Raw genomic sequence first — 142910 nt, 5'->3', positions numbered from 1 at the left:
ATCCTGCTAGACATCACAGCCACATTACAGAAAAAGCAAATTATTAATACCTCAAATCAATCCCACAATATTTATTCTTTAATGTTGATTATGATAATATTAAGAGTGACTGCTCGCATTTGGTTACAACTTTTTTTTTTTTTTTTCAAAAAATGAAATGCTTTGAAATTAGAATATGGCTTTTCATTTTAATTAATTTAAATTTTTATAAAGTTAGTTTATTAAAACTAGGAAAATAAAATAAAAAAAATAAAAATATTATGTGATTTCTAATAAAAATAAGTATTTAAAGTAATACATTATGCTTAATTCGTGAGACATCAACTCAACATAGTTCCCCAAAAATATCTACCCCGCGTGGCCATATCATCACGTCTATCTGCAATATCAATTCTCTCTTGAACTTTTTTTGAGATATTTTTGTTTATAAAACTCTTTTCTATTATCGATCCGTAGCTCTCTTTATCCATCATAATGGGAAAACTTCTCTATCCCGCTTTCGATTATCTTTTTTCATTTGATAGGGTGTAAATAATTATTTATTAATATTTTCTTTACTTTCTCAAATTTATCCCTACGAAGAGAAGTTTTTTTTTTCTCTTTTATTTTTCTATTGGAAATAAGAGTTTAGCAAGATTTTATTTATTTTTAATTTAAAAAAATATAAATTTTATAATAATTCATTTAAATTATTTTATTTCAAAATTAATTATGCCAATTGAGACGATAAGAATTCATATTTTTTATTATCATTCGAATTTCAATGTATTTTAAATTAGTGATATAACTACTACAACTATAGTTTTAATATGTAGAAGTGCAATTAGATAATATCCTAATGATTTGTCCTTTAACAATAGAATATAAATAATGATCCGGTAAATGATTAGACGATCTAGCGATCTGATGATCTAGTGTATAATCAAACGATCTGGTGAATAATTAAACGATTTGGTGAACGATTAAACGATTTGATGATCTGATGACTGGTTTGATATCATGATGACCGATTTAGTGATCCACCTGATGTTATTGGATGAATACACGAATTGATTGAAATAATTAAAATGATATAAAATTTTAAAAATAAATATTAAAACTTTTGGAATAACAACTCAATCTTGACGTTTTTTTTTTTTGATAAATAAATAAGATTGCTTCTAATATTCTATATTTTCTTTTCTTATTACATGAGATTATTCCCTGCTATTCTAATTTATATTATTTATAGTAAGAATAATTTCTATTATATTTTAGTTTATATTTTAAATTAAGAGATATTATCTTTTAAGTTCATATTGTTAATTATTTACTTACAATGAAAGATAAAAAAAAAAAGACATTTTAATTCAATTGATAACTTAATTATATATTAATTATATGAAAACATTTAAATGATGTTAAATGTTTATATTGAATAATTTCAATAATAAAATGTTGCAATAATTTAAAATAAAAAATAATGAGATTTATCTTAATTGGATAATACAGTTGTCTCTAAAATTTTAAGATTTTTAATTTATACGTAAAATCATTTGAATTAAATAAAATAAAAAATAAAAAACTAAAAATATAAATAAAATAAAAATAACTTAATTATAATATTGGCAAATGATAATTCCTTACATCAGATTATATTGGATAAGGAATTGAATGGCCTAATATATCACTTTAATTGAAATATGCATCAAGTTACTTTTGGCTGATAGGTTAGCAAAGGGCTATTTGCGTTATCAGTCTTTTTTTTTTTTAAGATTTTCTCAGGAACCTATTTAGTTGTCTGTTGTCTAAATTTTATTGCCAACTTGCCATTTTGGCAATCTTGTTAATGCATTTTGCCGTTATAAAAAAAAAAAAAACAATTACGTTTTGCTTTGAGAAGATATAATTTTATAATATAAATATTTTTTTAATTAAAATTAAGTTTTATTGATATGAAGAGATTAGTAAAAGGCTTATGACCAACAAAGTAATAAAATCAAATTATTAAGTTTCAAAACATGAGTAGACATTAACGAGAAGTTGAAATTTCATCTAAAACTTGATCTCACTAGAATTTAGATTATCCAATTAAGTGTTGCTTATTCCTTGTGAGTTTCGGCTGTCCGAGAAAGTCAAATGGAAAGAAATAAAAATAACACTAACTAGAAAAAACTGACCTTCTAAATTAAATACCAAGAGAAACTCATTGAAAAAATTTCAAACCATCTACAAACTCATAGATGAAGAAAATTTAAAATTTAATCTCAAAATATAATATGAAATCTAAATATAATCTCACAAAAAAATAGTCACTACTGAAATATAAAACATATATGTAACGACCCCAAAATGGACCGTCACCGGCGCTAGGATTCAGGTCGGCTTAAGGCCGCCAGAACCCGTAGCAAGCCTGCTATCCTCTCGGTGTACCTGTAAATCTCATACATGATCAAACATAATCTGTAAAAAAAAAAAGCAAAACTCTTTTCTCTGTACCAGGGCTTAACCTGTGCATGCACTAACTCAGTACCCTGTACTCTGTCCCCTGAACTAGAGCTTGCTCTAGATGGGTTGTATCATACATGTTAAGCTTGATTTTTCACATATGCTGTAAAACCATATACATATACAGATCATATACACAACACAAACCACTAAGTCAAGCACATATCTAACTGATTATACAACAAACACAGCTCTTTAATATTACATGTCCACTCTAAGCTATTACAAGTCTCTTCTCTTTTTCTGACCTCATCTGAACATCCCCTGTACACTGTACACTGAACCTGCAAGACTGGGGTTAAGGGAGTGGGATGAGCTCTATAGCCCAGTGAGTAGAATAATAAAACAATGCATTAAAAGATGATCTGATGGAATGCAGCATAACACAGACAGTCCATATCAAGAGTAAACCTGTCACCACATAGTCCCAGTAAACCGTGCCAGGCCGTAGACTGGGGTCCTGGTCTTCCTGTACCATATATGTATATGTGTATATAACACCTGTACTTACCCTTTGCCAGTATAGATCATATACCTATACCCGCCAGGCCGTAGAATGGGGTCCTGGACTTCCTATACCTGCCAGGCCGTAGAATGGGGTCCTGGACTTCCTGTCTGGAACCACTGGATCATTCAGCATTTACCCACACCAACAATAAAGCTATGCAATGCAACATCTTTGTGCATTCTAATGCAATCAACCTATGGCATATATATGATGCATGACATATGCTAAAAACAAGTAATGGCTTTACACAAAGTATTAGTTTAGTTCCACTCGCCTCTGGCTCTGGACTGACTCTGCAGGTTCTGTAAACGCTGGAGCAGTACTCACTGCTGCTCTCTCTGGTTCCTCTGGTCTGTGTAAGCACATAAAGACTCAAATGAGGGACCAAACTAACTGCAGAATAATGCTATTACACTCCCCAAGAATCCCCTTAAACTCACTCTAAAAGCCAAACAAAGCATGCAAAAGAAAAGCTGAACAGGACACTTTCGGCGGCAGGTTCGGCGGCTGAAAGTCCTCGCCAGAGACGAAACTCATGTACCTTCGGCGGCCGAACCTCAATCTTCGGCGGCCGAACCTCAATCTTCGGCGGCCGAACCCTTTCGGGGGCAAGTTTCGGGGGCCAAAACACACTCCAGAGACGAAAGTCTCTAACCTTCGGCGGCCGAATCCCCCAAACAGAGCCGAACATTCAAAACGCTCGGGGGCAAGCTGTGGCAGTCAAAGCCACCATGCAAGAGGTTCGGCGGCCGAATGAACCTTCGGCTGCCGAACCTGAGTTCATCCAGAACTCAGCCCCGACGGCAAACAAGCTCCTCCATCCCTTCAATCTCTCAACACATGCAACCTTCAACTCCTCAACACACATATACTCATGTATATGGACAAAGGGGTCCAAAACTACCTAAAAACCCCAACAAACACAGCAAACATAACACATAATCATGCTTACAAGTTTAAATCCTCAAAAACACCCTTTTTCACTTAAGCATGCATCTCTACTCAACTGCTGTAATACATTAAAACATGTTCAAGAGCTTCACTTACCTCCTGTAAACAAGAAGATGAACGATCTGAACAAAGAAAATGGATCAACTTCTCTTCACACTCATAAACACTCAAAACCAAGCTTTTTCACTTTTACACCTTCCACACCTTTGAAAACCAACAACACTTTGCATGAGCTGCTCAAAGGCTTGCAAATAAAACATGGGAGACGTGGCCAATCTTCTGGACAGGGTGTGGAACTAACACCTGTCCAACATGCTGACTAAGGAAGGCACAAGAGCTGGCTGGCCAACTCAGCTTCGGCAGCCGAATCGCATGCAAAACCATGCAACATTCGGGGGCCGAATCTGACCTTCGAAAGCCGAACATTGGGCACTTTCGGCGGCCGAACTTGGCCAAAGTCTCCATAGCCTTTTCTCTTCAAAACACATCTCATTTCAACTTGAAAACCTGAAATCAAAACATAACACTTAAGAAGACATAAAGCCTACCCTTCTATAAAAGTCCAACATCCCGGATTCCACCAGACGACAGGAATTCCGGTGCCGGATTCTAGCCGGGTATTACAATATATTTCTAAATTGATATAATTCTCTATTTTTGATCAAGTGAAATTTCATATAATTTAAAAAACGATCGATTAAAAAAGTGATGGTATGTTTATATAAAGAATAAATATATTTTTTGAGACCAATCTCGAAGCCTCCTCCTCGATTTTTCAATAAACAAAAAATAAAATAGCTAAAGTGTTCTAAGAAGTTTTTAAAAACTTGCAAGAAGTAAATAACAAATTAAAAACCATAAAAAAAAACAGCCACAATCAAGTTCCTTAAAAAATACCACTACCAATCCATAAAAAGATTTATTTATATCCCATTCACTTGTAGACAGTAAAATTCACAGTCGAATAGGGACAAGGTTTCCTACCACTTTAAAAAATAGAGAAAAAGCCTTTTAAAGGAATAAAGAGCACCGAAAACTCAATAAAAAAGAGAGAGGATTTCGATTTCAAAGAAAAGACGGTGAATTTCGAGCTACATGTATATAAAATCTACATTTTTCTAATAAATCAAACTAAAGAAACGAATAAATTTAACATAATTTTATAATCTTATTTTTTTAATGTCAGGTTGAGAATCGGGACACAAGCACAGCTTTTAATACTATCAAATAAAGGTGCGGGCCCATTCTATCGATAGCAATAATCAATCTACTTTATCTTTGATTATTTTTTTATTTTCTCCAAACCAACACGACGTCGTTGTTTAAAAGAAAGAGCCAAACCTGAACTTCTGAAGCACACTTCCAAAGCGACGCGTGACGCGTGCAGTGAAAGCACGTAGACACGTGTTTTTATTTGCTTGGATCACCTAAAACCGGCTATGTACTACTAAAACAAGATACTACCTTCCACTTTCCCTTCCGAGAGTGAGGAGATAAGCACAAGCTCAATATAAGCAAATAGAAGGCGAGACGCAAAGCAAGATCATCCACTCCTGTGATTTAATCTCTGTAATTAAGATACCCTTCATTTTTTGATCGCTTTTCCTTTTAATTTCCTCCATTACTGAGGTGGGTTTTTATAGATTTGTGAGGGAGAGGGAGATGACGGTTTCTGATGCTGTGATAGGGAATTTAACGCTGATCTATGTGGCAATGATCGCCGGGATTAAGGCATATGGGTTAGTAACTGGTCGGAGCTTTAGCGGTGGATTTGTGTTGGTTGTGTCCACCACCTTGGTGGGTTTAATCTTGATTGGGTCGCTTACTTGGGACGTGTCTCGAAAAGTTACGCTCGCTATTTCACGAGATCATATTCATGTCCATGAAATGTGCAAGGGTGGTATTTGTTGGCACGGCGTGGCGGTTCGGTCTCCGGCTTCTCAGGTTTGCTTCAGGCTCCCTCATCATCAGCAACATCACTACGGCCCTGTGTAAAAACTCAGGTTCAAAATGAAAAAAATATGAATAAGAATAAAGGTTTTAGAATAGTAAGATAGACATCTCTTTTTTCGTTGTTGGTGTTTCTTTGTTTGTAGCTGGGGCTTAACGGTGCCTTTACGTTAGAAAAGGCACGACCCATGAGGTGTTTGCTTTTTTGTTTGAGAGGAATAGAAAATGTATGTAAATGATATAAAGAGAATGGTGTTTGTGTATAAATTTTGTCTCCCTCGTTTGGTTAATCTTTCAGACTGTGCAATCTCCAATTCATCTTTCAAGTGGGAGAGGTGAGATAGATGATCGTCTCTGCAGTCTCTTGGTTAAGAGTTTCATCAGATCTTGATTCCATATTATTTGCATGCAATTCTGGACAGAATTTCCAAGTATAAAGATTGAGGTGAAGCCTGAACTTCTATTATCTATTTGTTGAAGAAGGATCAGGTTTATTAGCTAATTTCTCATCATTCTGAATACTAGGTTATACATTATGATAAAGTTTTTTAAAGCACCAATTTTTAAGGTCATACACAAAAATAATTCATTTGGGAGTAAAATTTTATATAAATTTTAAGGTTTTCCGGAGATGGGTTGAGAATTTTTTTGAATATATTATCTTACTCATTAATTTCTCAAACAGGGTATTAAAACAGTGGTCATGTAGGTACAAACTTGAAACATGCTACGAAATTGACAGCTTTTGAAGACCCTCTTCATCCCCCTTTGTCCATCTTCTAGACTAAAAAGCTGTTGATTTTGGAATTTCATGCAATACACTGCTTCTGAGTCCAGGGTTTCTCATGATGGATCTTTGGGGAGGATGAATTATCTTGAAAGTGCATCTTTCCTAGAAGCAGTGCTAATGGCAATTTGGCTTTCAATTAGCTAGAAGGAAATAGAGAGAAGAAATTTAGTTGATTGTGTCAGAAGTAGCAGTAGGCATTTTTATTATGCAACCATCCGCTGTAGGTCGTTGGCAAGTTGAGAACAATGCAAGACAGGTAATAAATGCAGTCCTCCTTTGGCTTCCTGGTAAACTTTTCCCCTGTTTGGTCCAAGTAAAGAGTTGCACTCTGTTTGGGATCTAGTACATTTTCTGGTTGGTATCTACATTAATTGAATCTGTTGACTGGACTTGAAAAAAAAAAAACGTGTCATTCATCAATTCTGGGTTTCTGTAGCTCGAGTTTTACGTGCTTTTCTTTTCTCTGTCGGTATTTCTGTTATTACTTGCATCTCCTCTGTAGTAATCTCTCCATAGCTACGAAGTCTCGAGTTTAATGGTATCAGAAAAAAGGATCACTTAGGGACACTTAATCAGTTAATATTGATAGTTATTTCTTACCTGGGAAGGCAATTTTGTGCTGATAATATGCATATGGAAGATGGGGTGTTTAGGTTTTAGATGAAACATTGCCATCCGATTCAATTCACACAGGTTGGCTGATGGAATGCTGTGGTAGAACTAGAAAGCTTGCTTCAGTCACACAAAATGATTTCATGATGTGCATTATCAGCTTCAAATGAGAAGATACTTGTTAGTACCTAAATCATCTGTAAAATTATCATTCAAAATTATGGAAGTCTCTAAAATCTTCCTGCTAATGTTTTGGACTGATATCCTCCTTCTCCTCTTCTTCTTTGTTTTCTCCCTTTTAAATCAAGAGAGGTATTGAAATTTGAGATTTCACCCCTGTTTTTAAACATAAATATTGTTAGCATGATTATAGAAAATCAATCTTTACATAATTATAGAAGATTTATAGAAGATTTGTTTAACATTATTATAGCGATTATTATTTTTATCATAATTAGCTCATACTCTCTTCGATGTAATATCTTTGTATAATAAAAATACACAATTTTACTAATTATAACGATTATTATTCTTATTATAATTAGTTTATACTCTTTTGTATAAATAGATGTAAGATCTCTATAAAATATATACAATAGAAATATATAATTTTTTCATTATTATCTGAAAGATCAATAAATTAAAACTCTTATGTATTTTCTAGCTCTAGCTAAATTTTCTTATATATTTAGGATTAGTTTGTTTTATGAAAATATTTTTAATATTTTCTATATTTTTTAAGTTTGAGACAAAAATATTTTCTTTATTTATAAAAAAATATAAATCATTTTAATAAAAATAATTTTTTCTTTTAAAAAACAAAGTCATTTTTCACATTTTTAAAAATATTTATTAAGATTTTTATATATAAATTTATTAATAAATTTTATTTTTTAAATTAAAATTAAACTACAATTTATTTTACATAAAATATTTTTCATTGATAAAAAGATAATAAATCATTTTAATAAAAATATTTTTTTTTTCATCTTTTGAAATCTAAACTAATTTTACAACAATCTCCCATAGATCTCAAAAGATTTTTCATTACTGGATTTAGAAATTTAATATATATGTTTCGAATCTAGTGTCTTTTAGACTATGAATCAAACATTGATTAATAAGATTTAACATACAGAGTAATTGGTGAAACTTTTGTTTCTATGAATCAAAACTCTTTTTTGTATGCTAATTTCCCATCAATCTCATAACATTCCACAGATCTTGTTCTCAATGCTGTTTTGCGCCAATAGGCCATGCGCACGCCTGGTAGTTCATAAGTGCTCTAGAGATTATGCCACAATCTCATAGAAGCGACCCCACTCCACACTTATATAGGTGATATCATCAAGTGTATACTGCAATTTATACACCATCTATAAGGGATATGAATATCATTAAGGGCTTCCATCTCATCCTCTTAGTAATGCAGTCTAGCACTTCTCACACCATAAGAAGTGACAACAATAAATAGTGCTATCAGAACTAACAAGTGACTTGTTATTACCCATATAAATCTTTTTCATGGGATCTTCAATCACAAAGGTTGGGTTTCCATCACTGTTAATTTTAAATTGGCTCAAGTCTCATTCCTCTTGATGTTTCATCTATTAGTTTTCTCCCTAAAAGTTTAGTTACAGGATCAGCCAAATTCACTTTTGACTTCACATAATCAATGGAAATAGTTCCATCTTTCAGCAGCTGCTTAACAATATTATGTCTCAGACGAATATGTCTATTTTATCATTGAAAGTTTTATTCTTTGCAATGATTATTGCTGCTTGGCAATCACAACGCATTGATACAAATGATATTGGTTTTATTCCTAACGGAGTATTTACTAAGAAATTTTTTAGCTACTCAGCTTCAGTTCTAGCTAATTCTAGAGCAATAAACTCAACTCCATAGTGGATTTAGCAATGATATTTTGTTTGGTTAATTTTCATATAATTGCACCACCTCTTAGAGTGAATACATAACCACTGGTGAATTTTATCTCATCTGAATCTGAAATCCAGTTAGCATCACTGTATCCTTCTAATACAGTGGGAAATCCACTATATAAGATATCATAGTTCATGGTACCTCTCAATTATTTCATTAGTCTAATTAATGCACCCCAATAATCAGCATAATCTACAAGCATGCAATTAGAAGTTTTAGAATCTATTTTTCATTTCTTAAGATCAGGAAGATTTACTTTAGCAAGACACCCCCACACTTTTAAATATTTTAACTTAGGTGTATAACCTTTCCAAAGTTCATAGGGTATTTTATCAGTTTTCTTATATAGTATCATATTTTGTAGATAACAAGCAGATAATAAAGTTTCCCCCCAAAGGTTATTAGGTGAGGAGGAACTTATTAATAAATCATTCATCATTTCTTTTAATGTTCTATTTTTTCTTTCCGCTACTCCATTAGATTCAGGTGAATAAGGTGGAGTAAATTCATGAATTATTCCTTCTTTTTCACAAAAGTCATTAAATAAGATATATTCTCCACCTCTATCTGATCTAATCCTTTTTATTTTTCTATTTAATTGATTTTCTAATTTAGCTTTATATAATTGAAACATATCAAATGCTTCATTTTTGTTTCTAAGTAAATATATTTTAATATATCTAAAATAGTCATCACTAAAAATTACATAATATTTTTTACCGTCTCTAGTCATAGTTTATTTTAAATCCCTTAAGTCTGTGTGTATTAAACTAAGTAATTCAGATTCTCTATGTGTAGTTGAATATGATTTTTTTGTTGACTTAGATTCTATACAAATCTCACATTTATTTAAACATGTATTACCAATGCCAGATATTATACCAAGATATTGCATTTTTTTAATATAAGAAGCACTAACATGTTCTAATCTAGCATGCCATAAATCAAAGAATCAAGCAAGTAAGCAGAAGAAGATGCATTTACATTTGTTATTACAGAAATATTGAGAACAAAGAATCTCTGATTACAGTAATATTTTCCAATAAAATATCATTTTTAGTCAGTATAATTCTGTCTGACTCAAAAGACACCTAATCCCAATATTTCTCAATAGAGCTACAAAAATTAAATTAGCTCTCATATTAGGTACATGGAGTATCTCATTAAGTGCCAAGGTCTTGCCAGATGTGAGTTTGAGAAGAACTTTCCCTTTATCAAGAACACTTGCTATCCTAGAATCACCTAAATACACATGTTCTTCTCCTTCCCCCACTATAGAATAGGAGGTAAACGCATTTCTGTTTGTACAGATATGCCTAGTAGCACCAAAATCTTCTACCAATTCTTGCACATTAGTTACAAGAAAAGTTTAAAAAATGACCACAGCAATAATATCATCTCCTTCAACTAAATTCACTTTTATTTTAGGAGAATTGTCATTTATCACTCTTTTCCTGCATTGAGGTGCATGATGACCCGGCTTACCATATACAAAACAATGTTCTTTCTTTTTAAAGGTGGGATTATTAAGTTTAGGTTGATAATCAGATTTTTTATTTTCGTATCTGTTATTTGATTTGTGCACTTTTTCTTGTACAAGATTTGCTCTTATAGTCAGCATCCTCAGCAGTATATTTCAGGTTTATTGAATCTCATATTTCTTTGGCTTCCTTGTAGCAACAATAGATATCAAAAAGATCGTTAGAAAGAGTACTGATAAATGTATGCCTACATACCTTATTAGAATAGACCCAAATTTCATGCAGCTTTGGATCAACAGTAGGTACAGGTCTTGATTCTGTGAGTGTTGAAGCAACGTCGTGCATGTCAAGTATTGAAAAAATATATTATTAATATATTTTTATATTTAATTAAATTAATAATATAATATTTCGTGGTAAATATTCATATTATATAATTACCCAACGTTAAGAATATAATATTATATCGTTGTTCAGTAGTGTAAGTGACGTATTAAATAAACTATCGGAAATATTATGCAACTCAATTTCATTTTAAAGAGTCCAAATTCGTGGAGTTTTGTATAATGTCAAATTATTCTCGTTTGAAACAAACAATTTTTTTTTTATCATTAAAAAGTGATAATTCTGATTTTTCTCTTGCTCCATGATAGATCTGGTTTTCTTCTTGGTGCATCATATGGGTCTCTTAGTGTTCGATTTGATGAAAGGACCTATAAAATAAAGAAAGATGGTCAGGGGTCTACCGGGGATGTCCCCGGTGGAGACCCTCTGATGTTCAAGTCAGGTCCATGAACTAGTATAGTATGGATCGACAAGAGTTGCAAAGTAAAGTAAAAAATATGGAGCCGAGGCCCCGGCCCGAAGAAGCAAAAAAACCCCCTTTTTGTCTGCTCATGATGTATATCTACTTCTCTGCTACAATACTAGCTGTCTCTGTCACTCAGCTCTGTACGTACAGATGTGTCAGGGCTCTTCTCCATACTAGCGGCCATTTAATTCTCTTCAGCACGCATGCGAGCAGGGCTGCAAGGTGATTGGACCAGCTCCTCTCCCTCATGTCACATAACCGGGCTAGGCTTCTTCCTACTGGATCTGGGCTCGCGGGTAACCCATCCGGCCCGACGTGTCTGGATCAAGGCCTGAGATGCTGAGTTGGTCAACCTAAAGGGTTTTGTGGGTTTTGGGCCAGTTAGTTCACTTGGGCTTGACCTTGCCCAGGGTGGATGAGGCCCAGTGGTCATCAATTGCCCATTTACCTCCTCAGCAGTTATTTCATGAGTGATGAGGGGGTAAATCTCCATTATGACCGCGCTGCCCTAGAACAGCTCTTGTGAAAACATCATTTCCTTGCCTTTTTATTTCTTTGTCTCTTTACTTTGATGTTTGAATGTATGGCGATCTGGAGATGTGTATTCGGTGATGAATGATATTTAGCCTCAGCCTGTGCCTCATTATTATTTTTACTCAGACTGCCTTCTGGCTTTGCCGATCTGCTCAAACCTTTTAAGACTTAATCCATTTTCTTCATCCGACTTGTAAATTTCTTTTGACCTAACTTGACTTAATCATAAAAGCCTTAAGCTAGATGCCCACTTAACAAATTTCAACTCACTTAGCTTTACTTAGTTGATGGACCAGGCTGTCTCTACTGGGACTTTGTCAATCGAACTGATCCGGGCTAAAAGCTCAGCGTCTGGCTAAACTTCTAACTTATGAGTTTTTCTTGTTTTCATGAGGGCATTTCTATCTTTGGCTTATGACCTCGTCAGTGCTGCAAGCTCAGATATATAATACTTAGAGAAATGTCTTGTTTGCATAGTGCCCCACATTAGACGATTTTAAATCTTGTTTTTATTATGAGCTCAAATACCTTGTCCTTCTTGATGTAACCTTTTGATAGTTAGTACGGTATGAGCTGTGTGCTCCACTGGGATAGGGAGCCCGACCTTTTGTCATTTTCCTCTTCCTGGGTCATCTTTGCTAAGTGTTTGTTTACTGTGAGTTAATCCGAATGTTAGTACGGCCCTTCGCTTTCGTTTATCCTTTTGTGTGTTCCGCATTTGCAGGCATTTTCACATAGGGAGCTCGGCTCTCTCTTGTTTCTTCTACACTTAGGTTTATTTAGCTTGGTTGTTTACTTGTTATGAGTCCGTCCGTACTGCGAGTTTGGGAGTTCAGATTTTTGTTCTTTGCTTAGGCTTTTATACCTATAGCTTGTGATGCTACTTGTGCTACGAGCTCGGGAGTCTGGGATTTCGCTTTTTTTACTTTGGTTCCTCGAACTCTTTCGTGAAGTCAGACTTAATTTCTTGCTTTCTAGTCTAGCCTTACACAGGCTATGTTTCAGCCTGATTGCTCGTTTGTTCAGCTTTAACTTTTCTTTTATAGGCTTATAGCCTCGCCAATACGGACATAAGGCTCAGCAGGGACGTATGTCTGGCCCTTTGGGCTTTTAGGGAGATCGACCCTGGGTCGAAGAGGTTGGACTATCTATTTTGGGTTTGACCATACTGGGGTTCGATTCTTTTGTATCCAATGAGTCAAGACTTTTCACTGCCCCGTCCGATCATTCAAAATGGTTCATTTGGCCTCTTACATTGCTCCTGTCCCCTTGATTCTTTATCTGAGCATTTGGTTCTCGAGTATGTCACGGTTGTTTGGGTTTTTTTGCCCCCGAGTGCTTTCCGGGCTGTCTTCCCTTAAGCGTTTTGCGAGCTCTTTGCTGCATAGACCTTTCTCTAGGCTAGCCGAGCTGGTTTAGTGCCAGCGGTCAATTCTCAAGGTCAGTGCCTACTATGATTGCCCTTGGTCCTTTGTTTGGTTCTCTATCTCGATATGCATTTTGCTTAAGATTCGCTTTGCCTTAATTTGGTCTGCCTATTGGCTTTACCAGTACCGAGCTCATTTTCTTGAGATCGGCATGGCGCTTTGGCGTTTTGGCTCCGTGAGCTTTGAACTGACCTTTAGTAGGCCGCATTGTTACATGATATAGGCGTTGGGGTGCCTTAATTTAATTTCTTTATACGCTGGTTGTTTTGCAAGATTGAGGTCTTATTATCCTGTGGTCCGAGCTCTTTTGAGACGTCGGATCCAAAATTTTTTATTTTTGTTCCAGCACCCTCTTGAGGTCAGCATGGCGCTTTAGCGCTTTTGGCTGTTGTGTGAGATATAAATCTCTTTATCTTATGACCCGAGCTTTTTTGGGGGGTCGGATTTAACTTTTAATTTATGGTCCAGTGCCCCAATCTTTTTATGTGAGGTTGAAACTATGTTCTTGCATGTTGTTTTTGCACTGTTCAAGCTTTTTTATACAAGGTCGGAGTCAGGCCTTTGCCTTTCCTCTTGGAGGCTCGTGGCCTTTATTGATGTTGTTTTTCTATGTTGGCGTTCGCTCCCCAACCGGTTTTGTGGTGCCGGTAGTCATTTTCTGAGACCGGTCACCTATCTCACTGAGAGCTTCTTGCGTAAGATTCAGGCTCTTTGGCCGTACTGTCGCTTCATCATCTCAGCCGGTTTTGTGGTGCCGAGAGTTATTTTTCGAGGCCGAACACCTACCTCACTGAGGTCTTGCGCAAGATTCAGGTTCTTTGGCCTTACTGTCACTTCATCATCTCAGCCGATTTTGTGGTGCCGGGGGTCATTTTCCGAGGCCGGACACCTACCTCACTGAGGTCTTGCATAAGATTCAGGCGGCTCTTTGGCCTTACTATCGCTTCATCATCTCAGCCGGTTTTATGGTGCCGGGGGTCATTTTTCGAGGCCGGTCACCTACCTCACTGAGAGTTTCTTCCTCTCAGCCGGTTTTGTGGTGCCGGCGGTCATTTTCCGAGGCCGGACCTCACTGAGGTCTTGCGCAAGATTCAGGCTCTTTAGTCTTACTGTCGTTCCATCATCTCAGCCGGTTTTATGGTGCCGGGGGTCATTTTCGGATGCCAGACACCTACCTCACTGAGGTCTTCACTTAGGATTAGAAATTTTTTCTACAAAATAAGAGCTTGTACAGAGCGTATATAACGAGAATGTTCGTTGCTAATTCAATAATATTCATCAATAAATAATATGTCGCACATGGCACTTAATTTCATATTTCAGATAAATGTAAATATTAGGTCTAAATAACAATATTAACTAATGCAATTTAGAGATTCAATAAATAATATGCATGTGTAAATTTCTCGAAAATTTTTCAATCTATAAAATACATGATCTTTTTCTTAGGAATGTCTATGCTAACATTAATAATAAAATTTTCATGACAATACTTGAATTTTAATGTTATGTAAGCAATTATCAAGATATCTAAACTCAGAGAAATATACTTTAATTAAATTGAGCATTATTATTTATATGCAAAGCATATCTTTTAATAATTTAAGAAATCATTTGTATTCAATAATAATTAATAAAAAACAATTGCCAGTAACTACAGACAGTCTTGAAATTCTAAAACAAAATAATAAGCATACACAACAAGAGGCAATTTTGAATAGTTGGAGTCTTTTCACCTGAGCTCTTCCACCAATCTATTTTTCATCATTTGTTGTGCAGTCCGACTTCGCCAATTTGTTGTCCAGTCAGAGAGCTGTCCAATCTACCCAACCTGCTTCACTTTTTCTCGCAGATCCTTCTCTTTTGTTTTTTAATTTTTTTTATTTATTAACTTTCTCTCTAATTTACTAACTTGGGACCCTATAGCCGACTTGCCCATCTAACCTTTACAACATATATACGGCCGACCTCACAATTTCCACAAATATAGACATCACTTATATATATATATATTTTTTTTTCTATAGAAAATATTAAAATTTTATACTCATAGATAAGTATTTCGATATGAAGTTTTACTTCACCAGGTTTCAAAGAAAAAGTTAGTAGTAATAAAATTCAATAAATATTAAAATAAACTATCTGAAAGACTATCAAAATATTCCTGAACATAATTAATCTTTCTTTTCAGCTGGGTTATTGTAAACCTCTAGCTTCTTTTTTGTATAAATTTTCATACCTTCATGTGGATTTCAATGGGTGAATTTAGGAACTTTAGAGATAGTAAAAATCAATTTTGTCTCCACAGACGATGCCACTTGATAATTCTGATTTTCCTTTTACTCCATAAGAGATCTGGTTTTCTTCTTGGTGCATCATATGTGTCTCTCAGTGTTCGATTTGATGAAAGGACCTATAAAATAAAAAAAGATGGTCAGGGGTCTACTGTGGATGTCCCCGGTGGAGACCCTCTGACGTTCAAGTCAGGTTCATGAACTAGTGCAGTATGGATCGGTAAGAGTTGCAGAGTAAAGTAAAAAATATGGAGCTGAGGCCCCGGCCTGAAGAAGAAAAAAAAAACCCCTTTTTGTCTGCTATATCTACTTCTCTACTACAATACTAGCTGTCTCTGTCACTCAGTTTCGTACTTATGGATGTGTCAGGACTCCTCTCCATGCCTAGCGGCCATTTAATTCTCCCCGGCTCGCATGCGAGCAGGGCTGCGAGGTGATTGGACCAGCTCCTCTCCCTCACGTCACATCACCGGGCTGGGCTTCTTTCTACTGGATCTGGGTTCGCGAGTAACTCATCCGACCTGGCGTGTCTGCATCAAGGCCTGAAATACTGAGTTGGTCAGTTTAAAGGATTTTATGGGTTTTGAGCCAATTAATTCACTTGGACCTGACCTTATCCCGGGTGGATGAGGTCCAACGGTCATCAAAAAGAATTATCCGTTTTATCCAACTTGAGGTGAAATACTTTATTGTTGGATTTAATAAGATTAAGTAAATTGGATGATATGTCACTCTTGTTCGAATTACTCCCTTCAATTGAGCAGTTCTTCGAAAATAACTTTTTTTTATTAAGGTTACGCTCAATCAATACACACACATGTTATGATTTGAAGTCTATTGTATTTATTTTATGATTCTGGAGAAATATTTATAATTTGTTTATTATTAAATTTTTTTAACCTATTTCTATGTTTCTAATTATAGACTAAAAATAATTTAAGAGTATATTAATTGGATAAATTACATTTTAATTTTTAGATTTTAGCATAATTAACGGTGATGACCGCTGGATTCCTTCACCCCAGGCCAGGGGCTCGACCACAGCCCAAGGCCCATGACGTAGAGGCCCACGCACCTGATATACATAACAAGCCTGGCTCATCCAACCCTCAATGCCGGGCTCGACCCATCTTCTTCACTCAAGCCGGCCCGGCCCACACGAAGCAGGCCCTCTCCACTCAGGCTTAGCGTCCGGCCCAACTCTCGGCCTAGCCCAGAATCCAGAAAAATATTCACCAGACAGCCTGGCAGATCCGCTTGAACGTACGCACGAGAAGAATCAGAGGCCGTTACGCATGGAGCAGGCGGCTGATACCCTAGTACCTCCGAATCCGCATGGCAGAGACGCGTGGCCCAATCTTGGAGAGACCTTTACACGTCACAAGCAAGCAAGACAATGTATAAAAGAGGAGTCCCCTCCTCATAAAAGGAGAGACCTTATTCAGTAATACAAAACCCTTGTAAAACCCTATTCTATTGGATCTCAGATCATCAAACGGATTAATTCTTTTATTTTTAGAATTAAATATTTAAATCTCTATATTTTTATTATGTTAAAATTAGAGGTTTTTGCATCATAAAATCCGTTAAAAAAAATAAAAATATTTTAAATTTCAAAAATACCTTTTAAGAAAACTTTATCATTTTCCTCCTTTCTCTATTTACTTCCCTCCACATTATCTCTCTCCACATAGAAGAATCGATGGAATCAAGTAGGCTATGATAAAAAAATACTTTCATTCTACATTCTAAAAACTCTAAGGTGTTTTCTTAATTTAGTATGTATAAAATATAAATGTAGTTTATACATTTTAAGAGTATTAATTATTAATTTTTTTTTCTTTTTTTAGTGCATTCAAGTAGAGATATTATGTAAAATTTGTATCCCTCTCTCTTATACTTTTTTTTTTATGTCCGACTGAAAAACAAAATAAAACGTGTTCACCTTGTTGATGTTTCTAGGCATTCTCGTCTTCGACTTAAACCAAATGAGTTCTTGCCTCAAGCTGGCATAGTGTTTGTTGTTGATGCTTTGGAATTCTTGCCCAACTTGCTTGCAATTTCAAAGTAAGCCTTGGGATTTTTTTTTTTTTTTTCCGATTTATGCATACATGTCACTACTGCAGCTATTACCGTCTTCCTTCACCTTGCCGCTACTAATACATCTACCACAACCTACTTTATTCTATCAATTCTACCCTGCGAAGGGAGAAATAATGTGGAAGGAAATAAATAGAGGAGGGAAAGGGTGGAGTTTTCGTAAAGATTATTTTTGAAATTTAAAATATTTCTTTCTTTTTAAAAAATTTTAGGATGAAAGAAACTTTAATTTTAAAAAAATAAATATTTAAATATTTAATTTTAAAAATAAAAAAATTTTAAAAATAAAAAATTAATATATTAATTATGTTAAAATCTAAAAATTAAAATACAATTTACACTATTTATTTTATAATGAATGAGGAATTAGGGCAAAACCCAATTCAAAGGGTATGTCCGTCGCATTAAATTTTCATAAACGTTATTTTAAAAAATAAATTATATTATCCCTAAAAAGTGAAACAGGGTGATATAATTTTTTTTTCTTTTAATAAGTGATTTTAAATTGAAATTATATATATATAATATTTTTAAAATTAAAAATCAGCGTTTTAAACTCTTTAGTATATCAATTTGACACAAATTCAGATTAAATAGAATACAGGTTTTGGATACTGGACACAGCAGAATATATATATATATATATATATTTCATTTATTTATTGAGATATTGAAAAAAATCTAAATGTTATAATAATACATATATATATATAAATTTTAAATTTTAAATAATAAAATTAAATATTTTTAATTTACTGTCATTATAATAAAAAATACTAAATTAAACTTATAAAAAATTAATGATAAATTATAATGATTTTTATATTTTCATATTTTTAATAAAATATATTTTTTAATTTAAATTTTATATTAAATTAAATATATTTTATATTATTATATATAATATTAAATATATCATATTAAATAAATATTTATTATAAATAGACTTTTATTATATAAAATATCACTATATAAATAAAATTTGTACTCAATATTATAAATTATATATTTAAAAAATTTTACTTTTATTAACAATATTTTAAATAAAATATATTTTTTTATATTTCAAATTTTTATTGATGATATATAATATTATATAAAAGTGAAAATATAGAGAATATAATAAAATTAACAAAAATAAATGATATTATTGTAATAAAAAAGTATATTTAAAAATTATTTTATTAATTAAATAAAATTTTAGTGGTTATATTACAATTTATTGTTAATTTTTAAATTAAAAATTTTTAATTTTACTATTTAAAATATAAATATGAATTATACACGTTTAGATCTTTTTTTAATATTTAGCATACAAGCAATAGTCGTACAGGTGCGAGGACTTGGTCAGTAGCCTTCAAAGTTCAAACAGCCAACTACGATAGGTAATAGGTTACAAGTCGTTCTAAGGTAGTAGGTCGCATACTCGCATTTCTTTCCGATGTTTAGAAAAAAAAAAAAAAAAAAAAAAAAAGAAAAGAAAAAGAAAAAGAAAAAGAAAAAGAAAAGTAGGTCTGGGTCGCATAGATTAATTTAATTTAAGAAACTAAAATAAAATCTAAGTCTCTAATGTGGTCAGGTGCAGACCACGCTTGCAAATTTTGCAATTACCCAAAGACCGTTGGATTGTTTACAAATCAGGTCTTTCAACCTGTTAATGTAATCTACGGCTATGATCCAAGGGCATACAACCACATCAACGTTACAGAAAATCATTTTTATTGCATAACGACAGTGGGCGTTGCAAACGACTCCTTCCTCTCACTTTTCTTCGTACCTTCCTCATCTTAAGCAGGCGGTTCATCGGCCGTATCAACACAGAAAGCAAACCTTATGGCCGAAAGCCCGTCTCGGTTGCCGACACCCGCCGTTTCCGTATCGGAAACCGATACGTCTCAGTACTGGTGCTACAACTGCAACAAACGCGTCTCTATCGAAACCCTAGCCAATCAACCAGATGTTATTTGCCTTGAGTGCAAGAATGGTTTCGTTGAATTAATCCCCGCTCCGTCAACTTCGCCCTCAGCAACTCCTTCCCTAATATCAGACCAGGCTGATGATTCGACTTTTGGATCCCAATTCCTTCAAATGCTTCGCATAATCGCGCAGGCGGCGCGTGACGAGGACGCGCCTCCTCTTCCGCAGGACCCCCAATCTGAGGACGATTTTTTGAGGATCGAGCTCAATGAATTGGACAACGACGAAGATGAAGACGAGGATGAAGACGATGCAAATGAGAACGAGAATGAAAACGAAGGGAACAGAGATGAAGGACAGCATGACGGTGAAGAAGGAGAGGATCGATCTGATAACGAAAACGAAGAGGAAGATTACGAAGATCTGAGGACAAGACAGCGCGATATTCTTCGTCTCCGGATCCGGGACTTTGCTACCCGAGCGAGGAGCGGGCGTAACCGGATCCTTGACTGGGCTGAGATTCTGATGGGGCTGGAGGACAACTCGATTGAATTTCGTCTTGAAGTCCCGGAGACCGATAGATATATAGGCAATCCGGAGGATTACGTGGATGCCGCTGGATACGAGGCGCTGCTGCAGAACTTGGCTGAAAGTGATGGTGGAAGGAGAGGGGCTCCACCTGCAGCAAAATCGGTGGTGTCATCGTTGCCCGCGATTAAGATCATGTCAGAGGCGGATAGTCTTGTGTGTGCCATATGCAAGGATATGGTTAATGTTGGTGAAACAGAGACGAAATTGCCGTGTGGACATGGGTACCATGGGGACTGCATTGTGCCGTGGTTGGGTTCTAGGAATTCTTGTCCTGTTTGTAGGTTTGAGTTGCCAACGGATGACTCAGAGTATGAGGAGGACAGAAAGAAGAAAGCGGCGGGCACTTCAGGCGGTGCTTCAGGTTCTGGCGATGATAGTTTGGGTTCCACTTGATTTTAATTGGTATGCAAGTCAATTTAAAATTTTACTCGTGTAGTTTAATGGTTCATGAACCTTTGGTTGTTTATTTACTTCTGTGGATTAGATAAAGCTGGATTTGATTTCATTTGCATATGAATGTAAATAATATTTACTCTGTTTGGTTTTCTTTCCTCTCATGTATAATCCAATATTTGTCAATTGAAGTAGGCGCATTAACGGGAAGCAATACATTTTAGTAAATAGATGGATGAATTCTGTAGCTTTATGGGTTGGACTTTAGAGATTGTTTCTCATAGTTCTTCTACCATTTTAGTTGGTATGCTGGGATATATTAATTTTCTGAATTTAGTTTCAGACTAATGAACCAGTCAACCAGCTGTAATTTTCTTTCATTTATTCTTCGACAAAAAAAAAGCGCTATATAACACCTACGAGGCTATTGCATAGCTAGTGTTGGTTAATCCACCTATTTTGTATATATACACACTTAAGATGGAAAGGATATCAAGGACGGTTCTCCCTCCCCCTTCTCTTCGCAGAGAGTAGAAAGTGAAAAGTGAAAATTAATTTATGTCCCCTGGTTTTCTCTTTTCTTTCATCATGCATTTTGATGTATGCTATTCAACGTTGTCTCTTGCTGCTTGTCAAATAAACAAAGATTTATATGTTTTATTTGAATGGTAATATTATAACTCAACTTTTTGATGTTTCAGTTTGTGTGAAATCCAATTCTTTGTTGCAGTCTAAGGTAGTAGACTGCAACCAAGGCATCTGACTTACCGATTGTTTGACCCAATAACTGATTTTCAATTTAGTTTGGCATAGTAGCACAAACATCACCATATGGCATTTCCTCATATCATCTTCTGGATACATCCATGAGTATTTTATGTTGTCTTTAGCTTGGATTTGCTTAACAAAGCTTAGAGGAAGGAAATTTCAATATTATTTTGATGTGAGCTCCTCTAGATAAAAATATGCCGACTTCATTTATATTTCATGTGGAACTGGCAGCAATTACTACTCTACTCTACCTTCTCTTCAGTAGTTTGTGTTGGTGCAGTTGCAGATGACATGATTTTTGGTGTTTTGAAACATATTTCACATCTTACGCCATTTATTACTATAGGAAGGGTAAAGGGTGGACCTGTTTTTTGCAGCATGATACTGTCACAAGGGTCGAGTGGTTGAAGTTGAGCCATTGTGTGAGTTTGGAAAGTTACTTGTAAGGTTTAAGACTGATCTTACTGTTGGCGTATGCAGCACTTGATTTTTTTTTTTCCAGTTCATACAAAGAATATATTCTTACTTTGACATTGAACTTTATTGATAATTGATGAGTGGTGTATATAGGGAATCATTGCGTCTCAATTATCTTTTCTCCAGTTATCTTCTTGCACTTTTGAACTTAAATTGTCAAATATTGCCTATGCTTTCATGCAGTAGTTCACTTTTACACTTTTCCAAATTCCAAACCTTTTTTGTTGGTTTCTACTATTACTTTGTTGTTGGTTTCTACTATTACTTTCTCAGTGTATTTCCCCTTCCTTTGATAGAAATCATGTCCTTATAATCTATTTTGGCCGTAGTCTCCTAGAATTGGATTATCATTTAGGGGTTAGCTTGATGTCTGAAATTCTGTATCAGTATTGCTCCATTGAGTAGTTAATATTATATTGAAGGTGTGTTTTATATGGAAGTAAAAATGTGCGCTTCTATTGTCACGTCATGAAATTTATGTAAAAATGAAATATGATCATTGGTTCTCATCTGTGTCTTGGTTTTTGGATTGTTTGTGTGCTTGCGTATTTGTGCTAAGTTTAAATTGTATTTGTATTGCTGTTCCCCATTTCCATGTCTTGTTCTCTTTTTGGATTGGATTGGAGTGCATTGAAAAGTAAAAACTTCTCCATCTTTGTTGCAAAGATATGCACAACACCCTTTTTGTTGCAGAGGATTCTGTTGCGTATTGCGCTTCAAATTGGGAGTAGTCTTCCCTAAGGTCCCCTTGGGGAAGTCTTGTTTTTAGAAGTGAGAATTTGGGTTGTGAAATAGATTTCAGAAAAGGAAACGAACCAGCATTAGTTGTTCCATCCGACTGAGTTTAACCTACTTTTCTTTAGAGGATCCAACTATAATCTGCATGGCTTCCTCCAGCATTTAGCTGCTCGTCCCTCTGTTGCTACCATACACTGGCCGGGAAGTTTTCACTGCCTGTAAGGCCCAGGGTTGAGCCCTGTGGGAACCCTGGACCGGATTTGGGTTAATCTTATACTGTGAAAGTAAAATGGAGGTGGCTGTTGCTTGTTTTAGAATGAATTTGTCAAAAGGTTTCAATCATAGACGTGCATGCTGCCAATGCTTCCTTATGGTGGTGCCCTATTCACTCTTTGTTTATGTTATATGCTCAACCAAGTTGGCGTATTTCTATTCTAATAGAGGGAGAAGAAACTGGCCAATGTCTGTTTTGTGTATGCTTCTAATTCATTATTACTGAAAAAGATTTGTTCCCTTTTATATCTGTAAAGAGTTGGGATATAGAGTTGGTTTACTGTAGGCTTGCGCTTAGGGAGCTCACTTGCTATTATTGAACGCACTTCAGCCGTTCCATAAAATCTTTTCTTTTGTTTAATATAATATTCAAAATCAGGTGGTAAGTGACATCTGCATTTAATGGTATTGAATAATTCAGTACTCTCCCCCATGTGTGTTTGAATCCAAACTCCAACATCACCAAATAAATATTTCAGTACTCTTCTCGAACCCCATAAGTTTGCGTATTCGAGTCATAATTTGAATATTTTTATAAAATATGTTTAAAGCTAAATTTAGTCTATTTTATGACTAATATTATAGCCAACTGGTGTCACGTGGGATTCAGTTTAACTAACGGTCTAGTAAAACACAAAGCGTATTGTTTTGTAACGGACGAAGCTTAAATGCATGATAAACGACGCCGTAACATCCATCTCCTCCATTTTAATCAAAACCCGCTTCCGCATACGCATTTATGTTCTCAGTCCCTACATGGGTAAAGCAATGAGGAGCCTGTATTATCACAGCCTGAAGAAGAAGCTGAAGTAGAGAAGAAACCTTCAAATAGGCACTTAATGACCATGGGACCTTACTTCTCCTCGAAGCACCATCTCCGTGATGACAAGCTCTCCGAAGCCCTTCAACAAAGGTCCGTTCCCGTCGCTACTCCAGAAGACGCCGCTTTCATCAATCTGACGAACAAGTAGCTAAATCTCTCTATCTCGTATTTCTTCCTTGGAATGGAACCCTCGTGGTAGTAATTCTTTTATTTTCTCACGGGAAGTAGCAAGCAGCGACGGATCCAGGTATTATAATTAAGTTTATATATTTAAAAAATTTATTAATTAGTTTTTATTTTAAAATTGTTCAATTAAAATATCTTATATTTTATAAAATTTATTTTTTTATTAAATAAATTTTTATCTTATTCAATACTGTTTAATTGATTAAAATTTTATTATTTTTATTTTTTTAAATTTTATTATAATTTAATTTTATCCTTTATTTTTATTATTAAGAAGTAATTATTTTGTTTAATTAATTTTTAATATAATTGAGATTATTTGTTAATATTTTATTAAATAATGAATTTTATAGGCTATTTTTAATTTTAAATATAAATTTAATGGGTAATAAGTTAGATAATTTAAATTTAAAAATATTTAAATATAAATCAAGTATTATTTTTATAGTTAGATTATTTAAATTTTAAAAAATGAAATGCAAAAATTGTTTTTATAATTAATGAGTTAGATAATTTAATTAAAAAAATAAATTTATATTAAATAGTTATTTTAACAGTATTATTTTTTATGAGTTTGCATGTCACGATAAAAAGAATTTTTTTTATAATAAATATTATTAAGAGTCAATTTCCTAATAAAAGAAGAAATGAGCTACTGATGGATTCATTATTAATTTATATTAAAAGATATATTTGTAAACATTAAAAATAAAGGTTTTTAATTAATAAAAAATAGATAAATGATAATTTAATTATAATATTTTTAAATTTTTTTATAAATTTTTTAATATATATTTACTTTATATATTTTATTTGTATTGACCATTACTGAACAAAATTTATGAATCCATCGTTGTTGGAAGCAAGTAATGGCTATAGAAGTGTGCGTGTTTTTTTTTTTTTTTTTTTTTTGCACCAGCAGAAGGAGCTTCGTTCCATGCGAATTCCTTGCTTTAGTAAGCTTACACAAATTCAGGTTTCAATTCTCTTTCCAATTTCACTTTCTTCTGTAATGTTTGCATTTTTCATTTCTTCTTAGGTTCCTGAAGTATGAGAATTTTCTTAGGCTTCCTTTATGCCATTTGAGACTTACCTTTCTGCATTGGGTCAATCTACCAGTCCAGGAACTTACTGATTATCTGCTGGTTGTGATCAACTTGAATTTCCTTTGGCAGTGGTACTTGTACTAAGCAAGCTGCAAGTTGGGTAAGAATTTTGTTTGGATTAGCTGTCTTTAAAGCCGCTAAGCTCCATCGGAATCTTACACAAGTCCAGCGTCTTGATGTGAGTATCTTAGCTTGAATTTTTGTATTGTTTGCAGAGTTCAAAAATCTTCTTCATATGGGGTGCTAAATGTCTGATATTGCTTTAGGTTTAGTGTCTTTTATGATCCTCGTGTGGCTTTAAATTAATGATTGTTTCCTGGTGTAGGCTTTCAAACTTTCAGGAGGCAGCAAGCGAATTTTTTTGTTTGCTACTGATGTAGCTCGTCGTGTGAGTGGAGAAACTATGGAATGGGATCTATGCTGTTTATTTGAGAGTAGGTCAAAAAAACCAAGTTTGATGGTTAAGCTATATCTTAAATCTCCGATCAATTATTATGTGATGTTGGTGGAAGTATGATCTTTGATATAACAAGTTTCTTAAAAATATTATGTGTGGTTCAGAAGAAAAGCAGAACTTTCAATGCAGTTAAGACTGCCCTAGTCGGTCCCTGTCTCTATGGCTAAAGATTGTCTTTAGACCCCTCAACCTCAAATATAAGCTCCACTGGGGAGTTTAAGATAACGTTGGAGGGCTATTTTCGTGTGCACTTCTTGTGCCAGTATCTGCAAATTTCTGAGAGTCCAACCTGGTTTTTGAATATTTCAAGCATAAAACATAATGATTCTTGTCATAGTTGATATCCACATAATAGCAAGTCTCCTGATTAGCTGGATATGTGTTATTTTGGCGACTGCTATGTTGGAGATAGATTTTCTGTTTGCCAATTTTGATGTGAGAAGGTGTTTGGATTTATCATGACAAGTTTTATGGATTACTTTCCTACTAATATCGGGATGAGATGTTTATATTTGTTCCTCTGCTTTATCTCCGTGGCAATATTGTCAACCATATGTATCCGCTCCAACAATTACTGGAACGAGTTATTTACGTCCATCCATTTTCTTCTTCAGGTATAAGAAGCAAGAAGTACTGTCAAGTGTTTTTTCTACCTAAGTTTGTTCATGTCAGGTTCTTACGATGATTCCATATCTAAAGAGGAAGAGGCAGAGCAATTCAGAGGCGGACGAAAAGATAAATACATCGGCCATTGATCAGGCAGATGATCCTACTAGCGGGGATTGGGATGAAAGTTGTCTTCCAAAAGCATTGGCCCGATCCATAAAGCATTCGTGGTAGGTCTACTGGGCTGCTTTCTAGACTCTGCTCCATTTCTTCGATCAATAACAATATCCATTACATTTTTGCTTGGCCCGTACCAAGCTGTCTTCAGGTGTTGTAAGAGTTACTCCATCATACTGTCACGTCCTTGTTTGGCTCTTTATTACTCCACTTAAATTCTTCCACTAGGCTCCAGCGACATCTCATTTCGTTGTAATTATCATTAAACTTTGCAAGCAGTATACAACATGAAGAAAACCAAAAAAATAAAGGTGATAAGCTATGCTGGAGCATTTACGAGCCTTTAACTCATTCTATTCAGCCTTTTCGGCGGAGAGAATTTTCGATTGGCGTACAGATTCTATCAAAGATAACGGAAGTACGTCCCTCAACATACATAAAAAGCAACAAACAATCCAGCAAAGTTCTTACTGCTACACCGTAGGCTATTGAATCCGCTTTGGGTGAGAAGTGGTCAAAAATTGGTCGGACTACCTTCAATACCGGAAATGTTGTAAAAACTAAGCCATAACGGCAATTAGTTCCTTTAATTTTTTGTGCTATATAAGAAAAAGGCATCTTACAGCTACATGTACCAAGCTTATATGGCTGACAGAAGGATAATTAGAAACTAAAACGAATAAAACCTAAATTTCTTTCCTTCAGCAATTAATCTCATGAATCATATTACATTCACAATTCCCCCATTTTTATTCAGTTCCAACTTCCCCCTCGCTGAAGCCAAGGGGCTCTCGCATACTCTTTCAAAATTAGAATTTGAAATTCAAATTTTAATCAGCTGGATTGGATTATGAACTTCGTACCAAGAGAGGAACTTGGCAATTTGGATGTTGTCTCATCTCCACGGAGGCTGTGGATGTTTATATTGTAACGAGTAAGGCTCCCAACCACCTTCTGGTTCCCTCCTTTTCCCTCCCACTCCAGAGCTCGAGGGTTGCACGGCGCCCCTCAAATGCTCCTCCATTGATCTCCCTTGACCGGTCATGAAAAGTTGCCTCAATCCCCCCGGACCTCCTTCAATTGCAAAACCAGAATTTAGATCAAGGCTAGGCCGCGAGGGCCCTGCACCATTTAAACTTAGTGGAGGTCCATTGGTCATACTCATCATGAATGAGGGTTGGGAGTAAGCAGGAGGAACAGCAGATGTAGAACCCAATATCTGAGGCACCACAGGAGCTACTCTTGAATCTACCATGTAAGGTATTGAGCCACCAGATCCATACATAGCTGAGGAGATGGACATGCCTGGCCCTGTGGTCAATCCATTGTACCCAAGGACAGGAGAATGTGTGTATGACACCGTTGGGATCCCAAGAAAACCTCCCATTCTTGCCACATTTGCATCTATTGCAGGGTCCAAAAGCTTGCCATTTGGCAACGATGGGTTTAGAGAAACGAAATCCCCTCTCCCAGCTTCCACTCTACTCCCCACTTCAACTCTAGTACCCATGATGGAAATGGCAGGATCACCTGATTTAGAACCTCCAAAAACACTTGCCTTTTGGTTGCCAAGATGGAGACCTTGATCAGAAGAATCATTGTGAAAAAGAGGCCTATCATTCAAATCAAAATTCCTTAGCTGCATAGATGATGATGAAGACGCAGGAGATGGGCTGCGATGGCCATTCCGGGGGTAGAACAGCTGTCCCTCCATCCTCAAACCCGAAGGCAGAGCATCACCATCATCACTGATGCGATTTAAATCCAGGTCGGGCCTTTCTGATCTTCTTGGACCCACTTCTAGTGAAGATTCCCCAGAATGCAGGTCAGATGAGACTGGAATTTGTCTTCCTGAAATAAAATCCATCACCTTCCCATCACCATCTTCAGCCACATTCAGATCTATAACAAGGCTGTCCTGTCTATGTTTTGAATTACTGCTGGTTCCCCCAGTCTCAATATTCTTGTCACCATCAGAAGTCTTGCGTGGTGAAGCTGGTCGAAACGCACTAGTAGCTGCAGATCCTTTCCATCCAAGAAAGCCCTCAAACTGCAAAGGTGCTGAAGGACATCCAGATGCTGTTGTTGGCCTAGAAGCTGAAACAACTGAAATTGGGGTTAAGACGGGATTCACTGGACGATCCATATCATCAGAACATACTTCTTGATTCAGATCGAAATCACATAACCCTTTCTCAGTATTAACTTCTGGTTCAGGAACCACTTCAGTCACCTGTGAGGACTCATGTGTAACATTTTCAGGTTCATTTTCCACCTTATTGGGACTAATTAAGCGCCCATCTCCCGCGATATATGAATCAGTAGGCTGATTTTGTCCAGTTGGAATTTCTTCTAGAGGGACATCCACCACGTCCTGCTTCACATTTATAGAATCTGGGCTACCGGGCTCCCCAACACCACTTCCCATTATTTTCTCTGAAGATGAGCTGCAAGATGGTTCTCTATAATCTACCACCTCTCTTTCCACTTGTTGTGCAACTTGCCGAGCAACTTCTAGAGCATCAACTATTCCATATTCAATTTCAATATCAGATCTCCTCCTGTCAATTGGATCAGGGCTCCGGGTATGCCTCTCTGGTTTAGAAAAATCAGAATCATCTCTTAAATCTTCAGCTCCATCACTGCTATGCTGCTGATCATCATTCACTGCTCCAATGTCTGCCATCCCTGCATACTCGGTTTTCTCCAATCTTCTATCTTCATTAGATGAGTCCTGCAGATTGTCAGGAGAACAATCATCTTTAGCCATAGACTTGAACACCAGTGCGCCATCATCTGTCCCAGCTTTTGGTGAAGATCTAGATGTTTCTGCATCAACAAATGCAGTATTGTTTGGACCAGAGTCACCCTCTCTAGCATCGACATTGTTTTGGTATACAGGTTCTGCCAACATCTCTTTAGAACTGGTGACAGCAGCACTAGGAGTACTATCTCCAGGTTCCGCCATACTAGAGGGAGAAGCCACCACACCCGAGTTGTCAGAGAAACTGCCATGCTTATTTGAAGCATCTAACTCTAGTTCAGATCTTTGTCCCTTTGGAATTTCAGAAGTATGAGTCTCAGTTGCAGCAGTTCCTTCAACATTACTTCTTGAGGATATTTCCTTCAATTGAGGACTCTCTTGAACAGAATTCGACATTACAGATGCGGTAAGAGGATCTGATGGTCTGTCCATGTTTCCATGAGCTTGAATCTGTACATTCTCAACCCTTTCTGATTGAGGACAATTTGGGCTTCTTGATGGCACGTTCTCATCCCTGGCAGATTCAGCTGCATTATTTTCCACATCAGCATTTCCTTTTGGAAGAGGAACATCTACAGCAGCATATTCTGCTTTATTGTTCTCAGTGGTGTGCACAATGGCATCGCATAATGCCCCTGTACTCTGAACATCATGATGAATTGCATCACTAACCCTACCTTGCTTCATGCTATCAAACAGTGCTCTTGCTCTATCCTGAACATGAGAACTACTGTGATCAAGAAGATTATTGATAGTGAACCAGATACCAGAAGAGACACACCTCTCTTTGTCTATTTGCAGTTTTTCCAGTGCTTTTAACAAAGCAGTAATCGACTCCTCTACAAAACCATCAGCTGTGTCACTACCAAACCTTTGAGCATCTTTTAACCATCTATCTATAAAACAGAGACCACCTAATTGAATAAAAAGATCAAGACATTCTTTATTCTCTGTAGCAGTAATTGTGCTTGCAACGGCAGCCCACTGCCTGGTTGCATCCCCAATGTTCTTCACAACACAATCTTTCTCTTTCTGCATCACAGCAACCAGCTCGTGCACACGTGAAGGGGCTGTGAGCCCATCCTTCATCTCGGTCAAGGTAAAGAAATCTTCAAGTGTCATAGTGCTTCACATTCCACACCTCCAAGTATTAAATAAGTCCTTGTGACATGATCCTTTTTTCTCCATTTAGAACATTTACCTTGTGAGAAATATCTTTAGAGGTTAGCCTGCAAAATGAAAAAAAAAAAAAAAAAAAAGAACTTCTAAGAAACAGTACCAGAAAGTAAGCAGCAGTAGCTGGTTGCCAGCTACACAAGTTCAGCTCTTTAAAAAAAAAAAAAAAAAAAAAAAAAGAAAAAGAAACTTTGACCCAGCATAAGTCACTGTCAAAGGGATTCTCCTTTTTTGTGGGTTTGGACTTTGGAGTATAATGCCAAAGAAATTGCAAATATAATCATTTGGAAAAAGCAATGCAGACATAATATTCTTAGCAAACTTAACTTCATATGTTCTGAACTTCCTAGTGACTTGTGAACCAAAAGAAGATGAAACAATTGCCATGAACTGAAAACAGCAATTAAACACTCATAAAGGTGACTGAGCACGTTTAGAACATCACAAAAATTAACTCGTACACTAAACTATCACAGATATTTTTACAATACAAAGAAAGTGGAGGCACTTATTCTATAGATGCCACAAAGTCCACAGGTTTGTTACATTGCTCATGTGTAAGAACATTCATATATATTTCAAATTAGCCAAAAAAAGAGTAAGAAAAACCTCAAAGAGGAACAACTAATGATCACTTATGAATTCTTATTAAACTAAAACAATTGCTAATCTAGCCTCATTTATTACTTTTTCCAATTAAAGGACCATAATGACTAATGAAAGCTGGTGATCTTTAATATCAAACTAAACAGAACAAAATTTGCAGAAAACAAAATTTTTTAGATTACTTGTTTAAGGATCCTCCTCTGTCCCACTGATCATGATCACACATAGATAATTGTTAGGAACCTCCCCTTTTCTTGGTGAAAGTTTAATCGACAAAAGAAATCAGATATTATGTTGAAGATTCCCATAGATTGCACAAATTGTAACCTTATGCAAATGGGAATTCACTTGATTAGTCCAAATTGAGAATCTCCAATCGATTGTCTATGTAAGGAAAATTTTATTGGTTAACCATTCATTTAAGCACGCTAAGGAGTGTGTTTGCTCCCCTTTAAGGATTTTGCACGTGCTACTGTAGTAAGAGATTCACTCCAGTAATCTGAGAGCAATTCATGGATGAAAAAAACGTCAACTTAAGAAAAAGTTGTCCTTATTAGGTGCATCTAAAAAGAAACAACAAAAGCACAGAAGAACATCAATAGGGACTTTCCCATAAAGTTTTCAAATTGGCAAGATACTTGGCTATTCATGTTTCACAAGTCTTGGCTTTTTTCCTTCCTTCCCATCTGTCATTTTTTGTAAAAGGCACATTCATAGAACAAGGATTTTTAAGATTCAGAAGCCGAAGAACTATACAACTAACAGGCAGGAGAATATGACTGAATTTGCAACTTTTAGAGAAATTTAATTCTCCTTGGAAAGTACATGAGATTCGTGTGCGGAAAACTGACATCCGTGGCTCATTGAACTAGAAATAACAGAATCATTGTGCATAACTAATGACACAAAAGCAATAAAATTTAATTGACCACTCAATAGAGCATCATTAAAGACACAAGGAACATTAAATACAGAATCCAAAGCTTAGCAAATTCTAAATAGATATCTTAATAGAAAGCATAATGACACTTGTTGCATTGCTTAAATCATGCAAGACAACCATGTATTTGAGTACTGTGTAAAACTCGAAATAAGCATTTGATAAAGCATGAAGTCTTAAAGCCAGAAACACCTGCTTCCCTAAATATATAGGGATATAAAGCACACTTCCCACATGTTCCTAAAACACACAGGCAACATATATTAAATAGATTTCAAAAACCCTTGAACAGACAAAAACTTACACTTCAGTTCTGAATATAGAAACCACTCTAACAACAACTTACTCAATGAGGAAAAGAATCATCAAAAAGTAACCATCAACTGAGCTAATCATGCAAACATACTGGATATTACGATTGTACACCCGATAGAAAGTCCAGTGATCGAAGATTATGACAGTTACCACTTCCAGAAGTGAAGCAAGTGGTAAAATGTAATTATGTAAGGCTAATGGCATGCTATGAGAATTACCAGTACATAAATCTCAGTTTGGGAGAGCAGCAATTATCCAAAGATCAAACTTATTGACAGTTTCACCAATTAAATACCGTCTCAAACCTGAAAGTGCACATAAGAGTCGTGATTAGGGAAAATAACAATAAAATCAAAGCACACGAGGACTAAATTAAATAAATAAAAATAAAAAGCGTCACATATAAATTACAGAACCAATCAGCTTAAAATAGAGAACAAAATCAAAAGGTTGAGGCTCCTTTAATTTCCTCTAAAAAAAACGCAAGATAGAACCACACTAGACAAGATAATAGCAATTACCAGAAACAAAGATCGAACCTTAGAATTCAAAACGGAATGAAGATAAAAACCAGAGGAAACCCTAGCTTTATGGGTATATTATAAAATAAGGAGTAAACAAAAGGAGATTTAAGAATTTCATTTAGATAATCACAATTAATGCAGAGAGATACAATTAACAACTCTAAACACCAGAAATGGAAATGAATTTGATAGGGAAATAAATCCAAATTGAAAAAACAGTAACTATGAGCGCGGAATGAAGTTTACCTTGATAAATTAATACAGAAAAATCAAATGAAAAACCCTAACAGCTAAGAGCGATACAGCTAAAAGCAGAGAAGACTCCAGTTTTCAGCTCGATAATCTCAATCTAGAACTTCGAGTCTACGGAGAAATTCTCTCTTCAGTGTTTTCTTCTTTTCTCTCACTTCACAAAACCCTCGCTTTGTTCTCTGTGAAGCCTTTTTTGGGAACCATAGAGAGAGAGAGAAAGAGAGCAACGTTTCATCTTCGTGCAATTTTCTTTTTTTAATTTTAATTTCAAGTTTAATTTATCTAAATTTTGAATTTTATTTAATATTTCGATTTTCTGGTCGGCTTTAATTCGCAATTGGAAGCACGTGCCACGCGTGGAGGAGCCGTTGGCTCGAAGCCGGCTCGGCAGAGACCTGGTTGTCCGGTGAATCGGTAACAATTGGATATTTATAAATAAAATAATAAAAATTTAATTTTTTTTTTTCAAAAAAAAAAGAGAAAGTGTCAATTTGAAAGTGGATGTTTATATAATGAGTTATGGTTGAAAGAAAGAAAGAAGAGGAGGATGGAGTTGGACAAGGTCCAAGCTGAAAACGAAAGGAGCACATCGTTTTCTTTGTCCTTGCTTCCATTCCATCCATGTCATTTCAATAACTTGATTACCTTTGTAAACTCACGCGCCCTGCACATGAGTCATGTCGGATTATTTTTTATTTAGTAATTATTTATATATTCATCATTCGATTGTTAGGGTCAAAGCCCCAATTCAATTGTTTTTAAGCATACTAAGCATCTTCCCATTTTTTTATATAGGAATATCCTCTCTCCTTCTTTTCCTAATTCTCTGCATTTAGTGCTTTTTTTTATAAGTAATATTTTGTGTCTGTTTAGCATTGAATTTGGTAATAAAAAGGACTTTTTAAAAAAATATTATTTTAGATGATATAAAAAAATTATTTTTTATTTTAATATTATTATAATTAAAATATATAAAAATAATTTTAAAATTTGTTAATATTTTACAAATAATATATTTAATAAAATATTTTTCTCAACATCTCTAATAATAATACCAAATAAATCTTTAATCTTCTTTTACCTCTTCAAATAAAAAAATAACCTTATTTTTTTAATTTGACCGTAAATTTCTCTGATTCCATCGTTGAAGTAAAATATATATAGTTTTTATTTGATATTTTTTAAATAATAATATTTTTTTAGTAGAAAGAGTTTTTTTGGCCACATTATTTGGCTATATTTCTGTCTTTATTATTCCATATTTGCGTTTGCAATTGATTTTCATATTCATTATAACCTTTGATTCTTTTTATTTTTGCATTGTAATCCTAATAAATTGACAATTTTCCTTACTTATTGAGAGTGAGCCCCATGCATTTATATTATGAAAAATGCACGTTGAGCGAGTATTATAGAATCTTCCACGTTCTTCCTTTATTATGTTGATAGCTATTGACATCCAATTTTTTATTTTGATTTTTAAAAGAGAAAACATTCAAATTAAATTGTGTGAATGCCTCTGTCCTCAGGTTGAATATGCATGTGATGAAAAGCAAAACTAAAGACTGCAAATTACTGTCAAAAACAACATTTTCAAAGGTTGTAGCTTGACTCTTTGCATCACTTTGATCATTTACACGTGGTAAGGTAATTAAAGGGTATAATTTAGTAAATTATTTTTTACGATCGGTCAATTTTGAGATTTTACAAAATTTAAAATAATAAATGAGGGTGAACTACTACCATGTACCATTGCAATGTCCCACATTTTATAGAATTTGTTAGAAAATGTGAGGTATCTTTTGATTATAGAATATGGCTTCAGATGGAATACTAAGAGAATAAAGCATGGATACTGGCATATAGGACAAGCCTAGGCAGTGAATAAAGAATATATACATCTTTCCTTCTTTTCTTTCTTTTTTGAAAAAAAATATTCTAATTGAGATCTCATAATAATATTTTTTATCCATTGGTAGATATAAGATGTATCAAATCTTAATAAGCTGTGAAACAAATAAGGGAAATACTATTTAATATGGAAATTCATTGATTAATATTTTAATTTTAAAAAATATATTAAAATATTTTTAAATTTTTAAAAAGTCTACTAATTATTTTTTTTTATTGTTTTGAACTGTTAAATATTAAAAAAAAAAATTTAATACTTTATGATAACCGTCGGGCTTCCTCTATTTTGGGCGAGGTCAGGTCCAAAAGGAAAATAATGGTCCAAAACCCATCAAACCCTCCTCAGGCTGACCAACTCAGCATCTCAGGCCTCGATCTAGGCACGCCGGGCCGGGTGGGTTACCCGCGAGCCCAGACCCAGCAGGAAGAAGTCCAGCCCGATGATGTGATGTGAGGGAGAGGAGCTAGCCCAGTCACTTCGCAGCCCTGTCAGCACGCGCGCCAGGGGAATTAAATGATCGTCTGACATGGAGAGGGGTCTGACACGTCCGTACGTACAGGCCCGAGTGACATAGACAGGTAGTATAATAGTAGGGAGGCGGGAGACGTCAGGAGCAGGTAAAAAAGGAGAAGGGATCTTCTTTGGAGGGGTCTTCTTCTTCTGGTTTTCTTCCTCAGCTCCATATTTTTATTTTTCTCTGCAACTCTTGCCTATCCATACTATACTAGTTCATGAATCTGACTTGAACGTCGGAGGGTCTCCACTAGAGCCTCCCCAGTAGACCCCTGACCATCTTTCCTTATTTTGCAGATCCTTTTATCAAATATAATATTGAGAAACCCATTTGATGGACTCATATGATGGAGCAAGAAGAAAACTATATCTATCATAGAGTAAGAGGAAGATCAGATTTATCAATTGGCGTCGTCTGTGGGAACGAAAGAGATTTTTACTATCTCTAAAGTTCCTAAATTTACCCATTGAGATCCACATGAAGGTATGAAAGTTTATATAAAAAGGAAGCTGGAGGTTTACAATAACCCAGCTGAAAAGAAAAATTCATTATGTTCAGGATTATTTTGATAGTCTTTCACATAGTTTATTTTAATATTTATTGAATTTTATTACTACTAAATTTTTCCTTAAAACCTGGTGAAGTGAAACTTTAGATCGAAATACTTATTTATGAGTATAAAATTTTAATATTTTCTATGGAAATAAATAAATAAATAATAAGTGATGTACATATTTATTGAAATTGTGAGGTCGGCCGTATATATGTTGTAAAGGTTGGATGGACAGGTCGGCTATAGGGTCCCAAGTTAGTAAATTAGAGAGAAAATTAATAAATAAAAAATAAAATAAAATAAAAAAAGAAGGATCTGCGAGAAAAAATAAAGCAGGTTGGATAGATTGGACAGCTCCATGACTGGACAACAAATAGGCGAGGTTGGACTGCACAACAAATGATGAAAAATAGATAGGCGGAAGAGTTCAGGTGAAAAGACTCCAACTATTCAAAATTGCCTCTTGCTATATATGCTTATTATTTTGCTTTAGAATTTCAATACTGCCTTTAGTTACTGGCAATTGTTTTTTATTAATTATTATTGAATACAAAGGATTTCATAGATTATTAAAAGATATGCTTTGCATGTAAATAATAATGCTAAATTTAATTAAAGTATACTTCTCTGAATTTAGATATCTTGATAATTGCTTACATAACATTAAAATTCAAGTATTGTCATGACAGTTTTATTATTAATGTTAGCACAGACATTCCTGAGAAAAAGATCATGTATTTTATAGATTGAAAAATCTTGGAGAAATTTACACATGCAAAATATTATTTATTGAATCTCTAAATTGTATGAGTTAATATTGTTAGTTAGAACTAATATTTACATTCATCTGAAATATGAAACTAAATGACATGTGCGACGTATTATTTATTAATGAATATTATTGAATTAACAACGAGCATCCTCATTATATACGCTCTATGCAAGCTCTTATTTTGCAGAAAAAATTCTGAATCCTAAGTGAAGACCTCAGTGAGATAGGTGACCGGCCTCAGAAAATGACCCCCAGCACCACAAAACCGGCTGAAATGACGAAACGACAGTAAGGCCAATGAGCCTGAATCCCATGCAAGGCTAAAGAGTTTGGAAGCGACAGTAAGGCCTAAGAGCCTGAATCTTGTGCAAGACCTCAGTGAGGTAGGTTACCAGCCTCGGAAAATGACACCCGGCACCACAAAATTGGCTGAGATGACGAAGCGACAGTAAGGCCAATAAGCCTAAATCCCATGCAAGGCTAGAGAGCCTGGAAGCGACAGTAAGGCCTAAGAGTCTGAATCTTGCGCAAGACCTCAGTGAGGTAGGTGACCGGCTTCGAAAAATGACCCTCAGCACCACAAAACCAGCTGAGATGACGAAGCGACAATAAAGCCAATGAGCCTGAATCCCATGCAAGGCTAAAGAGCCTGGAAGCGACAGTAAGACCTAAGAGCCTGAATCTGGTGCAAGACCTCAGTGAAGTAGGTGACCGGCCTCGGAAAATGACCCCCAGCACCACAAAATCGGCTGAGATGACGAAGCAACAGTAAGGCCAATGAGCCTGAATTCCATGCAAGGCTAAAGAGCTTGGAAGCTACAGTAAGGCCTAAGAGCCTGAATCTGGCGCAAGACCTCAGTGAGGTAGGTGATCGGCCTCGGAAAATGACCCCGGCACCACAAAACTGGCTGAGATGACGAAGCGACAGTAAGGCAAATGAGCCTAAATCCCATGCAAGGCTAAAGAGCCTGGAAGAAACAGTAAGGCCTAAGAGCCTGCATATTGAGCAAGCCCTCAGTGAGGTAGGTGACTGGTCTCGGAAAATGACCGGACTCAAAAAATGACCGCCAGCACTACAAAATCGAGCTGAGAGGATGAAGGGAACTATTTGTTCGCCTTTTATTAAAAAAAAATATTGTATGCTCACAGCAAACAGCGACATACAGTGATAACACGTAAAAACAACTCATAAGAACATAGCTCCAACCTCACATAAAAGATTGGGGCACTGGACCATAAATGAAAAGTTAAACTCCGACCTCCCAAATGAGCTCGAATCATAAGATAAAGAGACTTTGATCTCACACAACACCCAAAAGCGCCAAAGCGCCATGCTGACCTCAAGAGGATGCTGGAACATAAATAAAAAATCTGAATCCGACCTCTCGAAAGAGCTCGGATTACAGGCTAATAAGACCTCAATCTCGCAAAATAGCCAGCATATAACGAAATTAAACTAAGGCTCCCCAACGCCTGTATCATGTAGCAATGCGACCTACTAAAGGCCAATGCAAGGCTCACGGTGCCAAAGCACCCAAGCACCATGCCGATCTCAAGAAAATGAGCTCGGTACTAGTAAATCCAATAGGCATACCAAATTAAGGTGAGGCGAATCCTAAGCAAAATGCATACCAAGATAGAAAACCAAACAAAGGACCAGGGGCAATCATAGGAGGCACTGACCTTGAGAATTGACCGCTAGCACTAAACGAGCTCGGCTAGCCTAGAGAAAGGTCTAAGCAGCAATGAGCTCGCAAAACGCTTGAGGAAAGACAGCTCGAAAAGCACTCGGGGGCAAAAAACCCAAACAACCGAGACATACTCAAGAACCAAATGCTTAGATAAAGAATGAAGGAGACAAGAGCTATGTAAAAGGCTGAATAAACCATTCTGAATGACCGGATGGGGCAGTAGAAAGCCCTGACTCATTAGGATACAAAAGAATCGAACCGCAGTATGGTCAAGTCTAAAACAGATAGTCCGACCTCTTCAATCCAGGGTCGATCTCCCTAGAAGCTTGAAGGGGCCTTATGTCTGTACCGGCAAGGCTATAAGCCTATAAAAGAAAAGTTAAAGCCGAACAAACAAGTAGTCAGATTGAAACATAGCCCGTATAAGGCTCGACAAGAAAGCAAGAAATTAAGTATGACTTCACAAAAGAGCTCGAGGCACCAAAGTGAAGAAAGTGAAATTCCGAACTCCTGAGCTCGTAGCACAGGCAGCATCACAAGCTATAGGCATAAAAGCCTAAGCAAAGAACAAAAATCCGAGCTCCTTAATTCGCAGTACGGACGGACTCATGACAAGTAAACAATCAAGCTGAATAAAGCTATGTATAGAAGATATACCAGAGAGCCGAGCTCCCTATATGAAAAGGCTTGCAAATGCAGGAATGCACAAAAGGATAAACGAAAGTGAGGGGCCATGCTCACAACTCGGATTAACTCATAGTAAACAAACACTTAGTAAAGATGACCTAGGAAGAGGAAAATGACAAAAGGCCAAGCTCCCTATCCCAGTGGAGCACACAGCTCAACCTGCACTAACCGTTAGAAGGTTACATCTAGAAGGACAAGATGTCCGAGCTCGTAACAAGAACAAGATTTAAAATCGTCTAATGCAGGGCACTCATGCAAATAAGACATTCCTCTAGGTATTATATATCCGAGCTCGCAACACTAACGAGGTCATGAGCCAAAAATAGAAATGCCCTCATGAGAATAAGAAAAACTCGCAAGTCAAAAGCTTAGCCAGACGCCGAGCTCTTAGCCCGGGTCAGTTAGACTAGCAAAGTTCCAGTAGAGATAGTCTGGTCCATCAATTAAGTAAAATTGACAAAGCCAGAAGACAGTCCGAGTAAAAAATAATAATGAGGTACAGGGCGAGGTGAAATATCATTCATCATCAAATACATATCTCCAGATCGCCATACATTCAAACATCAAAGTAAAGAGACAAAGAAATAAAAAGGCAAGGAAAGGACGCTTTTGACAGGAGCAGTTCTTGGGCCACGCGGTCGTAAATAGAGTTTAGGGATTTACCCCCTCACTACTCATGTAATAACTGCCGAGCAGGTAAAGGGGCAATTGATGACCGCCGGGCTTCCTCTACCCTGGGCGAGGCCGGGCCCAAGAGGAGAACAATGGCCTAAAGCCCATCAAGCCCTCCTTAGTGTAATACCCAGCTAGATCTTGGCATCGGAATCCCGACTTTCCGGCGGAATCTTCGTCGAAATCTGGAATTCAAAGATGTCGGAGCCTTCTAGAAGGGTAAAATGTATTTTCTAAAATTTTTTCACATGATTTTATGGTTTTAATGCAAAAGAAATTGAGTTTTGAAAAGAAAAGACCAGGGAGAGCATTTCCAGGTTCGGCCGCCAAACCTTAAGTTCGGCCGCCGAACATGGGATAGTTTAGGGGGCACGTTAGGCTGCCGAAGGTGGTGGAGCTGTGGAGACAGCTTAGGCCGCCGAAGGTGGTTGACCGGCCACCTATAAAAGGCCCTCAGATCGAAAATGGGCGAGTTTTCTCCCTATTCTCGAGCTAGGGTGAGTTCATGTCCTCCTTTGGTTGATTTCATGTTCTTTCTTCAAATCTTTCAAGTTTTAACAAGTTTTAGCTTGGGTTTTAAAGTTTTGAGCTTAAGATCAAGTTTTGGAGCTTGGAGATCCAAGGAGCTAGATTTCTCCCATCTCCAAGTTAGGGATCGCACCAACCCTCGATCTTCAAGAGGTAAGTGTAGATCCACACCCTTTTCTTTGTTTTAAGTAAGTTTTAAGGAGTTTTGATGCTTGTGTGTGGGTAGATGTGCATGTTAAGGTTTATATGGGTTTTATGCCTAATGTATGTTTATGTGATGTTTGTGTTAGGGTTTAAGTTAGTTTATACCCTATATGTGTAATACCCGGCTAGATTCCGGCATCGGAATCCCTACCTTCCGGCGGAATCTCCATTGGAATCTGGAATTTTGAAGATGTCAGAGTCTTCTAGAGGGGTAAAATGTGTTTCTAAAATGTTTCTTCAAAATGATTTTCATGTTTTTATGGTTTTAAATGGAAAAGAAATGGAGTTGTGAGAAAAATAGGCCAAGGAGGAAGGACCCAGGTTCGGCCGCCGAACCTCAAGTTCGGCCGCCGAACATGGGGCTGTTTTGGGAGTGCTTTAGGCCTCCGAAGGATTTGAGGGCAGAAATCAGGTTCGGCCGCCGAACCTCAAGTTCGGCCGCCGAACATGGGTTAGTTTAGGAGGCAAGTTAAGCTGCCGAAGGTGGTAGAGCTGTGGAGACAGCTTAGGCCGCCGAAGGTGGTTGACTGGCCACCTATAAAAGGCCTCCAGACCGAAAATGGATGAGTTTTCTCCCCATTCTCGAGCTCAGGTGTGTTCATGTCCTCCTTTGGTTGATTTTATGTTCTTTCTTCAAATCCTTCACGTTTTTATGAGTTTCCTTTTGGGTTTTGAAGTTTTAAAGCTTAAATCAAGTTTTGGGAGCTTGGAGAACCAAGGAGTTTGTTTCCTCCCATCTCCAAGTTAGGGATCGCACCAACCCTCGATCTTCAAGAGGTAAGTGTAGATCCTTGCTTTCATTTATGTTTAATAAAGTTTTAAATAAGTTTGAAAGAAGTTTTAATGCTTGAGCATGGGTAGATATGCATGTTAGGGTTTATGTGGGTTTTATGCCCAATGTATGTTTATGTCATGTTTGTGTTGGGGTTTAAGTTAGTTTATGCCCCTTTATGCATGTGGGAGTGTGTTTGCATGTTTGGGAGAGAGCATGTGAGGTTTGGGTTGCTTAGAGGTTGGTTTTGCTTGTGTCGGATTCGGACCTGCTGTTCGGAGGGAACCAGGTTCGGCCGCCGAAGGTATGTGTAACAACCCGAAAATCGGACCGCTACCGGCGCTAGGATCCAGGTCGGCTTAAGGCCGCCGGGACCCGTAGCAAGCCTAACATGCATCCTGTGAACCTGATTAATCCCATACATGATCAACAACATACATAAAAATTAAAACTTTTCTTTCATTCCTTCTCTCATACACCAACTCAACCTGTGCATGCACTGAACATAAACATAATCATAAACATTGGCCCCTCTGTGGGACCTCATCAATGCCCCCAATGGGTGGCATAACATGTGTTGAGTTGGTTTACATAATCATCAGTAAACTTTAAGATCATGTATCAAAAAGGGATTACAACATACTATGGTCAAGCACACTTCTAACATCCTTAAACATCATTACATTACATATCTATACTGTACTTTTACATGACATGATTCTACAAATTCGTCATGTCCACATTCTATCTATTACATACATAAGACTTCATTACTCTTGTTGACCTCCTGGTCTACCCTGTACCTGCAAGCCTGGGGATTAAGGGAGAGGGGTGAGCTACAAGAGCCAAGTGAGCATAATAATAAAACATTTGAAACATATGATAACATGAAATGCATCACATCACAGCTAATCACATCAAGGATGAATTTGTCACCAATAGTCGTCTACATGGTCCAACTGTGCCAGGGGCGTAGAATGGGTCTCACTGGTCTTTCTCTTACATAATCATAACATAGCATAACATAACATTCCAACTATGCCAGGGGTGTAGAATGGACCTCACTGGTCTTTCTCTTACATGGTGCCAGGGGCGTAGAATGGGCCTCACTGGTCTTCTATACCGTATCATCATCATATCATAACATATGAGGACTAAAGGATCATTCAATATTCATCCGCATCATCAACATATTATACAATGCAACATATTCATGAGATCTAATGGAAGCACCCTATTATATCTCATGGCATTCATGATGCGTGAATCATGCTAAAACTGGTTTATTTATTTAAAAGCATGAGTTATTCCACTCACCTCTGGGTAGCTCTGACTAGACACTGGAGCAGCTGACTCACTGCTGGGGTCTTCGGTTCCTCGAGTCCGAACCTACACAGGTGGACTCAAATGAGGGACCAAACATACATGAACATAACTCTAAAAACATCCTCCAAAAACCCCCTAGAACATCATGAAACAATCATAGAAAAACATGCAAAAGAGGGCTGGACAGGGCACTTTCGGCGGCAGGTTCGGCGGCCGAAAGTCCCTCTAGAGCCGAAAGTCAGGCAGGTTCGGCGGCCGAAACTCCCAGACAGAGGCGAAACTCATGCATGTTCGGCGGCACTTTCGGCGGCCGAAACTCCCAGACAAAGACGAAAGTCTCCTTTCGGGGGCAAGCTTCGGCAGCCGAAGGCTGCTTCCACAAGCATGTTTGGCGGCCGAAAGTTCCTTCGGCTGCCGAACCTGGTTTCTCCCTTAGTGGCAGAAACTCAGCTCTTCTATGCATAAACGCCTCCCAAACCATCCAAACATGCATAAACCTATTCTACAACACACATACACAAGCATACCAGCTCCTAGGGGCTTCAAACTACTTAAACCCCATCTACAACACATCAAACATGCATTGGCAAGCCACATTGATAAAAAACACAACATAAACTCATAAACCTAACTATAAGCTAAACATGCATTCTACCCCATAGATCTTCATAAAACTTACTTAAAACATACAATGAGCTTAAGATCGGCTCTTACCTCTTGAAGATCGAGAGAGAGACGACCTAATCTTGGAGATGGGAGATTTTCAACTTTCTTGGGTCTCCAAGCTCAAAACTTGCTCAAAACTTGAAAATCTTCAAAACAAGATGAAAACTTGTGAAAATCGTGAAAGATTTGAAGGAAAGAACTCAAGATCGGTGAGGGGCGGCGGAGAGCTCACCTTGGCCCAAAATGGGGAAAAAGCTCGCCCGTTTTTGGCTAAGGGACCCTTTTATAGTGGCTGGCCAAGCCACGTTCGGGGGCCGAACGTGCCTCCGCATGCATGCCATGTTCGGCGGCCGAACCTGGACTTCCCTCACTTATGCCTTCGGGGGCCTAAGGCACACTCGAAATGCCTGCATGTTCGGCGGCCGAACCTGGGTTTTCCTCCAAGGTTATTTTCATGCAAAAACTCATTTCCATCTTGCTTAAAACCATAAACCACATTAAAAAATTTTATGAAAACATGGTTTTACCCTTCTAGAGGCCTCCGACATCCGAGATTCCACCGGACGGTAGGAATTCTGATATCGGAGTCTAGCCGGGTATTACATTCTCCCCCCCTTAAGAACATTCGTCCCCGAATGTTCCTCAACTAGCATATAGCATGGCATACACATATCATACATACAAAGCACATATAACTCACAAGGAACTAACCTCAGAAAAGATAAGGGTATTGCTGGAGCATGGACTCCCGTGTCTCCCAAGTGCATTCTTCCATATTGTGGTGGTTCCAAAGGACTTTCACCATCGGGATTTCCTTGTTTCTCAGCTTTCTGATCTGGGTGTCTAGGATCCGTATTGGCTGCTCAACATAGGTGAGATCTTCTTGGATCTCCACATCAGGCTCACTAAGAACCTTGCCCGGATCTGACACGAATTTTCTCAACATGGAAACATGGAAAACCGGATGGATTCTTTCCATTGAAGCAGGTAAATCCAGCTTGTACGACACATTCCCAATCCTTTGCAAGATTTCAAAGGGTACGATGTATCGTGGGGCTAGTTTACCTTTCTTCCCAAAATGAACCACTCCTTTCATTGGAGACACCTTGAGCAATACCAGATCCCCCTCCTGAAACTCTACCTGTCTTCTGCGGATGTTTGCATAACTCTTCTGTCTGCTTGCAGCAGTCTTGATCCTTTCTCTGATTATGGGTACTACCCTGCTGGTAATCTCTACTAGCTCAGGCCCTGCCAAGGCCTTCTCTCCAACCTCCTCCCAGCAAACAGGTGACCTGCACTTCCTTCCGTACAAAGCTTCATATGGAGCCATCCCGATGCTAGCATGATGGCTGTTATTGTAGGCAAACTCCACCAAAGGTAGATGTTGCCTCCAAGAACCGCCAAAGTCTAGCACACACATTCTGAGCATATCCTCGATCGTCTGGATGGTCCTTTCTGACTGTCCATCAGTCTGGGGGTGGAAGGCAGTACTGAAATCCAACCTAGTACCCATGGCATTCTGCAGACTCCGCCAAAACCTGGAGGTGAACTGGGGCCCTCTATCGGACACTATCGAAACAGGAACCCCATGCAGCCTGACGATCTCATCAACATACATCTGCGCCAACTTGTCCACAGAATAGCCACTCCTGACAGGGATGAAGTGAGCAGATTTGGTGAGTCTGTCCACAATCACCCATATGGAGTCCAATCTGTTGGACGCCGCCGGTAACCCCATTATGAAGTCCATAGCTATATTCTCCCATTTCCACTCTGGAATAGGTAGAGGGTTAAGCATTCCAGCCGGCTTCTGATGTTCCAACTTCACCCTCTGACACACTTCGCAGGCTGACACAAACTGTGCCACTTCTTTCTTCATCGCTGGCCACCAATAAACTTTCTTCAGATCTTGATACATCTTGGTGGCTCCGGGGTGAACGTTGTATCTTGCATTATGAGCCTCTCTCATAATGTTTCCTTTTAGCCCTATGTCATCTGGTACACACAATCGACTCCCATAGCGGAGGATCCCCTTGTTGTCAAATCTGAACTCACTATCTTTGCCTGACTGAACAGTCCTGGCAATCTTCACTAACTCCGGGTCCTCATGCTGTTTCTGAGCCACTTGCTCCAGAAACACAGGTGTCACTCTCATCTGGGCCACTAAAGCACCTGTACCAGACAACTCCAACTGTAGACCTCCATCAATGAGCTTGTAAAACTCCTTCACCACTGGTCTCCTCTCTGCCGTGATGTGGGATAGACTGCCTAGTGACTTCCGGCTTAGGGCGTCGGGCACGACATTCGCCTTACCCGGATGATACTGAATCTTGCAATCATAGTCACTCAGCAGCTCTACCCATCTCCTCTGTCTCAAATTCAAATCTCTTTGACTCAGGATGTACTGCAGGCTCTTATGATCTGTAAAGATCTCACATTTTACCCCATAGAGGTAGTGCCTCCACATCTTGAGTGCAAAGATTACTGCTGCCATCTCTAGGTCATGTGTGGGGTAATTTAACTCGTGCTTCTTCAGCTGTCTAGAAGCATAAGCAATCACCCTCTCATTCTGCATTAGTACACAACCCAGTCCCACACGGGACGCGTCACAAAAGACTGTAAAATCCTCATCACTAGATGGCAGAGCTAACACTGGTGCTGAAGTCAACCTCTTCTTAAGCTCTTCAAAACTCTCTTCGCACTGGTCGGTCCACACAAACTTTTGATTCTTCCTGGTTAACCTGGTCAGAGGAGCTGCAATCTTTGAGAAGTCCTGAACGAACTCCTGTAGTAACCTGCTAAACCCAAGAAACTCCTGATCTCTGTTACTGAAGTGGGTCTAGGCCAGTTAGCCACAGCTTCTACCTTCTTGGGGTCCACCTCTATCCCATTTTCTGACACTACATGCCCCAAGAACGAAATGCTCCTCAGCCAGAACTCACACTTAGAGAACTTGGCATACAAGCCATGTTCCCTCAAGGTCTGCAAAACCAACCGCAGATGATGGGCATGCTCCTCTGCATTCCTGGAATACACTAAGATATCATCTATGAAGACAATAACGAAGTGATCCAGGTACTGGCTAAACACTCTGTTCATGAGATCCATAAATGCTGCAGGGGCGTTGGTTAACCCGAACGGCATTACCAGGAACTCAAAATGCCCATATCTGGTCCTGAAGGCTGTCTTCGGCACATCCTCCTCCCTTATCCTTAGCTGATGGTACCCCGATCTCAGATCTATTTTGGAGAAACAACCTGCTCCGGCTAGCTGGTCAAATAGATCGTCGATCCTAGGCAACGGGTACTTATTCTTGGTAGTGACTTTGTTCAACTGCCTGTAGTCGATACAAAGCCTAAGGGATCCATCCTTCTTTCTCACAAACAAAACTGGTGCACCCTAAGGTGAGGTGCTCGGTCGGATGAAGCCCTTTTCTACCAGCTCTTGCAACTGTTCTTTCAATTCTTTCAACTCAGCTGGAGCCATCCTGTAGGGAGGAATAGAGATCGGTCGGGTTCCAGGCATCAATTCTATCTCGATCTCTATCTCCCTAGCAGGTGGTAAACCTGGCAGTTCATCTGGGAAGACGTCTAGAAACTCTCTAACCACTGGCACCAAGGCGGGCTCTCTAACCTGACTGCTAAGCTCTCTCACATGAGCCAAATACCCCTGACATCCCTTCCTAAGCAACCTACGAGCCTGAAGAGCTGATATCAGACCTCTAGGTGTACCCCTCCTGTCTCCTCTGAAGACTACCTTTGACCCATCTTGACCTCTGAACCTGACTACCTTGTCCCTGCAGTCCAAGGTAGCACCATGGGTAGATAACCAGTCCATCCCTAGAATGACGTCAAAATCTGTCAAGTCTAGAACCACAAGGTCGGCGGAAAGGCATCTTCCCTCAACAAAGACTGGACTGCACTGGCATACTGACTCTGCCACTAATGGATCACACTTGGGTCCACTGACCCAGAGAGGACACTCTAACCCAGAGATCATCAGACCCAACCTCTCGACGGCTCTCGGAGCAATAAAAGAATGAGATGCACAGGGTCCATCAAGGCATACACATCTGAATAACCAATGACTAAGTTACCTGCCACCACGGTGTTAGATGCATCTGCCTCCAGTTGAGTCATTGTGAAGATCCGTGCTGGAACTGATGGACCTTCACATCTGAAACCCGCTGAAGAAGAGGCTGCTCCTCTCCCTCTACCTCTGCCACTGGCCTGAGTCATGGCTGGAGCTGCTGGCTGAGCCACACTACCAGAAGCTGTCTGCTGAGACTGTGCTCCAAAAGCTGCCCTAAGACACTCCCGAGCCATGTGTCCCTCCTGCCCGCATCTGAAGCAGGCTGCTGTCCCAGCCCGGCAAACTCCCCTGTGTGGCCTACTACACTTTGCACAAACTGCATTATCTGCACCAGAGCTTGAGCCACTCCCTAGTCCCAGACTGGACTTGACCTTGTTCCAAAACTTGTTCTTCTTCGACTTCTTGGTGGTACTGCTCCACCTCTTGTTACCTGAAGTTGCTGCACTATAACAAGAAGAGCCTGGTGTCTTAGAACCAGAAGGCTGTGCCACTGACTGCTTAACTGTTCCCTGAACGATGGCACTGGCCTTCATTTTTCGGGCCATATCCACTATGGCATGAAAGCTCTCCCTATCTGCTGACTGGATCAATGAGGAATATCTGGAGTGGAGTTTCATGATATACATCCTTGACCTTTTCTGGTCCGAGTCAAGATTTTGCCCTGCAAATGGCAACAGCTCCAAGAATCTGTCTGTGAACTCCTCTACACTCATCTCATCAGTCTGCCTCAACTGCTCAAACTCTATCATCTTCAGCTCCCTTGAACTATCTGGGAAAGCCCATTCTGCAAACTCGTTTGTAAACTCCTCCCAAGACATGCTGTCCACTCTCGGGTTCACATAATTCTTGAACCACTCTCGTGCCTTCTTGCACTTAAGCGTGAACCCAGCCATCTAAATAGCTCTACTGTCATCAGCCCCAATCTCATCTGTGATCACCTTAACCCTTTCAAGATACACAAATGGGTCATCCCCTTTTTCATACTGAGGAGCACCCAGTTTCATGTAGTCGGTCATCTTGACCTTACTCCCACTGGCTGAGCTAGGTCTAGGAGGTTGAGTAATTGGGGCTGCTGGTTCTGTAGGTGGTGGAGGTGGTGCAACATTTTCTGAGGTAGGGTTTGCTGGATTTGGATAGTAAGGTGGGGGTGGATACATTGGGTATTGTGAATATGGTGGGTAGTAGGGTATGTATGGCATCTGTGTGGGATAAAGGGTGAAGCTAGGGTAATCCGATGTACCTCCCATCGAATACCCAGGATTTTGTGAGAAGTGTGGGTAGTGGGGTGGCTGAACAAATCCCGAGGCCTAAGTGCCTCCTTGGGACTCTCCCATTCCCTCTTCTGACATGCTAATTCCCAGACTGCCATCCCTCCTCTGCTCTACATCCATATCATCCCCCATGTCTTCAGACATTCCTCCCTGAATTGTTCCCCTCACTGATCTGCTCCTACCTAGATCCAGAGACCTTCTAAGGTCTCTTACTGCTCTTTCTCTGTTAGACCTACTAGACATTGCCCTAGGCAATGTAGGAGGACGGGCGTTCATGCCCTCATCCTCAGGTGGCACTCCAGTCAATCGTGCAGATCAACGAGTTCCCCTCATCCTGTTTTCTGAAAAACAGCACATAACAAGCAAACATTAGCATCATATGGTTCATGTGGGCACACATGAACCCTCATAACATAGCATAACATAACATTCCAACTATGCCAGGGGTGTAGAATGGACCTCACTGGTCTTTCTCTTACATGGTGCCAGGGGCGTAGAATGGGCCTCACTGGTCTTCTATACCGTATCATCATCATATCATAACATATGAGGACTAAAGGATCATTCAATATTCATCCGCATCATCAACATATTATGCAATGCAACATATTCGTGAGATCTAATGGAAGCACCCTATTATATCTCATGGCATTCATGATGCGTGAATCATGCTAAAACTGGTTTATTTATTTAAAAGCATAAGAGTTATTCCACTCACCTCTGGGTAGCTCTGACTAGACACTGGAGCAGCTGACTCACTGCTGGGGTCTTCGGTTCCTCGAGTCCGAACCTACACAGGTGGACTCAAATGAGGGACCAAACATACATGAACATAACTCTAAAAACATCCTCCAAAAACCCCCTAGAACATCATGAAACAATCATAGAAAAACATGCAAAAGAGGGCTGGACAGGGCACTTTCGGCGGCAGGTTCGGCGGCCGAAAGTCCCTCCAGAGCCGAAAGTCAGGCAGGTTCGGCGGCACCTTCGGCGGCCGAAACTCCCAGACAGAGGCGAAACTCATGCATGTTCGGCGGCACTTTTGGCGGCCGAAACTCCCAGACAAAGACGAAAGTCTCCTTTCGGGGGCAAGCTTCGGCAGTCGAAGGTTGCTTCCACAAGCATGTTTGGCGGCCGAAAGTTCCTTCGGCTGCCGAACTTGGTTTCTCCCTTAGTTTCAGAAACTCAGCTCTTCTATGCATAAACGCCTCCCAAACCATCCAAACATGCATAAACCTATTCTACAACACACATACACAAGCATACAAGCTCCTAGGGGCTTCAAACTACTTAAACCCCATCTACAACACATCAAACATGCATTGGCAAGCCACATTGATAAAAAACACAACATAAACTCATAAACCTAACTATAAGCTAAACATGCATTCTACCCCATAGATCTTTATAAAATTTACTTAAAACATACAATGAGCTTAAGATCGGCTCTTACCTCTTGAAGATCGAGAGAGAGACAACCTAATCTTGGAGATGGGAGATTTTACACTTCCTTGGGTCTCCAAGCTCAAAACTTGCTCAAAACTTGAAAATCTTCAAAACAAGATGAAAACTTGTGAAAATCGTGAAAGATTTGAAGGAAAGAACTCAAGATCAGTGAGGGGCAGCGAAGAGCTCACCTTGGCCGAAAATGGGGAAAAAGCTCACCCGTTTTCGGCTAAGGGACCCTTTTATAGTGGCTGGCCAGGCCACGTTCGGGGGCCGAACGTGCCTCCGCATGCATGCCATGTTCGGCGGCTGAACTTGAGGTTCGGCGGCCGAACCTGGACTTCCCTCACTTATGTCTTCGGGGGCCTAAGGCACACCCGAAATGCCTGCATGTTCGGCGGCCGAACTTGAGGTTCGGCGGCCGAACCTGGGTTTTCCTCCAAGGTTATTTTCATGCAAAAACTCATTTCCATCTTGCTTAAAACCATAAACCACATTAAAACATTTTATGAAAACATGGTTTTACCCTTCTAGAGGCCTCCGACATCCGAGATTCCACCGGACGGTAGGAATTCCGATACCGGAGTCTAGCCGGGTATTACAGTATGTTTGGCCGTCGAACCTGCATGGAAGGCAGCTTTGGCCGCCTAACGTTCCCCCGAAGCCTAGGACTTTCGGATCTATGAGAGGCTTCAGCCGCCGAACCTACCGCCGAAGGTGCCAGACTTTCGGCTCTGGAAGGACTTTCGGTCGCCGAAAGTGCCCCCGAACCTGCATGGCTTTCGGCTCTGGAAGGGACATTCGGCCGCCGAAAGTGCCCTGTCCAGCCCTTTCTTGGTTGTTTTCTATGCATGTTTTGAGGATGTTTTAGGGGGTTTTTGGGGAGTTGTTTATGAGTTGTTTAGAGTGTGTTTGGCACCTCATTTGAGTCCACCTATGTAGGATCGGACCCGAGGGACCGAGGAGGCCAGCAGTGTTAGCTGTTGCAGAGTCAGTCCAGCGTCTGCCAGAGGTGAGTAGAACTAACTCAAATATTTTTAGCATGTTTCACGCATCATGAATACCATGTATATGTATTAGGCTGTTGCATTAGATTTCACGAAAATGTTGCATTGCATAATTTGCTGTTGATGTGGATGGACCAAAGCGACCCCAATAGCCCTAGCTATGATATGTTAATGAAGTCCTGAGGAGTCCGAAGGGCTGGGCAATAATAAAGTCCTGAGGAGCCCGAAGGGCCGGGCACTATGTTATGTTACAGAAGTCCTGAGGAGCTCCTTTGAGGGCCGGGCACCATGATATGTTACAGACAGAGGGAGTTTTGGTGGTCATGTCCATCCGTGATGTGAAATATTTGTGCTGTGACGCATTCCATGAAAGCATATAATTTATTATTGTTTTTCTGTTCTGCTCACTGGGCTTTTTAGCTCACCCCTCTCCCTAAACCCCCAGGTTTGCAGGTCTGAGGTCGATCGAGAAGTCGTCAAGGGTAAAGATTATGGCTTTGTAATAGAGTAGCATATTAGAGTGGACATGTATTGTAAAATTGATGTAATGTATTGCAAGATAATGTAATGAAATGTAACGTAAAGTTGAGTTATGTTTATGGATTAGTGTTGTACTTGGCCCTAAGGCTTGGTTAGTCCCTTTTTAGTACATGATGTATGTAATGGTTTAATGTTGAGTTGTGTGTGAACCAAACTTGTGGCATGTGATGCTTACCACGCTAGGGTATTTGATGAGGACTCTAGTGGAGGTTTTATGCTTATGGTTTTTGATGCATGCACAGGTTAGGTTTTGGTTCATCGGATGTGATCCAAGCTTGATGTATGTTATATTGACCCAGCTAGAGCAATTGATGAGGGCTCTAGTATGGGGTTCTTTTATGTTTCCAGTTATGTAGCATACGGGTCAAGCTCGGTATATACATCAGATGTTTAAGTTTTTATGTTAATGTTTGATCATGTATGGGATTTGACCAGGTGATAGGATGTATGTTAGGCTTGCTAGGGTCCCGGCGGCCTTAAGTCGATCTGGATCCTAGCGCCGGTAGCGGTCCAATTTCTGGGTCGTTACAATATACATGAGGGAGTGTGTATGCATGTTTGGGAGAGAGCATGTGAGGTTTTGGATTGTGTTGGACGGTTTGGAGGCTGTTTGTGCATGAGAAAGCTGAGTTCTGCCATTCTGGAAGAACTCAGGTTCAGCAGCCGAAGGGACTTTCGGCCGCCGAACCTGCCTGTGGAGGCAAGCTTTTGGCTGCCGAACCCTGCCCCCGAAAGTTGGACTTTCGGCTCTAGAGGGGAGTTTCAGCCACCGAAGGTGCCACCGAATATGCATGAGTTTCGTCTCTGGAAGGGACTTTCGACCGCCGAAAGTGGCTGAGTTTCGGCTCTGGAGGGACTTTCGGCCGCCGAACCTGCCGCCGAAAGTGCCCTCTGTCCAGCCTTCCTTTGCATGGTTTCTATGATTGTTTTAAGATGTTTTAGGGAGTTTTTGGGGAGTTGTTTAGAGTCTTGTTAGAGTGTGTTTGGTCCCTCATTTGAGTCCACCTGTGTAGGATCGGACCCGAGGAACCGAGGAGGCCAGCAGTGTTAGCTGTTGCAGAGTCAGTCCAGCGTCTGCCAGAGGTGAGTAGAACTAACTCAAATGTTTTAAGCATGTTCACGCATCATGAATACCATGTATATGTATTAGGCTGTTGCATTAGATTTCACGAAGATGTTGCATTGCATAATTTGCTGTTGATGTGGATGGACCAAGGCGACCCCAGTAGCCCTAGATATGATATGTTAATGAAGTCCTGAGGAGCCCCACCGAGTGCCGGGCACTAATGAAGTCCTAAGGAGCCCCACCGAGGGCCGGGCACTAATGAAGTCCTGAGGAGCCCCTTCGAAGGCCAGGCACCATGATATGTTACAGAAGTCCTGAAGAGCTCCTTCGAGGGTCGGGCACAGACAGAGGGAGTTTTGGAGGTCATGTCCATCCGTGATGTGAAATGTTTGTGATGTGACGCATTCCATGAAAGTATATTTTATTATAATGTTTATTGTTCTGCTCACTGGGCTTTTTAGCTCACCCCTTTCCCCTAACCCCTAGGTTTGCAGGTCTAAGGTAGTGCGGGAAGTCGGCAAAGGTTAATGTTATGTTTATGTAATAGATTAGCATGTTAGCGTGGACATGTAATGTAAATTGATATAATGTATTGTAAGATAATGTAATGTAATGTAGCGTATGGTAGAGTTATTTTTATGGATTAGTATTGTGCTTGGCCCTAAGGTCTGGTTAATCCCTTTTTGTACATGATGTATGTTATGCTTTTATTGTTGAGATGTGAACCAAGCTTGATGTATGTAATGTTGACCCAGCTAGAGCATTTGATGAGGGCTTTAGCATGGGGTTTATATGTTTACAGTTATGTAGCATACAGGTCAAGCTTGGTATATGAAATGTTTTAAAGTTTTTATGTTTATGTTTGATCATGTATGGGATTTTACCAGGTAACAGGATGTATGTTAGGCTTGCTACGGGTCCCGACGGCCTTAAGCCGATTTGGATCCTAGGGCCGGTAGCGGTCTGGTTTTCGGGTCGTTACACTTAGACTAACCAACTCAGCATCTCAGGCCTCTACCCAGGCACGCCGGGCCGGATGGGTTGCTTGCCAGTCCAGACCCAGCAGGAAGAAGCCCAGCCCGATAATGTGATGTGAGGGAGAGGAGCTGGTCCAGTCACTTTGCAGTCCTGCTGCCCGCATGCGCGCCGGGGGAATTAAATGGCCGCCTGGCATGGAGAGGGGTCTGACATGTCTGTACATACGGGTCTGAGTGACATAGACAGGTAGCACAATAGCAGGGAGGCGGGAGACATCAGGAGCAGGTAAAAAAGGAGAGGGGATCTTCTTTGGGGGGTCTTCTTCTTTTGGTTTTCTTCCTCAGCTCCATATTTTTATTTTTCTCTACAACTCTTTCCTATCCATACTACACTAGTTCATGAATTTGACCTGACCATCTTTCCTTATTTTGCAAGTCCTTTCATCAAATAGAATATTGAAAAACCCATTTGATGAATCCATTTGATGAACCCATATAATGGAGCAAGAAGAAAACCAGATCTATCATGAAGTAAGAGAAGATCAGATTTATCACTTTAAATACGGATGGATAAATTAAAATACTAACTTTGTGAATTTTCTCATAACATAGTAAAACAATTGATGGAGAAAACTAATGAAAAGATAAATTTATAATATTTTTATACTTTAAAATATTTTAATATATTTTTAAATTGACAGATCAATTAATAAATTTTCTCACAATATAAAAATTAAATATTAAAATTTCTAATAAATAATTGGTGTTGGAATTTTTGTTGTGTGAATAATGTTTTCCATTTAATGAAAAAACTTTATTTAAACTTAATTTATTAATAATTTTTAATAGTTAAATTCATCTTAAATTTAATTAAAATTTTATTTTCAACTACTCGAATGCATATATATATATTTATCAATAATTTATATTTGAAAATAAAAATTCTGTGAATATATAAATTCTATTTATTTTGAAATATATAATACATTTATTTAAATATTGTTAATAGGTTTGATAATAAATATGTAGACTTTAATTTCAACTCAAATTTAATGTATGTGCTAATTCTTAATCTAAATCATCATAATAGGAATTCAATCAGATTAAACATTCAAAAAATCTAATTTTACTATAAACATTTACTTCAGTACTTTCAAATATATTTGGTCTTAACTTAAATTTAATGAAATCAATTTAATTTAATTTAAAATTATAATCGAATCAAAGTTTTATGAACTCATTATTTTTATTTAATTTAAATCAAAATTGAAATTATTCAGTTGAATTTAAGTAAATTTTTATTTTAAATGATTTTTTTTTGTGGATATTTTATTCATATATGATAATATTGAAGAATAAGAACAATTCTTGTGTCAGTCTTTTGATATTATCTTAGAAAAAAGCTTAATAGGATAAAGAAACATCAAATAGGGCATAATTAAAGAATACCTTTTTGTCTAGCCTATCATTCATTTCGTAAATTCAAATTTGAGTTTGCATAATGTGTTTGGTTGAAATGAAGAAAAATTTTATTAAATAAATTAAAATAAGATGATAAAAAATAAACCTCAATTTGGTAAGTGAAAGAAAAAAAGCATATTCAAATCTCCAAAAATATTGTATTTCTTGAAGTAATCATTATCTTAAAAATTCTTATTTTACCACTTAAAACTTTCTTAGAATATAGTGTTAATATTCTATTAAAAAAAAGAGAGAGAATATTCTTCATTCGAATTCACAAATGAGATATTCACCAAATCGATAATTTTGGATTTGTAGGATATTTGGTACAAATTTTACATTTGGGTTTTTCAAGTTTCAACTGCCAATCGGCTTGGAAGGAGAGAGGGCAGTAGCTGCTCAGCTCGGCTGATGATTAATGGCTCAGCTCGAAAAGACATGCGAAAGCAAGAAACAAAAAGAGGGATAAAGATAAGGAGGCTAAAAAGGTTGTTAGCTAATCAGTTGAGATTAAGACATTAAGTGCAGTCATAGGTTACACTTGATTACTCTAATTAGACTTGCTCATTATCCCATGCTTTGAAAATCTCCAATCAAATGCTTCAAAAAGTAATATGGACAGACACAATCTGACTATGAAAAATTAAAAAGCTGGCTCATGGACTAATCAATTTGTTCACTTGGTTTGTGTACCAAATTTCTAAAACTTGATAGGCCAGAGGCCCAGTTGAAGCGGAGCTTCGTAGGTTGTCTAGGGCCACAGGGTGCTGGTGCTGGTGGTCATAGTTCCTGCCGCCGAGAGAGACAGCTAAGAGGGCTGCAACAAAAAACAAGAATAGTTCCCATCTCATGCAAAAGGAAACCTTTTATAAATGTAACCCATCTCAAAGAAATGTAACCAGAGTAAACACAGACACACCCGACTTCTTAGGTTTCTTCAAATTCAATAACTTGCATGAATTTATGCATATCAGAGCGCTACTCATGGTGAATTAATAGAATTGGGGATGGAGAGCCGAGTGCTCGACTAACATTAATAACATTTCATAGCAGCAATGGGTTCACACGAGATAGCTCAGGAAAACCGAGAACAAAGGGAGAAAAAAAAGGTTTTCAAATGATGTCAGCTTTAAGACAAGAATTTCCCAGATTTTAACAAGACATGGCATTACAAACAAGAACCATTGAGGGAAATAGCAAGGATGCCTTGAATTGATGCTTTCTCCAAGCTTTATACTATGATTGAATATGCATATTGAGATGAACTGAATTGGATTATTGAATCCAGACAAGTTTATAATAATTGAAGAAAGTTCATGTAAATAAAACTTGCTTTTCATATAAGGTGATATTTGTCTCAACAAGTGGACTCTTATCAAAATAGTCCTGATTTTACTGATAAAATCTGAAATTACATGGAAAAGAAGCATTTTGCCCAAGTGTTCTGGAAGTGCTTCTCCATGGGTTAGACCACAATCATATGGAATTTAAGTTAAAATCATAATAATTTTGAAAAGACTTTTTGATAATATATAAGTCCACACAGCCATTTACAACTGATATAAAATCCTAAAAAACTAGTCCATGGAGTATACCCTCGAAAGTGAAGGATCTCACCGGCTCTCTTATTGATTTATTATTTTCTTATCGAGATATAAAATTTACATTCACCAACAATGATTTAAAAGTTTTCAAATGATACAAGCACTAAAACGAGAACTTCAAAGAAATCAACAATATATGGCATAACAAATGAAAACCATCACGTGAATGGCTATAATGCCTTGGAATTCAAGGAATTGAATTAAGAAAATTAAGTAAAAAAAGCATGGTCCTTGTCTAAAGATCTAATAAAAAGATATAAACTATCAGAAATAGGAGCTAAAATTACTCAAATACAAGAATTGAGTTATAATTAACGGTAACAATACTTCTTGGAATCGAATTTATTTTTACTTTTTTGATAATAATATTAACAAACAAATACATGCTATTCTCTCAAAAACTACATAATTAAAATTCATAAAATTCTTCACAATTTATGAAAATAAAATTTATCACTGAATTGATAATAATTGATTGTTTTGTATAATTATTATAAATTTAAAATTTTATCTAACTAAAATAGTATATTTTAAATTATTTGTAATACTCGTGAGAATTCAAGTAATTAAGCCAAGATTGATTACTTGAAAGTTTTGTTGGGGTCAGACGATCAAGGAAGATTTTAAAGCTTCTAATTGGGCCAAGTAATCCAAAAACTGATAAAGCCTAGTGCTTCACCCAATTACAAGTCCACATCATTTTATTTATTTATTTTGAAAGGAAAGCAATTCCTGTAATCGTTTCCAAAACGCAGCATTGTATACAAATTATGTAATGTGCAAGCAAAGTATCTTTGCTAAAATACACCAATGGTAATAAATTTATTTTTTTAAAAATGCATAAAATTTAGCATTCATGAACCCAAAAAAATAAAAAAAAACTCCTCAGGCAAACACATGGGAAAAATATTCTGACAGTTGAGCATGTTAATCACAGTAGCACTTTCATTTCATGAAGGCAAAGTTTACAAAAACACAGAAAATTGCATATTTCACATGTAACTGTGAGCCAAGCAAGGAAAGCTATAATTTTTCACAAGCTTATTACGATATATTTTGGTTTTTATTGCTGAAAAACATTCATTTATACTACAGGGACTCAAAGGATACACAGGCTTGCGGCGGACTGGCGAGGAGGATTAGTAAGCATGTGAACAACTTCCCTCATGGTAGGCCTAGCAGAACTTTCATCCTCAACACACATCATAGCTATCTTAAACAGGTGAATCACACCTGTAAGTGGGTACCCAGTAAGCCTGGAGTCCAAGATTGCCAAAACTGAAGCAGTATCCGACGGCTGAGAAACTTCTGATGTTGTTTTCCTCACCCATCTCACTATGTCCACTCCATCTCCAAATTCACCCACTGGCTTCCTTCCTGCTATAAGTTCCAGCAGCACCACACCAAAGCTGTAGACATCGCTCTTCTCATCCACCTTCAGCGTGTAAGCGTATTCTGTAGAACACCTCAAATCATTTGGATTTCAATTCTAGCAAATGCAATGTTAAAAATGGCTCAAACCCAAAAGTTAAGAAGAAAATACCTGGTGCGATGTAACCATAGGACCCAGCAATGGAGGACATGCACTCTGATGCGCCAGCGTCCTGCAAGAATTTGGCCAGTCCAAAGTCAGCCACATGAGCCTCAAAGTCTGAATCAAGCAAGATGTTGTTGGACTTCACATCCCTGTGTATTATCAGAGGAGAGCAGTCATGGTGAAGATAGCACAGCCCCTTAGCCGCCTCAACGGCGATCCTGTACCTTGTCTCCCACTTCAAATGTCCTCCCTTTGATCCATGCAAAAGCTCTCCTAAGCTCCCATTTGGCATGTATTCGTATAGTAACAAATTGGTATCCTTGTTCGATACGTAACCCAACAGCCGCACAATATGTCGGTGCCTGATTCTCCCCAGAGTTTGAATCTCGGCGGAGAATCCGTGATCGCTCCTTCCGCTCCCTCTACCCACCAGTCGTTTGATTGCGACGTCAACACCGTCTGGCATGGATCCACGGTAAACGATTCCGGCACCGCCTTTGCCGATGATATTCTCTTCTTTCAAGCACTCCAGGACGTCCTCTGCTTTGAAATCCAGCCGTTGGAATGCGGTTAGCTTCCAAGCTCTTGATTTCTGGAGCCTCTTCTTCCTCATTCTGTACACAGTCAGGATTATTAGCAGCAACACGGTGACAAGTGCAATGACCGTGATTATTAGCTTCGACGTGCCGAACGATGCCGTCTGGCCGTGACCCGAGCCTCCACTCAGAGTAATGAGAGACGGGCAAGAAGGTTGGCGCGGTGCACAAAGGTTGGGATTTCCTACGAAGGAGCTTCCGTTGAACACCAGAAACTGCCCTCCCGTGGGGATTCTGCCCAGCAAATTGTTGTAGGTGAGATCGAGAATTGTGAGGCTTGTCATGTACCGAATGTCGCTAGGTATTTGGCCAGTTAGCTGATTTTGAGAGATGTTGAGAATGCTCAAATCCTTCAGTTCTGCAATCCCTTTTGGAATTTCGCCTTGGAGCCTGTTTCGACTGAAATCAACTGCAGTTAGAGAAGCGCACTGGGAAATTGAAGGAGGAATTTCACCGGTCAGGTTGTTGCCGGTGATGTTGATCGTGGTCAGGTACTTGAGACTGAAGATTTCACCAGGAATTTCACCAGAAAATTTGTTGAGACCAAGCGATAAAATGTGTAAATTGCTCAATTTCCCAAACGCCGGGGGAATTCTTCCAGAAATGTTATTGTTAGAAATTGTCAATAGCCCGACTTCATTCCCAGACATCTCAGAAGGGAGTTCTCCGGAGAAGAAGTTGTCATTCAACTCAACCACAGTTACCAACGGCAGATTAAAGATTCCGGCAGGGATAGTTCCTGTGAGGAAGTTATTCATAATTCGGATTTTGGACAGAGACTTGCACTGGCCAAGTTCTTCAGGAAGCGGTCCAAGGAAGAAATTATTCATGAGAATCAACTCCTCCAATTTCCCTCCTTTGCATAAATCCCGAGGTATCGTGCCCGTGAGATGATTGAACGACACGTCCAGCATCTTCAGCTTCCCGCTCCGGCCTAGATTCTTCGGGAGCTCAAATACGAAGTTGTTCCCCCAAACGTGAAGCACTTCAAGATTTGGAAAATCACCAATAAACTCCGGGATTTGACCGTACATGTTGTTCCTAAACAGATGGATTAGGGTGATATTCTTCAACTCCGAAAAGCTCTCTGGTATCTCTCCAGTGAGGCCATTGATCGAGAGATCAAGAGATTTCAAGCTAATTAAACCAGAGAGTTCAGGAGGGATAAAACCTGAGAGATTATTCATTTGAAGAAACAAGGTATGCAGGCGCTTTAGTAGACCTAATGTTGAAGGAATCTCGCCTGTGAGATTACAGAACGCCATGTCGAGTACTTCAAGCGAACTCAAGAAGCCAAACTCCGGTGGAATACCTCCTTCGTATGAACTATAGTACCCAAGGTACAGGCTCCTAAGATTCTTCAACTTAGCCAAGCTTGAAGGGACTTTGCCGGAAAGTCCATTTCCATTCAACCCCAAGTACTCCAAACTCTGAATCTCCGAATACAACTCTGGTATCGAGCCAGAAAAGTAGTTTCCTCCCAGATGAAGATGCTTGAGATTCTTCAGGTGTGCGAGCTCCACTGGCAATGGACCCGAGAAGTTATTGTTGTAAATGTCAAGAACCTCAAGCTGCGCCATGCCAAGAGTGATTTCTCCAGGGAAATTGCCCACGAAACCGTTATTGGAAATGTTTAAAAATCTAAGAGACGTGAGGTCTGCCATTTCCAGAGGGAGGCTTCTGGTGAGATTATGAGAAGAGAGGGTGAGGTTGACGAGCTTGTTCAACAGTCCAATTTCTGGAGGGATATAACCAGTGAGAAGGCAATGAGACGAGAGTGTAAGAGACACCACACGTGAATCTTCATCGCATGTAACTCCAGAGAAAGAGCAGTGAGCAGAGAAAGATGGCCAAAATTTCCAATCATCAAGGCCACGACCATGTGGTCCGAGCATGGAGGTTTTCATCTTCAACAGTATTTCAAGATCGCTGTACCCAGAAGAAGCAGAAGCCAGCAGAAGTAGAATAAGAAAAAAAGCGAGTGAAATTCTCATTTTCATCGTCTCGATCCCTCTCTTCCTTTCAGAGGCCAATGATAAAAAGGAAGGTGGAGTTATTGCTGTGCTTGCTGTTCAATCAAGCAGGGGACTTGCAGGCTATATTGAGTAGCGTCTTGGAACAAACGAATCAAAGACTCACAGTATCTAACTAAGAGCGAATCAACAAAAAGCGAAGAAAAAAAAAGCAAGTGCATGAGGTTTTGCGTACGCTGGACCATATCTCCTGCAGTTTGGCGTGAATTGGGTCCCACACCCCACCCTGTGGATTTTCAGTAACGGAGAAATAACGGCAATGCAGTTTCAATTCGTGGTTTATTATTAGCACATGTATAAGGTTTAACGGAGTTATATGGACGAACCGTTTGACGGCGTGTTTGAGAGACAGACACATGATAATGTTTTGTGTCCTATGCTGCGCCAGTTAAGTTGGGGAAAATTTATTACTTTCCCAAATAACGACACCGTTTTTATCTCCAGATTCGATATTTACTTGGCCTTTTCCCTTGGTTTTGGGGGTTATCATTATCGTTTGCTGGCAAATATCAATGTGGATCGTGTCTTTTTTTGGGCTTTTATGGGCAAATTAAATGGGCCCAGAGAAAGGCTGTCTGTGTCTTTTCCCAAATAGACGCCTTTGTTTCTGACTCCATTTGGCTGTGTGTGCAAAAGTCCACTCTTTTTGTTTCTTTTCTCTTCTCACACCAACTTGATTGGTCAGAAATGGTGGGGCCTCAGTCAAACGGCAGGTACAGTTATAGTTATATTAATACCACCATCCCTCTCTCTCTCTGCAAATTTTCATTCAATTTCTGTTCTTATGGATTCTCGTGATCCACTGCTGCATGGTCTCTGATGGCCAAATCATTCCCAATTCAAATCTCATTGGTTTAATGTTTTACATAAACTAATGATGAGCCAAAGGCACAAGTGGAGTAGACTTTGCTGAATAATTATGCATTTCTTTACAGGGTTTTATCTTTATGCTTGATTTTAAAAAGTTGGTTAAAAGTATGAATTGTGGGGGAGAAGACAAGCATTTATTCTAATGCACTTGCTTGAAGAACTTATTCCTATTCTTGTAATACCAGACTTAGTGGAGAATTCTGATTTTTTTAGAAGAATCTATATGCATGAGTGGGTGATTACTGATTAGATAGAATAAAGATAGTTCTTGCTTTAATGACAAATAAAACTTGTTTATCCATTGAGAGGAGGAGAATGAGAATCCCTTTGAAATCTACGGCTGCCATGTATAGTGCTTCCATGGGACAAGGTCTAGAGGTCTATGTGTTAGTTCATTGTCTGCTGCTTTTTCTCCATTGACATTCTACAGGATCGATTGGTGTAGGCTTTTTAAAATTTTAAGTATTGAACAGCCATAACCAAACATTCTTTCTTTTGTTTTGTGTATTATGTACCATTTTGTTTTTAACTCTTTATATCACACCAAAATGCTGTTGAGGAAGTGCAAATCTTGTTAGGTCAAAGATTCCAAGGCGTGCAATACATTAGTGTCTCAACTCTCAAAGGTATGATTCTTGTTTCAAGGATGATCCAGCTTATTTTGCAACTAAAAATCCACTTTTCTGATTGTGAAATCTTCAATATTTACCATAAATTTGAAAATATATGGATCATATACAAATGGGTCATTTTGTTTTGTGTTTATTACATTCTTATTAATCTAATTAGGCTTTGGTTGGAAGAAAAGTCTTCTTCATCCATGACGCCGACAAGTGGTGCTCGGTCGAAAGTTTACAGTTGTAGTACTCACCTTCCTGTGATGAAAAATTTCATTATATAATAGCTTATAACAGATGTATGTATAATATTTTTACTATAATTATTGATTGCAGTAGATTCTTTTTTTTTTTTTTTTAACATTTAATCGTTGTAGATACTATTACATAGACTAGGCTACTGGGGCTCTTCTGCTGTGGCTTGGGCTTGGCTTATAGAACTTATTAATATGGGCTCTACTTGTGATTGGAGGTTGTAATGTTAATCAGTTATTGGGTTTCCACCGTACGTGTCGGTCATTTTCAACTTTAATACAAAACTCGTAGTTAAAAAAAAAAAAAGTTAAGTCATTTTGGTGGTTAGACATAATAAATCTCCCAACTAAGACTTGAGACAATTCATTAACTTTAGAGCAGCTCAGCTCATCCATGGAGTGAACCTTTGATTGGAATTTCCAAGAAGAAGCGATGGAGGAGCTAAGTAGGTAGGGAAGCTAGAGGGGAAATAGAAAATGATGCCTACGTTTACTTGTTTTAGTAATAGGCAGTGGGCTTTTTGATTCGATTGGGAAATGGATGGGATTGATAGATGGCAGAAGCCCGCATTACAATGTCTAAATCTAGAAATATTCAACCCGGCAATGATGATGAACCCCAGTGTTCAATCAAATAGTGTGCTCCAGTGGCCAACATGTCACATCTACAATTTGTAAACTGAGCCTTTCTCAGGCCTCCCAAGAGCCCTCAGGAGCCAATTATGTAGCCCAGTTCCACTTCCATCCCTTTAAAACGGGGTTCAATTTTCCAGGCCCATGTGAAAGGTCATAGCTTGGCTATTGTTTCGTCTAGCTATGTACCGTCCAGCAAGCAGATGTGAACCAGGTAGGCCCAGGACAAAGAAGTGGTTTTAGAGAATTAGGTGGTTAAAGTTGTTTGATGTGTTGATTACAATATGGACAGCTGAGATGATAAATTGTGATCTTTTATCGGCTTGTTGCTATTGTTGGGTCTAAATCCCAGCAGAAAGTTGTAAAATTTTCTTGGACCCTGAGAGTGCAAATGACAGTCAGTTGGAGTTTGTGCAAGGAGCTTAGAGTTGCCTTCGCTAAAATGGCTTAAGACAATTTGGCTTGGCTCCTAGCATAATTTTAAAGGAGGTTTTTGGAGATTCGAGAAACAAAAGCTTGGTGTTTATTTATTTATTTTTCATTTATTCAATTAGTTTTTTTTTTTTTCATTTATTCAATTAGTCCAAGTATGCTTGTTTTAGCTAATAGAACTATAGTATAGTTAATAGATAGACAAATTACGTTTATCTGTTAGTTTTTTTATTTTATTTCTTTATTATTAAATTTTTATTATTTTATTTTAAAATTTTTTTATTGTATTATGATTCTATGAACCTTCATTATCAAAAATTGTGAAATTTAAGATTTTTTTTATTAAGAGTCTGAAATGTTAAAAGTTCCTTCTCATCCGCTGCCTGGTACCACAAATAGACTGACATGGAAATTAGATAAACGTGAACCTATGGATGAAGATTTGTGTCGGGAGAAGCATTTCTCCTTATTATGTAGGAGCTGAGTAGTGAGTTTCATAATCATACGTATTCTCTAGATCTTAAGATCTGCTTATATCAATAAACTTTTATGGCTACTCTAGATTTCCCAAATAAGACAATTCCTCTTTTTGGTAACGGATAATCACCTGCTGAACACCTAAACAAATCGTCCGGCACACAGTGTAATCTCTAATAACCGAATCCGAACGCCTAGCATGTGGCACAAATGCTTAGATTCCTGAGGATCTAACCTGCCCTGTTCTAACAAAGCCCATGAATCCAGAAACACATAAAAAATCTGGTTAACTAGAGTGTTGACAGTGGAAGCATAATCAAAAAGTGGTGGTTTTCTACATTAAAAAAATTCTCTTTTCAAGCTATGTTTGAGTTTAGCTGAATAGAGATAACAGAATTTATATTTCCTTGCCTTTGAAGATTAAGCTGTGTCATGGATAAACAAAAATGCATTTGTATCAGTATTTAAGGCTTAAGCAAATATGATTCGGGTGAATGCAACTGATTTCCATTAAAAATGGCAGAGAAGGATGTCTTCATCAATGGGAGCCCTCCCAGGCTCCCACCCTTGGCAATTGGTAAAAATTGGAAGAAATGGGAAAATATTTTTCAACCTTAGAGGAGACAATTCTACACCAAAACACAGAAGTTTCGTGTGGGAGAAAATACTACTGAATTTTACTGACACTTATAAGATGTATCAGCAAGCTTCAATTTACAGGATTCTAGTTCTTAATGAGTTACAGAAGAGTCGATTTAGAAAAAAGCATAGAGAAAGCACAACAGAATGTTTTTCACTGGAAACACCTACCAAATGTGACATTTTAAGAAGTTCTCCATTGTAGCTCAATTTGAATCCGGCCGTTCCTCGAGTCAATGAGATGATATTTCTCGTTGATTCTCTTGTTATTAACGACATCAGCTAAGTTTATATCCACATAACCCAAAATTTCCTGAATGAATATCATTATTAAGGGAAAAAAAAAAGATATGAGTAAACTTTCCATGCTATGATAAAAAGAAACAAGAGGATTATTTCAAAAATTAAAGAGAAACCAAAATGATTCATGCAGGTCATATACCTTAGGATGGAGGAGACCTATCCTTGAGGAGGCACTAACAACTTCCACATGAAGTCTATCATTTGTGGGTGGTTCCTCAAGCGTGAACTGAAATTCTTCTTCCCATCTTGGATCTCTGTTTTTCTTCACAAGCTGTGTATCAAATGCCAAATATGATCAATTAATTAATTGATGATGAATGATACTCTTGCACAGCCTTTAAAAAATGCTTTCTGAGGTGAAATCATATATTAGTACCATAAATGGAAGCTGTAGCAACTTATTAGCTAAAAACAGCTACACTAATAGAACCTGAGTCTACACCGTGAAAATGTGAAAAGTTGCACTTACTGCAACATGGGTCATGTAAGCTTCTTTCTTACATTGGCCTGTCATGAGTGGTGTTGAAAATATATGGCGGGTTTTTGGGGTTGAAATTGTAATAAAGGAATAGTATGGTAGTAGAGTCAGCCGGGTATTAGGCATTAGTTAGAGATTGATGGGAACAGTTTCTAGTTAACTGAAATCAATGTAGAAGCTGCATAACAGCTACATGAGAGTGTCTTGGCATCTTTAATTAATCTCAAGATTCTACTAGAAATCTTTTGCCTTTTTATTCTGTTTCTCTCTCATTTCTGCTTCTGTTCATCCCTATTTCTCTCTCTTTCTATATCTTCTTCTTTCTCTGAATCAGTAACTGCTTGTTAAGGATCAAGAACTCTAACAGGATTATTGCATACCTTAGTTCTTCTCTCCTCCCCTCTGAAAAGTAATCGCACATAAGGATTTGTATGATGTTTTCCTTCAACATCTTGAGCTTCGTGTACAATAACCACAAATAAACCACCGCCAGCAGGTGTTCCTTCAGGAGCCTTTTCTACTGCATTTGGATCTGCAATATCATTAGGTATATTGTCTTCCTTGAAAGGTTTGTATTCCAATTCCACAACAAGTTGCCCACGTGATTTCTCATTTTCAGCATCATTTGGGTCCATATTTTTTAGCAGATTCAGTGTCATAACTCTTGGCTCATCAGGTGTAAGCTCTTTCAATGGAACAACATTCATACCCATCTTGTCATGTTTGCCAACCTACATAGAAGGAAACAGACAGCTTTGAGAATTACAGAGATGGACTAAAAGAAAGTAAATAAAAACAGCAATTTACATGAAATCCGCCATGGCCTATTCTAGACCATGCATTTTATGTTCTTAATTGATAAAATATCTCATAAGCATAGACTAGAGATGTAGTAAGTCAAACAAGAAGTTTCCAAATACATACCTGTTCCCAGTCATAAACGATAATCTCCAAGGCTTGAGATTCTGGGTCTTTGACAACAATGTTAAATTCCTCATTCCATTCAGGGTTCAAGTTCTTGTGCTTCACAGTTGTTTTCTTTGAAGGGAGCTTATCTTCAGTGAGCTTTAATTTCACATATGGGTCTGATGCCCCAAGTAGATCTTTCTTCTTAAGCTTCATTGCCCTCAAAACCTTCACAGAAAGGATCCCAACAGGTCGCTTTGTAGCTCTGTCAAGTTTTAGGAACAATTAGTCAGTTCCAGTGAAAGGATTGGTGTCATAAGCTTAAAGCAAAGTAGAGAAAACACACTTTGCGGGATCCAGGATTGGTACTTGTAGGGATTTTGGCCATAAATACATATTTGCAACTTGATCTTTAATAAGCTCCTACAGCCAAAAAAAGAAAAAAAAAATGAGGAACCAAAATAAGAAATTACAGGGTGGGGGAGGGGTATTTTAAAGTAGCATTTTCAAGATGAAGCCTTAGAGTACAGATAAACATGCACTAGCTAAGGGACGGATACACCTAAAAATGCAAGCTTTCCCAAATTTTTGCAGCATAGCAAAATAAAGTGAAAATCACCTGGACAAATCTGTATAGACCAGGAATAGACATGACATCTGCTCCAAGCAATTTCAACCCAAAGTCAACATGAGGCTGTAGAGTCAAAGAGAGATGAGATGGTATTTTACACTATAGATACTACAGAAAATATAATTCTACGGATGCTCCATACATTTAGAGGACCTAAAAAATGAAAGTAAAGAGTGAAAATAATAGTACAAAACAATTTTAATGACCTAAAACATTTTAGTAGACAAAAATCATTATCCTGGTAAAACAGATCCTTTGGGGCATTATCAGCGGCAAAGAGTTGTAGCAGCCCCGACATGCTTCATATTGAACTATCACAAATCATAACCTTAGCAACTTAAAATCTGCTGCATTAAAATGACTAAGTGTAGCACATACCTTTTCCATTAGAGAGACAAATATATTGGCAAAACAGGGAAAAGTAGGAACCAAAGGCTTTAGGGTGATGCGTGGAGAAGCAAACACTTGCAAATCAATCACCTGAAAAGCTCCGAAGAAGTTAATACATCTTGGAGATATGAACTTGATGACAATTCTCTCACACCTTGCTTTCTATAATGACTTGTTCATGCATGTGCACTTCTGTGTGTGCGTCTGAGAGAGAGAGAGAGAGAGAGAGACTGCAAGAGTCGAACTGTTTCATGCATGCAACATAGTCACTAAAGGCAAAAACGTTAAATTCTTTCATGCATGTCACCTAGTCATTGAACACCAAGGAATTAATTCGGACTAGAAAATATTTTCTCTTTTCATTAACAGTTACCAAAATCAAATACCTGAACTGTGGCTCTCAAGCCAAATGCTTTAGCAGCAATAATGATGTTTGGATTTCCAGCCCACTTCATTGATGGTTCAATGATCAGCTCCTTCTCATCAGTGACATAAACTTTCATCCCTGGAATATAATTAAACGTAGAATGCGAAGTTTTCTAATAATTCACCATAAATAAACAAAATTCAGAAAACCACAATGAAACTGGCCAAGAAATATCCATGATAACATTCTGTGTCTGACACCCAAATAGCCTTGAAATTTATAACGACAACAAATGCCATAAATAATTGCAATTATTATTTTCTGGTGCTGAGTTTTTCATCAAATCATTTCCTCTTTCTGCATTTCTTTGAAAAACCCTACTTCAACAGAAAATGTTCATGTGGATACATATGCGTCTGACCACATGTGAGGGCGAGAGAGAGAGAGAGAGAGAGAGAAAGAAAGAGAGAAGAGAACAAGTTAAACCTTGAAAAGTTGGTGGTATGGAGCCCAAGGTAAGTTCTTCAAATTCAACAGAGTCAATTTTATATTTTGGAATCTGCTCAGCAATAATGGGTTTTGCTATAGTCCTTGCTGTCTTGCAAATTGCCTAGAAAATTTGAGGCATTAGGAAAATTAGAGGCATTAATACCATGTAAATAAAGACAAAGGAATTTGTAAAGACAAAGGACCACAAGACAAAGTTAGAAGATCCAACTATAAGTCTACTACAAACCTTATCCAAGTAAGGCCACATGGTTTCGATAAATCTGTTAAGCCAGTCAACCTTCAGCAGAACAAAACAACTCTATGAGAAGCTGATTGAAAAATCTGCAAAATGCATTCAGGACCTAGCAAATATATAGAAATGGTGAAAAAGCAAAATTATAGCAATAACATACACGATCATAATCAGGATTTTTCACCCAAAGGGGTATTTCTGGAAGCAATCGTTGCAAAGTTTTTGAGTCTTGTTCAACCAAAGGCCGAATTACAGGATCCTGTATAATTCAGTAAGCAAGAATATGAGAAAATATGAAATGATCCCATTAAGGCATTTGGATATATGAAAATATGAATGATGAAAATTTTGAATTGTACATATTATAAACAAATGTATGTTTTGTGTGAGAAGTTCATAATGGTAATATAATAATGATAATAATAGTATGAAGCAAGATGGTGGCTTTGGTGTTAACAGTAAAATTACTCCATTTGTGACCTGAAGATGACAGGTTCAAACCACAAAAACAGCATATCTGTATAGCAGCAGGAAGATTGCACATATGAAGACTCCTTAAAGCCTAAAAGCATGAGATTATCCGTGCAGGGTCAACCTTAAAAAGCAAGACACTTCTCCAATGTTCTTAAGATAAATTGCGTACGACATTTCAAATTTTTAATTCTTATAACACCTCTAAATTCAGAAAAAAAATAAAATATTCGTAATCTCTTCGCATCTGGTTGCTGGGTTGAGATGGTGACACAAAAATACTCAGTTTCCGTGCAGATTTCATTGTGCGAACATTTGGACCTCTATATCTTTTTTTTTTTGTTTCCTTCATATGTTTATGCATATACCAATGCAGCAGTGATAATCCAATGGCATTAAGTCCACTCTGCATATGAATGCCACAGCAGTCACTTCTGCTTTGATTCCCAAGTATTTGAGGCTCCTAATCCAGTTAAATCCTACTCCACATTACAGTCACAGCGACAAAACAAACCAACGATAACAAAATTAATTCAACAAGGCAACTTCAATCGAAGAAATGCACCACTAACCTTATATATTTTTACTTATATGACCAATTTTCTTCAACTTATAGAATATTTCAGTCACCATGAAAATAAAACTCACCAGCAAAGCACAAGTGAACTCCAAATCTCCAAAGGAACAGGTAAAATTCAAATTGACCATATAAAATTTAAGTATAATTAACCATAAACACAACCATGAAGCTATATTCATCTCTACAAACTACATGAGCTTGAAATGGCCATATCGTTTTCCTACTTGTTATTTTTATCTGCCTGTTGTACAAAACAAAATTAGCAAAACACTCATTGTAGTCCAAACAAGGAGATCTAGAAATCAATAACCAAGCCAAACAAACTGAGTATCAACCCACAAACTACAAATCAAACACAAACGATCTGAATGTAGATAGAACAAGAAGAGAAATGGAAGACTGACCTTCACATCAGTTGGCTGAAAGTAAATAAACATGTAGTACCCGATCACAATCCCAATAGAAGTTCCAATTCCAAAGCCAAAAAACCCCAATATACTACTCAAGATACCCATCTGCAATCTCCCTCAGGAACCCACTAAAATCACCGTATAACCACCAATTCACTCCTTTGCACGCCTCCCAAGAACACCAAACGCAGTACCCAGAAGCTAAAAAGCAACCCAGAATCAAGGAAGCAAAGCTCTACTTAGAAAAGGAACTGTACAAGCCATCTGTAATACACTTGACTCTTCTCACCATTATCTTTGATGGGTAAGAATAATAAAGGCGCATTTATTCTTGAGGCTAATCTTTACGTTTTAACTAACCATTGAGTTTTCACCAACGGCTTGAAACTGAAATCTTGACGCGCGTGATGCTTGTGATATGTCGGCAACGTCCAACTTGGATATTTGATCCGAAATTTGTCTTCTGATTGGTCCGTGCTTTTCCCATTTTACATCAGCGAGGACTCTATTCGGCTAAACAAAAACTAAATTGATTGTCACAGAAGGAAATTAAATGATTGACCTTTCCATTTTGGCTTTATTTGGGATTTGTTAATGTTTAATTTAACTTATATATTAAAATTTGATAAAAGTGTCTCGTAATAATATAATTATTATAAATATATAATTTAGTTTTTAATTATATTTACACTATATAATATAAATAATATAAAATGATTTAATTAATTTAATTTATAAATAATATAATAAATTAAATTAAATTTGCCTCGTTTTCCAATATTTAATGTTATATTTAGTATTGCTAAAGGACATGAGATTTTTTGGCCTTTTTGCAACTTTTGGACTCTTTCTTGCTTCCACCTTTTTCTTGTCTTCTTCTCAACTCTAATCAGGTTATAGAGACATCATCAATTATTTGGTGAAGCATTTTCAGTATATTTAAAATCATATACATGATGGGTTAACGGGCATGGCTAGCCCAACATTATACACCTTTACTTTAATTGGGCTTAGTTCCCACCACAGCAAGTTGGCAGCCCCACCGCTGCGCTGCATTGCCTGTACCATCATTACTCTCTTGGGTCCTCTGCCAGCACATTGTAAAACTAAAAGCATTCCATTGAAGATAAATCATTGTAGGATGTTTTCAAAACGTTAATCAATTGGCAAACGTAAAGAAGCTAACTTTTTAAGCTCAAAGAGGTCTTTAAGGCCTCCTTCAATTGATGACAAACACAACCCCACGAAACTTCAACAGTCCCCACTCAGCTTTCAGAAAAATGATATTTATAGTGACAGAAGAGAGACGACAATGAAATTTGAGGGCTCAATCCTGCAGAATTACTATATGATCCATCATGTCAAACAGTCGAACACCTTATGTGCAATTTGTATAAGGGATGGTTTCAAATTTGCAGTCAATAGGAAGTTGGGAAGCCCCAAAATGTTGCCAGCCCATATAAACTAAGCAGCTGTGATCAGTAAACCAAACCTGACACATGTGAGCTTTATGGGTCGTTTGCCTCACAACCATTGGGCTGACTGCTGAAATTGACAGAGACAAATCCACTGAGAAGTAGTACGGCCCGTGGCAAAGTAAAGAAGAATCAGCTGCTTGAGATGCGTTTAAAATGGAAAATTTTAAATATACAAAATTACTTTTATGTCCCTAAAATATCTTAAACTTAATACATATATTCATATATTTTTAAAACTCAATATTTTCAATTTTTATATTTTAAATTCAGAAGATTAAAAGTAGATCGATAGGCGGAGCTGGTTCAAATTAAAAAATTTGATCGAACTAAATTAATTTAAAAATTCAATTTAATTTTTTATTTATTTTAGTTCGGTTTGATTTTTAATTTTAAAAATTTCAGTTTGGTTTAATTTTGATCAGAAAAAAATTGAAAAAACTAAATCGAACCGATTTAGTGATAATAATATATTATTTTCAATAATATAGAAAAATTAAATCATATTAACATTAAAATATTTTAATTATATTTTAAAATATTAAAAATAAAGTGTAAAAAATAAAAAAAAATTATTAAAAATCAAAATCGATCAAATCAAACCGAATTGAACCGAATCAAATCGATTCGATTCGATTTCTGATTAAAATCAATTTGGTTCAGTTTTCATAAATACTAACATTTCAATTTTCAGTTTATTCGATTCGATTCGATTTTAAATCGAACCGAACGAATACTCACCCCTATTTATCGGTGAAAAAGTTTTTAATATTTTCAATTTATAAGTTAAAATATAGAAAATAAATTATTTATTTTTAAAAAAATTACAATGAAATACTATACCAGTTTTATAATAAATGAAGTGGGATTGCCTCTTTATATATGTAATGCATGAGCTTTAATTTAATTTTAATCTTTTTTTAATTTATAATTTATTTATTTACTCAAACGTGCTTTGCATTTTATCCCAAAATAATGGTAATGGCATTGGTATCCAATCCCCTGCCTCTGAAACTGCACTAAGGAAACTCTCACGTGCTTTCTTCTTTCTTTTTTGTTTGTTTTTACTTTTTAGTCCTCACCTCACGTGAAGGTAAAATGCGGGCAGATAAAAGCTGATACAAATATTTTTTTTTTTAAGTTGTTTAATTTAAATCACATAAATCCAACGTTGATTACGTGTTAATATTTAATTAGTCTTGTTTAATCTTCTTACCAACTTCTTTTCCTTTGCTTTGACGACGAATCTGGGTTTTAATGAAATTGGACGGTGCACAAGTTGCGATACAAACGTAATAATAAAATCTAAATTTTGAATTTTTTTTTTTAATTTTTCCATTTAGAATATAATGAGAATTTCAGTGGTTGAGTCGAGAGTTGAGACCCCTTCCCTCTCTTCTTCTCTGCCTCCGATGAAAAATAAAATCGGCCGTCCTTTTCATTTTTCTTTTTCAACTTATTTATTTATTTGCCGAAGTTCAACTTATTTATTTATTTTTTTATATGCAGAAGAGTTGGAATGAGACGATGCATCGGCACATCAAATAATTGGGACCCAGAATGGGCCAATAGAAACTTACAAAACAATTGCAGAATCTGTAATTAAAATTAAAATTTTTGTAATTATTAAACCTTTATTTATTAAAAATTAAGGGCATCTTTGCGATTTTTTTTTTATTTTAATTTATTTTATATAAAGATATTTATAACATGTAGATCATTCCAAACAAATAAATAATTTTTTTTTTTAGCGAAATCAAACAAGAAAAGAAAAACTGAATCTCATTGGATATGTCAACAAAACTGTTCCACTACTTATAACCCTTCATTTATATTTAAATTTTCACTCGTCTTATAAAAATTATGTTTGTAGACGTCTTATCAACTTGGTAATAAATATTTCTTTTATTCTATAATTTTTATTTTTTTATTATCTTAAAATTATTATTTATTTTTGTAATTATATAATATATAAAATAATTATTATAATTCTATTTAATTTTATTTTATTTTAAAAAATTTTTTAAATTTAATAAAATTTAATGTATTTAATATGAATATAATTAAAAAATTAATAAAAAATTATAAATCGGTGAAACTGTATTCGTATGTATTTATCGAATATGATTAATTTAGTTTATCTAAATAAAAGGCTTTTTATTAATTAGAATTTGATTCTGCTGAGGAGTATTTTATGATTTACATATTTTGATGCATCAGGAGGATAGGCGATGATAAAATTCAGTTTTAATACACAGAAGCTAATTAAAAAAATATTTTTAATACAAAATATTAAAAATAAAAATTAAATTTATTTTATTGATAAAAAATATAATTTAGAGTTATATTATTAATATAACATATCAATTCTTCAAAATAAAGTATGAATTATTAATAACTTATGGATTATTACTGTGATAAAGTATGAATTATCAATAAATTATGAATTATGAATTATTACTGTGATACAGAACCTCACGTTAAAATTTTAATAAATTAATATCCGGTTTCATCCATAAAAAAATTAAGATAATATAATATTTTTTTTATTTAAACTCACGCTTTTTAAAGATTTACGTTTTTTTAGAGAGGTCAAAACTTTATATAAAGTTGCAGTTAGCGGGTGTAATTCAGTAGGTTCTCGTTACGGCTATAATTACGGGATCACTAATTAATTAGCCGACGAAATTTTCTATTAATTAGTCGACACTAGCCGAATCTCTAGGAAATACAGTATAAAAGCTAGTGATCACAGAAATAAAAATACGCAATTCTTACACTACTCTTGAATTCTAAGTAATTCCTTATATTCGTTCTACTCTCCAAATTACTGACTTGAGTATAAGAGTGGCTGCAGTAGGTACCAACCACCTCACATTCTCTCTTTTGCAGGTTTAACCAATCAAATCGTAGCTCTACTTTTCAGTTATATCATTTGATTCCATTGTAGGAAAATCTATTAAATTCTCTCTGTTTATTTGGATTAAAATCGGTATGTAATTCACTTTTTTCTTAAAAAGAGACCTCTCTCATTTCTTGAATTGGCCGGCAATTCACAAGCTGCTGATAGCGTTGCTACTGATAGGGTTGCTAATGAAGGCACTATCATTTCTTCCACTCCTGGTAGTGGATAAAACACACTTCCTATGATAAATGAAGCAGATCTCAACAATCTGAACAATGAGCAAATACTCCAATACATCAGAAGATTGCAGGTTACTCTCGAACAATACAAAGATCGGGAAGAGGCATCATTCATGCCTCCCAGGAGAAGGGAGGAAGCCTCCGTGGACACCCTAAGGATCCGAACAGAGGCAGTCCAGAAGCAGTCCAAAGGAAAAACCAAGTTCGAAGAAGAAAAGTTATCAAATAATGCTCTGGAAGACGTCAACTGGAAGCTAGTGAGGGTTGTTCAGAGATATCAAAAGGAGTAAGAGGAGGACTACAGCCTGGACGATACCTCACCACTATCAGAAGAGATCTTAGCGGAAAATTTTTCAACCAAGTTCAAGCTACCAAACTTGGGCAAATATGATGGGACAGAAGATCCCAGAAGTCACTTGGCGATCTTTAGGATGACCATGCAGCTTCAAGATGTCAACAATTTCGTGTTATGATGAGTGTTTCTATCAATATTTATAGGTTTGGCTCATAAAATAGTACCAACATCTGAGCCCAAGTTTAACTCAGAATTTTACATAATTCGCTATATTATTTAAGTCCAGGTTTATTACTTATATACCTCCTAAAAAGCTCTCCTCTGACTCGCGAAAGATTTGCCAAGAAAATGTGAGTTTTTAAGAAGTTTCATCTCACGGTTTAATGTAGAAGCAATATAGGTGGAGGAGTTAAATCATGAGATAACATGTGAAGTGTTGCAGAAAGGAACAAGCAATATCAAATTCATGGATTTTCTAATCAAGAACCTAGCCGCTACGTACCAACAACTAATAGATAAATCCCAAAAATACATTAGGCTAGATGACAAAGTCCAAGCATTTTGAGAGAATAAAAGAACGAATCAAAAGCAGAATCAAAAGACAGAAAGGTGAGGATGTGAAGAAAACTATAGAAGTTTTCCAGTCTCTTAAAAGAGGGATGACCAAAGTAAGTATAAGAATTTTGCATGACTCACGAACACGTATTCTAATGTGAATTAAGAAAAATGATAATAAGGTCAAGTGGCCTCCCAAGCTCAACTTTGAGAGAGCTGAAAGGTGAGATACGACCAAGTACTACCGTTTTCATAAAGATCACAAGTATACAATGGAGGAATGTCGGCAGCTGAAAGACGAGAGCAAGAGATTAATAAGGGACAATACCCTTTGAAAGTTTGCCAGAAAGAATAGAGAAGGGAGAAGGCTCGAACATGAGGTAACAACTCCTGAAATTACCCCTAAGCAAAAACCTGTAGGGGTTATTCATGTAATTGTAGAAGAACACAATGATGGTGAGGGAAAATAAACGAATCGTAGAAGGTGTCCTGAGTGTTTAATAGAAGAGTCAGGCCATGTGTCTCAAATGTAGGAGACTTAGTCCTTAGAAGGACGGATGTAATAGCGGTAGTACCGGGTCTGGCAAGTTGGGTAAAAATGGAAAGAGAGTCTTTTTCATGGTGCCTTCCACTTTATCGACCCGAGTCTTCAGCCTCGAGTATTTCTCTGCCAGGAGTCTTCTATCCGTCTCTTAGGCCCCGAACTCTCGCCTTAGGGTATTGTTACGCTATTTGGATAGATATGCACAGAGAGCACTCTCCATGGTAGAATGCATGATGTTGTAAAAAAGCTCATCCATGTTGACCTCATTCAGGCGATGACGGTCTTTGGGGCTCAAAGCATTCTTGGTTATCAGGACAGACAGGTTAGGTTCTTTAAGAAGAGATGTCGTCTAGGTTAGCTCCAGCGCCAGGTGTTGAATGCTACGAGGCCACGAGGAATTGACTCCCATATTTGTGGGAATGGGCTCAGCAGAAATGGGGACTACTACATAAAGCTTGAAAATAGGGACTGTTGCAGAGGCACCCCTTGTAGAAGACTCGGGCAAAGAAGGGGCTGACTCTTCTATTGTGGAAATGGACTCTTTTGCAGCTCCACCCATATGTTCCTGCTCATTCGGAGGCATCCAAAACCCTCGGACATCCGGTGATGGAGGATAAGAAACTTGTTCTTCCATCTCTTTAGTGAAGAAGTTATCCGGTCAAACATTGTCTGGCGTTTCCTCCCACTGAAAAAATCAAAACTCCTCATTTTTTTGAGCGTCCAGCTGAGAAAAAAGGGCCACGTTAAGCTCAATATTGTTATTAAGATAAATAAACCAGAAGACCACCAAGATTCTCTAATTGTTGGGATGCAAATGGGCGACTAAAAGTTGGTGGAATCGAAGGATCTCAGTGAAAAATGGGTCCATGGGGATTTGAACATCTCTTTAGTGAAGAAGTTATTCGGTCAAACATTGTCTGGCGTTTCCTCCCACTGAAAAAATCAAAACTCCTCATTTTTTCAAGCGTTCAGCTGAGGAAAAAGGGCCACGTTAAGCTCAATATTGTTATTAAGATAAATAAACCAGAAGACCACCATGTTAGGATGCAAATGGGCGACTAAAAGTTAGTGGAATCGAAGGATCTCAGTGAAAAATGGGTCCATGGGGATTTGAAGACCTGCTTTTAACTGCTCTTCGTAGACTATAATGGTATCCTTCGCAGGGCAAAAATGCAAAAGGTTTCTCGAGAAATATGGTATTTATCATGAAGGTAATCTACATCTTGATCTATTACAAAGGAAGGGATATCATTAATCAGGTTACCTTCGCTTTCTTAAGCCGCCTTTAGTGGAGCGATAGGAGCTAAGGTGTAAATGGGGGCCATCGGAGGAGAAGCTTGAGGCGGAACCTTCACCGAGAGTAAGAGAAGAAGATGAAGTATTCCTATTCATTGTGAAAGAGAAATTCTTTTCTAAAATAAAGATGACAATTGAAAGCAAAAGTGATACTTGGAGAAGAAGAATGGTTTTTATACGACAGTTTCAACGACAAGCTTTAAATGCGCGTCAAGAAATAGAGCAGTAGGAGCAGGCAAAACGGGCTGAACAGGGAAAGGCCAATCTAAGTTAGCCTCGTACCCCATATCATGAAAATAATTGTTACCTTCGAATATGAAGAATCGAAGACTCGTAGAGGGACCTTTGATGTAACACAACAATAGTTCAAAATAAGCTATGAGTTGTCACCATAAAATAGAGTCATGTGACAAAGGTTTGATAAATCAATTCGTGGAAAGATTCGGACAACATAACAATTTGTTCTTCACCGAGACTCACCCTTTCCTATAGAGGCCGAGTCTTCATATAAATTTACTTTTAGCAGGTATAATCCAGTAGATTCTCGTTATGCCTATAATTACGTGATTAATTAATCAGCGAGATTTTTTATCAATTAGTCGATACCAACCGGATTTTCAAGAAATACCATAGTTAACTCTATCTTCTTATAATATAAAAACTAGTGATCACATAAATAAAGGTACACAATTTTTATATCACTCTTGAATTCTAAACAATTTCTTACATTTGCTCTACTCTCCAATTTATTGATTTAAGCGTCGGAATAGTTATCGTAAATGCCAGCCACTTCACATTTTTTATTTTATAGATTTAAATAATAACAACACAGCTCTATTTTTCAGTTACATCAATTATTATAAAAAAATATTATTTAGATAAAAAACTAATTAATTTTATCTATTAATTTTAAAAAATATATTCAAATATTTATAAATTTAAAAAAAAATCTATTAATTAATTATTATAATAACTTTAGCTTGTTAAATATTTTAATTTTTATTGCATTAAAAAATATATTAATGATTTTTTATTTATAAAAAATTTATTAATTAATTTATTCGTATTAAATATAATTTATATGTTAATATTTAACTATTAAAATTAATAAAAAAATTAATTAATACTATTTAAAAGATTTAATATATTTTTAAAATACTTTTTAAATTAAAAAAAAAACTCATAAATTTCAATAATAATTTTCACAGAAAATAACGTTATTATATAATATTTTTTCCCTAAATATTTACCATAGATTTGCCCTACTGCTTTATATAAAGAATAAAAATATTGGAGTTAGCAAAAGGCAACATCACATGACATGCAGACTTCAAATATCATATTTAATGACAAACGTGGGACCGACCAATCATGCAGCAGAAAATCTACAAAGCCAAGTTATAACAATGGCTGATATTCTGCCACGTGTAAGAAGGACCGTGAGCCTCTGTAATTTTACTCGATTGTGTTGCCCTCACTTATTCCCCGAACCTGAAGTCATACACACTAAAACAATCTCTCTCTCCTTTTTTTTTTTCTTCAAACCAAAAACTTCGGACCCCACTATGATTATTACGTGTATGGCCACGATTCTTCTAAGTTTTATTTCACGGGACAAACTTCGGAGAACCCGAGGGAATAATCAACGGTCACAATGCTCTCAACGGCTATTTCAAAAAATAAATCCAACGGTCCTCATTTGGTTGGCGGTTGCCGCCCTACAGTGTCCCCGGTCTTTGGACTAAGGGGTAGCCGACCGCAACGGTTGTCGGTAAATTAGGAGAAATCACGGCCTTTCCATTAAAAAATTACTACAAAACTATAAAAAATGAAGTAGCCGTTGCGGGCTCTTCTCCTATAAAAAGAGTCGCCCAGACCCAGTTGATGCAGTTTTAATATTGCAGGCTAAAATATCAAGTCCATATCCTCTCATAATTAGGGATCTTCTCCGGATCTGTTTTATAATTTTCTTCCATATGAGGGAGCCCAATCTTCAATCTCTATTTCCTTAATCATATGATTTTTTTTCTTTTTTTGCTTCTTGCAACTTTGTAGAGAAAATATTTAAGGGTTTCTCTTTGTTCATCTGTAAAGGAAGCTCCAGGGCTACTGATCGTGTTATTTTTTGAAGATCATCGCCTTTCTGTATTCTAATTTTCTTGTTTATATCTGTTTTTTCTTTTTGTTTTTTTGATATACAAAGCGGTTATAAGCTATGGAGGCAATTTTTGCACAGTCCTCTGCTGCTGATCATCAACCAATCTCTTCTTCTTACAAGCAATTCAGAAACCAACCAAAGAAAAACCCTCGAGGTCTGGTTCCAAGATCTACTGAAAACTTAGCTCCAACAAGCAACATCATCCATGGAGGTCTCTTGTTTGCTCCTCCTCATTCTGTCTCCTCCTCCTACCCTCCTCCTTCATTCTCAGTTCTCTTTCCGCAAAGCCAATCACAGCCACCTCTCCTTCCTCTTCCGGTCTCCAGACCCCACAACTCTTTCTCTTCTTCACGAACACCCAGTACTAGAAAAGCAAATCGAACCAGAGATCAGTCTCTCACGCCTAAGAAATCTAAACAGCCCATCAGAAAAGAAGAGCCCAGGCAAGATTTGAAACCAGCTGATGCAGCTCCAGTATCAGCCAAGTCTTTTATCGTGGCGTCCACTGTACCATTAGGACCAGACCCAAACGATCTACCAAAAGATGTTTCAAAGGTTTTATCAACATCGCCATCGTCTTCATTAAGAGCAGGTAATATGAACTGTATTGGTGTCAGTGTCAAAGATTTGGAGATTTTTTCAGGTTCGCCATTTACACTGTCTCCACATCCAAGCAGCTTACCGTTGCCAAAGTTTCCTATCAGGCCAAAGCTCAGTTGCACTGCAGAAGCAGCTGGGATCGATGCTGGAGCAACAGACAATCTCCGGCGACTTTTACGTCTCCGATGAGGTGAAATAATATTGAGTTATAATTAATATCTAATATTGTTAAATCGGTGAGAAAAAGTTGGCTGTCTTTTGGATTATCTTCTGTGTAAAGCCATAACCAGTGGGTAGCGAGGTTGATTGTGAATTTGGTAGTTTCGTCTGCCTTGTTTTGAGTCAGTGGAAAGTTTGTGATCACCACCAGCGATTTTTTTGAATTGGGGGTGCACAAACAAAGCTGGGGGATGACGAAAGCTGCCATGTCTGTCTTTGTTCTTCTTTTTGTTTCCCTTTCTTCTCTTTTGTCGGTTTGATTAAAGATACTCTCTTTGTCCTGTGAGTAAGCAATTTCATTTCCTTTTCCTTTTTCGTTTTTTTTTTCTTTTTTTTTTTTTTTTTTACTTTCCTATCAAGTGTATACTATTTTCAGGGAATTGGGCGTATGTGTTTTTTGCAGGTGAAATTATTATATAGTCTGGTATTTATAAATTCATTATTTAATTTTTTTTAATTTAAAATTTTAAAAAAAGAAACTATTAATTAATTCTTTTAGCTTGTTTGGATTGGTGGAAAGGGAGGGAAAGAAAATATTTGGAGGAAAATAAGGAGAAATCTCGCCTTCCCTTGCTTGGATATGTAAGGGAAAATAAACATAGGAGAGAAAATAACGTGTATTTTCACCAAGTTATTTTCCTCCCATTTTGGAGTGAAAGCGTGAGGATGGAGTGAAATTGATGATTTAATAGGATTTATACTATTATTATTGATAGATTTTTAGTCAAATAATAAAAATGTAATTTATACAATAAGGAATTTTTTTGTAAACTTATTTCTCATTCATCCAAACGAATGAAGGCAAAATAAAAAAGAAAAAGAAAATTTATTTTCTCTCTATAAATAAGATATTATTAATTTAATGGAATAATTAATTAATAAAATTTATAAATTTTAATTATTTTTTAAAATTGAAAATTTAATTAACAAGCTTATTTAAAAATAAAAATTGAATATAAATTTTGATTAGGTGTGATAAAATAGTTTTTAACTCTATTATATAAAGTTTTAAAAAAAATATTGTAATTTTATTTAGTTTCACTTCACATTGTTCAAATGGCGATAATTTTGTAAACAATGTTACAAAATATTAACATAATAAATAAAATATAATTAATAATTATTATTATTTTAATGTTTTTTAAAAAATATAAAAATATCATATGATTTATTTTATATATTTTTATTTAAGATTAATTGATTTAAAAAATTTAATGTGCGTACGTATTGATATTTTAATTTAATTTTTTTAACTTTAATTTGATTGACACTCTTTTTATTTTAGTGTGACAATTTGATAGTATAGTATAGTGTTATTTTTTATATATATAAATTATTAATTAAATAATTTAAAAAACTCAGTATTTATATTATTTTATATTTTAATTTAAATATTTAAATTTTGGACGAATTCATATATTTGAATGTAATTTTAATCAATTTTTAAAAATTAAAATATAAGAGTTCAAATAAAATATCAAATATAATATTTTATTATTTTTTAAATATAAATTAATTATATATATAAAAATAATATTAATTTATATTTAACTAATTAAATATTATGTTTAATTCTAAAAATAATCTAACGACCATTTCAATAATGAATAGATTTTTGTTACATTAAAAATTATAAAAAATATATTATTTTTAATTATTTTATTTATTGTTATTTTAAATTAAATAATATATCAATTATAAAATATTTATAATTATTATGATAAAATAAATTCATATTTTTTAGATATAAACTATATATTTAACAATTAAATTATTTATTTTTAATTTTAATTTTAAAAATTATTAAAATTATATTAAAATATAAATTGAGTTAATTTATATAAAATTTAAATATTTATATTAAAATATAAAGTAATATAAATGTTAAGTTTTTTCCATCGATTAAAAAATTTTAAATTTAGACTATTAAATTTAAAAATTAATTAAAATTATAGTAAAATATGAAAGTTGAATTTATTAAATTAAAATTAAATATTTTTAGATCAATTAGCTTTTATTTAATGGTATGTGTGATTTAATTTATTTTAAAGTATTATTTTATTTTAAAATATTATTGTATAATATAATTTTACGTAAATATTTTTTGACAATATAAAAATTAATTTTAAAGATTATTTTTTTTATTAATGATATAAGGTTTTACGAGTAAGTTTGGTATAAGAGGAGGGGCTCCTCTCCTTTTATTCATTTCCTTTAACTGCCAATGACGTGTAACGGCCTCACTGTTATTAGATCATCTGTTTTTGTCATTCAGATACGGACGTACGAAAATATCAGACACCTACTTTATGCGTAATGACCATTTAATTCTCCCATATGCGTGTAAGCAGGCCTGCTGAATGTATGGGCCGGTTATCTCTTCTCCTACGGGTCCTCAATACCGAGCATGAGGTAAAGAGACTGGCCCTAAGGAGATCCGATTTCGGGACCAGATGATCAAGACCCGGCCTCATGGCTGAGTGATTCGGGCCAGCCCGTTGAAGGAGCCTTTTGACATTTGGATTAGTGTTGTCGTTATAGATCTGACCTTGTATGGGACTGACGAAGCGGATCAGTTATAAATATTATAAATATTAATTTAATAAAAAAATCGATAAAACATGATTTTTTTTAATATATATATGTGTGTGTGTGTTGGGATTCGTAATGAAGTTGGTGAAAGATATAAAGAATCAAATCAAAGTTGCATGAAATATATATATTTGAAACGTGTTTGGCTTAAAGTTGAGTTCATTTGCTCTATTCAGTGAACATTTTGTTTTGGGTGTAATACTCAGAGTATTCAATGAACCTAACTTTGCCAAACCATGCTCATGAGGAATTGACCTACCTATTTTTTACAATGGGAAGTTATTATTATTTTTTAATTATATTAAAATGAATAATTTAATTTTTATTTTATTTACTTTATTTTTTATTAAATCACATTAAATAGTTATTCTTTCTCAAACCGCTAATTATTTAGTTTTAATTGTACGTGTTAATTAATTATTATTTTAAAATTATAAATATTAAATAATTATATTTTAAAAATACTAATGATAATAAAAAAATATTTATATTTTAATTATTTTACATATTAATAAGTCAAATAAATGGAAAGCATTAAATAGTTGAGAAAGTAAAAAGATTTAGTTAATTTGATTAGAATATAAAGATTAAATAGTAGTTTTTTAAATAAATTATATTTAATTTTATTTATTAATTGGATATTCATTTATTTTTATTAATTTAATAATTATTTTTTTAAAATAAAAAATGAAAATTAAAAAAATAAAATATAAGATCTTTCATATTTATTCAGATATACATATTATCAGATAATTAATAATTAATTTAAAATAAAAAAACAGTTAATAAATGACAAATACAACTCATTTATCTAATCAAATAATTAATAATTTTCCATTCGTTAGTATTAAATTTAAATTAATCGATTAAATTAATAAATCACATAAAAATAATAATACTGCAAATTAAGCTTGTATATTTATATACATCATTACATATTTGCTACTAATTTTATTCAAAATTTTCAAATAGTATATACTTAATAAATAGTTATTAATTAATTTATGTTTGACTATTAAAAAGAAAATTACTAGTTAATTATGTGTTATATGAAAATTAATTTATTAATCTCTTAATTTTTAAAAATATATTAAAACATTTTAAAATTTTAAAAAGTCTTATTATGAAAGCACTAAAAAATTGAGAAAATATTTTTTCTTATAAAATTATTTTTTTATTAAAAAAAGATTTTAAACATTTTATATTTTTTTAATAATTAACATTAATAAAAGATATTTTAAGACAATATAAACATTTTAATATATTTTTTTATAATCAATATTTTAGATAATACATCTAAAAATATGAATAAAAATAAAAGAGATATTTATATAATTTTTGTAGGTTATGTGCACTTTTTCATCTCTTGTCAACTTTCTCTCTAATTGGAAGGGATAATTCATAGGGGAAAATGTTTTTTTTTTTTTTTTTGAATTTCCCATGAATTTTCACTCCTTTCCAAACAAGTGAAAGCATCTCAGCAATGCCACCTTCCGTAGGTTATTTCATTTCTTCCCTCTTTCTCTTTATTCAAACAAAGCCTTAGTTGCTTTGTTATACTTAGAATAGGGTTTCTGATTATGGGCCTTAAACTCTATCTTTTCAATCTAGGTAGGTTTCCTTGTTTATGTTATATTCAAAACTCTGTATTGGGCATTTGAAAAATCTTACATACGGCTCATTTTTCCAAGTGATTGTCAATATAATAAATATTTTTTAATTAATATGATAGAGAATATTTTTTAATTAGTCATTATTTTTTTGTTTCAAAACATAAATAGTAATGATAATATGGAAGGAAAATACATGGCTTAGAGTCAATATATGAAAAGGTTCTTGACTCAAAGGAGAAAGATTTGCTTAAAGTGAAGCTTGGACGCCATTCCTCTTCAACCTTCTAGAGCTAAGGGAGACTAGAAGTCTATAACCCATTCCATTGGACATCTGTATTGAGGTCTCAGAATATTAATTTAAATTTAAATATAAAATCTATCATGGATTTTTTAAATTCCATTCTAAATAAAAATTATTTATATATGCATGCGATTATTATTTTAGGAGGGAAGAGAAGGCCCACTCAGCTAGTTATACTAAGAAAGCTAATAGGCTTGACTTCACAGTGATCAGATGAGTGGCAAGAACTAGAAAAACGGCTCACTGAGTTGCTGGCTTAATTGAAGTAGTGATGGTGATAGCGTTTTACGTTAGCCTCTTCAACACCATTCGTTAACCCAACACACCATCTCTCAAAATTCAAACACAGTTAATTAGCCGAGTTGTTGGTTGGCCAGTTAGTTATATAAATCCTTACATTTATTAGCAGTAGAACTACTCATCATTCACAAATTCTTTGTGAATCAATCTCCCTTTTCTGCTTCACTTTTGATATCTCAGTTTCTCTCTCTGTGAATTTTTTGCAGCATTTTCGCCATGGAAGGAATGGAGCTTGCTTCTGATCAGATATCAGACGAGAATTCACATTCAAAAGTTAATCGAGAAAGGCCAAGTATTTCGTTCTTTGGTTTATTTTCTGCTGCTGATAGAATTGATTATCTCTTGATGTTCTTGGGAAGTGTGGGATCATGTATCCATGGCGCTGCCCTTCCTGTATTCTTTATTTTTTTTGGTCGTATGATTGATTCTCTGGGAAATTTAGCTGTGGATCCTCACAAAATGTCTTCACAGGTTTCCAGGGTATGATCTGAACTAAATCACACTTCATTCTGTAACTTTACGTGGTTAAAATTTGAGGGATTCAAGCAAGTTAATTTTCCCAATCCGATGCTATCTTTTGTTGCAGCATGCGTTGTATTTAGTGTATCTGGGGCTTGTCGTTTTTGCATCAGCTTGGATCGGTATGTTTCTTCATCTCAAGTCTCTTTCAGGGGAAGTGTTTTAGCTTTTCTAAGGAATGATCATTATTAAAACTATCACACAATACTAGGCACACACGAACTCATCAATGGGAATATTAGAGAAAGGGACAGTACAATAGATATAATGTTTACTCGTAAGGTTTACATCCACAAACCATGTAGAGATAAAGTTCATAAAAAAATGTGATATAATCTTTTAGAGTTCTCAAAACCTAATCCCAGTTTTTAAGTCAGGGTCACAGATAGGCTCATAAGAAAATATATTAAAAATTCAAGCCACATAATTTATAATCATCATTGTTAATATTTTCCATTCAGGTGTTGCGTTTTGGATGCAAACTGGGGAGAGGCAGACAGCTCGTTTGCGACTCCATTACCTTCAATCTGTTTTAAAAAAGGACATGAATTTTTTCGACACAGAAGCAGGAGATTCTAACATCATATTTCACATTTCCAGTGATGCAATATTAGTGCAAGATGCAATAGGTGATAAGGTAATTTAAAAAAGAACTATCAGTTTGAATCCTGAGAGAAAGTAACCGTTACAAACTAACTGTCTGTGTGTGTGTCCTGATGCAGACAGGCCATGCCATGCGCTACCTTTCTCAATTCATTGTTGGATTTGCTATTGGATTTGCATCTGTGTGGCAACTTACACTCCTCACCTTGGCTGTGGTTCCATTGATAGCCATTGCTGGAGGAGCTTACACTATAATCATGTCTACCTTATCAGAAAAAGGTGAGGCAGCTTATGCTGAAGCTGGGAAGGTTGCAGATGAGGTATATATCACTTTGGCTTCTTGATTCAAATAAATTGAGCTGCTTATCCTGAAGCTAAGAGTTCAGAGAAGAGCTTATCCATGTCTGTTTTCATTTTCTTGTTTCCTCTCCCACTTCTATCGAGTAGGTTATTTCGCAAATCCGGACTGTATATTCATTTGTAGGAGAGGATAGAGCAATAGAAGCATACTCAAGATCATTGAAGAATGCACTTAAATTGGGGAAGAAAAGTGGGATTGCAAAAGGAATTGGTGTTGGATTTACGTATGGACTATTGTTTTGTGCCTGGGCGATGCTGCTGTGGTATGCTAGTGTACTTGTAAGGCATCGCATCACAAGTGGGGCAAAAGCATTCACAATGATAATCAATGTCATTTTTAGTGGATTGTAAGTGTAATTTTGAGTAATATTAGCAGCTAGTACCGAGATTTTATGACAGACTATTCATTTACATTCTGATAAAAAAGGATTTTTTATTTATAGTGCTCTTGGTCAAGCTGCTCCAAATCTTGCTGCTATTGCCAAAGGTCGGGCTGCTGCTTCCAATATCATTAGCATGATTGAAACAGGCTCTAACACTTCTAAAAGGTTAAAAGAAGGATCAGAATTGCCTAAAGTAGATGGGAAAATTGAATTTTGCAATGTTTGTTTTGCTTATCCCTCGAGACCTAGTAAAGTCCTTGAAAATCTTAGCTTTACAGTAAGTGCTGGAAAGACCTTTGCAGTTGTCGGTCCCAGTGGCTCAGGGAAGAGCACTATTATATCTATGGTTCAACGTTTCTATGATCCCGATTCAGGTACTGCAGAATTTGCAATTTCCAGCTAGTGAAATTCCTTACTTGACAGTTGATGGTCAGTTATAAAAATTGTACGGCTTATGCACCAAACTTCTCTAGGTAAAGTACTATTGGATGGACATGATCTTAAGATTCTTCGGTTGAAATGGCTGAGAGAACAGATGGGATTGGTGAGCCAGGAACCTGCATTATTTGCCTCAACCATAGCTGATAATATTCTGCTTGGTAAAGAAGATGCAAGCATGGATGAGATTATTCAAGCTGCCAAAGCAGCTAATGCACATTCTTTTATCCAGCAATTACCTGATGGCTATTATACTCAGGTATGTCCTATCCAAGGTCTCTTCTGGATGTAGCATAGAACTGCAAGTAGATTATATATTTTTACCATGGCTGCTAACAAGGCTAGACATCAATGGCAGAATTTATCAGAAAACAGTATATGTTATATGATTCTATTCTTTCCACTGTGACATTTGAATCTAGGTGGGGGAGGCAGGAACTCAGCTTTCTGGTGGACAGAAGCAAAGAATCGCTATTGCAAGGGCAGTGGTGAGAAACCCAACGATATTACTTTTAGATGAGGCTACTAGTGCTCTGGATACAGAATCAGAATTCATTGTTCAGCAGGCCCTGAATAAAATCATGTCAAATAGGACTACAATCATTGTTGCACACCGTCTATCCACCATTCGGGATGTTGATACCATCATTGTCTTGAAGAATGGTCAGGTTGCTGAGAGTGGAAGCCATTTGGACCTGATATCTAAGGGAGGCGACTATGCGACGCTTGTGAGTTTGCAAGTTGCAGAACCTCTAACACATTCAAATTCAATAGGTTGTTCTGAAGCTTCTAGGAATTTTAGCTTTCGAGAAGTACCCCACAGCCAAAACAACCAGCAGGATTTTAAGTCAATCTCAATAAGAGAGCCGCAGTCAAATGATGACAGTATCCCCTCACAAAATCATTCTCCCACCCTATCGATTTTGGAACTAATAAAACTAAATGCACCAGAATGGCCCTGTGCGCTGCTTGGGTCAGTGGGTGCAATTTTGGCTGGCATGGAAGCTCCTCTGTTTGCCCTGGGTATCACACATGTGCTGACAGCATTTTATTCGCATGATGCATCTGAAATGAGACATGAGATTCGACGGGTAGCACTTATTTTTGTTGGATTGGGTGTTGTTACCATTCCTATATATCTTTTGCAACACTACTTTTACACCTTAATGGGAGAGCGTCTCACCACTCGCGTTCGCTTATCAATGTTCTCAGGTCTCTTTTCTGCTTGCTTCTCCATTTTAACAATAAAATATATCCATCGGAATGTAGAGTGTTCTAAAACATTTTCTTGTTTCAACTGCAGCTATGCTTTCCAACGAGATTGGCTGGTTTGACTTAGAAGAGAATAACACTGGCTCATTAACATCAGCTTTATCAGCTGATGCAACCTTAGTACGTAGTGCTCTTTCAGACCGACTCTCAACAATTGTGCAAAATGTAGCGCTTACGGTAACTGCGTGTGTTATTGCCTTCACATTGAGTTGGCGCATAGCAGCTGTAGTTGTTGCATCCTTACCTCTGCTCGTGGGAGCTTCCATAGCTGAGGTATGCCTTTGAGATCACCATGATCAACATCAGGGTGATTCAATCATTTCTTTTTTCATTTCAAACATCCTCACACTTACAGTTCTCTTCTTTTCAAAATCTGCAGCAACTATTTCTCAAGGGGTTTGGAGGAGACTACCATGCTTACTCTAGAGCAACTACAGTGGCACGTGAAGCACTCACTAATATTCGTACTGTTGCTGCATTTGGGGCTGAAGAAAGAATATCTATTCGGTTTGCCTCTGAACTTAGCAAACCAAACAAGCAAGCACTTTTAAGGGGGCATATTTCTGGTTTTGGCTATGGCCTTACCCAGCTATTTGCTTTTGGTTCCTATGCGCTTGGCCTTTGGTATGCATCGGTCCTAATCACACACAAAGATTCCAATTTTGGACACATCATGAAGTCCTTCATGGTTTTGATAATTACTGCACTGGCTATAGCAGAAACACTTGCTCTTACACCAGACATTGTGAAGGGTTCACAAGCACTTGGATCAGTTTTCAGTGTTCTCCACAGGAGAACAGCTATAGACCCTAACAATCTCGCATCAAAGGTAGTAACTGATATCAAAGGGGATATAGAATTCAGAAATGTGAGTTTCAAGTACCCTGCCAGGCCAGATATCACCATTTTTGAGCTTTTAAATCTCAAAGTTCCTGCAGGCAAAAGTCTGGCTGTGGTAGGCCCAAGTGGTTCGGGGAAGAGCACTATAATTGCGCTGATACTGAGGTTCTATGACCCCATTTCTGGGGCAATCCTGATTGACGGATGTGATATTAAAACCATGAATTTGAAATCGTTGAGGTTAAAAATAGGTCTGGTCCAGCAGGAGCCAGCGCTGTTCTCCACAACTATTTATGAAAACATCAAGTATGGAAATGAAAATGCCTCAGAAGTTGAAATAATGAAAGCATCCAAAGCAGCAAATGCCCATGGATTCATCAGCAGAATGCCCGAAGGGTACCAGACTCATGTGGGGGATAGGGGACTGCAATTATCTGGGGGGCAGAAACAGAGAGTGGCAATTGCTAGGGCAATTCTGAAGGACCCTTCCATTCTTCTATTGGATGAAGCTACTAGCGCATTGGATACAGCATCGGAGAAGCTGGTTCAAGAGGCTCTGGATAAGCTTATGGAAAGACGGACGACAATTTTGGTAGCCCACAGATTGTCGACCATTCGCGATGCAGATAGTATTGCTGTGCTACAACATGGGAGAGTGGCTGAATTTGGCAGCCATAAGCAGCTCATGGGAAAACCTGGTAGTATTTATAAGCAATTAGTTAGCCTGCAACAAGAAGAGAGGATACAGTCATAAGTAATTATCTTCAACAACTCAAATATTAAGGGCTACAAGCCCAAAAGATCTTAGCTGCCTGTAAATGAAGGGATGCGGGTAACACTTCTCATTTAAAAACTGTGCATATTCTTCAGGCACTAAATCTGTTTGCAAGTTAATTAAATATTTACACAAGATAATTTCGTATACTTGAAAATGAAATGCGTAAATGAAAAAAATGCTATTGCAATATGTTGATGGTGCATGTTTTGATGTCCTTGCATATGTTTCTCTGCAACTGAGACGAGAAGCACCATTACATTGTCCTTAAAATAAGGACAGCAGAAGACATTGTTGCCTATCTATAGAAAAATAGCTTGTCGAATAACCTCCATAACCCAGGTTCAAGAATCCAAGTTATTTAGAATATCTCATAACCACCTCCCCACGCAGATTTGCAACTGGTCCAAATGGGGCATTCAACTGAAACCAAGCATTGTCTCTTAACAAACAGAGTTTCTTTCTTCTTTGTGTCTAGCTTCTCTCTCCTTTGTGCCGCACCAAAATTGTTATCAGTTCCAAGGTTGTGATTAAAAAGAGAGGGGTAATCCAATTATCTAAACGGTGTTGTTTAAGGCAAGGATCTGCCACAACAACTCCGCTACCTATATTTGTTGTATATCACTTGCTTGCACAATTAAAAAACACCAAATAACCTTAGACTACATAAGCTAGTTGGTGCTCATTGACCGGATATGAATTTGAAATCTAATGCAGATGCTACAAGGTTGCAGAAGAATTTATCCATGTCCTCCTCTTTTGCTTTTTCGTTGGATTCTTTCATGGATTAGGTTATTTGGCATGGTAGATTCATCTGTAAGAGAGGATAAATTTCAATTGAAGCTTACTCAAGGTCACTTCAGCATCGTAAAAGGAGTTGGTGCTGAATTTACAATGTTGTCTTCTGGTCGTCCAACAATTGCCAGTAAAGACCAAAGTTATTCTTCCAGGACCAAACTTTTAGTATTACCACACATAGGACATCAATTGCATTACCAAAGAAGCCATATTCATGTCAGGAACAGTTCTCAAATAGTAGGGACCTGAAAAGCAAATGAGTATTCATGTTTTCTAAGAAATGCAGGCAATACAGATCATGAGATAAAAATAATTAAAGAATCATAAGAAAAAAAATGGAGGAATGCCGACTAACCCACAATTTTCAATCGATGATTCACTGAGATTTCAACGATTCATAAACTTAAGTAACTTTGAGTTTTCGGTGAAGGACCATATCATATTAATCTCATTTTTTGATGAATCAGGAGGAAGTTAGGATTTACAGAGTTCATAATATTTGTGATGGGAGAGTTTTCAAGTTCGGAATTCCCACAGCATCTGAGCAGAACACTTGCGAGACTATCTGAGATTGTTGGAGACCTAAGTTTGGGAATTGAAATGAAAATTAGGGTTTAATTGAAAGGGAATCAGAAGAAATGTGGAGTTTGGATGAAGCGTTGAATACCTATACCAAAGAGCGTTGCATGTGAAAGGCATTGTGAAGAATGACGCCAATTCATTCGGCAAGCCATTGCTCTTCGTCCTCTATTCCACCTAAGATGGATCATATCTTCTGTTTGTGTCCTCGACTTGATCGGTTCTGTTCATAGCATCTGATCTTCGACAACGAATTATGGTCTGGTATTGCTTTGGTTTCGCCTCTGTTGCAAAACCAGAAATGCCAATGGCAAGTAAGCGAAGGAAAATTAGTTAATAACACGGGGTATTTCCGTAAATATACATTATCATTCCCTTCTGAAAAATAATGTAGAGGTGATATATTACCATGACCAAAAAATTATTAGAAACGATTTTTTCTTTTGAATTTTATTAGAACAAATTTATTATTACGGTTGAAATTCACAAATTGTTCTGACTTGACTAACGATAATGCTTGACCATGATTTACTAGTCTTTCACTTTTGATTAAAAAATACCCCGCGCTTGCTAACAATTGTGGCATGTGTTTATTAATATACGATCGCATTTTTTTACGGTGGCAGTTTTAAAATAAAATAAAATTTAGTATCATTCCCTAAACCCATTTCAAAAAAAAAAGCATTCACAAAATGATGCTATTTTATAAAAGGAGAAAAGAGTGATGGCAATCGTTGCATCATAAAAATAAAAAATTATTGTCAAATGTCAAAAGACAAAAAAGCTACTTTAAAGAGATGGTGGGATGAGATCGCATGGAAAGCATAATACTTGGTTGGAAGACAATCAGGGCTCTCGCTATTAAAAAAAAAAAAAACTATGGAGGCATGACTTGTCTTGTAGAAAAGGGAAGGGCAGAATCACTGACGGATCCAATTTGGGCTAAGGGTGGGTTTCTCATGAAAAATTTTAAATTATCTAAGAGTATTTAGATAATTTTTTTTTAAAAAAAAATTATTATTAAATTCCTAATATTTTAAAAAATTCATTACTTTATTTCTATTTAAAATTTACACAATTAAATTTTTTTTATTTTATAAAATAAAATTATTTAATCATTTTATTAAAAAATTCATCAACCTATAATTTTTATATTATTTATATTATTTAATCCTATAATTTTAATTATACATATTATTTAATATAAGTAAATTTAAGTGTTCATACTATTTAGATTTTATAATAAAGGTAAAATAAATTGACTAATAAATTTTTTATAAATTATTAAATAATTTAATTTTATAAAATAAAGAGATATTTTACTCGAGTGAGTTTGATATAGAAACAAATTAGTAAATTTTTTAAAATTTAAAAATTTAATAATAATTATCTCATTAAAAAATTACAACTTCAAATATTATTTTTGCAAAAAGTCACTTTATTTTTGTATTTTAATTTTTTATTTTTAAAAAAATCTTAAATATATATAGTATTGATACAGTTAATAAGTTAAGCTATTCAAATAAATAGGCAAATTGATTTAATTTGTAATATTTTTCGGTTATTTTAGATTTAAGGCGATAATCTTGTCTTTAATATTTATATAAATAAATTTTTTCTAAAATGAGTGAAATTGAAAATTTTATTGAAAAGATAAAATTGAATCCTTAACTTCAATTTCTGAATCACTGGACAAAATAAAAATTTTGCATACCTAAATTGAAACTATGGTTGCAAATTGTAACTGAGTTTTAATATATGGATATATGTTTGGGAGATTTCAATGTCATTTAACTTGGTATGATCTAGAAATTAAATGCGTACAGCTTATTTAGTTTTCACTCTCTCAATTTTTTATAGAAAATTCCAAATTATTGTTGCAAGCTTAGCCCAGCAGCCAGTAGCTGATTGATGTAGTTGGAAATTGGCGGGGTTTGCTGTTACGTTGGTTGTGATTAGTTGCAGAGTAGTTGAAGTTAACTGAATACCTGCTTGGTTAGTTACTAAGCCTAAGGCTGCATATAAAACCTAATGATAATTGACGGATCAACTAAAGAAGATGATGATTATAAAAATCATCTACCATTACGTTACGTGCATGTGATCTACATGGTTATTGAAATTCAAACTCAAAAACACAACCCTCATAAACTTTAAATTAGATTTAAACTAATACATCATCAATTTGTTTTGATTTCAAATCAAAATCAATAATTCAATTCTCAGTTTACTTTCAATTTGATTTGATTTAAATCTTGATAACCGTCGGACTTTCTACACCTAGCGGCAAGTCTGGAGCCTAAAGAAGAATATAGGCTCGAGATCTGGAGCCTAAAGAAGAATATAGGCCTGAGATCCATCAACCCCTTCTCAAAGCAAGCCAGCCCCACGCGACGTATCCCAATCTGGTGACGAGAATCAAGCAGACATGCTACACGCGCTGACCCATCTAAAGGAAGTCTAGTCCAGTGATATGACAAGATGCAGGAGAGCAGGTCAAATCACCTCGTAGCCCTACCAGCATGTTCATAAGGGGAATTAAATGTTATCTGGTGTTGAGAGGGGTTCTGATACATCTATCCCTATAGATCTGCGTGACAGAAACAGGTGAAATTATAGTAAAAAAGCGGTTAAACATCACTAGCGGACAAAAAGAAAAAAGATAAAAAGAGAGAAACATCTTCTTCTCCAATCAAACTTACACAACTGTACACCCTATTTTCTAGATTTTATAACATCAAATCTATTAAGGAAAAGTAATTGATTAGCAGCGAATATGTTTGTTGAAATACATTTATTATCAAAATTAATAAAAATATATATTAGATAAGTTACATAGTGAATTTTAATTTAAATGAAAGTTTTATTAGTAAAATATTTTATCAAATTAGTATAAACTTAATTATTATAAGCTACTTTCCTTAACTTTTTCTTTTAAACTTATAAATATATTTATAGACAAATACTTTTTAAATTTAGTGATGTTAATTTTAGGAAGATTTACTATTTAGTCTCTGGTTATTAATATTATTAACAAGTCAATTTCTACATTTTTAGAAATCTATTAAGACGTTTTTATTTTTTTCTCTTTATCAACAAAATAGTTCTTTCGTTGTCTTTTTTATTAAAAATAGATGAAGGATGAGAGAAAGTTTTTAAAATTCAATTTTGCTCTCAAATAAAACCCTTTATTTAGTTTTTGAATATTATTATTATTAATAAGTCAGTTCTTATATTTTCATAAATCTATTAAAACATCATTATCTTTTCTCATATCTATTAGAACATGCTTATCGTTTCTTTTCATCAATGAAACACTCTCTCCTCCTCTTTCCCAAAAAAGAAAAAAAGAAAAAGAAAAAGAAGAAGAAGATAATGATGAAGGAGAAGAAGAAGAAAAAGAAGAAAAGTAGAAGAAGAAGAAGATGACGACGATGATGAAGAAAAATTGCCTTCTCCTTAAAAAGGAAGAATAAAAAAAATTAAAGAATAAAAAAAGAAGAAGAAGATCCAATAAAGAAAAAAAAAGAGAAAAGAAAGAACTAAAGAAGAAGAAGAGGAGAGAGAATCGATGAAGAAAAAACGAGAAGAAGGAAAAAGAGGAGGTAATTTAGTTTTTTGTTATATTTTTAACGGTAAAAATAAATGAAAGAATTATTTTATAAACAGAAAAAAAAATATTTTAATAAATTTCTGAAAATGTAAATACCAACTTATTAATAATAATAATATTTAGAAACTAAATTACAAATCTCCATAATTTTAATTTCATTTCAATATATTCAAAAGGGAAGGATCTAAACCTCATGAAGTATCTTAAAATTTAGAAGTTTCATTAGGGCCGCCACCGTGATAATATAGAAATCTGATAATTATAAAGTATCTTATATTATACTCTAATTTACTGTAGAAGGGAATTAAAATAAAAGATAATAGCGTTCTTGACAATGACCTCTTCTTAAAAATTAAATTGCGTAGAGGCCCCTTTTCTTTTACGTTTACTGCAAAGCCTTCTTCTCTACTAGTCCTAATAGGTGTACTGAATCAGCTTGTAAAGTTAGGCGTTTTCAGACTTTTTCTTTTTTTATATATATAGACTCACTCAATTAATCCGCATTCGCATCGGACTAATCCATTATAGAGGTAAGTAAAGTTCTTCCTCTCATATTCTAAATGTGCTTACATTCATCTCATGTGTTTGCGGGATTAGATAAAAGCAAGAATAAAAATGGGTCAAATCTTCTAAAAAAAGCCAATCTCCTTGTCCGCCTATCTGTCTTTTTTTTTTTAAAACCTAATTAAACATATGGGCTTCTGTTTAATGGATTTGTTTATTTAGCTAGCTTGTCTCTTACTGTAAATCTCAGCTGGTTGCTGTTCCTGGTCTCATTATTTATGGCGAGATGTTCTGGGATTATGAAACTTGCTGTTTTAAACTTATGTATGAGGCTTAGAAAGATTTTGATGCAGGAAAAATGATGATCAGAAAGGGAAGTCCATCAAAGAAGAGAAGGACAAAGAAACAGGCTTTTCATGGTATTTTGAAGGGCACCCATTCTTCAGAATTTCTAGACTCTGACCTCGTACTACAAGTCTCTAAGGTTAGTTTCTGTAACCAGTTTCTGTACCAAAGATTTTAATGGGAAGAATCAAAGTTCTTATGATTTTTTTCGTTTAGGTTTACATGAAGGGTGGTTCGATTTCAAAATCTGGTTCTGTTCAGAAGATTCTCAGGAGAGTGACGAAGCATCGTGCAGCCATGGCAGTAGTTGTGGAAACAAACCTGGAAAACTCTCCAAGGTAATGATTGAACTATATAGCAACTTTAAACAGGAAAGTGAATTGAGTTCTTGAAAATTTTCTCTAATTATGCACAGAAATATGTTCCAGGAAACGGCTTTCGGTGGGTAGATATGATGCTGGTCAATTGCCGGAAATGATCATTCTTCAGTCTGTTCATGATGGGAGGATGATATTCACAGGGAGCTTGCTTCGCCAGATAGAAGGTTTTAATTTGGTTTTCAAAACAAGTTAAATTCTGGACCATTACATCAACGGAAACTCATCAGACCCTTAATTTAGCTACAAGAAGATGAAATTCAAACCCTTCTACTTAATTAGCTACTAGTTTTTCATCTGATGACACAACATAGATCACACTTGTCAGTTAACCACGTATCAACTTTTCTGAATTTAATCCATTTTTCACAGGCCTCGAGTTGAATTCAGGACCTGATTTTGATCTTGAAAACCATAGCAGTTCAAGAGAAGCCAGGGCCTCTGCCTTCAGTGAAATCAAATCCTGTGCCATTCAAAGCTCTGAAGAATTTTCAAGAAATGGTATTGCTAGCTTAAAAGATGGAAATGTATGCCAGAAGAAAGTTACCCTGAAATCGATTTCTGTGATCAGAAAAGAGCTTCCAGAATCAAATCTCGGTTGGCCTCTCCTTCCAAGAACTACAACTCTGAGTAAAGAAGCATTGAGAAAATCAAAAGCAAGAAGTCTGTCCCTGATAGAAAGGGTCATGAATCTACCTACTCGATCCTTTGACATGACAATGGAAAAGCAAGCTGATTCAGATTCTGCTGAAGAGAACATATCCTTGGATGCCAAAACAGAAGATTCCAATATCTCTGAAAATAAATCAGTTGATGGAAGCAGCAATAGAGAAGATGAGGGGCGTGGTCTTCTGCAAGAAATCTCTTCGAGTTCAGTTTCTGCATTAACAGAAGAATCGACACAGTTTAAATTTGGTTGGCCTCTCCTTCGCATAAAGACTTCTGCAACTGTAGACGCTTTGGAAGAATCGACACAAGCTTCTCCTAAATCCCAAATTAATATGCCTTTCAAAGAAGCAGAAGCTTTAGCAGGAATAAGAGAGCTGCCATTAATGAAGCTGGAACTTTTTCTCAGATTGAAGTCATCTGGCTGCAAGCAGTTCAGCTACGAGGAGCTTGCGAGAGCAACCCATAAATTTTCCTCAGGTTTAACATCTTTCTTTGGGTTTACTGATACAGCCTTTTGTTTCTTTGACAAAGTTTTATTCAAGCAAGTTCAACATTTCCAACAGGAAACTTGATTGGAGAAGGAGGATGCAGCAATGTATATAAGGGATCCCTTCATAGAGACAAGCTAGTGGCAGTAAAGGTTCTAAAACAGTACAAAGAAGCTTGGAACGACTTCTCCTTGGAAGTAGAGATTGTGTCTTCATTAAAGCACAAGCACATTACACATCTGCTAGGTGTATGCATTGAAGATAATCATCTAATTTTGGTATATGATTTCTTGTCCAAGGGAAGCTTAGAGGAAAGATTAAAAGGTGATTTTCTGTGATTATTATTGTGCTTTTTCAGAAAAAGGTGATCAATGTACTTGTAATTGAAACATAAAACCTGACACAGGTCACAATGAGAAGTCTATGACGCCCTGGAAAGTGAGGTTCAAAGTGGCCATTGCAGTTGCTGAAGCTCTAAATTATCTGCACAATGGATGTTCTCCCTCAGTTATTCACAGAGATGTGAAGTCCTCTAACATTCTCCTCTCTGATGACTTTCAACCACAGGTACTGTTTTATTCAAATTCTTCGTTTGGAAACACCTAAAAGCAAATTATTATTATACCGGTCTAACTAAAACCGATCTAAATAATTTTAAAACTTATTTTCCATTATAGTTAACCTAAAGTTATTTACTAGTTCGAAATAGCTATTTATAAACACTTTACAATTTTCACCTGTAACATCCCACCATTTGTGAGATGGAAATCCCATATCGGTGAAGGAATTGAATTAAAGGGTATTATTATATAATTAGCTCAGAACTATTAAATAGCTGTTAAATAACTTGGTTAGGCATTTTGTGTTTGATAGAAAATGGATTCTAAAATTATTTAAACCAATTTTGCAGGACTGTCACAATTTTATACTTAGAGTCGCCACAGAAAATACCAACTCTTTGAAAATTTGGTCATAAAAAATTCAAATAAATAGTTTAAAATAGGTAGCCATGACAAGGAAAGAATGCAGAAAAATTCACCCGTTTCAACTCCCACTAACAACTGCACAAAATTTAAAATTCACAAGAACTACAGTCCTGAAATTGTTCTTATTTCCATCTGTCCAGTTATCAGATTTCGGGCTTGCGACATGGGGACCTAAAGATACAGCCTACATGTCCAGCAGTGACATTGTTGGAACTTTTGGATATATAGCTCCAGAATATTTTATGCATGGAAGGGTCAGTGACAAAGTTGATGTATACTCTTTTGGAATAGTTCTGCTAGAATTGTTAACGGGAAAGAAGCCGATTATCTCAAAAAGTGTAGAAGGACAGGAAAGCTTGGTCATGTGGGTAAGAATTGCTACTTTCTTTCACTGCTTGAAGATTTTTCATATGTTGTCTCCGATGTTATTAACCAGCCGATTTGTTCTAATTCAGGCAATGCCATTACTGGAGAGTGGGAAGCTTGAAGCCTTAGTGGATCCGATGTTATTTGGGGAGTTTGACACTGTTCAAATGCAGAGGATGGTTCTTGCAGCAACCTTCTGCATCAAACAATCGCCCAGATTACGACCAAAAGCGAGCCAGGTTCATGTTACTTTCGTAGTTGTAATAATTGGCTGATGAAAAAAACTTTAGCGGGAAAGAAAAAGAAGAGAGGGAGGGAAAATAAGGAGAGAAAATGAAGGGAAAAAAAACTTATTGTTCGGATGCTAGGAAGGAGCATCCGAAAGGAAAATAAAAGAGGAAAGTTGTTTTTTAATTTGATATTCTTATATTAATATTTGGGTTTCAAGTTAACACTAAGATCTTCAATCCCATTTTTCAGATATTAAACCTGTTAAGGGAGGAGAAAGAAGTAAGAGAATGGATCAAAGACTATGTTGACGATCTACTGCAGTCAAGTTATGAGGAAATTGATGAATTTTCCCCAGAATTTGATCAAAAGCTACCAAGGTCAGATTCTTCATTTCTGGGTTTGGATGAAGATGATGATTCATCGATAAGGAGTGCAGAACAGAGGCAATTGAAAGATTACTTGAAAGAACAGCAAGATTAATCACCATTAAACTTTTTGTTTAAATATAGCTTGACTTATTTCTTATTGCTCTCCGAAAGCTTTGGCACTTAGGTGGCCAGAGGGAAGCAGTTGAACAACAAGAATTTTGATTGTACATAGCAATCCTTGGTTAAAGAATTACAGACAAAGGAAATGTGTAAAGCTGGACTACTCCACCCGTTGTTTGAGCCTTTGCTTCAACATTTGCTGGGCATCTTCACAACATTTGCTGCATGAATAACTTGCTCACAATTAAGAAATCTCTGGTGAATAAGAAGGATGGATCTCCATATTCACTAATAAAGGTGTATATACGCTCTCAATGTATTAAATAATTTGAGAAATATTTACCTGGACATGATTTATTATGAATTAATGGATTTTCTAAGGCATAAATAAATTGGACTCATCTTGTTGATGGATCTAGGGCGATCCTCCTTTGAATAAAATATAAATATAATTTAATAAATAAATTAAATTATGAGAGAAATTTTTAGATAGACTCTGGTTCATTACAGATCAAGCCAATTATATGCAGAAATATGTGAGTTCCATTTTTTTTATATGGGACCTACTTGTTTGTGTCTTACAATTTGACTTGGTCCATGGTGGCCAGAGTCTAGATATAGACATGGACTGATTTCGGTTTGAAACTAATAGTTTGATTTAATTTTTTACTCGAACTGAAACCAGCCTGATTTAAAACAGTTCAAAATAATTTCAGTTTTTTAATGGTTTTGGTTTGGTTCCGATTTGATTTTAAAAGAGTTCTTATTTTGAGTTTATACGGTTTCAGTTCTATTTAAGTCCAAATTTTATATGATTCAACCTGATTTCAATTTGATTCCAATTCAAAATTTTTAAACTAAAAATTTAAATAAAATTGAATAATAAATAAAAATATTAAGTTTTATTAATTATGTGATATATCTTGTTCATAATTCAATAAATAAATAAAATAACATTAAATTTAAATAAAAATAACATTAATAAGTTTGTTAAAAAAATTTATTTGAGACTTACGTTACCTATGTATCTTTATAAGTATTAGAGGAATCAAAACTCTCGTAGTCCAGTTACAATAATTATATTTAATCTTTATTGTATATCTTCGACTTCTAATGAAGTATTGCTTTGACTTCATGGGTGCTTTTATTTTCAAGGTCTTGACTATGATCTTAAGTTCTAATTCAATAGTCTAAACAAAATTGTGCTTTAAATGCCGAAGCACTAAGTTTGGAACGTTTTTTTATGTAATATCAAACCACCACAATTAAATGTTTATTCTATGGCAACTTAAGATATCGTGACCTTTAATAATTCTTTCACAACTTTTAATAAAACTAAAAATTTTGATTCATATCATTTCCACCATTTTAATATGCAAAAATTTAAATTATTACTATCGCCAAATTCAAAATTAGTGTATAAATATAAATCAATTTTAGTTAATCCACCGGTCCTTCTTACTCTTCTTTTGTCTTTATATTAAATATTATGAACTTTTCTTTGTATGGTTAGATTGTTAATTATTTATATTTCTTGTGATGAAAGATTCTCTAAGCACAATTGATGCATCAACCGCCATAAGAGAGTCGTATATATCCAAAACATTTTATTTTACCTTATTTATTACTTTGAGTGCCTCAAATTTGATATCATTAGCATTATAATAATCTATTAATAAATTACAAATTTCATCTATTTTAATTTTAGGATAAAAAAGATACAGCCATTTTATTTTATTATTTCAATATAATCTTTCATTTCAATATCTTCTCCATTATTTTTTTAATGTCGATACAATATTAATAGATTCAATTAAAAATACTATGTTGTTCTTGAATAAATATGAGAAAAAATTTCAATAACATCATTAAAAATCAATAAAATTTTATATATTTTTTCATAAATATTTCAATTATTTGCATCATAGGTAAATGATGAAAATTTACTCTCAAAAAATGAAAATAATAAATTCCTATATAGTTTGATTTACCATTTTATAAGTGAAACTCCACATTGTAGGAATATCTTTTGTAAATTTTATGGATTTTAAATTATTGTCTGCATAATAATATTTTTATTCTCTCTTAACATTTGAATATAACTATAAAAAAATTTAATATATTTTTTATAGGTTGAATATATAGATTTAAATTTTTAATTCCATTTTATACATGTAAATTAATCACATGATATGCACATCTAATATGAAATTATCTACCATTAAAAATTGATTGACATATATTTTTTAAAGATAGTATTTACTGAAATATTATTAATTCAATGCAAAAGATATTAAAATTAAGTGAATATTTTTAAAAAAATATTTTTAATTAATCGTACAATATTTTGTATAGCGTGTTTTTCATTAAAAGTTCTAAAATGTAATAATTTTTTTTGCATAACATAATCCTTATAAACCCAATGACAAATAATCCCCTTATATGAATTAACTTGTCTTGTCTTGATCTGTCTAAATATTTGAACAAATAGAAATTTTATATTTCAATTATAATAACATTCGAATCAATTGATTTTTAACTTTACACTTTATATATCTTTTTAAAGAATTGATAAATTTTTTATATTGAGAACATAAAACAGTTTAAAAAGATTTGCAAAATCATAATTTTTGAGTAAATGAAAAATACAAGTGTTTAACACTTACTAATTTTAACCATTTCTTTTTTAGTCGAAACACCATAAAATTTTAAGATAATAAGTGATTGATAGTTTTAAATTTTACAATTTGGGTATATCAAGCTTCACTAAGATGTTTATTTTAAATGTTTCTTTAAAAGGTTTCATATTTACTTTCGTTTTGAAATTTAAAAAGATCAAACTTTAACGTATGATATAATTGAGTTGACTCTATTGTAAATTTCATTTTTAGTATTGGTGTTCACGCTTCATCTTCATTATCATTTATATTTATATACTACGATATGATATTTATTGGATCTGTGACAGAGATCTGACTATCAAATAATTTATCGAAAGTGTCAAAATTTATGGGTCTGAAATAGATATCAAAATGTATTTTAATTAATAAAATTCATTGCTTTCCTTTTGCTTTTGTCTGCTCTCATCGATAAATTTTCAGAATTTATCATATTAAACTAAAAAAATATTAAATTGAAATATTAGAGTTTTTGAAAAAATGAAAATAATTTGAGTGAATTGAAATGATTTCAAGTTGAAGAACATATTGAGAAAATTGAGAATCCAGAAATTTTTAGATGATTCCTCATGAAGTAAAATTTTGATATTTAAAAAAAAAAAATTTAAAAATTTAAAACGGTTCAAAATTGGACCGTTTGTTACCTTTAGGCTTAGGGCCTACGTATGGAGCCTAGGCTGCAAGCCTGAAGGCGGCCTGCAGCCCATAGAGAAAGGGCCAGTCTCCTCGTGTTCAACCATGGGAGCCATGTGGCAATTTTGACATGTGGCGTTTTCTAATTGGATGTTTCAGTATAATTTTAAAGTTAATCGAAATCGAATAAGACTTTCTATTTGAATAGGACAATTTCGATTCGATTTTGATTTTAGTTTAGAGAAGAAGAGTTTATAACCAATATCTCCCTAAAAGATTTCGATTCGGTTTATAAATTGAAACCATTTAATCAATTCAATTTTAAATTTAATTAATTCAATTTCAATTCGATTCATTATTTGAACTAAAATGTAGTCAGGCCTATCTATCAAATATTTTTTAAAATCATCAATGCTTATTTTATAATTTAAAAAAGAGTTATCAAACCATAAGCTACTATTTCAACTTCATATCAAAGTGATCATTCTGTGTATGTATAAGATCTTCACTCCAAAGTCAATGAATTTTAATATATGTATATAGAAAATTTTTAAAAGGTGGCTAGCCTGAATTAAATCTTGTTTAATTTAAAATACTCTGATTTTTAGTAAGTATATTTTCAAGAAATTCAATTATTATAAAATTGTACTGTAAAAATAATATTTCAACTTTACATTTTAAAAGTAAAGAAAAATCAATCAAATTATATTATAATTAACATGTTAATTAAAACTTAAACCTTAGGATATTAAGTTTTAAAATTTGAGGATGCATATAAATGAGCATAAAATAATTTGCCATTTTGATTAATTGAAATGTTTATTTAATTTGGCTCGATCATGAAATGGATTACTATTAGCTTATGAAAAATAATTAGATTTGGTATGTTGAAAACGGAAAAATCTCGACTGAGATAAGGGGCAGCATTAATACACACAAAAATAACCGTAAATCTTTTTTTTTTTTTGGGTGTAGGCAGCAGTCATTTAAATTTAAAAAAAATTATCATTTAATATTTATCTTATAATAAAATTTATTAATTAATTTTTTTATTTTAAAAATATATTAATTTTTTTTATATTTTAAAAGTTTAATAATTAATTTTTCGTTAATTTTAATAAATTATTTAGTATTTATAATTTTAAAAAAATTATTCGATAATTTCTTAATTTTTTAAAAAATTTATTACTTAATTATTTTATATTAAAAATATTTTATATTTTTTTATAATATTTAATGAATAAATTAAATATTAAAAAATTTTAATATACTTTTAAAATAAATAAATTAATTAGTAAATTTTATTATATGACAGCGACTAACTAGTTTATTTCTCTTGTTCAAATTGATATAAATTTATAATTTTTATATGTAAAATCATTTTTCCATTTGGTTTTAGGATTGAAAAAGGGCATACAAATTGGTACAAATTCAAATTAGTATCCAAATATTTAATCAAAGTGCAAATAAGTTAAATTTGATATTTGATCAAATAAATCTTAAAAGTTTTATCTTTAATTTTAAATAGTTTTATTCTAATAAAAATTAGTTTTTAATTATAAAACATTATTTTTGTAATTTTAAATATAAAAAATTATATGCTATTGTTAATTAAAACAAATCTTAGAAATATAAGGAAAATATTAAATAATTTTTAATATTTAAAACTCAAAAAATTATTTTATTAATAAAAATTAATATTTTACATGATCATAATTTTTTTTTAATTTCAACACAAAATTCAAATTAGTTTTGTTTAAACCTTAATGAAAGTGGGGAGGTTTATTTAGATATTCTTTCTTTTGGTGATTAATTAAGATCAATCTCAATCTGCAACTTTAGATAAATTATTATAACTATTATTTCTTTAAACCATTCTAAATCCAAAATTTATTTGTTTAATTTATCTATTTAAAATCTAAAAAGTTGGCTTCTCAAATTTTGAAAGTATTTCATAATTAGGTTTTGGAAATCAAAATCTACTATTATTAATCTTGATTTGTAAACTTAAAAAGAAATTATTGAATATCTAAAAGAGGGGAAAAAATAAGTAAGAACTATTAGAATAGTAAAAAAGATAATAAAAGAAAACTATTCTTGAATCTTTCCCGATGATCAAACTGACAATTTCCCCAAATTCTGAATCCTCTCAATTTTACGTCTGACTCTTTCTTTCGAATCCCATTTCTCTACCACCACCCCCTCCTCTTCTCTCTGCCTCACCCGATTCTTCTGCTCTCACTAAATCTGCAACTCTTTCAATCCCTTTTTGGGATTTTGGCAACTTGGGTTGTTTTTATTTTCAATATTATCCATCAATTATCATGTTTTTATTTATTTTAATTACTTTTAAATCAAGATTTTGTCGGTTTCCCACTCTGTCTATCTATAAATATTCTCTTCAGAATGCAAAGGCAACGCCTTTAATGAGAGAGAGGGAGAGAGAGAGGGAGAGAGATTGTCATGCATCTCTTCTGATATAACGACATGAAACTCTAGCTTTAAACCTACCCCACCTCGTCTATCCTTTCTGGTTTATTCTTCTTTTTATTATTTTTTTGCTAATTCATTGCGAGGCCATGAAATGTTTATGTGATTAGAAAGAGACGTTTTGGTGGTTTTTTGCTCTCTTAGTTATTATGGCTGTTCAAGCACAGTTGTACTCTGAAAGTCTGTGTCTTCCCCTCTCTGGTTTGCAGGATTCTATGGTTAATAATCATGTTTCTGGGTTTGATGCCGATTTGTGTTTCGCTTTTCAAGAATCCCAGCAGCCGAATCTCTTTCTTCAACCTCAGAGCTCTCAAACTGTCGGGTTTTATTGCAATAATAGAGACGCAGGGCCTTCTTCTTCTTCTTCACATTCAACTTGTGATAGTTTCATCTCCATGGCTCTTTCTCAATCTCTAGAGGCTCGTCTCCTCGAAATACAAAGGCAAGAGGTGGACTCCATTCTTCAATTACAGGTGAATACAACCCTATTCTTCTTTTTCCATATGTTAAAATGTAATACTGTCTATTAATGGCTTATTACTTGCCAAAATAAATGCAGAACGAGAGGCTAAGGTCTGCATTGCAAGAGCAAAGACGGAAACAACTGGGAATTCTCCTAAAGAGTGTGGAATCCAAGGCCATGTCTTTAATGAAGCAAAAAGAAGAAGACTTGGCACAAGCAACAAAGAAAACGATGGAGCTTGAAGCTTGCTTAAAAAAAGCACAGATAGAGAGAGAAACATGGCAAAGAGTAGCAGGAGAAAACGAAGCAATGATTATGGATCTAAGCAACACTTTAGAGCAAGTCAGAGAGAGACTGTTTTTAGACAGCACTAGAGGCCAAGATACTGATGAGTCCTCTTGCTGTGGTTCATGCGAGAAAGAACAAGAAGATAATTCCACAAAAAAGATGGCCTGCTGTAAAGGGTGCAATTCTAGGGCCTCGTGCGTTCTCTTTCTTCCTTGCAGGCATCTCTGCTCGTGCAAGTTTTGTGAAGCTTTTCTCGCCTATTGTCCCGTCTGCGACTCCGTAAAGGAAGGAAGCATGGAGGTTTTTTGGGTTTAACAATTCAGCAAAGGCACAAAAGCCAAAAGAAAATGGTAAAATAGAAAGAAAACTGAAATGGGAAACTTATTTTTTTCCATTTTTTTGGGGAAGAACACACGATGATTCTTGATATATACTCTAGTAGTGTTTTTCTTTTCTTTTTCAAGGCTTTTTTCACTGTTGTTTCTTGAATCGAAATGATCAGGAAATGGTCAGTTAATTTTATTTTACCTGATTTAGCTTAAACGAAAGGTAACTTTAAAACCATTATTTATTTTGATTCTGTTCTTTCTTTGGCTCACAACCCACAATAAATAAAAATGGCAGCCAGCTTTAGCCGTAACAATATGCTGCTTTTGACTGACAGAAAAGAAGTTTTGACATATATATCAAGAACACAAAACAATTAATTGAACTGTCACCGCCATTACTTCAATATACTAATCTCTTTGCTTATTCCAATAACTCATCTCCCTCGTTATACCAAACACCATTTCTTCTATCCGATTGAAACCTTGAGTTAAAGGCTGTGATTATCAAATATTCAAAAATATAATTTTTTTTAAATACTCTTTATTCTATATATTTAAGTTATTAAAAACTAAAATATTTTAATAAATGTCGATGAAAGATAAAAATACTTAAAATTTGCTGTTTTACCATAAATGAGGTTTCTGTCCCTTTGTTTGAATGCGAAGAAAAAATGAAGGCAGATCAATTTTGTGCATATGTAAAAGTGGTATCAAAACGAAGGCTGCAAAAGTGGTGTTTGATGTTAGTTGTCATTATGTAATGGTACCCATCTTTTGGGGCCATAATGGTGGAGGATATGGGGTAGTGTCCCACAATGTCGAATACCAAAAGAACCATTTTCTAACTAAGGGGTTTTGTTTTTGTCTGTCTGATACGATGAGAACTCTTGCAGTCCCTTTGCTCCACTCCTGTGTCCATAATAATCCCATATAAAGAGAGACCAAAAAGCTTTGTATAGTTTTTGTTTTGTATGGAGTTAGGGATAGTGTGAGGCAAAGCTGCAGTGTAGCCACCAACAACTTATCAGTGTAAATTCTGCATGTCAAGTTTCAATTGCGTTCCCTTTACTGCCAGAAATTTTACTACGTGGAATGATTATATTATAGTAATCTATTATGATGAATATGCGATTTTTGTACGGTAAAATGGTTGTATTTAGTAATTCTTTTACGGGCTATGTTTACACCAAATTGATGAGTAATAAATTAGTATATTTTTTATTATTATCAACCACTTCAATTTAACTATTTAAATATTTATTAATTATTAATTATATTTATAATTAATTATTAATTATTTACATGTATGTAAATATTTTGGGAGAAGAAAGCAAGGCCCGGTGAATGTTGTCTGGAAGCGCATCCTAACGTTACGCACTCGCACTTGTTCACGTTGGATTGGATAGTGTTACTTGTAAAATCAGAAAAGCCGAAGTCGCGAGCGCTTAAATTTATTTAAATATATTTATTATTAAATTAAATTTATAGATATATATTTTTTTAAAGTTATAATTGAATTTATTTTGATTATATTTATATTTAAATATTTTAAAATTTTCAGTATTTAAATGATAAGAAAAATAATAAAAAGAAACTAAAATGGATAATTATTATTAGAAAATCGTAGATTTATAAAATTATATTTTATACAATATAGAATACTAAGAAAAATTATGAAACGATTACAATTAAATAGAATAACAATTATTATATTTTTTACGTATAGATTATACTTAATAATTTATAAAAACTTTATTCCTAATCTAGTCGGCTAGGTAATCTCTTGCATGCCACGTGGCGCAACGATCAAGCGCAAGCACTATAATCTTCCGTGTTGGATGTTACAGCTAAGACAACTTCCAAAAATTAATTCTCCTAATCTTCTTCTTCCAGTTTACCAGTTTGTTCGTCGTCTCTGGTCTGGAAAGCTGAAGAGGAGCTTCTAATCTATTTATGCTCGATAACGAAATCGGCAGCCGATTAGAACCAGAGATGCAACAAGGAGATTACAATTCCTTCTACCCATACCCACCTCATCTGCAAAACCCTAATCCCAATCCCAATCCCAATCCTAATCCTCCTTTAAACGATCACCACCAAACTTCATACGCATCAGCTCCTCCGTTCACCACCGCTTACGCCGCCTCTGATTACCCCGGTTATCCCCCCAATTACCCTCCCTATACTCAAAATCCCTATTCCGTCCCTCCTCCCACAGCTCCCTCATACAATCCACTGCCGCCGTCTCCTCCCCCTCCTCCTCCTCCGGCTACGACAGCAGCTCCGAACCCTAATAGTTTGCAATCTTCCTTTAACTCGCCACCGCAACCTCCTCAACCTTCTTTCCCTCCCTATGATTCCAATGGGCCCTACCAGCCAACAACCACTCAGCAATCCTATTATCCGCCTTACGATAAGACGGCTTCCAGTTATGCTCCTCCGCCATCTTCCTCTTCATCAATCCCGCCGAATTCTAACCCCAGTGTCAATCCGCCATACTCCTCCATTTACACTGCCCCGCCCTATAATAATCCTATAGGATCGTCTGTCCCTCCTGCATATGAGAATCCATATGAGAATTCGTTGAAATTTGATCAAAGCGTCAGCTATTTTGATGATAAGTATGGAGGTTATACACGGAGCGGATCTGATTTGGGGCCGGATCCATATGGGAAGCGGCCAGAGAGCAGGTACGATATCGGTCGCAATGATGGGTATGGGGATGGGGTTTATGCCTATGAAGGAGGTAAGGTGGAGCCATACGGGGCCAGGGGCACTGCGCCAAAATCATCAACTTGGGCTGGGTTTGACGATTATGGCAGAGCTATTAGCTTTCCTTCTGGGAAGGACTCATCAGTTGGTTCGGGATCAGTTAAGATTGTGCGAGCGGTACCAAAGGCAGAAACGCAGCAGGATGTTAAGAGTGGGGTCCAAAAGTTCAGGGTTAAGCTGCTGGCTGAAAGCGGAGGCCAGAGCACCATGGATGTACTTTGCCAGGTACCTCATTTTCCCTTTGTCTGTGCCAGATGTTATGTTTTCATTCATATAAATATTCGGATATTGTTAATATTTATCGTCAAGATAGGGCATCATTGCCAGCACCAATTGATTTTCTTTATATTCACTCACAGCCATGAAGTTAACGTTGGTGAAACGTGAGAGATAGTTATTATGAGTGGGAAGAAAAGAACTTAAACATTGTGGGTGTTTTGGTCCAGAATTGTGTTTCTTAGTTTGCGGATTCTTTTCTAAAATTTCTCGACTTCTATGGAATTGGGCCTAGAAATATACAATTGAATTCTTGGAGTTGGAAGTGAAATGGACAAAGTTATGGTTCCAAACATACCAAAATGTGATTGCAAATAAATTCACCATAAAATACTATGGAATTCATTTGTTCAAAATATAGTTATTAAAAGCGCCTTTCAGGCTCAAGGCATACCAACTTCAACTCTAATACATCTATAGGAGGAAGGCAGACAATATTCACTAGGCATGCACCTTATGTTCCTGGCGTGCTCCTTGTTCCAGGTGCAGGAGTTTAGGAGGTCTGCTTCTTTGGTTCCAACTTCAATGAGCACTCCCATTGAGAAAAAAAAAAGACAAAAAAAACACACACCTACTACTGGGACTAGAGATTTGCCAATCAAATAGACTCCAATATTGATGCACTAAGAACTTCTCAAAATTAGTATCACTACTGATAACTAGTTGCTAAGATGTCATCAAAACACCACACACATGATCGTAAACCTCCTTTCTTCCATTTTCAACAAATCAATGTCCTTTTAATTCCTCTCCGCTTGCATTGTTTTTAATGTACTTTTATTACCTTTCTCATCTTAACTACTTTTTGGGCCCCTCTGATTCTGGTTTATCAAAAATTGTCGTCTTTAAATATCATTGACAATGCTATGTGGGTCCTTTATTTCATTGTTATTGTGATATTATTTATTATTATTATTATTATTATTTTAAAGAAAAGACACCAACATACTTTTTTGGTAATTTATTTCTTGATTATGTGCCATCTAATTCTAAAGAAAACTAGAAATATGTTATTTAGGTCCTTTGTTTTTAGGTTAACTAAAATTGCCTTTTCTCATTTTCTTGAACACTAATAGTGCCATTTGGTTTTGTTTGGGAATATGAAAAATTTAAGTTTTATTTTGGAATGTTTGAAGTTCTAGAAAAATTAATATTGTTGGTAGTCTGTATTATTTTATACTTTTCTATACTATTAATGCTTTATAGATTGAGAATTTTGATAAGTTTGGTTAAATAGATCTACATCTACTGTTATATTATTTATATTATTTTTATTTTTTGAGTCTCACCTTGTTCAGGCACATGGTGTGTCTTGCACCTAGGGCCCAATGCTCCTGTGCGCCTTAATGCACATTGAGCTTTTAGTATATATGGTTCCAAACAGGGGCTACAGTAACTTTTGGTTGAGGTTTCAGCCCCTAAATTGATGTTGATGCATCATTAAACAGAGCCTTTTCGTTTCTTGTGTCTAATCAAGTTGAATGTACTAGTACCAACTAGGATTTACTTTGTGGAATTGAGCCTAAAATGGCTGTTGACTCTCCCTTAAGTTGTTTGTAAACCACAGGGATGACTACATGTAGCTGAAGTTTTTGTCAAATCTCTTGGTTGAACCCCACTCCCACCCCCCCCCCCCCCACACAAAAAAAAAGCATTTTTGGAATTTTGTCTCATTAAATTTAAGTTGTCTTTCAGATTGGCTTGGATGGTATTCGTATGCTTGATCCTAGTACCGGCCGGACATTGAGAATATATCCTCTTGAGAACATAACAAGATGCGATGTGAGTCGATGAATTCCTCTCGTCTTCTCATGCATTTCCCCTTTGAAATGTTGATGGATTAATATTGGGATATACTCCCTTCTCGTGTAGGTAACTGATTCATCTACCTTTGCATTCTGGTCCAAGAGCGCTGTGGATATTGAACCAAGACGTATAAGATTACAATCAAATAGTTACACTACCAATACACTTCTTGACATAGTGACAGCAGCAACTGTGCAGGTGCGGTCATATGAACTTATTTATTTTCAATCCTGTCTGCTTATATCATAGTCACAACTCACATGTGATTCTGTAGGATCATTTGTTAACATAACTAGCATCTCTTTTGTTACTATCATTATAACTTTGCTTCAAACCAAATTCTGGTTCTAGATCTGTACCAGAAAGAAATTGCTACAAGGCGACAAGAAGTGTTGAAATTTGTAAAACCTTTGTAGAAAGATCCAAAAACTAAAATAAAAAAAAACTCAAATGATTGGCTGGTTTAAAAGAAAAAAGAGCACCTGTTCCATTATCCATTCGAAGGCTTCTTGCTAGGATTGGATGAAATTGACAATATTTTACTGGGCTGATAGAAAGCGGTGGCATAGGAGATGTGTAATAGGAGTAATTTTATTTCTATATTAGATGCTGAAATTTGAGATGAAAATATTTGCTTGGGGGCATTAGCATTACAGTATTTACTCTATATTGGTGGAAAATTGAAATGCAAACTGGCTAGCTTAAAAATTTCTAGCTAGTAAAAGCTTTAGCAAGTCTATTTCCTATTGAATTGCAGGGTTGGGATTATCATATATTTGTTCTATTGTGAGAAGAAAACCAGTTACAGATGGCTAAATATCCGTCAAGCTGACAAAGGAGACTTTGGTGTTGGCTTTTGTTGTTGCTTATCTGTATGATGTCTGTTAATACACCATTGATATTTGTTAATATAAGTCTTTATAGTGAATGATTCTCTCTTTTAGAGGCTTTATGTTGAATGTTTAGGAGTGAGTTAAAGGAGGGTTCTTTTTCTGTAATCTGTATTCAAGGTTAGCTTGTCAAGATCATCGTCCCCTTCCCAATTGAGATAAAATTAGAAGTAAATAAATGAAAGAACTGCCCACTCCTTTTTAGGATTGAGTTGGAGGCTTCTTTTCTGTGTTCAAGGTGTCCCTATGTAGGGAGGAAGGTGGAGCTACATATAAGCATGTGGAGATCATCCTTTGCTCTTCCCAACTGAAAGAAAAATTGAAAATAGATAAGTAACAGTCTGCCCAACTGGTTGGAAATGGCAGGGTAGATGTTGAATTCTTTTATCCATCAGGTTGGCAAGCATGCTTATTGTTGCCGTATTATTTAGGACCCTCTAGTGCGGTTACAGCTGAGGGAACTCAAGTTTCATCTAGTATCCTTCAAGTTACCTATAGTTGAATTACATACAGAGGTGGCAATTAGTTAGCTGCTTTATCCACTGGTCGACTGTCATTATTTTTTCCCGTTTTCTGATAATGCAGCTCAAGGAGATGGGTGGGAGCAGGAGGCCAACTGAATCTTCAAAGATGCCTGAGCAGCCAACTGAGAAGAAAAAGGGGTTTGTTGATTGGATGAACTTGATAAAACCTGGCAATGAGGAGAAAGATCATTGGGTAAATATAGAGATTTGAGATAGAGATTTAATTAATTATTTCTTTAATGCACTAGCATTTGTGGTGGCTGTTTCTTTCTTTGCTTTGTTTATCATGAATTTGATTGAAAAATGTTTTGTCTACATTGTTATTTTATATGCAGGTCCCTGATGAAGCCGTTTCAAAGTGTACAGCGTGTGGGACAGATTTTGGGGCTTTTGTGCGCAGGGTAAATTCATTTTCACCAGTTTATGAACCACCTTTGAGTTTAGGGATCCTTATTTATGAATCTAATGTCTTCCCTCTTCCAACTATCTGTCAGCATCACTGCAGAAACTGTGGAGACATTTTTTGTGACAAGTGTACACATGGGAGAATTGCTCTTACTGCTGATGAGAATGCTCAGCCTGTTAGAGTTTGTGACCGATGCATGGTATGTGTGCTATTATGAAAGAAGAAAATACAGTTGGCTTCCCTTCTGTTAGAATAACACGTGTTGTGCCTATAATTCAGGCGGAAGTGACTCAGAGGCTGAGTAATGCAAAGGAAGCAGCCAGTAAACCTGCAGGATTGCAGTCTCATGAGGATCTTGCAAGGAAGCTTCAGGTAAACAATATATATTTCTTTTAGGCATTCTGCTCTCTTTTCACTGTTGGGCTTTGGATAAGTTGCTCAGATATTTCTGCTTAAAAGTGTATTTCTGATAGTGATTTTTTACGAATGGTGATTATTTCCCGACAGGAGGAAATGGAGAAAAATCGCAAAGCATCATCAGGTAATCTTGTTATTTGGAATTGGTGTTTCGTTTGTATGTTGAGAAGCTATTTACATATGTATTTTAATATTAGTTGAACTTATAGTGGTGGGTAAACAAGTTCCCTACTTGATGGATCATATTGAACTGTCTTTGGATGTGCACTAACCATCAAACGAGTTGGCTTTAGGAGAAGTTTATGCTTGTTCCCAAAGACCTGTATATCTAGTTCACACGAATTTTGTTTGCCTTTTCAGGATCCAAGTCAGATGGATCTGGGAGGAGGATGAGGGAAGTTGCTTGTCCTACGTGCACTGTCCATTTGCAGGTTTAAATTCATTCTTTGCGATGTTGTCATACTTAAATTTCCATGTATCCTGTATATTCATGATGGTTATGTATAATGCAGGTCCAAGTTCCCAGCTCGGGTTCTGAAACTATTGAATGTGGAGTATGTCAACATCCATTTCAAATCAGTGCTTATTGATTTTGCATATAGGTTCATGAGCAGTGAAGGCGCCTATCCTGAAGTCTCTGGCTGGGAAAAAAAAAACATAAAAAGTTAGTCCAATGTAGGGCGAGATGATCCTAGTTGAGGATATAACTGAAATGAAGTTGTCAAACAGGCATCAGAGTTGTACATGGTTTAATTATTTGCTCATTTTGATTCACAATATGCGCTGTGAAAATGCTGCTTGGAAGTTTCTATGGGTTTGTGATTTTGAATCATGAGTTTGTGGTTTGTCTTTTGCTTGTTTATAATCAAATAAAAAGATTTATTATATTGTTTTACAATAAAAAAATGAAGCAGTTGATCAAAAGATTGGGCTCCTGAGTTAAACTTGGCCTAATGATGAGCCTACTGTCTTCTTTTTTTTTTTTCTTTTTTTTTTTTGTAAGGTTTATTGAGAATAAGGCCCAAGACCAGATCACAAAGAAAGAATTCCTGGAACAAGGATAAAATCTAAGGCCCAAAAAAAGGAAAGTAAACAACATGAGCCCATAAAATAGGACCCTAGACCTAGATCTGTAAGCAGGTCTAACTTAGAAATAGATCCGGTTGCAGCAGAACCCCATCACCTCTCTCTTGATACTTCCAGCCGCTTGCGATGCAGACTGCTCAAGGTCTAAGGTGCCTCTAAACAATAGTCTTTCTTGGCCATAGAAACTTGTTGAAGTTTTGGCAGAAACCATAAGAACTCGAGTAGCCTCAGATCTCATGAGGGAGGAAGACAATGGAGACCCAAAAGCACCAGCAACCAAAGATCTAAAGAGTTGTGCGCACCATCTAAAGATCTATTCACCTTGGCAACTCCTTTCTGGGTCATAAAATTTCCAGCACAGCATGGAAGCAAATCCAAGGTGGGGATGAAGAAAAAGGACCCCGAAAAGAGAAGGCAAGACCTCCTATAGAATTGCGGGTCAGTATATCACTTCTCGTCTTTATCAGACTCTGGTGAGCCTCCCTCTTCTTCAACAACTATCATAAACCTTCTCGCCGAACCTTGCATGCATTAGGTAGCGTCATGTTGATTTGACAAGTAAACAAATACATTGTATTTTGTAACTCTGTTTGAATTGACTATCGATTTCCTTAGTTTTTTCTCTTGAAATTGAGCTTAGCCATTAATTTAGTTGGCATAAAAATGAAAAAAAAAAAAATATTCAACTAGTAGAAAACGAGAGAAAATAATGAAAAAAATGAAAAATTATAGTTGTTTGAATATGAGAATGAAAGGGATGAAATTTAGAAAATAAAAGATTGGAGAAAAAATAAATGTAAGAAATGATACTTTAAACATTTCAATGGGTATTTATACAAGTAAATTTAATATATAAAATGTACAAGTAATTTTTTTTTATAAGAAAAAAAAAAAAAGAATGGGTGACCACCGATAATAGTCACACAATATGGTGCATTGTGGCCAATGTTTGTGAACTAAAATTGTAGTGGCTAATATCACACAAACAATTTTTATATAATTCAATTTTAATTTGATTTATTTTATTTTATAAATATTATTAAATTATAAGTAATGTTATTTCATATCTGCTTAAAATAAAATTGTAATATATTGAATATATAAATATATAAAAATTTAATAATTAAATACAAATTTTTATATTATTAATAATTTATTTAAAAAATTTAAAATAATTCTTTAAAATTTTATTGATTAAATTCTAAATTTTTATAATATAATAAAATTATATTTTTGACCTTTTGTCGATTTATAAAAATTTATAGTAGAATTAGCAATATTTACATTATAGTATAATATGTATGATCAATTTTTATTTTTTCTAATAAATTATAAATAATATTATTAATTTATATTTAATTATTATAATTTTTATAAATTTAAGTATCGAATAAATTATAATTTTAAATTTTATTTATTTATAAAAAATAATTTATATTTATAAAATATTTTTTATAAAAAATATTTTAGATGAAGAATGTTCCCATGAAAAATATTTTATTGTAAAATAATTTATTTTTCATTGTTTAATCTTTATTTTAAAAGTAAAATATATTAGCAAATTTATATATATTTAGAGATTTTAATAAAATTTTCATAAAAAAATTATTTCTTTAAAATGATTAATTTTCTGTTTAATAAAAAAATATTTTTTATTAAACTTATGAGTGTCTCAAATGTTAAAAAATATGAAAAAAATATTTTCTTAAAAATATTTTTGTTGAAATAAATAGAGGTTTAATTTATTTGTTTAATAGGTTAATTTTAAATTAGTATAGAGTATAAGTATATATTTAATTTTTTAATAATAAAAAACCTCGTACATTTTATTAAAAAAAGTATTTTAAATTTTTTTTATTTTAGTATTTTTAATGTTTTTATAAATAAAATATATTAAATTTAATTTGAAATTAACTTTTATTACTCTTACCTATTTTTTTTATCGATATGATTAATTATATTTGAGATGAATATAAAAGAAGTTAAACATTATTATACTTTGAGTATTTTAAATCAATTACATTTATAATAACAATTTTCTTTTTCTTTTTCATGAAAAATCATTAAAGCCATTAACGTAGCAACTATCTAAGTTTGTGAAATCTCAATTTCTTAATAATAACAAGAATTCTCGACATAGCAATTTACACATCAATTACACCCTTAATGATTTGAAACACACTACAAAAAGCATGCTACACTTGTCCTAAATGTTTTTTTTTTCTGTTTTTTATATTAATTTTTTAAAAGAAAACTACTGTTTTTAATAGATAACCAACGTCAAACGATGAACGGTATTTGATTTAAATTAAAAAAATTTATTGAATTAAATTAATTTGAAATTTTGATTTAATTTTTTATTCAATTCGATTTGATTTTTAATTTTAAAAATTTTTATTATTTCGATTCGGTTTGATTTTAATCAGAAAAAATCAAAAAAATCAAATCGATTAATGATAATAATATGTTGTTTTCAATAATATAGAAAAATTAAATCATATTAAATTAAAATATTTTAATTAAATTTTAAAATATTAAAAATAAAGGGTAAAAAATAAAAAATTTATTAAAAATTGAAACCGATGAAATTAAATCAAATTGAATTGAATCAGACCGATTCGGTTCGATTCAGTTTCTGACCAAAATTAGTTTGATTTGATTTTTATAATTACTAAAATTTTGATTTATAATTTATTTATTCGGTTTGATTTTGAACTGAAACGGTCGAATGCTTACCTAATAAAAACTTGAAATGTTAAATTTAAAATTTTTCAAAATTCAATTAATTCACTTATATTGATGTAAATCTTGAATATTCTTTTAAGATGAAATATAATTTTTTTTTTAAAAAATGGGATCAGAAATTGGAGAGTGAAACTTAATATTTTTCAAATTTACTCAGTACCTATTATCACATTAAACTTATAAATACCAGATAAAATATGATAACTGCTGAATTTTTCTATCCCGGTCTGGAGTCAGGCCCATAATGACAGCCCATCACTTGGACGCCCTCCGGTCTCTTGAATGAATCAGGACCAGCCCACTCAATCTTAAGACCAGAGTCCACCCAGACCCTCTAGTTAGACCGGCCCATTCCAGTGGGCCTTGAGACCGGATTTCCACCTGAATTAGTCCACTTCTCTCCAACCCTGTCATGAGAAAAAAGAATAATAGGCCTGGTCACTTCGTAACCCTGTCCACTCATGCGCCGGAGGAAATTAAATGGCCGTCTAACACAGGGAGGATCGCTGCATTATCCGTACGTACGGACTCATATGACAGCAAGTATGGTTCTGTGGCAGAAAGGTCGTGACACGCCAATGGAAAGGAGGGATAAAAAAGGGATACACTCTCCTCACAAACTAAATTTTATTTTTAGTACAGAGACCTCTTGTAAAGCTTTACCTTTTCTTTTCTGAATCTCGGATTATCAAAATATAATTTATATAGTGTGATTTTTGGATCGAGAAATTATAAAATTAAAGAATTAGTAATACGAAATCAAAGAAATGGGAAATAATATATATATCCGTCAATAATTGGATTAGAAAAATGGAAATTGAATTCTAAATAATTCGGTCCCAACCAGAAAATTGTCGGTGTATTGATTAAGACACATGATACATATAACATGCAATGCCATATCATTGCAGATTTAATATTTTTATTTATAAAATAATATATATAAATTATTTTTTTATTGAAATATCAATTCTAAACTTCATTCGCAATAATTAATTCTGGAAAAAATCAACAGTTACAAAATTAAATATATTTTTAATTTAATTTAAATAATTTTTTAAATAAAAATATATTTTAAATAAAAAATTAATTAAATTAAAAAGGAGATTATTAATTTAGCATGCAATTGGTCCAAGGGAGTAGATTCGCTTAGAATCTCAAAGGGCCTACCAGTACCAGACGTGTTGATTTCTCTGATAACATATATCAAGCCTTTGTTGGTTTCATGTAAAAAGAAAAATATTTTTTTTGATATATATTTTTACGTATGAAAAAATCGAAAAAATTAAATTAAAAATATTTTTTTAATTAAATAAAAAGTAAATTATTTTTTATATTTTGATAAATTTATTAATATATTTAATAATATATTAATATATTTTATATTATAAATTAAAATTAAAAAACTATTTTTATAAATATAAATAATTTTTAAGAAATAAATGAACGTAAAATGTATCTTTACATTATTTTAATATATTTGCAATCAATAAAAAAATTATTTTTTAATTTTATCTTATATTAATTTTTTTTTTAGATAAGGATTTGTCAAAAGTCTATTGAAATGTTACGTCTCACCCAAATCATTTATGTTCTCAAATTTTGTTGAAAATACTTTGGTGATGAGTCCCCTACTTGCCATAAATGTCCAATCCACATATATAATTGATGCGTGTTTAATAATTCCACATGGTCATGGAGGGTAGAACTGTCCAACCAGTTTCCTTTGAAGTTAATTTAAAAAAAAAAAACAAAATTGCAAAGGGACATATTTGTGTTGATGTCCCTATAGTTTGATTAATAGCTGTGGATTTATTTGGGCGGTTGAAGGAAGGGCAGTTAGCCGTTATATCAATTTTGCAGTTCCAATTTTGATTGGTCACCATGCATTTCATCACCTTTTTTTAGGCAATATGTGAATATAATTGTAAGCTAAAAAATGGAAAATAATTTTAAATTCTTTATGTCTAAATATATAATTTGTATGATTAACTTTTTTTTATCAATTATTTTGGAAAAAAACTCACTTTTTTATCAATTATATATTATTCATTTAAAATATTACCATCTGATTCATAATATTTATCGGTTAAAATTTATTTATCTAAACTAATAAATTAATTAATAGTCTTAATTTTAAAATAAAATTATAATAATTTATTTAAAATACTATTTGATGACCGCTGGATTTCTCCACCTCGGACTGGGGCCAGACCCATATCGTGAGCCCATCATTTGGGGGGTCCAAGGCCTTCCCCGTGAGACTGGTCCAGCCCGTTCCCCTCCAAATCGGACTCCAACCAATTTTCTCAATCAGGCCGGCTTAACCTCTTAGACTTGATGAATAGAACCTTCTTGGGCTAGGCCCGTGACTTATTTTCCGGTCCAGTCTGGAATCAGGAGGGAGACCCGCCTGTCCGTCATGTGGGTCCATACGCATGCGAGCCCGGAGAGAAACAGGGGCCGTTACGCATGGGACAGAGATCTGATTCCCTCGTACGTCCATATCAACGTAGCAGGAACAGGTGGTCCAATGATATACGTTCTGCTACACGTCACTAGCAGATAAAAGAAAACATATAAAAGGAGAAATACTCTCCTCTAGAGAAGAGGCTTTTTCTAGTTTTACAGAACCCATTGTAAATCATATTTTCTGGATCTCAGATCATTACTATTTAAATGGTTTTTTTTTCACATATTAGTATCAAAGGACTTAAATTAAACTTATAAGAATATATATAAAAAATAAAATTAATATTATTTTAAAATTCTTGAAATGATATATAATTTTTAAAAATGACGGATTAAAGTGGAGTACGTAAGAGTATAATTTGAAAAATTTCCACAAATAGACCATATATGTTTGCCGGAAAACATTTCCATTTTGAAGATAGAGTGAAGTGAATTAGTAAGGATTAGGCTATCAGAACTACCACAAGAAATTAAATTTCTTACGTGAATAAAAATGCCACTAAATATATAAAATTCGTGATAAAATTAAAATTACTATTATATCGTGCAGCTAAAATTATATTTTCCTTCAAAATTTTATAAAAAATCTGAGTTTGTTATAGTGTATAATGATTAGAAAATAGACGTTTCCATCAGTTTGGGATTCTTTGAAAAGAAAAGGAAATGGGTGAAAGTAGAGTTGAAATTTAAAGAAACTTCCTTCATAATTATCAAACCTAATATTATTGATTGAGAAGAAAAAGCTGGGAAGACACTATCCATAGCTACACACGTCTTATTCAAGAAGGTAGCTAAGAGTAGTTGAGATAATTAACTCTCTCTTTTTAATCATAATAACAATTTAATTAAAAATTATTTATTCATTTAAATAAATAATTATTTTCCATTTTAATTGGCATAAAATGGCTATATGGATACTATTCACGTGTCATTTTTCTTGTGTGGCTCAAAAGAAATAATTTTTTATTTTTTATTTTTTATTTTTCAAGAGAAATGACTCTCACCTACGTAATAATGGAGGTTTTCAAAATATATATAAATGGAGAGACACAAAGGGATATACAAACCTACCTTATAAACAGCTAAAATCAATACAAGCCTAGCTCTCTGTCTAGTGTTGGAGATATCGAAGAAAAAAACCATGAAGTTTCTTTCATGGAGTCCTTCTTCTTCTTCTTCTTCTTCTTCTGGTTTTTTAGTATTGGTGTTTGTAATGACAAGTATTCATGTGTGGACGACAACAGCATTGGTAAAGCTACCGCCAAACACTACAGTTCCAGCAATCCTGGTATTTGGGGATTCCATCGTTGATGCAGGCAATAACAACAATTTCACAACCCTAGTCAAGTGCGACTTCCTTCCTTATGGAATGGATTTCAAGGGAGGAATTCCAACAGGAAGGTTCTGCAATGGAAAGATTCCCTCAGACATCATAGGTAGTATCAATCTCTCTTTCTGTCTCATATACTAATGGAGAAACTATAGAATACTCCAGCTGTTCTATGTAAAGATGATTAAGCTAACAAATAAGCCAAAAAAAAAAAGTTTTACTTTGTAAGAAAAAATGTTTTAACAACATAGGTAAAAACTAAATATTGAGTATTATTATTTTTAATTTAGATAGATCAAAGTTGTGCATGAAAATTTTTTAGGTTATCAAATTTCTAATTTAATACTGTGCATCCATTCAGAAATATTGAGTAGATTGATAAGTTAATTTATGTAGAATGATTTAAAAATCTTCTCCACAGGTTTATTATCTTTATATATTATTTGATTTATTTTAAAAATTTGAAGGTTTATTTAATTTATTTTTAGAATTTAAAGAATTTAAATACTTAATAACTTATTTGATTTATTATATTATAAAAATCGAAGAGTTTATTTGAATTTGAAAAAGAGTTTAGATACTTGATGACTATTGATCTATTCTTTACGAATTAAAATCAGTTTTTGCTGAGTTTTATTAAAAAAAAATTATTAATGAGAGAAAAATTTATCGTTAAATATTAAAAATTAATTTTTAAAAATTATTAACTATTATTTTATTCAATCGTGAAATCATCATTAAAAATTTTTTAATGAAAATATTATAAATTGATTATTAATATTAATTATGATGATACAATAGTCGATCGTTAAAATTATAATAAAAAAAAATAAAATTTAATAAAAAATTATTATTTTTTATACATTAATTTTAAAATAGTAATAATAATTAAAAATAATTATACATCAATAATAATTAAGTATATAATATTTTTCATAAAAATAATAATTTATATTCATTTTAATTTTAAAAAAATTTATAAATTACATTTTTTTATTAATTTATAATAATTTTAAGTGATATATTAATATCCTCATTAAAATTCAATATAACAACAATCAATTGTATTTTTAATTGTTATATCTGGAACATTAATGAGAAAAAGTTAAATTAGTTATTATTTTTTTATTATTAAAAATTATATTTTTTAATATTTTTTAAATAATAACTTTAACAAAATTATTATATTTACACTAATGTGTAAAATGAAATATAATCTTCATAATGTTATTGTTAAATAAAAATTTGTTTTCAGCTGAAGAATTAGGAATCAAAGACACACTGCCGGCCTATTTGGACTCAACGGTGGCGTCTGCAGATCTCATAACAGGAGTCACGTTTGCTTCAGGCGGCGCAGGATATGATCCCTTGACATCAAAATTAGCCGTAAATTAATAATAATTATTCCCCCTCTATTTATTATAAATTGAATTAACAAATTTTTTATCTGTTAAAAAAATAAATTAATTAATCCTTTTATGTTATAAAGGTTGAGATAATTTGACAAGATTGATATTAAATGTGAAACCTTTTGACACAGTCGGTCATTTCCTTAGCTGATCAATTGGAATACTTCAAAGAATATATAGAGAAGCTGAAACGACTTGTCGGAGAAGAAAAAACACAATTCATCTTAAGCAATAGCTTGTATTTAGTGGTGGCAGGCAGCGACGACATAGCCAACACCTATTTTATTCTACGTGCTAGAAAATTACAATATGATGTTGCTGGCTACACCGATCTTATGGCTGATTATGCTTCTACTTTCGTCCAGGTAAATTTTTGTAAATTATTTTCTCCAATTACTGCAACGTGTAGAAGCTAATGGCAGACTAAGAGATAGTCGGAAAGATATTTTATTGTTAAAATTCTGTTTATTTGTCCAATTTTTTTGATATAAAATATATTGGAAAAGATAATTTATTTTTTATTGTTTTATTGAAATTTTTAAAAATAAATAATATTAATAAATTTATATATAGATAATTTAGTGATGTTAATAAAATATTTAAAATTTAGAAAATGACTTTATTTTCTTGAAAAGAAAAAAATATTTCTCATTAATCAAGATAATATTTTTATTTGATTAATTTTTTTGAGTATTCTAAAAATCAAAAAATTTTAAAAAAAATACTTTTATAAAAATATTTTGTTTGAAATAAAATGAAACATAAATTTTAATTTTATAATCAAAATTTTTAAAATTAAGTCTCCGTTTATTTGAAAAAATAACTTGCATTTAAAAAATAATTTATATGAAAAATATTTTTTATATAAATTATTTTTTAATAAAATAATTTATTTTTTATTATTAAATTTTAATTTAAAAAATAAAATATATTAACAAATTTATATACGAAGCTCTTAATAAAATCTTCAAAGATGACTTAAAATTTTATATGATGAGAAAAATATTTTCCATCGATTAATGTTTTTAAATACTCTAAATATTAAAATGTATAGAAAATATTTTTTTTCAACTAATTTAACAAAATATTATTTTAAACTTTTCATTGAAAGATCTAATAGTAAAGATGGAAGTTACAATCATATATAATGTTAGCCTCCATTTATTTATATAAAATATTTTTAAAGATATATTTTCTATACTTTTTAATATTGATTATTTTAAAAAATATGAATGGAAAATATTTTTGTTATTAATAATAATATTCTTTTTTAAAAAATAAGTATTTTTTAGAGTTTAAAAATTTATTAACAGTACGATATATAAATTTATTAGTATCTTTTATTTTTAACATTGCAATCAAATTATAGAGAATAAGTTGTTTTTTTAGAAAATATTAAAAAATATTTTCCAAAAATAGAAACTAAATTTTACAATAATTTTCAATATATTTGTTGATTTGTTAGAGAAAAAATAATTAGATATTATTAATAAATTTTATAATATTAAATTAAATATAATAACTCAAAATATTAAAAAGCTATATATATATTTTAAAAAGTAATTTCCATAAAAAATAATTTTTTCAACTAACTATTAATTTGTTATATATATAGTTTTAATAATGATAAAAAAAATATTTTTCAAAAAAGTTTCTTGCGGGAAACAAATGGAAGCTTAAAAATTCTTATTGTTTTGGGTGTTTGAATTTTTGTAAGGATTTATATGAGCTTGGGGCTAGAAGGATAGGAGTTTTCAGTGCACCACCAATCGGATGCGTGCCATCGCAGAGAACTTTAGCAGGAGGAAGTGAAAGAGACTGCGCCGACGATTACAACCAAGCAGCAACCTTATTCAACTCCAAATTGTCCGAAAACATTGATTCTCTTGCTACCAATCTCTCTAACAGCAAGATTGTCTACATAGATGTCTACAATCCTCTCCTCGATCTCATCCAAAACCCTAATAAATATGGTACGTAATTAATCAATTGGGTAATCACTAGCAGCTTCCAGAACAAAAATTAACTCTATTTTTTAATTTTTGCAGATTTTCAAGTTTCGAATAAAGGTTGCTGTGGAACTGGAAATTTAGAGGTTTCCATTTTATGTAATAAATTAATGTCAGGAATTTGTTCTAATGTTTCTGATTATGTATTTTGGGATAGTTATCATCCCACAGAAAGAGCATACCGTGTTCTTGTCTCACAACTTCTTTCCGTGTACGTGAACAAATTCTTCTGATCCTTGATTGATTCTTACTCCAATCTTGAATTTTCTTGTAATATCTATTTATTGAATTTTCTAAATGGTTTATTTCAAATTAATAAATTAAGTATGTTTGTAGTTATAAAAAAATAGATTTAATAAACGGTAAAAAATAATTATTGTATTTAGAAGAAATAAAGATAAAATTAAAATAAAAATTTTAATTTTTCAAAATAATAAATAATCTTGGATAAAATAATAAAATATTAAAATAGACAGTGAGAATATATTGTAAAATTTTTCTATAAATAGAATATATACCTTTCCTTGAAAAGCTTTCCATATTCAACATATTAGGCTACTAATCATTGAATACTGGAGTACGTATGGAAAGGGATAGATTCCATGCAATTAAGAAGAATTATATTCGGTTCAGTTGGGCAACATTGTTTTTTTTTTTTTTTTTTTTAAAAAAAAATTCCAGTGAAATAACTCCCCCATGTAATATTGGAAGCTTTGTCGATGTTTATAAATGACTCACAAACCTAGCCAGCAGCTACCTGTCTAGTGTTGGATATATATTGAAGAAAAAGCCATGAAGTTTCTTTCATGGAGATCTTCTTCTTCTTTTGATTTTTTAGTATTGGTGTTTATGATGTCGAGTTTTCATGTGTGGACGGCAACAGCATTGGTAAAGCTACCCCCAAACATTACAGTTGCAGCAGTTCTGGTATTTGGAGATTCCATAGTTGATGCAGGCAATAACAACAATCTCCAAACCTTAATCAAGTGCAACTTCCCTCCTTACGGGATGGATTTCGAGGGAGGAATTCCGTCAGGAAGGTTCTGCGATGGAAAGATTCCCTCTGACCTCATAGGTACTATCAATCTCTCTCGATCTCTCATATACTAATCGAGAAATTATAGAAATCCCAGCAATTTCACGTAAGGTGATTCGACATAAGGTTATTAAGATTATTGTGAAATAAAATTTGTTTTTCAGCTGAAGAATTGGGAATCAAGGACACGGTCCCTGCCTATTTGGACCCAACAGTGATGTCTGAAGATCTAATAACAGGAGTCACGTTTGCTTCAGGCGGCGCAGGATATGATCCCATGACATCACAACTAGTGGTAAATTAATAACAATTATTCCACCCTCCATTTATTATATTATTGATTTTCATTTTTTTTCAGGAAAAAAAAATATTAATATTAATTGTGAAAGTTTGTGACGCAGTCGGTGATTTCCTTAGCTGATCAATTGGAACTCTTCAAAGAATACATAGAGAAAGTGAAAGGAGTTGTGGGAGAAGAAAAAACAAAATTTATCTTAGGAAATAGCTTGTATCTAGTGGTGGCAGGCAGTGATGACTTAGCCAACACCTACTTTTCTCTACATGCTAGAAATTTACTCTATGATCTTCCTGCCTATACCGATCTCATGGCTAATTCTGCTTCTACTTTCATCCAGGTAAATTCTTGTAAATTATTTTCTCCAATTAATACAATAAATTAGGGCATGTAATTTTTTTGTAATTATTTTTGTTTGTTTAAATTATTTCTGGTAAGGATTTACATAACCTTGGGGCAAGAAGGATAGCAGTTTTCAGTGCAGCACCAATTGGATGCCTGCCATCACAGAGAACTTTAGCTGGGGGATTTCAAAGAGACTGTGTCGAAAACTACAACGAAGCAGCAACCTTGTTCAACTCCAAATTGTCTAAAAACATTGATTCTCTTAATAACAAACTCTCCGACAGCAAGATTGTCTACGTGGATGTCTACAATCCTCTCATCAATCTCATCCAAAACCCTAATAAACATGGTTATTCACCAACTCTTTCAACACCATAATCACTAGTTAATTTCCAGAAAAAAAATTAACTATTTTTTTTTTTTGCAGGTTTTCAAGTTTCAAATAGAGGGTGCTGTGGTACTGGGGATCTGGAGGTTGCTATTTTATGTAATGAATTAGTTCCAATCACTTGTGCTAATGTTTCTGATTATGTATTTTGGGACAGTTATCATCCCACAGAAAGAGCATATCGTGTTCTTGTCTCACAACTCCTAGAAATGTATGTCGACAAATTCTTCTAATTCAATTTTAGCTTGCTGTATTTCTCTTCTTGATGATCTGAGATCCTATAGGGTTTTACAAGGGTTTGTGTATTACAGAATGAGGCTTAAGTTTCCTGAGGAGGGGACTCCTCTTTTATACATTGTCTTGCTTGCTGGTGACGTGTAAAGGCCTCTCCAGGATTGGGCCACGCGTCTCTGCCATGCGGATTCGGAGGTACTAGGGTATCAGCCGCCTGCTCCATGCGTAACGGCCTCTGATTCTCCTCGTGCGTACGTTTAAGCGGATCTGCCAGGCTGTCTGGTGAATATTATTCTGGATCCTGGGTTGGGCCGAGAGTCGGGCCGGACGCTAGGCCTGAGAGGAGAGAGCCTGCTTCGTGTGGGCTGGGCCGTTATGAATGAAAAAGCTAGGCCGAGCCCGGTCTTGAAGGTTGAATGAGCCAGGCTTGTTGGGTATATCAGATACGTGGGCCTCTATGTTATGGGCCTTTAGCTGTGGTTAAGCCCCTGGTCCGGGGTGAAGAAATCCATCGGTCATCAATTGCCCCTTCACCTTCTCGGGAGTTATTGCTCCAACTGCCGAGGGGGTGAATATCAAGAACCATTATGGCCGCGTCTGTTCGTGTCTAGGTGTCTTTATAATACCCTTTCCTCTTTTTATCGTTGCGCAGTTTCTGAATCCTATCTGCTCTTTCCTCTTTCGGGCTTTTCTTTACTTTCCGCGTTCTCTGCTATCTTTGCTTTCTTGTCATCATTATCTGGACATGTCCTTTCTTTCCTTTCCCATGAATACCTTTTAAGGACTCTGACGGCATTAGTTGAGAATTCGGCTCCCATGTCCTGCAAAATACAAACTTTCGGATATATATTAACATCACCTCCTTACCAGTCCCAGGCATTTTGCTGGAGCAAAGGGATTTTTCTTTCGAATTTGTCTGTCTGTTTCCTTCTTCCAGCGGGATTTTTGTATTGCCCCAGGAATTTGCTTTAATCTCGCTTTTATCATCTCGACGGAAGATTATCCTAACTTATCTCTGTTTTGGGACCCTTTTGCAGTATCTGAGATGAAGATGAGTCAATTCAAAATTTTTGAGGATTGAAGGTTACCTCTAGGGAGTTTGAACGTTGTTTCAGAGATCCTTCTGGTAGGGCGGTCGATGGGTGGGACCATTCGGCAAGTTGCTGAAACTATTGCGCCCAGGACTTCTGGTCGACCTGCCCCCCTGTTATCTTCTTTTGATATAAATGGAAGTGGCACAAATGCTCAGCTTATTGTTCCTTTTGATGTGAAGTACCAGTATTATTGCTCCCTTCGATGTGAAGTACCAGTATTATGTGAGACTGAGATCTGCTGCACTCAGCCAAGTCTCCAGCGATTTCTTCGAATGTGTACTTCGCGATCTCTTCGGGGCCATAGCCCGAAGACTTATGTTTTTCATGCGTGATATACGAACAACATATAACATCTGAGCTTGTTCGTATGTATCGCGCATCACACTTGGGCAACCGAATGTTTGCCTATAGGGGAACAGTGAGAAACGCTTATGAGAATTGATTTGTTCAGTTCCTCTATAATAACGAGACAGATCTTGGCCTTTTCTAAAAAACTCGCATTCCGAGCTGCGAGAAGTCCTCCGAACTGAAGACTAGAATAGTAGGGTAGGTGATAATTGTAGATGATGAAGTATCCGGATATGTAAATCCTTTAAGGATAGTCTTCCATTCTGTAATGTAGGCCTTTGTAACGTGCTGTAACGTACTTTTCTTTTAATGAAATTCTTGTTTTTTACACATACTTGTTCTTTCTCTGTCATGGATGAAGTACTGATACTGCTCTTCTTCGTAGCTTTAGCCAACTAACTTTTGTTCCGTTTTCTTTTTTTTTTTTTTTTTTTTTCGAGCTGAATTGACCGTATTTCGCGAATTTCTTCTTTTAGTCGATGAGCCGAGCCTCAGGCCTACTAAACCAATTGGACGGGCGGTTTACTCTTCCGAGCTTGACTAACCGACCTGTGAGCTCGGTCTTTTCTTGATGGATTGAGCTTTGAGCCTCCTTTGGCCGACCGAGCTCTCAAGTTATGTTTTCCGAGCTCGACTAATCCGACCTGTGAGCTCGGCCTTTTAATCCTTGAGTTAACTTCTGAGCTCTCAGCTCTGTATGATCCCGAGGTGCTCTTGGCGCCTCTTTCCGATCTCACAGCCTTTGTTTAATAACGATAAATCAAATCTTATAACTTTTTAAGTGATGAGTAAGTCTGACCTTTATCATGCTCCCATTTGCTTGTACTTTTGAGTCTTTTCATGACTTGCCCCTCTGTTTCCTCGGCATTTACCATAGGGATGGTAAAGTAGTAGGCTAAGTTGCTCTGACTGATGAGTTGGGCTTGTATTATGTGGATGGCGAATGGACTTTTAAATGATGGGCTGTCATCGTGTACTTGGCCCTTGATAGATGTAGATAAGCCCAGCGATCATCCTTTTGCCCCTTTACCGTCTCGCCGGTTATTACCTAACCGTTGAGAGGGTAAACTTCGAGAACAATTAATGATCGCGCCGCTCCAAGGCAAAACTGTTCAGATCAACGCTCTGCCTCATAATTGCCTTTCTTTTCGAATTCCTTCTGTCTTTTGAAGAACTAGCTCTTGTCTGCTCTCTGTCTTCTTGCAACTCCTTCTACATTTTTTTCATCCCATCGTGTTCTCAGGTACGCTTCCTTGTTCTTCCATGGCAAGTTCAAAGCTTCCTGATGTTTTTGACCTTGAGTCGCATATTACACCTTCCAACATAACTAAGCATATTTCCCAGAGGCTCTTAGATACTCCACTGTATCTTATTCGAGCGCCTCTTCCCAATGAAAGGATAGTTCTTCCTTACCCTCCCCCTCCTGGTTTGATCGATCCCCAAGAGAATCGCCGTATAGTGTTCTTTCTAAAGCAAAGGGAATTCGGTCTGCCATTTCCTTTTTCCCCTTTCTTTGCTGAGGTCTTCGAATACTTCGGGGTAACTCCTCGGATGTTATCCCCAAATTCTATTTTATTCATGTCTTGTTTTGAGTGTATCTGTCTGGGTTGGGGTTTTACACCCACGGCCTGTCTGTTTGTCACCTTTTTCCGCCTGGTTAGGGCGAAGCAAAACTTCTATTACTTTTCCCCCCGTAATGGGTTATCTCTTCTCACGGGTTATAAGGATTCTATAAAGGGCTGGGTAGAGAATTTCCTTGTGGCGGACCTGAAATTAGGGTCCTGTCGATCGTGGAAAGTAGATCTAACGTGGGGAGAGATCTATCCGGGCTGTAACGATTTGCCCCAATTGAGTCTTATTGAGCAGGTGGGGCTGCTTTGACTGACTTCCGTTGAGAGGAAGTATGATGTCGAAAAGTGTATGTTTGCTTCCAACCTTAGGGATATCCGTGACACGAGTATAGTGCTTTGTCCAGTTATTTTGTTTCTTCTTTGCTCGTAATATCAGAAAATATGCTGACTCGTTATAACTTCTTGTTTTTTGCAGCTTCTGAGGTTAAAATGGATGGCATCAATTTCCCCAAGAACTTTGACCTGTCTCGGGAGAATATGCATGCAATTTTTGACGCCTTTGGGGATGGGCGTTCGGTAGCTGAGATTGCTGCGGAGCTGGCTCAGACTGCTTCCTTCAAGAAGGTTAGCCGACCTCCCGTCAAAGCTGCTTCTCGAGCTTCCAAGCCGAGCTCTCGCAGCACCAAGTCAGCTCGGTCATCTAGCCGCGGTGGGTCGAGCTCAACTTTGACGCTTGCCGAAGGGTCTAGATCTGCTCCAGCCTCCTCAGAGGTCGTGAGGGAAACTTCCTTAGCTATTGTGGAGCAGACCCAAGTTTTTGAACAAGTGGGACGGGGTGCTGCCCATTCTACTGAGGGGGTGTCAGGGGGAAAGTCAGAGTCCCCTGTTGAAGACAAGGAGACCTCGAGGATAGGGATGGAGATCATCTTCCTAGAGGATCAAAGCCCAGAGGTTTCTGCTAAAGGTGCCCCTGCCCCTGTGAGGACTGAGCCTGAGGGATCTGAGGGCGTCCCATCAAAGACCGGGGGCAAGCGTCCAACCCCTTCTGGAACGCCTGCCCCATCTCCTGCTCGGAAGAAATCCAGGACTGTTGCGGGTCCTTCTCCACCTCTTTCTCCCATTGGGAAGGGGAAAGGTGTTTCTGCTGTTCCTTCGTCGTCCCCTACTGACAACGTTCTGAACCTGTCAGGCATTACCTCTGACTCTCCGGCCACTGCTGTTGCCGCACTTCTCCGGGAGCGGATGTTCGGCGGAATAACAGAGGCTTCGGATCCTCGTCTTCTGGCCCTGACTGGTCACTTGGCCAGTTATACCAAGGAGCAGGTGTCCTTCCGATCTCGCTCCCGTGAGGAGCTCGGATCCACGATTAGAGAAATGCTTCTGATGGTAAGTTATTTTGTCACTTCTCTTTGAGTTTGCTTTGTTTCTTTTCTTGACAATTGTTCTTCCGTATTAGGTGTCGGGCCTATTTATGGAGGTGGATGCCCGTGACCTCTAGCTCCGGGAGTCCGTGGACCGCTGGATCGAAGAAGCGCGTCGCGATGAAAACCTGACTGCCACCAGTGACGCGAGGGGCCACCTGGCAGCCGCCCAGGAACAGATCCAGTCTCTCCAGGTGGAGTTGCATTCTGCGCTGGAGGCCTCTAAAAGAGCTGAGGACAGAGCGGCTGAGGCGGCAGAGCATAGCAAATCCCTGGGATCAGAGCTGTCTCGTACTCACAGGGTTCTCCAGGAGTCCGATGAGAGGGCAGCTGAGGTGGAAGCTCGTTGTGTAGAGGTTGTAAAGCAGCTGTCCTCTATGACAGCGGCCCTTCAGGAGAGGGATGAGGCTGTAAGCCAAAAAGCTGAGGTCCAACGCCAATATGAGGCCTTAAAAGCCGATTTTGAAGGGCTTCAAGCTCACCTGAATGAGGTGAAGGCTCAGAGGGAAAGTGCCCTAGCCCGGGTGGAGGTCCTTGAGCAGCAATTGGGCACAAACTCTGAACGTATCAAAGAGCTGTCTTCGTCGGCTGAAGAGTTCAACCTTCGCCAACAACAGCTAAAAAATGAAGTCAGGGCTTTGGAACGTAAATGTTTAGCCCTTCTCGAGGTGGTAAAGTATGCCGAAGGGAAGGCTCAGCTAAAGCGTGAACAGTGTATAGCGGAGTATCAGGAGTCTGATGAGCTGAAGGTTAAAATTGAACAGGCCTGTGAAGCTCATCTTCAGGACTACAAAGACTCTTCTAAGTTTAAGGAATTTGTAGCTGAGGCTTGTGAAGAACATCTTGACGAGTATAAAGCTTCTGGTGAAATGAAACAGGCTATCATTGATAGGGCCTTCCGCATGTATGTAACTGGCTACAACCGCGGTTTAAGAGAAGCTAGACAGGCTCCTGATATTCCTTTGGCCAAGCTTCGTAAGCGCGAAGTGGACTCAGATGGCGAGACAGTGCTATATGGGGAGGATGATTTCTCTTTGCCCCGAGGAGATTCCCGCAGGAACATAGACCGGCCAGCTGAGTCTTCTTTAGGGGAATCCGAGCTAGGGTCGGAGGAAGATGACCCTGATTCTGAGAAAGAAGGCCTCTACCCTGGGTCAGAAGTTGCCCCTACTATTAATGTTGAGAGCTCTGGTCCAAGGGACACCGAGCTTCCTTCAGAGGTGGCTGTAAATAGAGATAATGCAGGCGAGGGTGTTCTTACTGATGTAAGTCCTTTAAGGACTATTTATCCTCCCTCCTCACCGGAGAGATAAATTGTAATATCAGTTTCCTCTTTTTTATTCTTGTTTTTCGTATGTCTTGAAATTTATCTCTACTCTTCGTATTTGTGATGTAAACTACATATTTTCATTCATAATCTCTGAATTAATCTTTGCGAGCTCAGCTCTTAGCTGATAGTCTGAGAGATCAAATCTCGTACCTTTTTAGTGGCAACTATCATGTCTGTTTTTTGCTTTTAGTCCTTCCTGCTTGGTTGTGACTGTGTTTATTTGTTCCAGATAAACTGATTTAGGCTTTGATTATGGCCTTTTTATCCCCCTAAGGATTTCTTCATTTATGAGTTCTTTTAGGGAGAGAGCTCGGCCTCTTTCATTGGCCTTTATTCCTTCAGCTTTTGAGGATGTAAGTGTAACAGCCCGGAAACCGAACTGCCACCGGCACTAGGATCCAGATCGACTTAAGGTCGCCGGGACCCGTAGTAAGCCTGCTATCCTGTCTGTATACCTGTGACATCCCATACATGATCATACATTTGCTGTAAAAACATAAAACTTTTCTTCATTCCAAGGCTTAACCTGTGCATGCACGCTCTCTGTTCTCTACTAATCCCTACTAGAGCTCCTCATGGCTCTAGGCGGATCACACTCATGATGTTAAGCCTGGTTTTGCTCATAAACATACAACAATATATGTAAACATAAACTGATCATGTGAAAAGAACAAGGGATTACAACTCTTATAGTCAAGCACCATTCTATACACTATACATAAACCTTATCTCTTTACATGTACATGTCCACACTAGCTATTACAAGACTCTGTACTCTTCCTGTACCCTGCTGAGTTCTCTCTGATCTCTGAACCTGCACCACTGAAGTTAGGGGAGAGGGATGAGCTACGATAGCCCAGTGAGTAGAATAGGCAAATATAGGTGATAAAACATGCTCTCATGGAATGCAACACATAATCACATAACCTCGGCCGGACGGATCAAAACTCCCTCTATCTCATCTGGGGTACCTAAGTACCATGTGCCTGGTCCCCGTAGGGCTGTTCCAGGTCTTTGTATATGTGCCTGGTCCCCGTAGGGCTGTTCCAGGTCTTTCCTCTGAGGGCTAATGAATCCTCACGAAGTCCGTGCCGTCTCACATAAGTAATGTACAAGGAGCCATGCCAAGTACAAGGATAAATGCAATGCATCATCTTTGTGTACACTAATGCACTCACCCTAGAGCATATTCATGATGCATGAAGCATGATAAAATATTCAGTTGTCAGATTAAAACATTAAGTTACGTTCCACTCACCTGGTTATCTCTGAACTGACTCTGCAGGTTCTGACACTGGACTCACTGCTGACCTCCCTGATTCCTCTGGTCCGTACCTACACAGGTGGACTCAAATGAGGGACTAAACTCACTCAAGAACATCTCTACGAAACTCCCCAAAACCCCTCTAAACAATCCTAAAACCATCACATAAAACATGCAAAGGAAAGCTAGACAGGGCACTTTCGGCGGCAGGTTCGGCGGCCGAAACCCCACTCCAGAGACGAAACTCATGCATGTTCGGCGGCACCTTCGGCGGCCGAAGGTCTCGTCCAGAGACGAAACTCACACACTTTCGGCGGCCGAACGCCCTCTTTCGGCGGCCGAAAGTCCCTTTCTAAACCGAAAGCCTAGCTTTCGGGGGCAACCTTTGGCAGCCGAACTGCCTCCTCAAAGGGTTCGGCGGCCGAACCTTCCTTCGGCGGCCGAACCTGGTTTTGCCCGAAGGGCAGAACCCTGCTCTGTTTCATGCAGACTTTGCCCAAAAACCTACCAACATGCATATCAACTACTCCCAACTAGCATATCCACATATATATGCACAAAGGGGTCTACAACTACCCTAAAACCCCAAACAAACATAGCACATAACACTTAAACATGCTGGAACACCACAAATCACCAAAAACCACACCTAAACCTAAACATGCAAACTACCCATACAAACTTCATAAAACCTTTCAAAATCATCAAAGAAGCTCAGGATCTTCACTTACCTCTTACACAACTTGAGGATGAAGGATCCTAACGTGGAGATATGAAGAAAAGCTCTTCCAAAGCTCCAAGCTTCAAAACTTGCTTCTTTTGCTCAAAACCTTCATAAATCACCAAAACTCTTAAAACTCTTGAAAGATTTGATGAAAATCATGGAAAACATGAAAGTCAACGTAGGAGAGGCTGAAACTCACCTCTGGCTGCAAGTGGAGGAGAAATAACCTCCTTCCACCGACCCTTGGCCCTTTTATAGGTGGCTGGCCAGACCACCTTCGGCAGCCGAACGTGAAGCCGCAACCATGCAATGTTCGGCGGCCGAAAGTGACCTTCGGCGGCCGAACCTTTGCATTTCTCCCTTGTTGCTTTTCTGTCAAAACTCAAGTCTTTTAACCCTTCAAAACATGAAAACCAGTGAAAATACCTTGAAAAACATATGCATTACCCTTCTCGAGGGTTCCGACACCCGAGATTCCACCGGACTATAGGAATTCCGATGCCGGACTCGAGCCGGGTATTACATTCTCCCCCCCTTAAGAACATTCGTCCCCGAATGTCCCTAACACAACATAAACACATAGAAAAGGGGAAAACTAACCTTAAAACAGATATGGGTATTGCTGGAGCATGGACTCTCGAGTCTCCCACGTGCACTCTTCTAGGTTGTGGTGGTTCCACAAAACTTTCACCATTGGTATCTCCTTGTTTCTCAGCTTTCTGATCTGGGTGTCAAGGATCCGCACTGGCTGCTCTATATAGGTGAGATCACTTAAGATTTCCACCTCAGGTTCACTCAGAACCTTCTCTGGATCTGACACAAACTTTCTCAACATAGAAACATGGAATACCGGGTGAATTCGTTCCATAGAAGCCGGTAAATCTAGCTTATACGATACAGGCCCGATCTTCTGCAAGATCTCAAAGGGACCAATGTACCGTGGGGCCAGTTTACCCTTCTTTCCAAACCGAACCACTCCCTTCATCGGAGACACCTTAAGCAATACCATATCCCCCTCCTGGAACTCTATCTGCTTCCTACGGATGTCTGCATAACTTTTCTGTCTGCTTACAGCTGTTCTGATCCTCTCTCTGATGATAGGCACTAACTTGCTGGTTATCTCAACTAACTCTGGCCCTGCAAGAGTTTTCTCTCCTACCTCTTCCCAGCAAACAGGTGTTCGGCACTTCCTCCCATACAAAGCTTCATAAGGGGCCATCCCTATGCTAGCATGATGGCTGTTGTTGTAGGCAAACTCCACCAGAGGTAGATGCTGCCTCCAAGAACCGCCAAAGTCTAACACACACATTCTCAGCATATCTTCAATGGTCTGGATGGTTCTCTCAGACTGACCGTCTGTCTGTGGATGGAAAGCAGTGCTGAAATCTAACCTTGTGCCCATTTCCGTTTGCAGACTCCGCCAAAACCTGGAGGTGAACTGAGGTCCTCGATCTGATACTATCGACACTGGAACTCCATGCAACCTTATTACCTCGTCTACATACACCTGCGCCAACTTGTCCACAGAGTAGTTACTCCTGACTGGAATGAAGTGAGCAGATTTAGTGAGTCTATCCACAATCACCCAGATGGAGTCTAGTCTGTTAGACGTCGCCGGTAAGCCCACTACAAAATCCATAGCTATGTTTTCCCATTTCCATTCTGGAATCGGCAGTGGGTTAAGCATTCCAGCCGGCTTCTGGTGCTCTAACTTCACCCTTTGACATGTCTCGCAGGCTGACACGAACTGTGCCACTTCTCTCTTCATTGCTGGCCACCAATACACCCTTCTCAGATCTTGATACATCTTGGTGGCTCCCGGGTGAATGCTATACCTCGCATTATAAGCGTCCCTCATAATGTCTGCCTTCAAACTGCTATCATCTGGTACACATAACCTCTTACCGTGCCGAAGAATCCCCTCACTATCAAATCTGAACTCTGCACTGTTGCCCGACTGAACAGTCCTGGCAATCTTCACTAACTCGGGGTCTTCGTGCTGTTTCAGAGCCACTTGCTCTAGAAACACTGGTGTCACTCTCATCTGTGCGATCAAAGCACCTGTACCAGATAACTGCAACTGTAACCCTTCTTCCACGAGCTTGTAGAAATCCTTCACCACCGGTCTTCTCTCTACTGCAATGTGGGATAAGCTGCCAAGTGACTTTCGGCTTAAGGCATCAGCTACAACATTAGCCTTGCCCGGATGATACTGGATCTTACAATCGTAATCACTGAGCAATTCTACCCACCGTCTCTGCCTCAAGTTTAACTCTCTCTGACTTAAGATGTGCTGCAGGCTCTTATGATCCGTATAGATCTCACATTTTACCCCATAGAGGTAATGCCTCCACATCTTAAGTGCAAAGATAACAGCTGCCATCTCCAGATCGTGTGTCGGGTAATTCAGCTCGTGCTTCTTCAACTGTCTAGAAGCATAAGCTATCACTTTGTCATTCTGCATCAACACACAACCTAATCCCACTCGGGATGCATCACAGAACACTGTGAAATCTTCATCACTAATCGGCAGAGCTAACACCGGTGCTGAAGTTAACCGTCTCTTCAACTCTGCAAAACTTTCCTCACATTCCTCTGACCACACAAACTTCTTATTCTTTCTGGTCAGTCTGGTCATAGGAGCAGCTATCTTCGAAAAGTCCTGAACGAACCTCCAATAGTAACCTGCCAAACCCAGAAAACTCTTGATCTCGGTCACCGTAGTGGGTGTAGGCCAGTTGGCTACTGCCTCTACCTTTTTGGGATCTACTGCTATACCGTCCTCTGATACAACATGTCCCAAAAAGGAAATGCTCCTTAACCAGAACTCACACTTGGAGAACTTGGCATACAAGCCATGCTCTCTCAAGGTTTGCAGCACTATCCGCAGATGCTGGGCATGGTCCTCTGCAGTCCTGGAGTACACCAAGATATCATCAATAAAGACGATCACAAAACGATCCAAGTACTCCCTGAAAACCCTGTTCATGAGATCCATGAATGCTGCAGGGGCGTTAGTCAACCCGAACGGCATCACAAGGAACTCATAATGCCCATATCTGGTTCTGAAAGCAGTCTTGGCTACATCTCCTTCCCTGATCTTCAACTGGTGGTATCCGGATCTCAGATCTATTTTAGAAAAACAACCTGCTCCTGCCAGCTGGTCGAATAGATCATCGATCCTGGGTAAAGGATACTTGTTTTTGATCGTGACTTTGTTCAACTGTCTGTAGTCGACACAAAGTCTCAGAGGTCCATCCTTCTTTCTGACAAACAATACTGGAGCACCCCAGGGTGAGGTACTCGGGCGGATGAAACCCTTCGCTACCAAGTCCTGTAACTGCTCTTTCAACTCTCGCAACTCTGCTGGTGCCATCCTGTAGGGAGGAATAGAGATTGGTCTGGCATTGGGCATCAACTCAATCTCGAACTCTATTTCCCTATCTGGTGGCAGTCCTGGAAGCTCTTCAGGAAACAAATCTGGGAAATCTCTAACAACTGGTACTGAGGATGGTTCCCTAACCTGACTGTCTAGCTCTCTCACATAAGCTAGGAACCCCTGACACCCCTTCCTTAACATTCTACGAGCCTGGAGGGCTGATATCAAACCCCTAGGTGTCCCTCTCCTGTCTCCTCTGAAGACACACTCTGACCCATCCTGGTCTCTGACACTGACTACCTTGTCTCTACAGTTCAGGGTAGCATCATACGTAGATAACCAGTCCATCCCTAGAATGACATCAAAATCTGTCAACTCTAGAACCACCAGGTCAGCTGGAAGGTATCTACCCTCTATGCACACTGGACTGAACCGACAGACTGACTCTGCCAAAGATGGATCACATTTGGGTCCACTGACCCATAGAGGACACTCTAACTCAGACACCATCAGACCCAACCTCTCTGCAGCTCTAGAAGAAATGAAAGAGTGAGAAGCACCGGGGTCCATTAAAGCATACACCTCTGAACACCCAATGATGAGATTACCTGACACCACCGTGTTCGACGTGTCTGCCTCCTGCTGAGTCAGGGTGAAAATCCGTGCTGGGGCTGACGGACCTGCACCTCGGGAACCCATCCCTGATGAAGAGGCTGCCCCTCTTCCTCTTCCTCTGCCACTGCTTGGTGGTACGGCTGAAGCTACTGGCTGTACTACACTGCCCGTACTCATCTGCTGGGATGGTGCAACCAAAGTCGCCTGAGGACATTCCCGTGCATAATGTCCCTCCTGCCCACATCTATAGCAGGCTGTGGATCCCAACTGACAAGCTCCTCTATGCTGTTTGCCACACCTCTTGCACACTGGAAACTCTGCGCCAGAACTAGAGCCACTACTCATTCCCAGACCCGACTTAAGCCTGTTCCAAACCTTGCCTCTCTTTCCTCTGAATTTCTCCCATCTCTTCTTACTTGCACTTGCTGTACCCTGTGAGGAGGAACCTGGTTTAACACCAGAAGACTGTGCCTTGACTACACCTTGACTTATGGCACTGGCCTCCATCTTTCTAGCAGCATCCACAATAGAGTGGAAACTTTCCTTCTCCGCATGAAGAATCAAAGAGAAATACCTGGGATGAAGCCTTGTGGCATATCTCTTTGCCTTCTTCTGATCTGTATCATATGCCTGACCGACATATGGCAACAATTCCAGGAACTTATCTGTATAGTCATCAACGCTCATCTCTTCCGTCTGTCGCAATTGCTCAAACTCCACAACCTTTAGTTCCCTGGAACTGTCAGGAAAAGCCCATCCAGCAAATTCGTTGGCGAACTCTTCCCATGTCATACTCGCAAGTCTCGGGTCCACATAGTTCTTGAACCATTCTCTAGCTTTCTTACACTTTAACGTGAACCCTGCCATCTCAATGGCTCTACCGTCATCAGCTCCCAACTCACTTGTTATCATTCTGACTGCACTGAGATACTCAAAGGGATCATCTCCTGTATTGAATTTCGGAGCATCCAACTTTAAGTACTCGGTCATCTTCACCTTACTTCCCCCTGAAGAACTGGGTTGCTGTGCTTCCACAACAGGGGCTACTGGTTCAGGAGGTGGTGGTGGAGGAACTGGTTCCCTCACTTCAGGCTGTACTGGACTTGGATAAACAGGTGGGGGTGGATACATGTGATATGGTGGATAAAAGGAAGGATAGGGCATATATGGCATGTAGGGTGGATATGGGGCAAAACTGGAGTAATCCGACGTGCCTCCCATCGGATACTCTGGGCCCTGTGGAAAGGGTGGAGAGCCAAACCCAGAGGCCTGAACGCCTCCCTGGGACTCCCCCATACCTTCTTCTGACCTTCCTACACCCATGCTTGCATCTCTACTCTGATCCTCTTCCCTCACACCTCTTTCTTCTACTGACCTTCCCCCTCTGCTTACTCCTCTCCTGCTCTCGTCAGAAGACCTTCTAGGGTCTCGTGACGTTCCTTCCCTGCTTGACCTGTGCGATCTTGCCCTTGGCAAGGCAGGTGGACGAGCAGCTGTACCCTCACTTACAGGTGGGACTCCAGTCAATCTCGCGGAGCGACGAGTTCCTCGCATCTTCACGTTCTGGAAAACAACAAATCACAGAACACATCAGCAACACAGCAAAAACATGCACATGCATAACTCAGGGCATTGCACATCAGCATAACATCCTATCCTCGTGGACATGTTTTTCCTATGGTGCTTGACCTGATAAACCTCTCTATGAGCCCAACTCTCTCTCTATAGGTCCGACCATGTGAACCTAGGGCTCTGATACCAATCTGTAACAGCCCGGAAACCGAACTGCCACCGGCACTAGGATCCAGATTGACTTAAGGTCGCCGGGACCCGTAGTAAGCCTGCTATCCTGTCTGTATACCTGTGACATCCCATACATGATCATACATTTGCTGTAAAAACATAAAACTTTTCTTCATTCCAAGGCTTAACCTGTGCATGCACGCTCTCTGTTCTCTACTAATCCCTACTAGAGCTCCTCATGGCTCTAGGCGGATCACACTCATGATGTTAAGCCTGGTTTTGCTCATAAACATACAACAATATATGTAAACATAAACTGATCATGTGAAAAGAACAAGGGATTACAACTCTTATAGTCAAGCACCATTCTATACACTATACATAAACCTTATCTCTTTACATGTACATGTCCACACTAGCTATTACAAGACTCTGTACTCTTCCTGTACCCTGCTGAGTTCTCTCTGATCTCTGAACCTGCACCACTGAAGTTAGGGGAGAGGGATGAGCTACGATAGCCCAGTGAGTAGAATAGGCAAATATAGGTGATAAAACATGCTCTCATGGAATGCAACACATAATCACATAACCTCGGCCGGACGGATCAAAACTCCCTCTATCTCATCTGGGGTACCTAAGTACCATGTGCCTGGTCCCCGTAGGGCTGTTCCAGGTCTTTGTATATGTGCCTGGTCCCCGTAGGGCTGTTGCAGGTCTTTCCTCTGAGGGCTAATGAATCCTCACGAAGTCCGTGCCGTCTCACATAAGCAATGTACAAGGAGCCATGCCAAGTACAAGGATAAATGCAATGCATCATCTTTGTGTACACTAATGCACTCACCCTAGAGCATATTCATGATGCATGAAGCATGATAAAATATTCAGTTGTCAGATTAAAACATTAAGTTACGTTCCACTCACCTGGTTATCTCTGAACTGACTCTGCAGGTTCTGACACTGGACTCACTGCTGACCTCCCTGATTCCTCTGGTCCGTACCTACACAGGTGGACTCAAATGAGGGACTAAACTCACTCAAGAACATCTCTACGAAACTCCCCAAAACCCCTCTAAACAATCCTAAAACCATCACATAAAACATGCAAAGGAAAGCTGGACAGGGCACTTTCGGCGGCAGGTTCGGCGGCCGAAACCCCACTCCAGAGACGAAACTCATGCATGTTCGGCGGCACCTTCGGCAGCCGAAGGTCTCGTCCAGAGACGAAACTCACACACTTTCGGCGGCCGAACGCCCTCTTTCGGCGGCCGAAAGTTCCTTTCTAAACCGAAAGCCTAGCTTTCAGGGGCAACCTTTGGCAGCCGAACTGCCTCCTCAAAGGGTTCGGCGGCCGAACCTTCCTTCGGCGGCCGAACCTGGTTTTGCCCGAAGGGCAGAACCCTGCTCTGTTTCATGCAGACTTTGCCCAAAAACCTACCAACATGCATATCAACTACTCCCAAATAGCATATCCACATATATATGCACAAAGGGGTCTACAATTACCCTAAAACCCCAAACAAACATAGCACATAACACTTAAACATGCTGGAACACCACAAATCACCAAAAACCACACCTAAACCTAAACATGCAAACTACCCATACAAACTTCATAAAACCTTTCAAAATCATCAAAGAAGCTCAGGATCTTCACTTACCTCTTACACAACTTGAGGATGAAGGATCCTAACGTGGAGATATGAAGAAAAGCTCTTCCAAAGCTCCAAGCTTCAAAACTTGCTTCTTTTGCTCAAAACCTTCATAAATCACCAAAACTCTTAAAACTCTTGAAAGATTTGATGAAAATCATGGAAAACATGAAAGTCAACGTAGGAGAGGCTGAAACTCACCTCTGGCTGCAAGTGGAGGAGAAATAACCTCCTTCCACCGACCCTTGGCCCTTTTATAGGTGGCTGGCCAGACCACCTTCGGCAGCCGAACGTGAAGCCGCAACCATGCAATGTTCGGCGGCCGAAAGTGACCTTCGGCGGCCGAACCTTTGCATTTCTCCCTTGTTGCTTTTCTGTCAAAACTCAAGTCTTTTAACCCTTCAAAACATGAAAACCAGTGAAAATACCTTGAAAAACATATGCATTACCCTTCTCGAGGGTTCCGACACCCGAGATTCCACCGGACTATAGGAATTCCGATGCCGGACTCGAGCCGGGTATTACAGTAAGTCTATCCGTGCTGGGAGCTCGGTCTTGGGCCTTTGTGAATATAGATCTATCCATGCTGAGAGCGAGGCCTCTTGCTTTGTAGCTAA

General features: G+C 36.3%; 12 protein-coding genes and 1 long non-coding RNA gene across 18 annotated transcripts; 9 read left to right on the top strand and 4 right to left on the bottom strand.

Annotated features, from left to right (window-relative positions):
- Positions 1 to 5413: 5413 nt before the first annotated feature.
- On the top strand, positions 5414 to 6186 carry LOC110614420. The gene has a single exon (XM_021755948.2). The coding sequence runs from the start codon at positions 5609 to 5611 to the stop codon at positions 5939 to 5941; it is 333 nt and encodes a 110-aa protein (XP_021611640.1). The 5' UTR covers positions 5414 to 5608; the 3' UTR covers positions 5942 to 6186.
- A 13428-nt stretch (positions 6187 to 19614) lies between these two features.
- On the top strand, positions 19615 to 20942 carry LOC110616006 (E3 ubiquitin-protein ligase CIP8). The gene has a single exon (XM_021758301.2). The coding sequence runs from the start codon at positions 19723 to 19725 to the stop codon at positions 20788 to 20790; it is 1068 nt and encodes a 355-aa protein (XP_021613993.1). The 5' UTR covers positions 19615 to 19722; the 3' UTR covers positions 20791 to 20942.
- Positions 20943 to 26953: 6011 nt separating this feature from the next.
- On the bottom strand, positions 26954 to 33239 carry LOC110615168. Its single transcript, XM_021756894.2, has 3 exons — positions 32976 to 33239; positions 32424 to 32510; positions 26954 to 30397 (listed from the first exon to the last, which is right to left on the bottom strand). Exon 3 carries the CDS (start codon positions 30288 to 30290, stop codon positions 27300 to 27302), a length of 2991 nt encoding a protein of 996 aa, XP_021612586.1. The 5' UTR covers positions 30291 to 30397; positions 32424 to 32510; positions 32976 to 33239; the 3' UTR covers positions 26954 to 27299.
- Positions 33240 to 57660: 24421 nt separating this feature from the next.
- LOC110616124 (receptor protein kinase CLAVATA1) lies at positions 57661 to 61030 on the bottom strand. Its single transcript, XM_021758449.2, has 2 exons — positions 58286 to 61030; positions 57661 to 58197 (listed from the first exon to the last, which is right to left on the bottom strand). The coding sequence occupies exons 1-2, from the start codon at positions 60873 to 60875 to the stop codon at positions 57842 to 57844; spliced, it is 2946 nt and encodes a 981-aa protein (XP_021614141.1). The 5' UTR covers positions 60876 to 61030; the 3' UTR covers positions 57661 to 57841.
- A 3745-nt stretch (positions 61031 to 64775) lies between these two features.
- Positions 64776 to 70536, bottom strand: LOC110615469 (synaptotagmin-2). 2 transcript variants are annotated; one of them, XM_021757315.2, is made up of 12 exons: positions 70103 to 70536; positions 68808 to 68906; positions 68642 to 68692; positions 68392 to 68515; positions 67925 to 68043; positions 67527 to 67628; positions 67137 to 67211; positions 66864 to 66940; positions 66536 to 66782; positions 65992 to 66342; positions 65273 to 65404; positions 64776 to 65143 (listed from the first exon to the last, which is right to left on the bottom strand). In XM_021757315.2, exons 1-12 carry the CDS (start codon positions 70211 to 70213, stop codon positions 65015 to 65017), a joined length of 1617 nt encoding a protein of 538 aa, XP_021613007.1. In that variant the 5' UTR covers positions 70214 to 70536; the 3' UTR covers positions 64776 to 65014. The 2 variants fall into 2 exon arrangements, with proteins under 2 accessions (XP_021613007.1, XP_043812478.1); XM_043956543.1 differs by lacking the exon at positions 67527 to 67628.
- An 8758-nt stretch (positions 70537 to 79294) lies between these two features.
- Positions 79295 to 80675, top strand: LOC110614528. The gene has a single exon (XM_021756084.2). It carries the CDS (start codon positions 79633 to 79635, stop codon positions 80362 to 80364), a length of 732 nt encoding a protein of 243 aa, XP_021611776.1. The 5' UTR covers positions 79295 to 79632; the 3' UTR covers positions 80365 to 80675.
- A 4539-nt stretch (positions 80676 to 85214) lies between these two features.
- On the top strand, positions 85215 to 90581 carry LOC110616072 (ABC transporter B family member 13). 2 transcript variants are annotated; one of them, XM_021758389.2, is made up of 10 exons: positions 85215 to 85680; positions 85787 to 85841; positions 86181 to 86356; positions 86442 to 86642; positions 86770 to 87029; positions 87126 to 87439; positions 87539 to 87762; positions 87926 to 88715; positions 88807 to 89048; positions 89155 to 90581. In XM_021758389.2, exons 1-10 carry the CDS (start codon positions 85417 to 85419, stop codon positions 90367 to 90369), a joined length of 3741 nt encoding a protein of 1246 aa, XP_021614081.1. In that variant the 5' UTR covers positions 85215 to 85416; the 3' UTR covers positions 90370 to 90581. The 2 variants fall into 2 exon arrangements, with proteins under 2 accessions (XP_021614081.1, XP_043813018.1); XM_043957083.1 differs by lacking the exons at positions 85215 to 85680; positions 85787 to 85841 and having other exon boundaries at positions 86225 to 86356; positions 86446 to 86642.
- On the bottom strand, positions 90202 to 92206 carry LOC110616073. Of its 2 annotated transcripts, XR_002488144.2 has the most exons (4): positions 91856 to 92203; positions 91544 to 91770; positions 91239 to 91433; positions 90202 to 90339 (listed from the first exon to the last, which is right to left on the bottom strand). It is a non-coding gene; the product is annotated as an uncharacterized LOC110616073 (long non-coding RNA). The 2 variants fall into 2 exon arrangements; XR_002488143.2 differs by having other exon boundaries at positions 91544 to 92206.
- Positions 92207 to 95787: 3581 nt separating this feature from the next.
- Positions 95788 to 100027, top strand: LOC110614909 (PTI1-like tyrosine-protein kinase 1). 3 transcript variants are annotated; one of them, XM_021756598.2, is made up of 10 exons: positions 95788 to 95910; positions 96238 to 96368; positions 96446 to 96567; positions 96658 to 96773; positions 96979 to 97752; positions 97839 to 98087; positions 98170 to 98330; positions 98890 to 99117; positions 99205 to 99354; positions 99596 to 100027. In XM_021756598.2, the coding sequence occupies exons 2-10, from the start codon at positions 96243 to 96245 to the stop codon at positions 99824 to 99826; spliced, it is 2157 nt and encodes a 718-aa protein (XP_021612290.1). In that variant the 5' UTR covers positions 95788 to 95910; positions 96238 to 96242; the 3' UTR covers positions 99827 to 100027. The 3 variants fall into 3 exon arrangements, with proteins under 3 accessions (XP_021612290.1, XP_043812425.1, XP_021612291.1); XM_043956490.1 differs by lacking the exon at positions 95788 to 95910 and having other exon boundaries at positions 96070 to 96368; XM_021756599.2 differs by lacking the exon at positions 95788 to 95910 and having other exon boundaries at positions 96353 to 96368; positions 96645 to 96773.
- Positions 100028 to 105367: 5340 nt separating this feature from the next.
- On the top strand, positions 105368 to 106971 carry LOC110616332 (probable BOI-related E3 ubiquitin-protein ligase 2). The gene is made up of 2 exons (XM_021758728.2): positions 105368 to 106108; positions 106195 to 106971. The coding sequence occupies exons 1-2, from the start codon at positions 105785 to 105787 to the stop codon at positions 106699 to 106701; spliced, it is 831 nt and encodes a 276-aa protein (XP_021614420.1). The 5' UTR covers positions 105368 to 105784; the 3' UTR covers positions 106702 to 106971.
- A 1598-nt stretch (positions 106972 to 108569) lies between these two features.
- LOC110615470 (protein FREE1) lies at positions 108570 to 114691 on the top strand. Its single transcript, XM_021757316.2, has 10 exons — positions 108570 to 109712; positions 111459 to 111545; positions 111636 to 111767; positions 113045 to 113176; positions 113319 to 113384; positions 113478 to 113588; positions 113669 to 113761; positions 113897 to 113930; positions 114167 to 114237; positions 114319 to 114691. The coding sequence occupies exons 1-10, from the start codon at positions 108669 to 108671 to the stop codon at positions 114394 to 114396; spliced, it is 1848 nt and encodes a 615-aa protein (XP_021613008.1). The 5' UTR covers positions 108570 to 108668; the 3' UTR covers positions 114397 to 114691.
- Positions 114692 to 121186: 6495 nt separating this feature from the next.
- LOC110615084 (GDSL esterase/lipase EXL3) lies at positions 121187 to 125131 on the top strand. The gene is made up of 5 exons (XM_021756789.2): positions 121187 to 121545; positions 122695 to 122825; positions 122980 to 123213; positions 124566 to 124821; positions 124897 to 125131. The coding sequence occupies exons 1-5, from the start codon at positions 121251 to 121253 to the stop codon at positions 125088 to 125090; spliced, it is 1110 nt and encodes a 369-aa protein (XP_021612481.1). The 5' UTR covers positions 121187 to 121250; the 3' UTR covers positions 125091 to 125131.
- A 430-nt stretch (positions 125132 to 125561) lies between these two features.
- LOC110615085 (GDSL esterase/lipase EXL3) lies at positions 125562 to 127321 on the top strand. The gene is made up of 5 exons (XM_021756790.2): positions 125562 to 125932; positions 126058 to 126188; positions 126295 to 126528; positions 126627 to 126882; positions 126961 to 127321. Exons 1-5 carry the CDS (start codon positions 125650 to 125652, stop codon positions 127152 to 127154), a joined length of 1098 nt encoding a protein of 365 aa, XP_021612482.1. The 5' UTR covers positions 125562 to 125649; the 3' UTR covers positions 127155 to 127321.
- Positions 127322 to 142910: the final 15589 nt, after the last annotated feature.

This window comes from Manihot esculenta, chromosome 5 (assembly GCF_001659605.2).
Source record: "Manihot esculenta cultivar AM560-2 chromosome 5, M.esculenta_v8, whole genome shotgun sequence".
NCBI classification, from domain to species: domain Eukaryota; kingdom Viridiplantae; phylum Streptophyta; class Magnoliopsida; order Malpighiales; family Euphorbiaceae; genus Manihot; species Manihot esculenta.
Note: the sequence above shows the minus strand (reverse complement) of the source record. Positions and strands in the feature narration are given on the sequence as shown.

What these genes read in the sequence shown, in the direction of transcription:
- LOC110614420 (XM_021755948.2), top strand. Translation starts at nt 5,609, where the DNA reads ATGACGGTTTCTGATGCTGTGATAGGGAATTTAACGCTGATCTATGTG.
- LOC110616006 (XM_021758301.2), top strand. Translation starts at nt 19,723, where the DNA reads ATGGCCGAAAGCCCGTCTCGGTTGCCGACACCCGCCGTTTCCGTATCG.
- LOC110615168 (XM_021756894.2), bottom strand. Translation starts at nt 30,290, where the DNA reads ATGACACTTGAAGATTTCTTTACCTTGACCGAGATGAAGGATGGGCTC.
- LOC110616124 (XM_021758449.2), bottom strand. Translation starts at nt 60,875, where the DNA reads ATGAAAATGAGAATTTCACTCGCTTTTTTTCTTATTCTACTTCTGCTG. An exon ending in CTATGGTTACATCGCACCAG is followed by an intron (nt 58,198 to 58,285) that starts GTATTTTCTTCT and finishes GGTGTTCTACAG; the next exon opens with AATACGCTTACACGCTGAAG.
- LOC110615469 (XM_021757315.2), bottom strand. Translation starts at nt 70,213, where the DNA reads ATGGGTATCTTGAGTAGTATATTGGGGTTTTTTGGCTTTGGAATTGGA. An exon ending in CATACCACCAACTTTTCAAG is followed by an intron (nt 68,044 to 68,391) that starts GTTTAACTTGTT and finishes ATTATATTCCAG; the next exon opens with GGATGAAAGTTTATGTCACT. An exon ending in TCGTTTATGACTGGGAACAG is followed by an intron (nt 66,343 to 66,535) that starts GTATGTATTTGG and finishes CCTTCTATGTAG; the next exon opens with GTTGGCAAACATGACAAGAT.
- LOC110614528 (XM_021756084.2), top strand. Translation starts at nt 79,633, where the DNA reads ATGGAGGCAATTTTTGCACAGTCCTCTGCTGCTGATCATCAACCAATC.
- LOC110616072 (XM_021758389.2), top strand. Translation starts at nt 85,417, where the DNA reads ATGGAAGGAATGGAGCTTGCTTCTGATCAGATATCAGACGAGAATTCA. An exon ending in TTTTGCATCAGCTTGGATCG is followed by an intron (nt 85,842 to 86,180) that starts GTATGTTTCTTC and finishes TTTTCCATTCAG; the next exon opens with GTGTTGCGTTTTGGATGCAA. An exon ending in AATGTCATTTTTAGTGGATT is followed by an intron (nt 87,030 to 87,125) that starts GTAAGTGTAATT and finishes TTTTATTTATAG; the next exon opens with TGCTCTTGGTCAAGCTGCTC.
- LOC110614909 (XM_021756598.2), top strand. Translation starts at nt 96,243, where the DNA reads ATGATGATCAGAAAGGGAAGTCCATCAAAGAAGAGAAGGACAAAGAAA. An exon ending in CTTGCTTCGCCAGATAGAAG is followed by an intron (nt 96,774 to 96,978) that starts GTTTTAATTTGG and finishes CATTTTTCACAG; the next exon opens with GCCTCGAGTTGAATTCAGGA. An exon ending in AGGAAAGCTTGGTCATGTGG is followed by an intron (nt 99,118 to 99,204) that starts GTAAGAATTGCT and finishes GTTCTAATTCAG; the next exon opens with GCAATGCCATTACTGGAGAG.
- LOC110616332 (XM_021758728.2), top strand. Translation starts at nt 105,785, where the DNA reads ATGGCTGTTCAAGCACAGTTGTACTCTGAAAGTCTGTGTCTTCCCCTC. An exon ending in ACTCCATTCTTCAATTACAG is followed by an intron (nt 106,109 to 106,194) that starts GTGAATACAACC and finishes AAATAAATGCAG; the next exon opens with AACGAGAGGCTAAGGTCTGC.
- LOC110615470 (XM_021757316.2), top strand. Translation starts at nt 108,669, where the DNA reads ATGCTCGATAACGAAATCGGCAGCCGATTAGAACCAGAGATGCAACAA. An exon ending in TTGGGGCTTTTGTGCGCAGG is followed by an intron (nt 113,385 to 113,477) that starts GTAAATTCATTT and finishes ACTATCTGTCAG; the next exon opens with CATCACTGCAGAAACTGTGG. An exon ending in GAGTTTGTGACCGATGCATG is followed by an intron (nt 113,589 to 113,668) that starts GTATGTGTGCTA and finishes CCTATAATTCAG; the next exon opens with GCGGAAGTGACTCAGAGGCT.
- LOC110615084 (XM_021756789.2), top strand. Translation starts at nt 121,251, where the DNA reads ATGAAGTTTCTTTCATGGAGTCCTTCTTCTTCTTCTTCTTCTTCTTCT. An exon ending in GATTCCCTCAGACATCATAG is followed by an intron (nt 121,546 to 122,694) that starts GTAGTATCAATC and finishes ATTTGTTTTCAG; the next exon opens with CTGAAGAATTAGGAATCAAA. An exon ending in CCAAAACCCTAATAAATATG is followed by an intron (nt 124,822 to 124,896) that starts GTACGTAATTAA and finishes TAATTTTTGCAG; the next exon opens with ATTTTCAAGTTTCGAATAAA.
- LOC110615085 (XM_021756790.2), top strand. Translation starts at nt 125,650, where the DNA reads ATGAAGTTTCTTTCATGGAGATCTTCTTCTTCTTTTGATTTTTTAGTA. An exon ending in GATTCCCTCTGACCTCATAG is followed by an intron (nt 125,933 to 126,057) that starts GTACTATCAATC and finishes TTTGTTTTTCAG; the next exon opens with CTGAAGAATTGGGAATCAAG. An exon ending in CCAAAACCCTAATAAACATG is followed by an intron (nt 126,883 to 126,960) that starts GTTATTCACCAA and finishes TTTTTTTTGCAG; the next exon opens with GTTTTCAAGTTTCAAATAGA.